Source organism: Argopecten irradians, chromosome 4 (assembly GCF_041381155.1).
Source record: "Argopecten irradians isolate NY chromosome 4, Ai_NY, whole genome shotgun sequence".
Taxonomy (NCBI): Eukaryota; Metazoa; Mollusca; class Bivalvia; order Pectinida; family Pectinidae; genus Argopecten; species Argopecten irradians.
Genome location: NC_091137.1, coordinates 47,095,730 through 47,239,908, shown reverse-complemented (window position 1 = coordinate 47,239,908; position 144,179 = coordinate 47,095,730). Strand labels below are relative to the sequence as shown.

Here is a 144,179-nt window from a genome sequence, read left to right as displayed (position 1 = left end):
GTCGTATTCTACGATATACTTGCATTACCTTTATCATTTGCAACATTAACAACCATTTGCTATGCGTCAGGTATTCAGATATGTAAATCGATATTGTATTTAAGAACTTATTCTTCTGATGTTGTATTTATCTATACTTTACCCTATCGCGTTGAATTATGAATTATTAAAAGGTTTAAAGCTTTACAATATCTGACTCATCGATTGCTATATTAAGATAAAATCGAAACTGATTAATTGAAACGCATATGCAGGTAGTGCATAAATATTAATATCAAAGCAATAGCCTACCGCATCTATGAATATTTTACCTATTTGAATGTAGGCCTGGCGTTACAATACTGGTGATTTTTGTTTAGTTATATTATCTATCAACCGATTTGTATCAACAGACATTCACATCTACAGACCCAACCATGAACTGCAATATAATAGAGACTTTAAGCTGGAAACAACTTTGATGCAAATAGGTATTTTCAAGTTTCCAAAACATTGTCAATGTATTTAACATTTCAATAATATTCTTCGAATTCTATACCCTTAAATCGAGCGCTGTTCTTCCATAGTACTAGTATGCTATAATATACAGAATGTAATGGTCACAATTAGATATTGACTTTTGCATTTAGGTGCTGCTTTATAGTAACCGATGATGTCGTGGTGGCCTTGAGGTTAAGGTAATCTGACTTATTATTACTGGTTCTCTACCTCTGTGTTTCGAGGATCAATCACAAGTAAGGTAGGTAGCAAGTATTGATCGTAGGTCGGTGACTTTTTCTCCGAGGACTCCTTGCTATTACCTCCTACACTGTGCACGTCTTAATGACCCTGGTAGTTGATATGATCGGGAATAAAAACAAACAAAAAAATAGAAATAATAGGTATTTAAGTGCAATGTCTAATTTCATTAATTGTAATTATCTCATAAAATACTAAAATGAGGATACTCTCGAATCCAGATTCTTAAATCTGGTTATATATATGACATCAATATATAAATATAAATCGTGACATTCTCCGCACGTGCACTTCTAATTAGCCAGAGCTATCTCTCAGACATGTAGAGCAGTGCGCTATGTCTAAACACACTACCAGGTACAACTGTTCTTTTGATTTATCATATACGTTATAAATAGACTTCGTACTGGTGGCCCCATTATAACCCTTAAAATCCTTCCCGACCCAAATCGTGACCTCAAGGTCACACCGACGAGACAGACGATGTGGGGCCCAGGATTCAGAGTGTTCTGTTTCTGTACCTGCTCATTTGGGTCAGCCCTACTCATCCACACCGAAGATCGTACATATTCTTCACCAGTTCTAGTACAGTAACCCTATCTATAGTACTGAATACTAATTGGCGGGAAATGGTTGGGGTTAACTGTTTATCAGTCACGGGGCACTGCGCATGTGCTCGTGTTTTTTATCCAAGGTTTTTTTTTGTCGATGTGCGCTAAAGCAAAAAAAAAAGTTTTGTTTCGGAGCTGCAAACTGATTATTCAAAATTAACGTAGCAGATAAAATACATTGACATCTATTATGTCTGTTCTGCATATCATTTTATCATCTACAAAATCTTCTTTTTTGTTAGACGATTTAAATGTTTATCCCACGGTTCATTACGTTATACAAATCAGATGTTGATTGATCAAATAATTAATTACATCGACCATCGACACGATGAGAGAATCATTTGACAAAAGACTTGTGGGATATTTCGGAAATAAATAATTCAGAGATATTAAATGTTCATCTTTGCATAGACGTTAATGTGAGGAATATATGTATATGGTGATAGTGAGCTGTGCCCGTGTCACCTACTTCTTAGCACCAGACGAAATGGATTACGGTATACATATCACTGAAGATCGTACGGCCAGACACACGCATTCTTAGTTAAACTCTACGAAATGGCTATATTCCAAAAATCTATATTTTCATTTACTGAAGTCTGAACAGCAGAAGTTTGATATTTATTAATGAGGAATTTTCGTAGTATACAAAATAAGAATATCACATGATATTAATCAAATAAATATAAAAATCAAGTTATTTAAACAAAAAAGTACAGATACATGTATACAAATTATGTATGTTATTACATACAGCTATCATTGTTCTTTACGATTTGCCAAAACATTACTTAGATAAAAATACAATCAATTTACTTCAGAGTACGTCATAAGAACTGTATATTTAAGGCAGGCAATTAGCAATGTTAACAAATTTGAGTTATCTACATGGTGGTATCTTTTGAAATACAATATCATCACTTTTACTCGGAGGCAAATCATGCTTGATCAAGAGCTCTTTTGTCCATTGATGTTGTTGCGGTGATCGTTGATGCCTCTGAAACATCTACTCGTTCACCGGTAATTGTTCACTTTGTCTCATTATTTTTTTTATTTCCATCTAAACCATATTTTGGTTATGTGTCTCTTTAAAACATTTTGCTCCAGACTGAAGAGCAAAGAACTTAAAATGATAGATTAATAAAATTGTTTTTTTTAATCTATTCATCAATTAGCTAAATCATTATCTAGCTCACCCTTATAATAGGAATGTTAATTGACCTAGAAAATCCTAACAATATGCTACTTAAAATAATTAATACTATTAATAATATTGTTTATAACTGAAAATTGCAAAAACAGAATTATGGTATTTTTTATATAAAGTAGAATGCTGTTTTTTTCGTTTGCAACGCGACATGTGATTGAATGGTACGAAACGTCGAAGCGATATATTAAATAAAGGGCTCTCAAGGAATTTAAAATTCACTTGATCGGAATGAATGATAAGCGTTAACCTGATTAGTTTTGTACATGAATGTCATAACACAAAAATGATAGTTTACTTCCTCATAAACCATAAAGCATTTAATTTACAGTACATCATAATATATGTATTTGTGGTATATCTTTGTAACATACAGATCTATTCAAATAGATCCTTAATTAGAACAAAAAATGTTGGATAGATGTACAAATTATCTTGTCATCGCTTTCATCACCTGAATTAAAATGATACGTATACTAATAACAAAAAAAGATAGTGAGGGTAACGACAACAACATTAAGTTTACCCCGTTTGCGTACACGTACCTTATCAAATTAAACAATCTACCCGATACACGTAATATGAATGGCAGAAAGTTAAATAGCGAACGAACATATCAAATCGCATGATAACTGCTACGTGACCGTCAACAAACTGTAATGGAATGACGGGTAGGAATGAGTGCATATTCCACAGTCAATCGTCATTGTCGTCCAAAGAACAATAGATGCGTTTAAATACCCAATTTGTTAAAAAGATATGTTTATGTGTAAATCGCAACATCTATTTTTTATTTGATAGCCGTAGATAAAGACAAATCGTGTAATCACGTTTGCAGTATAAACACGATTAAATGATATATATTACAACGGTGATAGCATATTTCGACATCTATCTGTTATCAGGAACATGCAGGCTAGATGCAAGATTGTACAGAACATTGTGGAATCTACAACATGTAGTACTATTATCAGTATTGAGTTATGTGTATCTTCATTGAATTCGGTTTGTGAGTACCATATACACTAGCTTGCAGTAACGCAAAGTGCTATCCACCTTATGAAGGTCAATGTCTTTGACAAAATTGATATTATGACAACTGTGAAATTGTGTGATTTGTTTAAGTTAATGGTCCGTTGTTCTGATTCTAAATAGTTTTTGTATTTCAAGATTTTTTTATGCTCTTCTCTTTACCGATGGGGTTCATATGGTGTTATATTAACCTGTTGCAATGCGATATAATGACTACTTACTTTACACTCACTATCAATTGATTCGATGTACAACACATCATTAAACGCCTATATGATAAGGTAATAAAAAAACTCTAAATGTTGGTTTGACAGGTCTGATTAGCTTAACGTCCCAGTAAAAGCCAAAGTTAGTCAAGAACCTTAGAACGGTGGTGTGAAGCCGGAATTTCAGGAAAAAAACCCCCAAAAAAACCAAAACAAACCGCCGATCCGACCAGCTGGTGTTAATACGTCGAGACACCTTACCCATTCGGCCATCGCATTCCATGAAATGACACGCTTAAAGTTATATGATCTATAACGCATTTTTTGCATAGAAAAAAACCCCGTTTAAATTGATTTACATATATCCCGTTGCCTCTCTAAGTTTTAAACTTTCCATTTTTACCAACTTTTGTCAAATTTATATTCACAAAGATACTAAATAATTCAGAAGAACTGAAGAAAATTAGTTCTAGACGCTAATGACACGTCATTGACGTATACCGTAACAATAGTATCGTATATTTCACGAATTGCATGAACCGCAAAATTTACTATCGCGAATACGTCCCGTAAAGGAATCCACGCAATGTTGACCTCGTGAATTTTAAATGTCAGATAGTATTGGAGAATTCAACACTGAGTCACTAATATAATGTATGGTTAAACCTGACGTTTTAGCAATACAACACACTAACTAATGACTACAGTATTGATTATAATTTGACAGAGTGGTAAAAGACAGACTTTACTTATGTGTTTGGATGTTCTAATACAAAGACGTTATCTTAACATATACAGTGTAAGAAAGTATGCGTTTGAACTCCAATCATTGGAACCCTCAGACGTCAATACGTAGGCTGGGTAATATACAAACTGAGGTCAATGAACGTTCACTGGCCAAGAGATATGCCATCGGGGTAAGGTTCTTTTTTCCTCATGTTAAATAAGACATGCGAGTACCATTCTCAGTAGCCGAATCCAAGATATTTCCTCAGTCATTCATGCTATTAAAGTTTACGTGCGTTTGTTTTGTTTTATTTTTGTTTTTGTTTAATTGATAAATATCCTTTTTTTATAAACCCATTGGCTGGTTTCACACATTTGAATGGGAAAGCCAAGACCATCATTGTTCTTGCATTTTGTGTGTGTGAAACCCAGCTGTAGGATCATAAAGTTCATTGAAGAGTAAACACACTGATTACTACAGAGCATCACCTGTGATGATATGATGATACAGGAAGGCAGCATTATGGTTCTAATGAATGTCATCATCGTTGTTTGTAACAGATCAATAATTTTAGTGTCCATGCATCATTGCACTGTTGCGTTTTGTGGAGCCTACCCCACATTAAGTCTATGTGGGTGATGATGCACCTCGATCCTGAGCTATGATCTTGGGTTCACACGGTAGATCACAGTGTTGACCTCCAGTAACGACCTCCTCAAACTTAATGGACTTGAGCGGTGAATTCGGAAGAACTGGTGTCTTTTTGTAAGGGTAACATTTCAAAATAAGTATTAAGGCCAATTAGCAGAAAATATTACAGAGAATAAACGTCGGTTATGAATCAAAAGGTTTTGGTTTCTATTGCTTCATAAGATTCTCGATGGTAATGCTTTAATGGTATACTGATACGACTTTACCCGAATGCATCTTTTTCGCAACAGCTGCTACTGTCTGCATACGCTAATGCGAGATGCCACTACCAATTCAATTATAGCGAGATCTTATACAGCATTATTTACATACATTCAAAGTTTAATGTCTGTTTTTTTAAGTTTGGACCTCATGTCTTTATAATTAGGTAAGAACTTAAAAGGAGGTCTATTTTATGGCTAATAACATGATTTTATATCCAATGATTCAAAATGATTTTTGATGCATATAAAGAACTAATTGGAAAGGTATATCTCAACACAAGTGAATGTATTTGGTTCGCTAGGATGTCAATTACCGGATGCTGACCAGTAGAAAAACTTTATCATGATATTTTACCCGCGTTTAGTCTAGACCCGCGTTTCTATACGGTGAATGTGTATTTGGTATGAATCATTTTACTTTATAATTGGACACAGCTCCATCGGCAATGCATCCGAACTGATGAACGTGCTTGCGCTTCCTGTTGTATTTGCGTCTGTTCAGTTGACATTCATACGGGCTATGAATGCCAATTGTAAGTGCTAATGCTTCATGTTAAATTTGCCTTTGTTCAGTTGGCAATCATAGGGGCTATGAATGCCAACTGAAAGACGTTCAATGATTCTATTTACAGTTGGTCACAATTTTATCATGAACTCCAAGTGATTTTGCATCTATGATAAATAAATCTTTCGTTATCGTCAAGGATGGAACAGTCTCTTGAACATGCCATTTTCCGTGATAGCTGGTACGATATTTGTGACGTCACAATCACATAGCGTCGTAATAAGCAAATGTAGTTCAAAGTATATATGAATGCAAACTGCGTTTGGTAAGGTAACATAGTGGGACTGCAGTGCACATGTACCGCGGCATATGCTGATGACGTCATAAAAATATTAACAGCGCATGATGATTGCCAGAGAAATACGTCCCTAAATCACACGCTGATTTACCAGCGATGCGATGTTAGTGAACCTATTTCCATGGCATTAAGTAGGTGACATATTTTGAAATGCTTTGTTCTCCATTCTAATTGGACGATACCTATTCGCTCATTTATCATTACTTATCAATACAAACACAATTTTAACTCATTTAGATATAATTAAAATTTTCCATTACTGTGATTATTATACATTTCCGCTTTTGTATGTCACCTGCGTTACGGAGAAGTGATCAGCGTAGTGTCACGTGTAGATGGACAGTCACGTGACATAAGGAATAAATTGTACGGATGTGGTAGGCCTTATCCATCTTTTTTTCATTTTGTGTTTTATTTGATAATGATTGTCTCCTTCACTCTTCTTTTAATATGAGTTGTTTTCACTTAAATGTAATGTCCCATTTGTCTACAGTGGTCGCTGACGGTCGAGTTGATTCTAGTCAAGTGTTCTTTTAATCTAACGTCCAAAGATTTATCAGTTCCCCTACATTTACACCATTTAGGTTAAATGGTTTATTTAGTGTTACCCTTTTGAAATGTCATTTGTGTACGAAGAAGTATATAATATGCTAAATCTTAAACAAAATGCTAATGCACACTGGTAAACAAATCATTTTCGTGTGTGATCAATTTTACGATTTTCGAGAGTGATTAACTCGAGGAATCTAATCGTAGAAATAATTATTCAAGTGCGCATATGCAATACAAATTCTGCGGAATGAAATCGTAGTGAGCACTCCGTTCGACGTCAAAACCAAATTTTGAGTGCTAAAAAAATGATTTAATTAACAGTAAATCGGTAGCATATCAAAGTCCTTCGGGAAACTCTTCAGGTTGTTTTATTCCTGCAGTGGTTACAGTGCCAACTATGAGTTAAAGTATCAAAGCGTATTGTTTTGTGGGTATATTATTATCTTGTAGTAACATATACCAGACAACTAATGAAGTATCGGAGAGTCGCCACCACGCCACTAGGTCTATGCGATATTGTTTATGTATATAACACGGGTGTCTGAGATGTAAAGAAGGATATACTCAAATCAGGACTAGTTAATGAATAAATACATTATAAAGACATAAGTGTGATGCCATTCGCTAAAGAGCGCATGGCAGCGATCATAAATCCTTTCTGAAGACCCTTAATTAACCCTTAAAATCGAATGGTACGACCCCGGCTAATGATAGTGATGAATAATAGGGCTACTCGCTTGTAAGCCGGATCCTATGCCCATGTGTATTGAAGGTTTGAAATGATATATCTATTCAGAAGGGTCTGTCATATTAATTTCGTTTCGTTTCTTGTTTTGTCGTTTGACAAATGGATGCAACACAATCTTCACTGCGGAGCTGCTATTTTATATTGTGCCGCCGAAATGAAGAACATTGATTTCGTAAACAATGTTGAATTGCAATGTTTATATAAGGGTCAACTAATCGCAACCATTAATCTTGTATTTCGCCTGCTGCCATTGTTATTTGAACTAGTGCTTGCTCCTAAGAGAATACACGGCTCGATTGAATAAGTGATGGCGCTCGACTTTCGCTATGTGTTCGGATCGCCCTTTGCCCGTTGTCTCTCAGGGAATGACTCTTTCGACTTTGACTCATTGGCTCTTCATTCCACATGGTGTAATCCGTGAGAACGCAATTCGCGTGCACGTTATATATATATTGACCTTAATGAACCTGCTGCTCGTTTTAATGTTCTTATCAAATTTCTAAAAGTATTAATTACGGACAGACAAAATCTGTAGAAGAGCTATATCCATTCTTTCAATTCGAGATATTGTCAGCTTTAGCATTTCGACAACATAATCATTGAAAATCCGATCAATATTAAAAGCGACGAAATATCCAAATATTTGAGAACAAATATAGTAAAGATATATATTTGACAATGGACTTTATCAGTTATTTGTTTCTAGTGCAGGAAGTATACTTCAGAAGAATAGAAACAAACTATATTTCGTGTCATTGTATGTCTTTATCCACCATTTTTGTTAAAAATGTCGAGTAGTTCTAGAAAGATTCTCGTTGGCATACCTTGCAAATGTGTTTCAATAACATCATCACAATATGCGTAAACCGACCGACACCCAATGGTAGGAATATGATGCATTCAGTATCAAGTACATATATGTACCAAGGGTCGTGCACGGTCGAAGTGCGACATAAATATAATATTAAAGATCAAATTGTGCTAAACTTAATATTATTATTAATGCAGTAAGCATGGTGATTAAACTGAAGTCGATATTGGTAAGCATGAGTGGGCATGGAAATAATATAATCTCTATGATATTTTTGGTATTGAATGACCTTGGCTGTTAACAGGATACCCTGGTTTATGTGTCTAAATGTGTTATCATCCGCTATATGTATCTCGGTTAAATATTTATGACTATCGTTTTTATTGATCAAAAACACGTTAAAAGAGGAAAATTATTTTCATAATGAAACAGTACACATTTCAGCAGTTCAGATTTAATTGCCAAGGGCGACAATAAGCTAGAATTCACAATAGAATTCAAGTCATTCCTGCAATGCAAAACGTTATGTTCGATATTCAACTGCACGCCATTTCTTTCTTGAATGAGTTTGGATTAAATAAATTATAAAATGGAAATAAACAACAAATACGAGGGGAGAGAAAATCTTCCAAAATCTCTGTGGCAAAGTTAAACCAAAGTAACCTAATTCTAAATTGTGATATTTTGTACATTTTACTGGTAAGGTTCGGTTTGATCTTTAACGCGTTACCACATAAAGTCACTCCAGGACGTGTCAGCTTTTGTCGGTCGGTGGAAAGCTGCATACACCACAGAGAAACGCCAACGACCATGGCCTATGTAAAAATCGAAAAAAAACCTTTGCGTTGCACTTTTATTGGGGAAATCAAACAAAACGAGGACAAAGACTGCATTTGAAGGCGCGGATGCCAAAACGTCTTCATCTGCAATATATTATAGCGGATTCGACAGGATAATGAAATATATGATATAGATTAGAGCATGATTGTTGATCAAGCACTACCATATAATGCTGTACTTTATCGACATCGAAAACTCATAATTTCAAGCATTTTAAAAAAAGTTTGAAGTACTGAGACAAAATAGAAAAGAAAAAAATGCAAATTGCATCAGAATTAACTAAATTATCTTTGGAGCCAATACATTAAAGATTGCATCAAAATTAACAGAATTATCTTTGTATTCAATACCTTAAGATGTTTTAAATTAAATGGTATATAACCCTGACGAACATCGGGTTATTGTACGTACATATCGCGCCTATTATGAAATATGACTTTGATCATGCACTGGAATTTGAGAATCGATGGCTTATAACGCAGCTTGAGTTCTCCATTCGATCCGCCCATCGGACTTACATATGAGAGCACACCGGGCAATTGTTACTGAATTATTTGAACATTTATAACAAACTTACATTTTTGAGGGTGCGGAGGGATACTACTATACCTGGATGTTGCAGCAGAAATATATTCGTATTTTCGTTTGAAGATATATCATATGATGACAAAATGTAATATCATAAAATATTAAAGTAGATCAGTCGCTTCCTTTTACAGGCATATGTTGGAAACAGAAAATTGAATTTTGATATAATAATGATTTTATGTTAAACAGAGTAAAGTCATCCCTTGGTATAATATCAGAGCCCCATCTGCTGTTGTTTACTGTACCAAATGACATGCACGCATAACCGATACAAAATTTTTTGTTTATGTTTGAGTAAATTTGTATGGGTTACATATTGTTCTAATTCCTTAATAGCATTGTACATGCCAAGATTTAAAGGCCGATTAGGTTACGAAGGGGCAGATTGCCTCATGGTGTAGTCGAGGTCTATTGTGGAATCCTGGTCGCTGACACGTTCGGAGTGATTGGTTTCCTGCGTGTGTAAGGCACGAGGTACCACGAACGGTATGACACAACTGGAATACAGCAATGACAAGCGCAGTTCCGATTAATACTGTCTATTCAAGTATGGAGACTGATTTTTGAGGATAGTATCATCTACATGTACTTACACTGCAATTTTTATCCTATGAAACCTTGTTTGCCGAATTTATAAACTGATTGCGTCATGTAGAGAAAATCATAAGGTGTTCGCTTATATCTGTATAATTCTTTGACTTACATCTATAAAAAACACATATATTTCGAACACCAGGAGATAATTGAAATTCAATGTTAAAGAAGACAGAATTCGGAAATTTAAAAAACTCGGTTGCTTACCATTGGAAAAGATAAACCCTAACTGCTTATGACATTGACAGAAAATAAAACTGCAGCCATATAAATTCTCCCAATACCAACCGCATTTGATTCTAGCGATATTGCCATTGTAAAATTTGCAAAACTCAACATAAAATAAATACAGAGTAACTTATATTATGTAGCAGTTGATATTAAATGCTTTAGCTGTCATTGGCTCTCTAAAGAAGTTATTATCATATCACTTCTACTTGATCCTACATGATCAGAGTGTTCCGGTGCAGAAAGCGTACTCACTTTCTCTCGATATTAAAGTCTTATTTAGCTTAATCACATAATTAATGAAATTGTTTAATTCTTGTTTTCCTTTTTGTCAAACCAGTGTTAACATCTTTTAAAAATAGATAATGAAGTACTTCAGGATTTTATGATTTTTTGCAAGTTAGTTTTACAAGAAATCATTTTATGTTGAATCGATATTGTCGTTAAACTGTGCTTAGCATAATCATGTTTTGAACAACTCGGTCCTGGTCGAATATCGGAAACCATAAAGTATCGGTGGGCTTGTATATCGTAATAATGTATAGCGTTTAAAACGTCAGTAAACCCTCGATAATCCGGACACCATTGATCCTAGTCCATACCATCCGGATTAGGAATCTTCCGGACTGCCAATTTGTGTGTTCTTATAGTCATTATGTAACGTGGTTGTAATTTGTTCCCTCATATTTCTGTCCGGCATGCGAATTTTCCGGACTATTGGCGTTCGGATTACGTATCAGATAAGGTATAAAATGTATAGTTTAATGGGAATCGTCTTATCCTTTTAAAATTGAGATATCCGTGTCCACCATTTGTATATCGATACAATATCGTTCAATGTTTGATAGAGTATTTGTAATACTATTTTGAAATTAAACACTGCAAAGTCATAATTCAACGTCACAAAGAACAAAACAATATACACTTAAACTGTTGGAAGAATTATGGAGAAACAAAATGTAAAAAAAGCCGCATGCTTAAGAGATGTAAGCATTCATCTAAAGTAAAATGACAGTTTTGTGTCCTAAAGAAATATTTTTTATCATTTTCTTATCCCTTTTATATGTTTATTTACAATACACATTTTTCAACAAAGATGCCTCGCAGTGTTAAGTTAAGGCTATGCATTGTAGAAGTGTTTTAACATTATCTTTCAATTTTAGAAGGTCTTTTTTTTTTTTTTTTTTTTTTTGCAATTGGGCAGTCCTTGTTGGGGGCCGCGGTAGCAAAGTGGTTAAGATGTCCAGACATACATGTATCATATCTTTGTATGATCCTGGCTGTTCATATGATGTTAAACTAATAAACCAAACAAAACTAAACCTTTGTTAACCTTTCCTTTAAATGTTTTATCAGCTGACAATATAGACATCAATGAAAACACATACTAATCTAATGTACAATATCACTGAATCTTCGTCATAGTGCTTTAGCTGTTTCGCCCAGTGGTTCGATCGCCAAAAATAACACCTATTCCTCTGTTAGATCATTGTTATATAGATCCGTTTTCTTATTTAGTAATCACTTCAACTATGGCCGATTATGTATTCAATGATATCAATAGCATATGCTGTCTATTGACTTTCAGAATAATCATAATTTAATGAGCACATTTTTGTATGCGACATTTTCCTGAGGGTGACTTAGAAATCAATTACCTATAATACCATTCAGATGAATGGTATGCATAAGCAATGCAGGGGACAACTAATTTGCATACACTATACCAATAATTAACTGTCTGGTATATCTGGAGTCAGTATTGTATCTCGATAACCCCAGCATTGCAAGCTTAACATAGATACATAAAATTGCAGCATTACGCATTACGTCTTGATCAGCATGCTGTAATATCGTTTATTTGTTTAACTTAGTCCCTTGCAGTTATGAAGCCTGATAGCTATCATTGGCATTGTGATTAAATAAACATTAACGCTCAACATATAATTGTAAGGATTTGCTTATAGGACAACCCCTACTGGTAGCGTTGAATAGTTGTACCTGTATCTCCCATTGTATGATAGTCAAGAGCGACCAATTATAAAATGTTGATTGTTCTCTTGTTCTGAAGCTCCTGTATTGGAACCAGGGTATCATTCAACTGAACGTTCTTTTTTACATGAAATGACAAAAAAACACTGATAAAAGCAAAACCATCCCCACTTGTTCGAAGCTGTTGATATGACGTTTAACATTGTATCTACACTACTAAAGAAACCTACAGAGCTTCAGTGATACTGGTATCAAGTAGACCCAGCGAATCATCGAACATTCTGTCCCTATTTGGTTATTTACTAGAGAAATGTAATGATTACCAAGTCACACGGTAGATTGTCTGTTAATATGTCACTGCAAATACTTGAAATTATCCTAATTGTCATAAACACTTAACTATCTGCCCGAAATAAACGCTTCTACCTTATGCTAGCTTACATGATAGTAGATTACACTACCTGACATAACTGGTATTGGATTGTAGTGTACGGGTATTGTACCACGGTGTCAATCAAGCAACTAACACTAGGCACTAGAACTCGTGGTCGCGTGACACAAGATATTTTAAATATATATGCACCTGTTGATCTTGACAAGGGTAATTAAAAGGCTGCGCTAAATAAAACATAAGGTATTAATGGCTTGTCAAAATGTATACAGATAATAGTTTCTTTTTTTCCCATTATCATTCAAATATGTGCTTGGAGTCTTGTTTTGTCTTGTATATAAACAACTGTTGTGTATTCACATATTTGTTTCATTTCATTTATACTGTATGATGATATTGGTATCTATTGTTTTCTAACTAGTAGGTACATGTACAACAAAACACTTGCTAATAAGTGTATATTAGAATAAATATATTAATAAATGGAGAGAGAACTTACTGGATAAATGGACAAAATGCAATACAATAAAATACAATAATTTCAATGATACATTATGTAATTAGGAGATTGAGTGTGATAAAGTTTAATTGAACAATGAATATGTCTTCCTAATTACAAATTGCAATAATTCACATCACGGTATTTTATCTTAATGTCCGTAATGAAAACAATAAATGAAAAAGGATAAGATATGTCACATCCACTAGCTACAACACTAAATAGCTGTTCTGTGTGATAACTTACTACGCCGTTAGGACATATTTACGATGGTCGTTTAAAAGACCAGATGACCAGAGATACACCTTATTCAGGTAAAATTAGCGAGTAGAGGGACTCGCTGGCAGGTGACAACGCGCGCGTGACAGATGATGACCGGCCAAGCGAGAATTGTCAGACTCAATCTGCCAGTTGTAGTAACAAGTTGTCAGGGAAACTAATTAGTCTCTATGTTTACAAACTGCACGCCATAATAAATTGCAAGTGTCCTACATAGCCCAATTAAGGAAGCGTTGCATGCAAGTAAAAAGCCGATAAAATATAGTTAAAACTATTTTGTTAAGAGTAGAGTAAAACGTAAAAGCAACCGAACAGTTGTGGCGGTTTTGTCATTATACCAAAATATCTGCCCCCCCCGCCTGACAAAAATAGAAAATAATAAATAAATAAATAAATGACGAAATGAAATAAAATAAACAAAGATTTATCTAGCAGACCATCATAGGATCTTGTTATAAACAAATACTAAATAAACTGGGAAGAAGGACTATCGAGTACGTGGATCAAATGATTAGGTTTATTATATTTCCAATTTCCATAGCACTAAACATATATTTTCATACCACTAAAATGCCTTTGTTTTTTTAACGATGTAATGTGGCAGTCTGTAAATTTGTATTTAATGTATGCAAAAATCAAGATCTTCACGGGCCTTGGCATTTTGAGACACTGCTTCTTTAACAGTTAGTTATGTTAAAGCAAACATTATATAGTGCAGTTCTGTCCGTGGCTTGGAATAGTTTCAGAAAAAACTGAACTCTAAATCAAAATAATATATTAGTAAACATTCGTGGAGAAGTATTATGTCGAGGTAGCATATCCACGAGGAATTTCGTGTTTTATACAAACCAGAATATTTATGAAAAAAAGAATGTTTTGTCTATACGCCTACGACTCAAAGTACACATGTTTAGATTCAAACATTATCAGTTAGGGATAAGAACGCTACATATATCAGCCTGTATTATGATAACGTCACAGAAATGTAATCCAAGGATTTTCATTACATGATATAATCGGAATTTCCCGTCAGAATCCAGGATAATACGTACACTGAAACAACACAACAAATACCGGTATTATCACATGCTTTACCTTGCTGAATCTCATACACTATAAGATCTCTCATAAAATTTGTATTTTTCAATCATTGATACTGCGACTAATTTGCATGTTATGTGAATATGCAGGAAGCATGAATTTCTTATTCGAATCCATTAACCGCTTTCAAACCTACGGTAGGATTTTTTTTCGGTTTTATCAATTTATCTATTTATTTTGGATTAGTCAGAGCGATTGCAGTTTTTGTTGATTTTCTCGTGTCTTAATGCCCCATCAACAGTTATGCTTACTTAATGACCATTTTGTTTCTTCATTTAGTTTGCTCGTATTGAGTATTAGAGAGAATATAGCACTTCGTAGGTGTACTTCAACAAAGCGTATTAGATAAAAAGTGTCTATGCATCGGAATCCATTTGTAAAGTCGAATCCGGTTATCAAAAAGCGCTACTTGTACATGTTATAGACAATAGAAAACAAAGTGGCATTGTTATTTGGTGACAGAAATATAATATGTGCCGAACCCTTTGGACTTTCTAAACTCAAATAACATAGCAATATACGAGTCAACAGTAAAGCCCAAGGTTAGGCCTCATGCATACACAGTTTCCATAACTTTAGTTATGTTCAAGTAAACCTTAAAATGCTATATAGGCTTACAAAATATCCCTAGCTGAAGTAGGATCTTAAACCTTTAGGGTGTTTCCTCCTGAGAGTGACTATTACTTATTATTTAGTACTAAATCTAGTATGTGCATCAAAGAGCCACGTATAACGGGAAAGTATGAACGCAATCTTCCCTTTTTATAAAATATAGTGTGGTGCGGTCAGATGATAGACTCGTCATTCTTATATTGATAGTACTGTTATTCGAACGGGATGTTCCTTTTCAAAGTTGTATATCAAAACCCCTAATATATTCAATTGATATATCGCATCAACACTAGCTGCTATGCTGCGGAATATTTCACAATTCAATTAACAATTCTATTTTGGTGATAATAACATTTCTTTTGGTAATATGACATAAAGAAAAATTATAAATATTTAATATAAGGTCTCCGTGGTATTACTCTATCAACCCCGGTAGGTTAGTAAAAACACACTTTGATATGTTTGATCCTTTTGTTTGTTAATTATCCGATAAATGTATCGGTATTATGGTAACGGCTTCTATATTTACAAGATGTCACCATGTACTATTTTCGCTTGTTTTATGAGACGCTAAAACCGCAAACAAAACCACGGGTCATTATGAGGTTTTAAACCGTAGCAAATTTGGACACGACTCCCCGAATGTATAGATCCCGCATTTTTTAGAACATTGTATTACTTCAGGTTGAGTGGATACTGTAGCGAGTGAATGGATTCCTTTCACATACGTCCCGTCCACCGAAACATCGGAAGGCCAGAGTACGGAATGACCCAACGTGAGGGTTATTAGCTAATGAAGACATCATGCAACCGATGTGAACACTGTACAAATGATAAATGAGTTTTATTTAACTAAGGGTATAACAATGACAGAGACTATATCCAACCATTCCTTCTGTATGTTTCACAATGACAATATGATACCCGACCGAAACGGGGTGCAGGCCTTTTCCATTAAACTATTACCAAAGATAACGTTTTGGCCTTGTGAATGGTATGCGTTGCTTTCTTTTGGCAGGATTTGGCAAGGCCTGAAATGAGTAATCTGGTAGAAAATCTAATTTTTCAAAATGTCTTACAGTCTAAGGATTGAACTCTTATCTGGTATCCGTTGGTGTCAAAGGTCCTGACTTATCAGCGTCGAGATGATTTTGCATCGACAGGTGTATGTTTCATATCAATAACTGTAATGGGTTATAATGATATATCTTTCACCTGTTGACTTTCAGGACAAAAAAGACATATTTTGTGTTCAGTGTACTATTACGATTTTGTTATTTTCTTTTATAATATTCTATTATTACAAAAAAGGAGTGTCTGCAATATACAAACAATTTGTTTTGTGGCGAACGTTGCTAAAAGCTGTTGTGTAACTAAAAAAGGGTTTATTAATATTATTTTGTAACAATGTTTGTAGTCATGGCGGATCTTTAATTGTAATACATGCCCATGTAAATATCAAATAAGCCATAAGAAACCATTCCGCTTCATTTGAATTAAAATGTACTTTATTAATTCCAGTTAATGCTTTTTTGTCATAGTATATATTTTTGTACATACATTTCTATACATTTTAAGTATTTACATGTACTAAATATTTGATTCATTATATATAAAGACATGTTTTATCAATAGCTAATACTTTACTCATGAAGAAAGGGAAGGAGTCAATAAGACGAATACATATTAAACATATATTTTGTATTATTCGAATGCAAAAAGTTATAAATGTTTAGTACTTTTAATTCATTTTAGTATTTTCGGATACATGTACATGCCTTCTCTTTCACATTTTTCGAAACACTACAAAGTGAATTGAATATATAATTAGTGATATGAACGGTACAATTAACTTAACTGTTAAATTTACTGTTAACTATTTGATGCAAATATTCACATAATAAAAAATCACGTCAACATACAAAGTCAAGGTGATGATATTAGGAAAACTTTCCTTTAAGAAAAAAGTAATTTCATTGAATGAGGTCGAATTATAAGGAATAGCTTGATGATATTATTCTAATGTGATGGATCTTTAACATAATGTAGTTTTATCTCTTTGTTTATTTTAAGTATGCTTTGAGGTTTGTACTGTATCTTGTTAACATAACATCAAATCTCTTCAAGGTAATACTAACATTTATTTGCTTCTATTCTGACACGTTTTGTGTATACATTGTTTATTCTGAATTACTAAGATTTGAGTAATTGATTTTGTAAAGTGTGTAAAAATGAGAAATGTACCACACTATTATAGACTTCAATAGATATATTGACCATTGCAAAAAATAAAATTATTTCATTTACATAAATGTTTCAATCATATATATTATGGAACTCGTGGAACTTGAAAATGAATGTTCTCACTACCACAAAGTTATTTTCGTTTCCACGGTAAATAACCGTTTTGTTGCAAAATTCGTCTGACGTTTTTGTAAGAGTGGGATGTGTCTTTTCGATCTTCAAAACTGTGTCCGAGATAAAGTTATCACAATAAATCAATTTATATAATATTTGTAATAATAAATTCCGCCTTTTTGCGTACTCTCTAAATATTTTGTGTACGGCACCTAATTGTATTATCGCATTTGTCATCAGTTTTTCCGGGCGTTTCAGTCTGTATTTTGACATAGATTTGAAATTATGTTCGCGTTTAGGTGCATCAATGCTATCATTTACGTATGTACCAAGTAGCCGGTGATAGATTGTCATTCAATGGCATTTTTAGGACATCGTTATCAAAGTTATGATCCAACTATAAGGAGGTTGAGTACACTAAGCTTTTTCCAAAATGATATTTCTTCCAATGTTCTAATGCTACTTGGTGCCTTCTGAGATGAAATAATACTATTCCATTAGTTTATATTTTATTTATGAAAATAGTGTGCAATACTTTAGTATGAGTTCTTATAATGTTAGCATGTACAATGCATGTACAACAAAATTTACTTACAAAGATTTGCAACGGACCAAAAAATCAATTCGCCATATAAGTAATTTGTCCTTTAATACAGCGATTTGCAATAATAAAACGTTTTGATTGGATTATGTTTTATTTGTTTCATATAAATGATTTCGGTCAGATACAATTTTTTTTTTAAATCTTTCATTTTATTTTTTTATTCAAATGTTTTCACCAATAAAAACGTTTTGCCTGTATCTTAAGCAAAAGGCAACAAGAGATATGCATCGAGAACGTCGAGATAAATTGACCTTTCTGTCACGATTTGTTATACAAGTATTTGATTACTACGGAAATGAGGTGTACGGACGCCAGAACGAAAAATCGTTTTATAAAACTAGTTAGACAAATGGCCATATTACTAATATTATATAGTTATACAATCGGAAATTATTTTTTATTTAGTTATACATTAAAATTCGTCTTAACAGATTGATATTTTCGTGGTTTCTCGAACATTGCTACATGTATGATCGCGAAAAATGAACCCCCGTTAAGACGATTTTTTAAGTATAACATATTGAAACATATACAATTCCTGACTGTAGCACTATAAGCTATTTGTAATATTAAATTTCTAGTATGTGAAAAAATAATTTCTTCTCTTTGCGTTATTTTAGCGAAAAAACCTTGCTATATGAGATTTGCTGTACCCACACAAATAATACTATCGTTTTACTATACAAGTGTACCCAGTACCCTATAGACTGATCGTACATTATCGTGCATGTCATTTCTGTGACTCTAATGATATTATACCGATACCCCCAGTGTCAACAGAGATATTTCTGACGTTTTTAAATAGCTGTCCTCTCAGCGAAGTTATCAGTACAGTCAGTTCGTGCCTGGAAAATATATTGCTGAAACAAAATTCTCTGATACACTGGCTTGATATTGAAATCGATGTTAATGCACGATGTAAATATCTGTATCCTTGAGCTAGAGAACAGTTCGTTTAGTCATAAATTCGAATAAATAGCATGTTTTTACAACTAACGTTGCTTTTTATATGACAATTAATGAAAGTTTTACTTTTAATTGTTCTGTTTGTAAGCTAACAATACTGTTATAAAATGATAAGGTCTGCCCGTTAGAACTACACTATTTGTAATTGTTTATCGAGAGGGACTCGTTTGTTAGCTTCCCTTATCTCCTCATGACAGAGTCTTTATCCAACTTGTGACAGCCGCACTACGAGTGCCGACTTTTTACAAGTGAAATTGGTAAAAGCGGAAAGTTTTGATTTAAGCCGTGGATCTAAGGTCGTGCCCTACGCAGATAAGAAAAATTAAGACTTCCTTGATTTTAAAACAGATTAATTTTGATCACATTCTCTTCTTATCATCCACGGAGCTGCTGCAATACAAGACAAACGAAAATGCAGTGATATTCTTGAAATGTTGTTTAACGATTTGAAAAAAAGGTTGCAAAAAATATGTTCATCAAAATGACAAAGTACGTATGATATTTTGAACATTTTTATTACATAATTAGAGAAAGGTTTAACGCAGGAATTTAAAAAATAGGAATTTTAAAAATAGTAAGAAAAAACCCGTTGACACTATGTATTTTCAACATAAAGTAAATTCACTAAGGTAAGTAGAATAGATGACAACATTCTGCAAACGTTTGACATTTTTCAAATGAGGTAACGTCCAAATTTAGTTAATATGCACCAATCCTACCTACATTTCAATATTGTCAGATTGAACGTAAGGGTATACTTCCGTCTGCAATTGTGGTTATGGTTCGCCATTGTGGTTTTGAACAAAAGGAGACCTCCAGACAAGTCTCGCCCTTACGTGACCCAGTGAAAAGTCTCGAGCCTCAGTGACCTTGAGGTCGCGCGCAGTGGACGGAAGTCGGGAGAGTGTCAGTGTGTCAGTCTGACACGTGACACACTCAGCTGATTACACGTCATTTGAACCCTTGGCCATGGTCTCATGTCAGGTCTCAGCCTTTCCAATATAAAGTCATCGGTACAGAAAAAAAACTATATGAGCTCATTAAATACCATCGCGTTAACTATTAAACCTTCTCGGTCAGCCAAGTGAAATCGATGCTCGATATTTTCTATTTAACTACAATGACCGAATAGAGATGTTGCAGTTAAGACGTAATGAGACGGAACTGCAATGCCTACCCAGGTTTAAGGGAACAGGGACGGGGGCATGTCAACACGCAGACTTGCTCCTGCCATTGTCAAAAGTACCCTGTCTGACATATGTCCGCGTGTTACGGTTAACCCTGGGTAAATTAACATCACGAAATGCATTAAGGTTTTATTTGAGAAATTTTTGTTTATTATTTTAATGACGAAATTGTCACATATAAATATATACTAAAATGAAGTTTGTTTTATTACAGTTTAATGACGTTTACGTTTTATTTGTGATTGTTTTATTAGATAAATGATGTAATTGTCACATATGAAAGTATGCCAAAATATGAATTATTTTATAAATGTTTCATTAAAGATGCTCCTCCGCTGACAAACGGTATTTTTGTCTATAAAGAACAGAACAGGAGCAGACAATTTAGTATTTTCTCCAGTTACAACAGTTACTTACTTTACACCATTACCACTACAATTGAAAAATGTGAGCTCCTACTTTTAATTCAAGATGAAAATATTAAAAATAATTGATTGCGTCCCCAAAAATTCCGCGTCACTATATCCTATATGGAATGAAGTACTGACTGCACAAGCACCAAAAGCAAAATAATTAATTTTATATTATTTTTAAGTCAATTAAACATACACGATTAAACACCAATTATTGGACACATGACGAGTATCGTTTATGTTATGTCGGCGATTGATAATCTTTAAAGTTTTATTGCATATTTTTATTAGGTAAATAATGAAATTGTTACATATTATTATACTAAAATAAATTTTATCTCATCTCATCGGCGTTGGATATATTTGTTCAGGCTGCAATGCTCGTTTACAATCTTTAATAATTATTTTTTCCTTGTTTTTGGCTTTCTGATTGGCCTATTCATTTTTTTTTGCATTCCACGATGAAAAAAATCCGGGAATGGCGCGGAAATCCGACGTTATCGTGACGTCACAATAGAAACATTTACGTTGCGTAAAATTAATTATAAGCATTGAAGTCACTATTTTTTAGTTTCATCTGGATATGAAATAAATTTTGTTTGCAAACTTTTGTGGGAATAGCGGATTCTCACAGTTTGCAAACAAAATTTCTTTCATATCCCGATGAAATTTAAAAATAGTGACTTCAATTCTTAAATACAAATTACATAGCTTTACTATCGTTATCTTTATTTTAATTCCTATCCACCAAATTAAGAGGTCAAACAACGTAAATATCGCTATCAAAAGCTACGTTTCTAGAGATTAAATTTCATTCTTTCTTTAGGGTTTGTTGCATCAACTATCAAAATATAAACAAAATTGCAAACAATAAACTAATTCCAACGTCGTTTTAAGACTAGTCAGAAATTTTAGTGGCCAAATTTAAACCAATGAAAACAAGCATTGTAACAGATACCAATTATAAGTATAGTAGGTTATATTTTTTTTATTTCCTGAATATTTCTTTAAATTTAACGACGTCAGATATTAAGTTTTTAACATTTATTGAATGTGTTTAACCGCGTAAGTGTCTGGAGGAATGAAAGATCATTAAGTTGTTATTGAGTGTTTTATGAACTTGACAATAAACAAAAAGTGCTTATCGATAACTAGTTGATTAGTTTCGGATAATATATCACAAAGATTTCAGTAAGTTAAACGCTAGTTTTAAATATATACCATAGGAAGCCAAAACCGTTGTGTTAAACAGTAAAATGGTTAATGTAGTCAGTGAAATGTGCATATGCAAGTTATTTCATATTGATTGATTGAGGCATAGGTTTGGACTTATTTGTATAATCATTAAAATTGTGCTGTGGGAATCGAAAGATAATTGGTTTTTACAAGTCAGCATGTTTTTGTAAAATTATAATGATGTTTGCTAACAAGCACTTTAAGGTGTTTTTATATATAATAATTATACATCATTTATATACAATATACAGTAATATATGAAAGAGATAATTTTATGTGTAGGCTTACATATGATCTTCAGTAGTTAACGCATCGGTATATTAGATTCAGGGTGAGTTAGGTCTCTCAAGTTCTTTTTAATGCTTACACTTGATTCATACAATTATTTCATGCTTACACTTGATCCACGCATTGCAAAGACCATGACTTACGTAAATACTTTATGCTTAAGATGATGTTTCTATTTGAATATATATGCTGATCTGTCCTTACAATGACATCCACAAATCTTCATAGTGTTATTTTACATATCATGTGGTTTTTTCCATTTATGTCCCTAGATTTTCCAAGCATTGAAAAGACCGTGACTTACGTAAATACTTTATGCTTAAGATGATGTTTCTATTTGAATAGATATGTTGATCTGTCTTTACAATGACATCCCCATATCTTCATAGTTTTATTTTACATATCATGTTTATTTTTTTTAAATATTGTAATATACTTTAACTTATCTAATAAAACATCATGGTTATATAACAACAGATAAAACAATAATTAAGTTTATAAATTAAAGGGAGATAACTTAATAATTGTAATGTCGTGACCAATGATAACTGAAGATTTCTGTGGTGTTTAAAATGCTGTATCTTGATAAGTCATTGTTTGGTTTTCTTGTAAAATTAAAGAATTATCAGTTTTTATACTAATAAATAATTGAACTTCACAATTAAATCTGTTCGATTTTTATAATGGTATTTAGGATATTGTAGCGATTTTTTACCTCATTTACTCAAATAGTTATCATACAAAATTCAAGAAAAAGGAATATATTTTCTGGAAAAATATAGACATATATCTTATCTATAAAACAATACATATATCTTCAAATATGTTATATAACACTTTTACGGATTTACCTATGATTTATATTGGATTTTCGTTTAGAAAAGAAAAATGAAAAATGAACTTTAACTTGAATATCAATTGAGAAAAAACTCATTGTCAGAAGATGAGAAACAACATGGTTACTTAATGAAACAGGTATAAATAATATTAAACTCTGGCTAATGTGAGAATACCACCTTAAGCTCTATGTAACTGTATCCTTATGAAATATAACAAGGACAGAAGCTCATTTTTCTCATTTTCCTGTTAGTTGAAGGATGTTGCAATGATTGAAGTGTTTTTAATTCATTCATTTTGAACGACTTTGGGTATGTTTATCAAAAGCCTTCATTGCTAATGATCTCCGCGCTTTTTACCTACTTTGCTAATTACAAGTAAACGGCCGTCGTATATTCACTGCTATCAGATATACAGTTTTCGACATACCACTCCCGACACAAGCACACGGTAATGGATCTCCTAGGGCTTTCAAACGCTACTGTTTCACCATGAGTTATGATATAGAAACAAAATATATTTTGACATGCTGAGATACCTCGGTTTTTCTTCTAGGAAGAAATTATATTTATATGATGAAAATTCCAATTTCAAAAGTACAGACGTAGAAACACTACAAAATCAAGATATCGTATGTACACTGTCTCTCGTCAGTGTTATATGATTTACGACGTGTAACAAAACACAAACTTAAAACATCTAAGCATCAAATCTCTAAGACAGGGTAATGACTCTGTAGTTTTTCATACTCGACCTAATACCTAACATTTACTAAGTTCCACCTAATGTGATTTTAATATACCGGTCTCTTTAGACATGTGCTGAGGCTGTGAAGAAAACTATGCACCATCAGATAGGAATAGAGATACAGTGTAGCCGATGGATTCCATAATGGTACCTAATGTTCCCAGATATATGGGTTTGGACTTTGCACAAACTTGTATTACCTATAGGCATTATAAAGGCGAACTCTTGTTACGTTTTTCCTTTACAATGTATATTGTGTCTTATACAATGTATACTGTGACCTATACAATGCATAAAATGTATCTTATACAATGTACACCGTGCCTTATATAATATACACTGTGTCTTATACAATGTTTATTGTGTCTAATACAATGTATAGTGTACATTATGCAATGTATATGGTGTCTTATACAATGTATACTGTGTCTTATACAATGTTTACTTTGTCTTATATACTGTATTAGTGTCTTATACACTGTATTAGTGTCTTATACAATTGTATATTGTGTGTCTTATACATGTATTTGTTTATACATGTATTGTGTCTATACATGTAGTGCTTATACAATTGTGTCCTTATACACATGTGTTATACAATGTATGTTCTTATACAATGTTATATTGTGTGTCTTATAAATGTTTATGTGTTTTACAATGTATTTGTTTTACAATGTATATGTGTCTTATACAATGTATATGTGTCTTTAAATGTATACTTGTGTCTTATAAATGATTTGTGTTTATACACTGTATGTGCTATACAATGTATATTGTTCTTATAACAATGTATACTGTATCTTATACAATGTATACTGTGTCTTATACAATGGATACTGTGTCTTATACAATGTATACTGCGAGTTATACAATGTATATTATGTCTAATGAAATGTATATTGGGTCTTGTACAATCCATAAAGTGTTTTATGCAAGGTAATTTGTCACTTATAAAATGTATACTGTTACTTATACAATGTATATTGTGTCTAATAGAATGTATATTGTTTCTTATGCAATGTCTGCTGCAATATCTCTCTCTAGCTACTACTTTTAACTGTATTGTGTTGTGATAAGTTTTGGTATGTTCTGATATCCATGTTGATATCATGTTTCTTTTTTCTGCAAAATGGTATTACACTTCGCTGTAAATCCTCTATTGTTTGTGGATCACAATGTTTTATCAGACAAACACATTTTATAGCATTATCCTTATGGCAAAAATATGAATCACTGAAATCTTGAGTAAAATTTCATAATCTGAATCTACAATGTAGTAATAAGAATTCGTATATAAAAGGTTTTCCGTATCTTCAAACAGAAACAACCAGTCTGTATCAATATATTTCCATAGATGCACAGAAGAATATCGTGGAAGGATTTATGTTATTATATTATTTAACGGCAAACATATATAAACTACTTTTCTTTTTTATTATAGTAAAAGAGAGGTGAGCCAAACCGGAAAATGGCTGTAGTGGATACATAATATGTGGAAGTATCATTCTTTTATATATAAAGTAAATAAGAAAGGCGAGTTTGGAGTACATTCATCGTATGTTTGATGAATATGTGTAACATGATTAATTCGAGCTAACGAAGACAATGTCAATTGTCAAAATCAGTTTTAAAGCTCCTTTTCTTCTTCTGTTTTTGGATGTTTGTCTGAATTAGCACCGATGTATACCTTCCAATATAAAATCATAATCCAGCTTAACTTTCATTTACCAATTGATTATCGTTAACTGCTTATTGTGATAGTTAATCTATTTAGGTTTACCTATCGTATCGATTTTATGAAGAAAAACTACCAACATATAAGGGAGAATATAAAACAATACATACATTCTGTTTAAATAAATAAAACTATAATTTAGTCAATAACAGGTAGGGGGTAAAATGTTGCCATGCCGCTAAACACGAAAAAAACTGTACTATATGTATTAATACAATGTAGTATGCAACACAAATATCCATTCAATTGAGAATGAACGTAAGTAATCATTAATTTATTCACATGCCTATAATTAAAACTTTTCTGGAATATCTAGGAAAAGTGTCGAAGTAAGCACATCCTGGGAATATAATTTAGCCATTTAGATCATGCTAATAGGACTAGATTGTCTATAAACAGGGGAAGGAAAGGGACTGAGAGTAACTAAACTTAACAAAGCATGTTTAAGCTAATTGTTTGATAGAATTAGTAAATACAGAATGACTAATTGCAAAATGAATTTAGTCTATCGAGGTGTAAAACACAGTACATTTTTGTATAAACTACAAAACTGTCAAAATAACCATTTCATGAATAACTCTTTGTGCATTAACGACGTCACCAATGTGATAGACAAATTATTTAATCGATTTAAGACTGTGTTACATCCTAAATAGAATTATTTAGATTTAACAAATTTCTTTCCTTTTACATACTACTGTAATCACTACACTAACCCCACGGGTACTATTATCACAACAGCTGTCTTGTACAAAGATAAACAAACAACTTCAAACGCTGTAAATACGATTTGCATTTAAACTAATCAAATGATATAACGATTAAAAGAACATGTCATTCCCTGATTAATATCATTTAAACGACTTATTAAATGTTTACCTATCAGCTGCATTGATTTAAATATGGATGGTTTTGTCACCAATACATTTGTTGTTTGTAAACAATTGTAATGAAATAGTCAAAGGTAAACTTTTTCATCGACGCATAACCATACTTAGCCACCGTGTTTCCCAATATCTATTTGGTATATTTGTTATTTCGAGTTAATTTCTATCTATGATTTACATAACTCGCAGTGTGTTTTGAAATGAGTTGATGTCTGGAATCGTGGATTTCGACTGCCTGGTCGAAACAAGAAGATTGTAGAGACATTCCTTATAAGGAAACTTTTTTCATATGATACCTACCTAAGCAATATTCATCTGTAATCAATTTAAACAACTCGTGATCTTAAGATTTATTTTAGCGAATGTCCGAAATTCCGTATAAACTAGTGTAGTAATTCATTCTCGTCTTTCACAGAAAAAAATATTGTCTGGAATGAAAAGCATTAGTAGTGTTATTGTTTGATGTGTTTACATTTAAAAGCACTGATACTTCAATGTGTTTGAGTTATTCAATAAATAATTGAATATACATCATGTTACCATCACTTTGTATCTGTTTGGGGTATCACGTTACCAAATGGTTCTTGTTGTTTCCCGATGCCCTACTGCAATCAACATGTAGAAGGATTATCCTGCACTGTGTCATTTAAGTAATACCGTGCTCGACCCTATAAACGCCTCTCGCACTTTTGGAGGCCTCATTTTGACTGACCTCGAATTAAACCCAGACTGAAAATATGAAAACCAAATATGTATTGTTTTAAATTGAAGCATGCTGTTAGAATAGTTAAAATGTCCTGTCCAACAGACCGCCATCTGTGGTTACGTGTTCAAACACTATGTCAGGCAGTTGTAAAGCATGCACGTCGTTCGCTCGTTTCCCCTTGGTATTCAGATGTTCTCTTCTTCCTAAACTGGAATCTTTCTTGAATGTTCCAGACTGTCATTGTGTTCCAATAAGTCCTAAAGCACAAACCTTACTTATAAATCGATCATTTGTTTCCATAAAGCGAATCCAGTGACTATAATGTACTCTCGTTTTTGTTTGCATCAATGTCGCTGTTATAAATAATTGTTAGATTTCGCGGGTGTACAATTTTGCGATTTAATGTTTGGAACTTATTGGCGGGGGTTTATTTTGCGAATTATGATCACTTGAGTCATATAGTCATGAGTCTTATAGTCATTCTTACCGGTCATAACATTGCTCTAATAAGTAAAATCATAATTTTGAATGAACCAAATGACTACAGTCAAACCTGTCTTTAACGACCATCTAAGAGAACATTAAAAAGTTATAGCTAGGTGGTCTATTTACACAGGTGAATTTTGCTGAAATTGATCATTTTACACGCTTTAAAGTGGTGGTATTAAGCAGATGGTAATTTATTCAGAAATGGTCGCTATAGTAGGTTTGACTTATACTATATGCATTAAAGGTGTACATGCATGTTTGATTATATGATGCAAAACAAAATAAGCTACAACTTATTTTCCTTAAAATTAGCTTTTATTCCAAATTGATCATATGGTGACTTAATACGATTGGCAGTATAGCTACCGAAATTGACAATGAGAACAAATGGCATATATAACATGACAGATGATCATTTATGAAGGTAGAAGGTCATGAAATTTAAATATCTTCAAACGAAATATCAATATAAATAATATCCATCATAGCACATTTTTCAAATAAAAGAACAGGCAGTAAATTACTATAAATAGTAATTAAATGATACATGAAACTAGGTTCAATTCTAACTAATATTAAATTTAATTTGTGATGTGTTTTACTGAAACTTAATTACGACTTCCATGTGCGAACTCTGGAATCTGTATCACAAAATCGTAGTCAAATATTTAGATATACAAACAGGAATACGTTGCCTTAAGGATTAGTGAGTTAATGTTTTGGCCGTGGTAACACTTTGATTAAGTGTAATTTTTGTTTGCTGTTGTGCCTGGTTACATTGCAGTTTATTCTGTACAATATCGCACAGGGATGTATTCATGCCAAAAACGTCCACAAATTTAGATACCGTATCCGACCCAATAAGCGAACATGCCGCATAAATACTCGAGAAAAAGGAAGGGTCGCTTAAATTACAACCCTTTCACAAAAACCATAAGATGGTATAGTTAAGTTCAAATATCTCACATAGTAGTCAGAAAACCCATTTTGTTATGTCAAATGCAAGAAAGAAGACCCATAATACAAAAAAAATACATTTTGTTTCAAACGTATGGAGCTACCCTTATGTACGGTAAGGAAATTTAGACTACACAAGAATAAAGTGGATGGAGAATCTGCGCTTGTAGTGATGGGTCCGCTTATCGGGTCAAATAGATATCAAATATACAGAAATATCAGCAATTCCTTAACTATATTTTATGTAACAATACGATATTTCTAAGATAAAGTTAGAAATAAATAAATAAATCTATTTGCTTAATCCTCCCTGGTATATTCGTCACCAAAAGGTAATATAATTTGTCTACACGCATAGGCTGGAAAACTAGCAAATAGTAAACTTTTCTCCTTTAGGTTGATTGTAGAAGTATATTAATTCAGTCACTAAACAATATATAGATATATTCATATATTTATAGTTTTTTTTTGTAATTTGAAAAATGTAAAATAAGAGCAACACTATTTCGACTATTACGACATAAATAACAAAACGGACACATACACGATTGGAATTGTGATGGCTAATAAATGTTTCTCATATCAACGGAAAATATTCATAGCCGATAGATACAGTCATTACATAAATACACAATTACGATTGATACGTATTTAATATTTATTACGTAATATACGTACTCATATATTGATTACGTATTTCACATAAAATCCTCGTCATTACCCTGATAAGAAAACCGAGGTTATTTCAATTATTTACATATTCAGTAGTTCATACATGTAATCACATCAAAGGGGCACATTTTGTTTAGTCGAAATGTCAGTTTTTTAAAACCTATTATTACAAAAATATTACTATTAATGGTTTTACATTATTTTTTTCAAATTATTAGATGTGAAAATTATTTTTCTTCATGTTAATTATATTTTCTTTAAACAAAATGTGTTCCTTTAATTATGTGACATTTTCAATATAATGATAACTAATCTAGCTGGATTTTCACTTACACCATCCAAGCATCACACACGGTTTCAAACTCATACATTCGCACACTCATTTGCACATAATACATACTTTGAACCTCTCAGCATTCATTCCATATTAATTACTTCAGCCTCTCACTGACTTGAAATACTACATATTTTATGTTAAATACTGAAATATTCTGCAGTTCTCATAGCTTCATACCCTGATTGTACTAGTGATTGACGATGAAAATATTTCCTTGTAGCAGTAAATTAATTTTCCCTGATTTCATAATAAAATAGTATAACTCTTATATTATTAATTATGCTTTTAAACTCAAATGTGAAAATGAGTTGATTTTGATAGCAAACTTAAATATGATGATCTACTAACACTATTTCACGGTTTGGCAAATTCAAGTCTTAATTCATAAGTTTACAATTTTATTTTCCTTTTATTAAGAACACTAAAAAGCCTATTAGACGATACTTAATACAAGTATCCGTTGAGTTACGGAATTCTGTTATATGTTAACACGATGGAAACTTTTATTACTTTTCAAATCGGAACCGGATATTACATTCCGTATCGGATAATTTGTATCCCGTGGAATATCCTCCGACGTTGTAGATCCATTTTGTGGGCGTAAACAAGCCGGCTTAGTGTGGCGTCATCATCATAGATTTTGACGTCACGCATGACGCTATCTTGAACACATCAAATAATGCGTCCTTTTATGATACGTCACATCGTGTGTAAGTGTATAATTGTACAAATGTCTGAGATTTCACAAGGTTCCCTTATGTTCCCTCTCTTGAGATACCTTTTCCAATGCATTACAGAAGTTCATATTTTTGGCTATATGAGAAAGTTTGTGATCTTTTTTCCATTTCATTCTTCGATTTTGGAACCAAATCTTTATTTGCCTCTCTGTGAGATTCAGGGCATGCGCAATTTCAATTCGTCTGCGTCGTGTGAGGTATTTGTTATAATGGAATTCTTTCTCCAGCTCAAGCGTCTGATGACGTGTATATGATGTTCTTGACCTTTTCGATTCACCGTCTGCAGTTTCTGAAATATATAAAAACGTTATCATTAAAAAAAGTCGTCCTCTTACATCACAATCAATGCTGAAGTCCAAAACCAAAAACATAACTCATTTCATTATGAAAGGTTAATTGTCGCACATTTGAGCATGATTATGACGATTGCGTCACATGGAAATCATGCATACCATGGGCAGTTATGCGTTTTTGTAGAGATCAATATTAGCATGAGATTCTCAGTGTTAAACAACAGTGCTGCAGCGTTAGTGTAATTACCTAGATTGACCCTGGTTAACAAGTATCATTTAACAAGATGAACAATACCACATTCAATATTTTAAGCTACCTAAAGATAAACTAGATACCGTTGAACTGCTTAACTATTTATATCTTAGACAATGACATTGTTATTTTAATTCGTCAGTATTAAGTAGTTGTCCAGATTGTCCCAGCGTTGTGTCAATAATAAACATTGATGACACCATCAAGACACATCACGTTAGTTTTAACAGGTATTTCTGACTTATCATCAACTTGCGGTGTTCCGGTATGTTTGATATTATAACAGATGATGGACAGCGAATGATATGATACGATTTTCTATTCATGCATCAAGTCTCGCGGCACCGAGATCTCGTCAAAACGACAGCGCGACTGACAAGGCGCCAACATTTGTAACAGGTTTACGACCCTGCCATGTTGAGTGTGGGGCACTCTGGCGAACCAGACAACAATAGAAGACAATTAATAAGATCAAAGAATATTTTCCATTTTGTATGTTCGTTATTATAACACGTCAAGCTGTTTCGTTGGAATACCTAATATATCTATACACATTTTAAAGTATTTTCACATCCATCGTCAGCGTAGTAACACCTTAAGGAGCTTTCAATCTGGGACAGACACTGTCAGAGAGACCTCACGTTCGTGACGTTTATTGTTCTTTATACAAGCTTCTATATCACAAAGGTGTGATGTTATGGTATCTGGATATGTTTATGACAGCAGAAAAACTCTGACTGCCTAATCGATAAGGAGTAGAGATGCGTGAAAGGATCCACTGAATGCGTTACATGGCGATAACAGTCTCGGTTGTGCTGTGTGCAACAGCTTTACATCTGATTCATATCAAGATAAATGTTTTATACTGGGTAACAATATAACAAGATGTATGCATTATTTTACACCACCGCATTACAAGAAAAATGTGTTATCTAAACGACACTATACATCATTATACAAATACAAAAAATATACAAAATCGATTATCCGCTTCGTAATCCCTCTAGCTTATTGTTATTTGATTAATCGCATTGGAGTAATATAATTTGCACTTTGTATTTTTTTTTAGTTTTGGTTTTTACACCGCACTGGTGGAAGGTATACTTATAGACGTAAGTACTGACAACATTGACAACGTTATTTAAATGGTCTTCTGATGCAGTTCACATTAATTATTAGGCTGATTAATTGTGTTACTTATCGTAAATTGTTTACACATAATCTATATACAACTGTTTTTGCTTTTTTGACGCAAAACCTATCATTTTAACATACCTTGTGTTTACCTACAGTACATATCTTAAAACAGTTTTATTTATTTATTTCAAAAGATGACATCCATTTGAGATTACATTATACATTGTAATACATTTTTTACGAATATCAGTAAGGATTGGGATAAATCAAAATATCGAAAACATAACACTTCTTTGCTAGTCATGTCATACAAAAAAACAAACCACCAAGGAATGTTCAACTGGTGTAGGCCAATCGTATTTTGAATATTTTAAAGGCAAACATGTATGCCTTATTTCCCAGTACATAATGCACTACATAAAAATGAGGATCCATATTTCAACCAAACCGTTGCCACAGATTATCAATATGGCGAAGGTCATAGAACTAAAGCTTTTAAACATTTTTTTGTTTTCAACAGCAGGTCACACACGTTTCTTTGATGGTCTTTCACCTAGCGCTACTAAAGCTTCAAGCATCTGTTTCTTTAAGATATACATCATATATTTTGTCTTTTTTATAAGCAGTAAAGATGTTACCTAACATATTGTCAAGTCTTACTGACCTAAATCAACAAGATGTTCAAGTAATCCTCTTGTTAGATTAGAAGGTTAGTTGTCAATGAAACACCTACTAAACTTGTTGACACATATACTGCCTTCCAAAAGTTGTGTTACACATGAATTTTTACAAATATACATTAAGTACAGAAATATACAAATCATGTTAATACAGACATTAGTATTTATCAAGTTATTTACCTTTTAACATACGTAACAGAAATTTTGGAAGGCAGCGTATAGCACAGTCCTTTTTGAAGACAATTTAACCCAACCTAGTACAAGAAGGGACATTTATTTATTGTAGGGGTACACAAAGGTTCCACAATAACAATGAGAAATTTGCTTGGACAAAACGATAATGTATGTAAAACAAGCACAATGTAGTGATATACAAATGGAGGATTAAACCTCATTTCAATAATTTACCAAACTTGCTGGATTACCATATTGTGTGATTTGAATGAATATTTGTGAAACTTAATTGACGAAATATAATTATATTTCTAAAATCAGTTATTTTATCGGAAGTGAAAAAAGATGCAAAATTGAAGTATCCGATTACCTGCTCTAATGATATATAATTAAATATGTTATCTTCAGAAGGCAGTTGACTATGTACTATTTATCATACGTGTGGCTCTTGTTTGCTTCCACCGTAAAGACCAGGTAGACATAATAAGTATACTCAGTAATGTGTGTTAATTGCAGGTAAGTTATGGTCCGATATGACACACTCAGACGGTGTCGGGAGGCCACTTTAGCGAGTCACAAACCCCATTGTAGTAAATAGCGGCCTAGTCAACTAAAGTGAAAACATATAGGTTTGTTCTAGGTTTGGATAATTCTATCGACTTTCGGATCGATCTGATATGACGTATCGATGTCGACATGGTGATAAAGAAGACTTAAATCTGGAACTTAAGTGGCGGTTTTCAAACCAACAAAAATATAAGTTGTAAATAGATACATCATAAACTGTTATTCTATCATCATTTGTCGAATTGTCTTACAATCGGGGTATAATTTAACGCCTTGGTGTGACTGGTTGCAGGAGACCAATTTTCAGTTTCAATGATCATTTACTTTTGACCTGCCTCCGACTAGTACGGGACAAAACGACGAAACAGTAGGGGTCAAATGATAGGTTCTAAATAAGTTTGCCTCGACAACCTTTGGTGACATGACAGAAAAAACAGTCTCGCGTGCGACACTTGACTTACGGGGTCGTATTCGGTTGATTTTATTGTTTGTATGGTGAAACGTCTACGGACGTTAACTGTGTAATGCAATAAAGCAAAAGTTTCCATCCTAAACTAACAAGCATTCAGCCTTTGCCCTTCGAAATAGTTTAAGAAGGATTTCGTGTATTAAAAAATACTTTAGTTAGACGAATACGCAGACATATGTACTAAATGATCCAGGTTAACTATAGTTTTGTTGTGTATTAATTTTGTCAGAGTACATGCTTAGTATTATGCAAATACAAGACCATTGTTTGTACAAATCACGACATATAACAATTAAAGATAAGGTTTATTTATAACCATTGTATATTTATGTTGTAGGTGGTTTAGTACTAAGCTTCTCGAGGCCAGACCATGCCATGTATAAAACCAGACAAAATCGTCATTAATACTGAGCCAAAGAAAGGCACCTCAATGTTACACATTAAAATGGTATTTACTGCTTCAGCACTAAATCAACAATGCTTAGATAAGTCAATTTATAAAACTAATTATCAATTAGCAAAACAACATTATTCAAGGTTATTACTTATAAGTTGTGTGCGTTCTCATTTAACTTCATATAACCTTATGGTAAAAAATATGTGTCAAGTAAACAAGTAAAATAACCCATAATTATAGAAATGTTACGATTGTGATATGTCTTAGTATGTTTTCCTTTATGATGTCATATAAGTGAAATATGTATCTTGTAAGATTCGATTTTAATCACAAATCCATATTTTTATGGCTAATTGGACGTTTCCGAAATAGATATTTAAAAAAATATAAAAAAAAACCAATTGTTAAAATGTAACATTTCGCTGTAAAACCATATTTACCATGAATGTTGATTTCGTTGTTTTGTCGTGAAGCGTAGCGATAGTAAACTACTACGCGGTAATTAAAGCGACGCCGGGAAACATAAGACGGACCCGACTTATGAAAATTAACATTTTATTGATCTATTTAAAATTTTCTAGTAAGTGAAATTGAATATAATGTTAACGGTAAAGCTAAAAACTTTTGCAACTCTTCAAAATTGTCAAACGTGTTTCTTTAAGGAAGCAATAGCCTTGCTATCAATAATGAATGAAAACACAATTTCTGAAAGTAGTATATTCATTTCAAAGTCCAAAATGTTGGGACTGATGTTATTATTATCCTTGTAGATGTGAAATTACAACTATTTGATTTACCATAGAAAGTATTTTTTTTAATTTTCGACAATTTTGTTTCACTATTCAATATGGGTTGTACTTTTCCAGTGATTACAGCATTCACACAATTAGTATAATGATGACTTGATTTCGTGCCATATAACAATTGAATTCTATGTGAATAGTAACAGTGTTTCAGTTTGCTGGCAAGTTAAGGACCCGTTAATGTTTTCATGTAAATGGTTTTAAATTGATCTTACGTGAGAATAAATATAAAAACAAAACGAAATAAAAATAAACAAAACAATAAATAAAAATAAAAGACTAAATAAGCAAAAGGTAAACATGTCATAAAGTTGAGTTATCCATATATAATCTTTTTAGAAAGTTATAATTCAAAATATTAATATTTCATCCACAAAAACATTTCAGCAAAATATATCGATGTTAAATATAATGTATATTAATTTAGCAAAATATTGCCCTCTTGTTTAAAATGACAATTTATCATAAGAGATAGCCGAGTCAGTTCTTTCACAGCTCATCTCTCTACAAACACTATGTCTTTGACACAAAACACCATTTTTGACGAAGTTACTGATATTCCACAGAGCATATAAAATATTTTTTTCATAGTCACTTGTTTAATTGACCGTAACGACAAACATATTTCAGTTTTGAAGCACGCCGCTTAAATCGTCATTTACAAATATTTATTTATCATTGACAGGACCGGGTTCTCCCGTCAGCATTCGGACAATACCACAGTAAAAGGAGATGTATTCCGTCAGGTCAAACATCTACCGAAGATCTTCCACGGCTCATTTCATTTGACACTATCTGACAATACGAATAAAAGCGTTTTAGGCAGTTGAGAGCTATTTAGAGTAAACATATAAATTTCATATTAAATACATAGAATAGAAGGGTGATGTAGAGTCGTGAAACGTGAGAAATTGACGCTTGTATCTGTTGACAGTTGTAATAAATGACATTTATAAAATGTATTAAAAGAACTATTTTGAGCGCTTCAACCATCAAATATACATATGACTTTAAAGGCTATGGTGATGAGTCGGCTACTTGATCGTGGACAAGCATTACTTACATAAAGCATTTAAGATATAGAAGGCAAAACTACATTAGCAAGATTATTTTTATATATTTAAAATACAAATTTACGACAATTTATATGATTTGTGCAAATATCGTTCGGATTCTAGATTTAAAAAAAATGTTTAAGATGTTTCTGTTTTATGTTAAAATTTTTTTTTCTGTCATGTCAGATTTATTCGAGTCCTTGACGCATATGCATATACAAAAAATAATTTTATGACACAAAAAGCAACATCGGAACTCCTTAAGGAAAACACCACCGCTTTTAATAGATATAGATTGCACAGTAATACAAATAAATTAATGTAGATTGGCAGAGGGGAGATATTTCGTTTTCTACGTAATAATTGTACATTAAACTGTATAATTCACGATATATTTGTGTGATAACCATCATATTATGACGTTGGAAGTGCGCTAGCCTTTAAATAGTTTCACGCAGCAACGTATTAACTGTTTAGGTTTTTTATAACTTCACTTTCACCACAAGACGATTTCTGAAGCAATCTTATCATTTGCACGATAATAGAAGAGTGTACATATGTTGCATAAGGTCAATTTTAAGAAATTAAAACGGTTACTTTGATAGCACGAACCTAGACTAGATCTAGAACAGACTGTCTGGAAATTAGTGAACATTCTATATATTCAACTCCCGGTAATGCTCAGTGCAAAATGGGTTGGTTCTCCGTACATGCGAATCTCCATAGAAACCCCACGGTAGTAACATTCTATGTCAAAAACATATTAAGTGCGTTGTTATTTCAATTGGAAGCCTCTTTAAATTATTATTCCTATTTTTTTTTTAAATTTTTTCTTATATACTTAAAGTTTGACTGAGGTTTGCAAGCAAACCCATTCATTTCATATAAAATTGCTTACCATATTAATACGGTGATAAATTAATAGGAAACCATTATTGATTGTTAAAAAATATTACTTGTGTAAACTTTCCACAGGTTATCTAGGTTAATCATTAAAATAAGACTAAGGTCTCTACCGTACTGCTATAATTATGCCATAATCATTTTTAATGATTTTATTGCTAAGGGTGTATCACGGGAAGATAGCTGAGTTCCACTCTCTCATTTTCTTTGTCTCGGTGTGCATTAGAACAATGCTGGAGGTCTTTGCTAACCCCCACCTTCACGAAGGCAATTTAGCAAAAAGGCTTGATGCATTAGATCATTTTTTTATTTTCTGCCTGAAGATATGCATTGCATAATACTGGATTTCAAAAAAATTGCTTTGAACAGATAATAACTGATTTCAATAACCCAACGTCACCATCAGCCATTACGTGTTAAAATGTTGACACTAAAATTAAATATGCTAAATAGGTGTTGGTAATTAATGAGAAATACTTTTATATTGATTATCTTCGCTCAGCGGGTAAAACGAACACTATCAATGGCAGATCTTTCGTGAGAGATCAATCTGAAACATTCCTTGCGAAAATCCAGTATCGGTGAAGTATCGCAGTGGTAAATTACAAAAAAATCCCATTTTAGCTCCGGGAAAAATTGCGGTAGGTACAGCAAACGGCAACCCATATGTCGTAAGCTAAATCCCTCTGTGCAGTACTCATGTGACATTTTGGCCTGCAATACCGACAACTCTTATGTAAAGTACCCCTGATACACATAACAGTTGATAAAGTGCAGCTCGACACTCTAGTGCAGACGACAGAAAAAAAATCGGAATTGGGCAAAAACAAGAGAAGACAGTAAAGAGACATATACACATTGACGGTCTTATACGGGCCCCGCAGCTCTGGTAAATACTCCGAGGAACTCTCGCATGATTATCCATCCCGCAGAAATCATGACCCAGTTGGAGTGTATGTGGATGACAATACAGACGGAATTCTTGTTTATCATGATGTATTACCAATGGCTAAGGTTAATGTGTCATAATTAATAAGACGAAGGTAATATATAGATCATTTGACTAGACAACACGACAAGTGCCGTTTCACTGTTCCTTCTCTTATACATAAATAACCTCTAGTTGATTCTATACATTATAGATAGGTTGTAGCCAGTATCTACTAGTGTAATGAAGATACAGAGACAGCAGAATCTTACACTGCTGAAATCATTTAACAATGAACATAAGTATATATAACGTGTGATGATAATTATTTTACAAACGTTCATGGATGTCACATTTTATATTGTATTTTTGCTTCATGAATATACGTACCATGCTACTTCTTATATAACTGAGTAAAGTAGAAACAAAAGTACAATATCCTAACGTAGCAAGGATATATAAAGTAAAATATACTGTCTAATTAATAAGACACTTTCAAATATCTTTAATGTTTATGTATTCTTAAATATATTTCAGATAAAATACATTTTACAATGGGATAGGATGAGCTGTATTTTAGTAAATAACAGAGCGCTAATCACTTACGCATAGCTTTACATTGAACCAAACAATGCCGAGAATGCAATATTTTCACTTTTACCAATGTCTCTTTGATGGAACTGTCTATTCTTCAAAACATAACAAAATGCTTAAACAAACATGATTAGCAATGCAGACGATAGGTAAGCAATGCGTTTTAAAACGTTCTTGTAATTAAAATAGCCTATAGTGTAAAATGCTCTTATTGAAAACACACGAATATTTGCAAGAGTTTAAAATAACATTCCATAGTGAAACAAACCTCTGATATGTGTATTGCACGCCTTGGCGCCTAATACAACCGTCATATTGTTTAATGTTTCGATGTGGTAGGTTTATGTTGGGGTTTTATTGGTTTAAAGATTTATAGTCTGCTAGGAATATATAGGTAAGGAGTTCTATAAATCAGGACCTTTCATATCCAAACACATATCACACACATAGACCATGGGGAAATGTCACTGTCTCACACACAGAGATCATCACAATGGCCTAAACAGGAATACATAATTTAGTTAGAGCGATAATACTGAATATAAATATATTTTTCAACATTTTGCGGTCGACAGACGACCAGAAATTATACGCCATGTTAATTTCACTTACGAATTAAAACAACCAAAAGAAGTAAACAAACATAATCAGCGACTTCCAAACTTCTGATATTATGCTATTTTGGTGGTTTACATCGATGTTTATTTTTCAAAATATCATTTAAATCATTTATATGCAAATATCATATGACTATTTCAATGTTGAATTAGTCAGAATGTAATAAAATATTCCATTGAACATAATTGATCGATGTCAATTTCATCACCTTATTCTTAAATTATGGCATATCAGAATGCATTCATGTTAATTGATCTATCGCACATCAAAGGTAGATTTCACAAAAAGTGGAATGTAAATAGTGTATCGATTGATTGCCCATTTACCACTATTAATGAAATGAATACCTTCATTGAAAGCATCCCTTATGTGAATTTTGTTTATTCAGGAAGAATCCCTTTCCTGAGTACTAGTTTCAGTATCATCCAATGTTATAAAACACCGTCAATTATAATATACTATTTGATGATATGATGTGCGTTCGCCATGTCACAATGAACACAATATTCAGTTTGGTATATATGTATGGCGAAATTTAACTTCCTCTAAAGTTTTATATCAAATTGGTGAATCAATTTATGTCAAGGTAAGGACTAATATGTAATTAATATATGCTTAGGGTATTTTTTCTTTTCTTTTATATATTGCCATGTACCTAAAGCGGTATATATCTAGAATCGACCTATTATGCCACATACATTACGAGTAAAAGTATAGAAATTTTCTATTGAAATATTTCTGAAAATGCAGCAAATGCACATGCCACCATAATGTAATTAACGCTTTATTGATTATGTGTTGATACCAGCGATATAAGCTAATCTAGATATCACTTTGTTGTTTTAATTATCAACTATACAACCTACGTAATCAACCTACAACAAGGTGATACTAAGGTGTTTTGAAGATATTGCTTAAACCGGTAGGACACGGAGATAACTAGACAATGATAAAATACCACTTCACGCCATGGCCGACAGCTTATAAAAGACAGGGATGCAAGTTATATGGAACATTGTCATTTTCGAAACGCGCTATCATCAATTTCAACAAAATTTTAGGCAAAAGTCAACAGATTTCGACACATTACAAGCGTGCAGACGCACTATATTTTGTGTATAGTAAAACTTAATGCATGCCAGATGTGTTAACTATTTCATTCCTTGACCGCGAAATGACGGCCTGACAGTACAATTAATGAACGCGTCAAGCGCGGTACAGGTGCGAGTTACTTGTTTCATTAGACAGATTCAGAAGGGCCAATCTTGGCAGCGATAAATGAGGTTCTATGAGCAAGAGGAAGCATCGCCAGGATGTATGTACTACCAAGTGTCGCCCCCTAGCGAACCCTTTTTCATAACATTCCATAAGAAAAAAAATGAAATGTTCACATCATAGCTATTTATGTGGACAATTTGTAAGCAAATGCTAGAATGAAACCCCGAAAATACATTCAAAGAAATTACCTTTGTCAGAATTGTCTTCGTTGCATATTTTTCAAAACCAGGTATGCAAACCTGATATATTTATTGTACAATGATAATGTGTACTAAATATTAATCAAATTGAGTACATACATTGTTCATGAGGAAAACCACGTATGTATTAAAATAATAATTACTAATTACTGAGGAATGCTGTTTTTCTAACGCGTTCTTGTTCCCCTGAGGCGGGAACTTTGATATTGTTCACTCGTGCTTCGCACTCGTGGAAATATCAAAGTGTCCACATCACTCAATAGAATAAAAGAACTATTTTTTTTTCAAGAAACCAGAAATGCTATATTTATTTCATGTGTACGGAATGAAGTGCAGACATTATCTACTGATAGTAAATGTATTTCCATCTGCTGCAACCTAATTAGCCCTCGTTTTATTATTTTGCACTCATTAATTTAGTTCCACACATTTATGACCCAACAAGAAAAAAAAATACTTCGAAAAAGTAATACAATATTTTAAATGTAATTCGTCCATATTGAGTGAAAATATCAAAAACTGATATTTTCACACAGGTGAAAAACACCACAAGTATATACGACAATAAACATTATATTTAATCCTAAAGACATAAATAATTTTCATAATAAACTTTAAGAAAAATTGAAATTATGTAAAAACAAGAAATTGTCCATTTCCTATAGACAATTTTAGACCTAAATCATTGATATTATTTTCGTATCAGAGTTTCAATGCTAGATTATCTCCCCATAGTTTGAAATTTAGGATCTGGCATTATATCGCAGATTGAAAAAAATGTAATGCAAAATCTGTAGAGATGTGTCTAGTTTATAATGCTTTAGAGACTCGTGACTTGGAATTGTCCATTCCCTATAGACAACTTTAGTCCTAAATCATTGACACTATTTTCGTATCAGAGTTTCAATGCTAGATTATCTCCCCATAGTTTGAAATTTAGGATCTGGCATTATATCGCAGATTGAAAAATATAAAGCAAAATTTTAGAGATGTGTCTAGTTTATAATGCTTTAGAGACTCGTGACTTGGAATTGTCCATTTCCTATAGACAACTTTAGTCCTAAATCATTGATACTATTTTCGTATCAGAGTTTCAATGCTAGATTATCTCCTCATAGTTTGAAATTTAGGATCTGGCATTATATCGTAGATTGAAAAATATAAAGCAAAATTTTAGAGATGTTCTATTTTATAATGCTTTAGAGACTCGTGACCAACGTAAATTTCCTTGGGCGTGTTGGTTTTTCAAAGTGTACCAGTTCCTGTGCTTAACAAATTCACCACCACAATCTTATAATGAACTCTTCCAGTTTTAGTTTCAGACGAGTTCAAATGTATCTGCAGGGGTGAATGAGTTAAACAACTCTCTTTGGTTGACCTTTGTACCCACAAAACGTCATAGGCTATTTTAAGATTTTGAATCGCCTGAAACATTTGAAGTAAAATTCCTTTCACGCCTAACATCCGAATGCAAGTGCTAAACGTAGATCCATTTCCGGTACCACAAACGTATGTACACCGTTGGTATTGTTTTATATTTCCGTAAGTAAGGCCTCCATACCCTGCTGACTGAAGGTTCATGCTTGACATCTAATAGATATTAACGAGATTTTAAACACAAGTCACAAAATCAAACTAAATGTCGTGACTTCTTCACGCCACTATTTTTGGGTGTTTAGTACAAAACATTCCGGGTATATTCTAAAGTTACCCTCGACTGACAGTTGTGTACCTATAATATGTAGAAACTCTTTGATCTACACCTGTACAATGCGATTGTTATTTCCCTTACCAACAGCGATAAGGTTTGGTGTAGAACGCTTCGATTAACTCCGCTGTCGAAATCCAACATATTATCTCCCCTTATCAATTGTTTGTAAAGACAAGTTGGTAAAATAAGTCAAAGGCGTTTGCCGTCCTGTCAAATTGTGATTTATGCGTTTTAGATTTGAAACTATTTATTACGGCTGATTACAAATATTGATATCTGTATCCTAGTAATGGACATATTTCATTGAGAAGAAAAATAATAGTGAATACGAGATTTTGCTGAAGGAGTTAAGATACATATTTCAATTGAAATGACACAAAACGATGTGACCCTGTAGCAATAATGAGGTGACAAACACACTAACATGGGATGTTTTTGTTCATATCATATTTTGTACATATAAACTGAAATAACGGTATCTCGTAACTGCAACACAGATACCAATATGAACAAAACAATGAACGATATTCTGTAGAAGAAATACGATTTGAAAGACACATTTTAGCCCAAAAATATTATTTTATTGATGGAATTATTAGGCCGATTCATCTTGCTTTTGGACACGATGACAGGGTATCAATACATAGTGTAATAAGTTACACATTCAGTTTTGTTGTTTTAACTTAGGTCTGCTGTATTTTTTCCGAGAAATATCGGAGATGTTAGATTAAGCTTACGTTTTTCTAACCTTAATTCTAGTTTGTTTTTATTATTGTTTTATATAAAACGCAACATACCTAACGTTTTCATATTAGAATACATATAACAGTTTAATCTGAAACCCATTGACAGAAAATGGATGCAAACGGGAGTTCTGTTACTTGATATGTATTGTTCATATAAATATCTTAGGTTATTGTATATATAATATGATGGTAGTATCAAATCGATTTTTATTGTGGATACCCTAAACTCACCCCCCCTCCCCTTACACCAAATAACTCCAGAATGTTCTTATACCGCGAATTGTCGGTGTCATGGGGATGATTTAGTGTGAAAGGAATCGTCTCGCCGTATCGGGTGTGATCCGAAGACCACCAAACGCTAAGTAAAATGAAAGTAGAGTCATAATTTACACGGATTTGATATTCATTTTGTCAGTAAACAGGATACAATTACTGCCTTGCCCATTGCCTCCTACCGGTACCAGGAAACAAGCGTAGCCTTCACACACAATGCAACTCTTCTTCGTCTATCTGTATCTATTTCAACAGATATATTGCTGAATCTAGTGTCATGAGTATTATAACCACCAAGATGTGCGTAGGTCATACATTATGGAACTTTGCATTTGTGTTTAGAATTCTTTATAAAGCAATGGCTCTAGATATTCGTAATCTGTTTAAATCAAATGACAATAGTGGTTTTTTTTAGTTTAACGTCATAATAACAGTAATGGTCATATGAGGACGTGTCAGGTTTGATGGCGGAGGAAAGCTGGAGTACCCAGAGAAAAACAACCAACCAACGGTCAGTACCAGGCAACTGCCCCATTTAGGATTCGATCCCGCATCCCAGAGGTGGAGGCCCTGTGGTAATACACGTATGCCGGGACATTTTAACCACTCGGCCAAGGCGGCCCCTCAAATGACAATATAGAACCCTCTTGGCATAATAAAATGTATCTGTTAAGGTTACTAATTAAATAGACAAGTATAATTTAAATCTAGCATCATGCTGCATGTTACACACTTTTATCGACACGCAACCGCTGGCAAATAGTATTTTTTTCTCATTAAAAACAAAAGCAGATAATTTAGTATTTTCTTCAGCTACAAAAGTTGCCTACTTACTTTACACCATTACCATCATTGAAAAGCTAAAAATATCAATTATGATTAATTGCATCCTGGAACAATTCTATGGCACTATGTCCTATATGGAATGCAGTACTGATGAAAGCAAAATAAATATTTTTTTTTGTGTTTAGACATATATATATATACATGATGAAACACCAATTATTGTTCAAACGACGAGTATCATTTATGCTCTGTCGGCAGCTGTAAGAAGCTAACAACCAAAATTGTAGTTATCTTTATGACATGGATAATGTAGACTAACTAATTTTACTCGCATTTAAGTTTCGGGTATTTCGCGTAAAAATTCGCTATATTAATTGCCGCAAAAATATTTCAAATTCGGATACATATACAATGCACAACGATACACATAATATATAATCATATCGGGAAATTTAGTTGTCGTGAAAAAGACCTAGGGTATGAAAACGCAAAATTAGGCCGTCGTGAAGAAGACCTAGGGTATGAAAACGTAAAATTAGGCCGTCGGGAAAATAAGTGACCATGCATGTTTTTTTTTTAAATCAACATTATAATACACTTAGTATCCTCGACTGCTCTCCAGTTAACCCAAAATTCGTTGTAGATATGTTCATTATACCTTACATGATCCTACTCGTTAATAGGACTTTGATATAATCGAACAACCATTAGAATCATTAGAGAAATTCCACTAAGTTGGTTTGAAAACGACGTAACGTTGTTTTACATACCTTTGCAACTGACATGGCACGATGTGTGGATGCAAACTTTCTATATATCAGTAAAAATGTATTCAAAGTATGATATTTTTTTCCCTTTTACGTGCATTCATTAATTAAATAAAAGTGCATTATCTTTGTTGAAAAGTAACTATTAAATAGACTAGGATGCCTTTTGACTGATATGAGGCTATGGGTGTTATTATACATGAATTAGATTGGTATGATAGTACCATTTTTATACTTACGTTTATAGTTTTCTATTTATATTATAACGGAAAAAAAACCTTTCTCGACATAGTCAACTATAATGGATTGTAAACGCAAGAATGATCGCAAAAATGCTTAAATCTTAATATCAAGCCCCGATAACAAATGAATCCAAACTTAACAAGAAACAGTGATTGAGTGATCGATTAAAGAAACAGGTTGATTTACATTATTCAGCTTCTAAAATATGAATAAGGATAAAGTAAAGTTTATGAGATATGGATTCAAGGTATTTAATTGATCAGATAGTCTTACTATTAATAGTAATTCGAATATATAACAACTCATTTCTTTTATAGTTTCTTCTCTGTTTTAACGTTTATCAAATAATACGAGGTCAATCATTATGTAGAGAAATGAAGGTGCATTTAAAAAAAAACATCTCTAGCAATATTTTGGTTGGGACATTTTGTACATTGGGTTTAAATATGGCATTGGAATACAGTTGCTAATTTGTCCGCACTGTTATAATTCAATACTCTTCAAAGTGAGTAGTGTACTTGCAATATACAAGGCGTTTGTTCTGATAAGCTTGTGGAGTGACGTCATGGGGATAATACAATTACAGTTTTAGTCACGCAAATGTATACATGGAATATTATTAAAATCGACAACAGGCACTCGCTAAAACGAGCATAAAATCATTAAATCGACTTTTATACTAGTATGCATTAACCCGTGCAATTGTTGTCTTTTTCTAAATTTTGCTTCAATGTTTTTGTTTGTATAATTGGTTAATAAGCATTCTGTTGTGAATAAAACACACAAAAGAATTATGACATAATTAATTAAACACATATTTTCGAAATATTTTGTTATCTTATCCATGTAAGAATTGATTACCAAACGATTGTAGTATTGAAATGCACAGTGATATCCTGAACACCTTACATAATATTATTGGAATAATTTATTTCAATTACACTCTAACTATATGATCTTAAAACTATATTCATGATATGCACGTTTGATTTTGTAAAAATAAAACAAAACTTCAATATACACGTAACGGTTATATATGTAAATATGTTTCACGTGTATAATCGGACAAACTATTATCTGCTTACTGAACATTATATCTGTCGAACTGGATTGATTGATGATCGATTCTAAAGTTGGTCTCGTTTAAAATGATTTGCAACACAAACATAACAAACTAGGAAAGTAATCAACAATGAAATTAATTAAAAAAGGGGAGACAATCAGCAACAAGATGAATCAGTAAGGCTCCCAGACTCCCAGTGGCGCGAGATAATTTGTGACATGATTCTAAATTGAACGATACATATTCAAACCATGTCTGACAATTTTAGAAATTCAAAGTACTGTTGTTTTAGAACTTTAACACTTTCGTTCTGAGAAAGAAATCACGGTTTTGATTGATACGTTCTACATAAACTTTACAAAAAACGTTGTTCGTGATTTGCCGATCGTGCAATAGAAGCCGGAGTCAATCTAAATTATTCAACTTGTGCCAGCACAACTCGATATTATCACAGATGCCCGTCATGAGAATATTCTTTATTGACGATTTTAATGAACATATTAGCCGTTAAAACATTGTTGACTACTTGTATTGAGCCAAATTGTTTTTGCAGACGAAACAATCTCGGTGCATGTTTCTTTCAGGCCTAAACTGAAAACGACTAATGTAAAGCTCATTGTTCTGAATCGTTCAAAGCAAGACTTCATGTTTAAATGCAGTTGACGGAATGGTGTTTCGTGATTGAGACTTGGACGAAAAACCCTTGGCATGTGAAGGAAGAAATGCCAGGAAAGTTTGTAGTGTCCTCAATCTAAGTGATCCCACCGGTAATGGGTTCTGTGCAAAAAGTCATTCGTTCTTGGAACAGTGTATTCATCGTGGAATTCCAATTGCCGACTCTTACAACAAGATGTTGCAATGGATTACCGAGGTGGCTTTCATACATGCACGCATCACAACCGTTTCCTGTCGTCTGCTAGTTCATATAATTCCCCTCGCCTTCTTGGTTAGTCGTCCAAGTCATTCAGCTAAGATCCACAAGAGGAAATAGTAATCTCATAGCAGGAAATGAATCTTGTATGGACCAATGAAGGAAAGAACTGAGTTCTACGAGCGGTAAAGCATTGGGGATTACACTGAAATTACACAAACTAACTTAAACTGAGTATAGCTAATCCTCTTAAACCAATATTGAGCTTTTATCGTTATAGAAATTTTAATGCAATAATGGCTTTCATTTTTTAATCAGAAAAATGGAATTACAATAGCAATTCAGATTAATACGAACTTACATTTTCAAAATTAATTGATAATCAATCAATATTTCATTTGAGGAAATTTAACAATGTTAAAGATTTAAAACAACAACTATTTTGCAATCAGTCAATATTTTCCTCTGAGGGATTTAAAGTATTTTAAAGATTCAAAATATGACTTAGTGGTTTAAAGACTGATGTTACAAACGTTTCAGATGTTAAAATATAATCATTCAAATTCCGGACCGATGACTAGGGACATCTTGTCTCACATTTTAGGCTATTGTACATAATCGACCATCACCTTAAACGTATGTTATGACAAGTAGACAAGGGTGTCATCTCAAAGTATCCCTTTATTTCCCAGACAGCAAATGATGAGAATGAAATAAGCATTCCTGAATGATTTAAAGTGCTTATCTCCTTAAATCCCTCTCGATATTATACCGAACAGTAAACTGGTTTACCGTATTATATGCATAACACTGAAGAGCTACGATGTTAGCTGACTTCTCTCATCTTGTACTGATTCACTGTTCTATGAACGAAATTCAACAGAATCTAACCATTTGGGAAAAGGAGATACACAATAAAAATAATACAAACATACCGTATTTTTATATGAACACAATAACTGAAGGTATACCTATTTTTCGGTAGACATTTTTTCTTCGTGTCTGGCGTGACTTTGTAAGCTCACCAGACTTGTGTGGAAGATTGGCACTGCGAGGATTTATGGGGTAAAAGGCGCCAGTCTCTGGCCACATTAACCGTATAAGTAGTGACCGGCAATGTTACCAGTTGTCATCCTAGCAGAGAAAAGAAAGCCATCCCAAACAGGCTGCTTCCCGGGATATTATTCATTTCAAAGAGTCGGATAAAATTTCACAGCGAGTCAACTGTTTATTGTAGCCTTCTAGCATGCAGAGAAGTTACGGATGATGGATGTGTATGCTTTAACTCAACTGTGTCGATGGTGAAAAAACATCCATGTGAAAAACACTCTCTTATAACAATTTGATAATATTTACTTTTCCAATGTACATATAGGTAAATAGTTACATTTTGACGAACGTTTGTGTGTGAGGAATTACCTTGATGTGTAACGGTGATTAACCATTGTCTTAGTTATGGATTATCGTACTGGATAATCCTAATCCATTGCCCTGCGAGGCATTATTACGTTATTTGATATGACGAGTAATCACATTAAGTATTAAAGTGATGTACCATCTAATACTGAATTGTATGCTGCAGCGATATTGTATTTATTTCACAAGAGGCATTGATCTATATGAGCTAGAATCCATATAATATTTATAAATATGTTTAAAGTTGTTTATAAATATGTTTAAAGTCGGCAAATGTCATGTAGTATAGAATAAAAACAACCATGCATCTTTAAAAAAATAACGGTGATTTAAATCTCATTAAATTGGTTTTTTTATGTTTTAGTGAGTTTTCTTCAATGTCTATTATCATGTAAAGACTATACACTTGAATTTAACGATATGCAATAATGCATTTATGTTCACATCGTTAACGCACTTGTCAGTTGGCAAGATTGAATTACCAACTCAGATGTGCACAGCTTCAAGCCATAAGCAGACTGCAACATGATGTTTTATAAGAATGTTTTATACAACTACTTCCTATGAACTTATATTCGCTAAATTTATCATATTCCAACAAACCTTTTTTATCTGTTTTTTTTTCTGTCGCTAAGATTCTTTATCAAGATTAGCAAATAGCCAAAGAAATACGCTTAAGATATTTATAAATGTGTGTATATATACCGGTCACGATAATAAACGCAACGACCGACTATGTATATCTTACTTACCCATTGCAGGCATCCGTTAAAAACTTATCTGGCAACTCAATATCCGCATTTACCAAACCTCAACAATCCCCCAAACATTTACGGTTGTAATAAAATGTTTTTACTAAATAAACATATTGACAGAATTATATAAAATTGATTCAGACATCATAACATTGCGGAATTTTTATGATGAACGTTTTTTATTTTTGTTTTGTTTGATAAAAAAATATTAATATTTTGTTATAGCGAACACGTGAGCCAGACCTGTCTTTACAGTATGCCTGTAAGATCCGTATGTAAAACAATTGTGTTCAGTACTGGCCCAAGGCTGATAGTTATCACCAACAATTTATTTTATGACCTCTAACGCTGTATCCCCAGTCAAATGTTCAATTACAGAGACATAAAAGTGAGTTATGACCCTCGGCAAAGAGATACGACTAAAAAAATGATAATACTGACTTCTTCTTCGTAAACCATAGTAATTTATAGAGGAAACATTTCAACAGCATTCTAATTGAGAATACTTCTCATCTTTAGCGTTAAAGATAGAAGACGTTATATTTTCTCAAATGTTCATTTAAAATTTACGTTTTTTCCCTCTTTAACCAGTAATATTTATGTGTTAATTATGAATATAGTTTTTACGCGAAATTTTACTGCAATAATGTTCCTATGAATGCCAGTAGACATCACCGGATCGGCTCTTCGGAAATAGATGCAATCAGGTTTATGAAGTGGGTGTTTTATGTTGACATATTCCGTTAAGTGTTGATTTAGGTCCTCATAAATACTATTATAATGAGATATACTCTAAAGCATGGTCATATATACTATATATTTATATTTGAATATACATATACTTTATCAAACGTACTTCACCACTACATTAAATAAACGTAGATTTATTGTTCATAATACAAACACAAGAATGTATTGATTAGCTAAGGAGACATTACGCCCTTTATACTGTTATGAAATAATAATATAATTATAATGTACTTTGAAAATCAAAAATATGTTGCAAAACGAGTTAAAGATAAAGTTAAAGTCATGACGTAGCCATCATGCGTTTTAAAGTTACCGAAATTCAGTTGATGGTGTCCTCTGTTGCGTTCATTTAGTGTATTGATACCTTTCGCTGAGATACACGGCGTGATATGACCGATATAAATGACTTTAAATCAAACGCCTCTCTTTGATATACCACCTTAACAAAACTGTCAAAAGAGTTTTTGTGATCAACTCTTTCTTGTGGTAAATGTACGGAATACCAAACCTAATGCATTCACTATTGTATTTGTAATTTTAAAGTGTATTTTAATATACTGCACATTCCTGTGTTTAATATACCAATATGTATGTATATTAACGTGTATGTTAAAATATGTTTTATTTCCATTGGTTTTTTTTAGTATTGATGTAAAATAATCATCAACAGTAATGCATATTCATTATTTCAAGACATTTCTTTAACATGTTTATTCCTGAATTACAGAAAAAATGTCATATTCTATTTTTAGATTTTTGCAAGTTGCTACTCATAACATTTTCTTTTGTATAGGAAATTCATATTACAGATAAACATAAAGAATGCTTGAGACTTAGCTTTTAGTTTTACGTTCTTAGAAATGCGGTTTATTTGTCTGTTACCTAACATTGCCAATACATTGTACTACTAAACGGCCTCAATATCAGGAGGAGAACTCGATATGCAATACCATTGTACTTATCGAACGCAACAAAACGCAAAGACATTTGGTTGCATCATACCTCTAACTGCTTTCGTCACCGGTGACTATAGAATAATCACAATGGGGATGGAATATGATATACACGTTTATTGCTGTCTAATGATTTTTTTATTCCACCATGTCTATGTTACAGCATAGTAAGCAAAGCGACTACTTTTTGATAAATACGATACTCGCTTCCTTGCGAGTATTTAGAGCTATTATATAGGTTATTCACACAGCATAAACCTCTCAACAAGCCGAACCTACCCTGCCCATTACAAAAACCACGTTTCCACATGACTGAATATATTTCGTGTCAATTTCAAAAACATTTCACGCAGCAGATGATTTTAAAGGGATATTCAGTTATTTGGTTTCTATGCCCTTCCGTTTTGATACACGAATGAGATTGGGTACGACTTGAGATAAATGTCCACGTACAATAGAACGCCTAGCCGCTTTTACCGATAACATACATGCTTGGTCTTTCATTTTTTATAAATATGAAATCTCTACTAGACAGGAAAATGTATCATTAACCATAGAAAATTGAACATTTGCTTTAATGTGTAGCTGTGACATTTTGGTCGGTTTCCATTTTACTTGTGTGTAATTTCAATGTTATGGTGTATAGGGTGAAGATGTTTGATAAAGTAATCTAAAGTATTAGAGTGGACTGAAATGTGTGATCGATCATAATTATGCAATTCCTTTGAAGATTTAATTCAAGAAAAGATTTACTCTGGCCTGAAATATATATCGATGTTTCGAACTTTGATCTTTTCTATGAAACTGCCCCAAGGGAAAATGATAAGGGTGTCGGATTTCACCTGATGTTGAAAAGGGTACAATGACAGTTTTCAATACTTATTACTGCGTCTATGATACCAAAGTATAGTGGTATGATCCATGTAATCAAAACACACTATCGGAATTCCTTACTTCATCTCGGAGAACAAGAAAAAGAAATTCTTAAGTGAATTTTTAATCGTAAAAGATGTTTAAATGCATTCGATATTGTTTGTATTGGTAATTTTAACTTTATTTATTTGCAAATATATAATACAGTATAATATTCATCTCGTTAAAGAAGAGGAAATCATTAAAGTGTTATTAACTTACTTAACTAATTTTGTGTGTGTATGCTTGCCATTCCCAAGGGTGTATAATGTAGTGCTACGTTACAATGCACCTATTTTATATAATATCGGATTGTACATTTTTATGTAATGACTCATTTTTCCGTTGTATATTTCAAGGAGTAATTATGTCAAAAACGTTATGATTGGTATGACACTAACACCACACTAGAAATATTGTTTAAGGTTGCCTGGATAACTGGGTTTGGCGATTAAATCAAAGTAATATAGACCTTTTCCAATTTTAACATGTTTAATAAAACCGGTTACATTTCAGAATTGATATTTTAACACTAGGTGTATTTGAAATATAATTTAGTATACAATTCAAAATGAAAATTGTTTCATTTTAAAACGAAAACACTGCTACAAAATATCGCTTGGGACGCAGTCATAACTGCTTCTGACACCTTTCGGTAAGAATGGCTTATGGGTTTTGTAAATGCATTGATTTTTCTTTGTTTTATTGAGTTCTTCGCAATTGTTCAGATTGTCAGATCACCTTCATGCAATAAAGGTCACGTGCCCTGTATTAACTTAGATCAGTTTACACTCCTCGTTTATTTGCGATCCTCGATGATGGTTATGATCACGTTTTGTTCCTAAAGGTTCATTCAAATCGATATTTGCACCAAACTGCTCTTCATGAGCATTGTTGATATATCTGGGTGTTATAGTGAAAAAACGTAATTCCTATCATAATATCTCGATTATTGAATAAAATGCGATCATGGTATTTATATCAAACTGTTTATGTGTAAATTGCAAAGCGTTGTAAAAGAAACGCATAAAACACATAATTGCATACACAGGCTCAGAAGGATATTCACACTCTCAAAACGTTAAGCTAATTTAGGTCAAATACAATAAAACGTAATGAAGGTATACTCTAGGGGACATCATTCTAATTACCTCCTAGCATGCGTGTGTTGGCAGTGACCCTTGGTTATGCTCACATTGATGAAGGGAGCAGCTGATATTAACACGTATTGATACTGAGTAGGGACCATTGAGCACGGATGGGGATACAAAGCCCACAAACATACAAGTATTACCATCATCCTACAACAAAAGACTGATCCGAATATGTTCTTCTTACTGTTTCCAAACGCATAGCTGATATTTTCCATTGATATATTGATCTGTTTTGTTGTATCTCTTTCATTAATGTCTTGGAAACTATTATGTGCATTGTGCCTAACAGACTGGTATTGGTTCATTTTTGTTTATTTTTAAATAATTTTATGTATTTTTATGGTTAATAATAAATTCAACCATTATTTTGAAAGCAGAACAGGTAATAATATAGAAAATAATATATTATAAGCATGAATGACACAGACAGCAATATATGATAAACCCCTATTGATATCAAATCAACCTATTTATGTTTCAAATTATTAAACATAAACTCTCTACGTTAACAGTGATAGACAATATATGCTAACCGTTTCTCAATCATAGACATCTATTAATATATACTGCTTGCCATTTTTTGCTAAAGAATATAAGTTAATATGATCTATATGTCTTATATATACTTTCAATATATATGATAAAAATGTTTTGGCTAAAATAAGTTAAGCCTGATGCCAAATTTATTTACTTTTTGCGATAAAATTCCTTGATCTTGAAATTGAAATAAACAATGCTATGGAATTAGAAAACAAATGGAGATAAAAAGTACCTGCCATTAGTTAACTATGACACTTTCTAATAAGTGGATTTATATTTTGCATATAATTAACTGTATGTATATGGTTTCTATGGTATTAATTTATTAAGTATTGGTTTTATTTATTTATTTATTTCTATATTATAAAAATATAACCCGTGCTTACTTTGCAGTTGGTTTTTATATTTTTTTTGTTTAAGTACAATCAATATAAATGAAAAAAGATAAACGAATACTAAACGTCTTTCAAAAAGTAACTTTTATATATATTGATTAAAGAAAAACCCTAGCGGATCAATAAATATATATTCATATCTTTATTTCTAATATTCAGGGACGTTTTGTTTACTCAGGATTAAGTCTGTTTAGTTTTCATCAAGTTTTCTGATATGTTTAATTTGTGTTAAATATTAAATTAGAACCTGCAAAGTCGGATAAAAAGAGAAAAACAACAACAACATTATCAGAGCAAAAAATAAATTAGCGCGGTTGGTACATTGTATGACGAAAAGGAAATAAAGAATGAAACATTGATTATATGTCGAATATTATAAATGGACAGACCATTAATATAAGGGGAGTGAAAAATATGGTACCTTACAGCTTCTTCACCAGGGAAACGGTAATGAAGAAACTTAATCTAATTAGAGAACGCCTTACAGTACTGTCGCCATGGAAACGCATTACTAAATAAGCTTAGATCGATTTAGATCGTTTGATTAACTTGGTGAAGACGCTTCAAAAACACAATAATTTGCTCATTTGGGAATTTTCATGTGCGAACTTTATTGTTTGATAAAAAAAGTTTATAACATTAATTTTCTTTTCTAAATACATGAGATAACATATATATTCAAAAACATTATTATGCACCTATAGATGCATTATGAAGACATATCATGTTTATTGTTTGTTATTCAAGAAACTATGGACAGTTTAGCAAAATAAATATTAGCTTTTATTACATGAGAGAAAACAAAAAACAATCGGACTTATTGAAATATCATTGCATATGATATGGATGTCGATAAATTTATTCTATAAAAATACTGTGTTCTAAATATGTGTGCTTTGAAAATAAGATTGAGAAAAAAGAAATGGACCACAGGAAAAAAATATATTGAAATTATTTGTACACTTAATAAATGAGAAAGATAATAAATAAGAACATTAAGAGTAGATCTTACTACAGTGCATGATTATCATTTCAACTTTTAAAAATATTTCAATGTTTTTGGATCATTAATATATTTCTAAATTTTATTCATTTTTTAAATAAAAATATATAAACATGACATATATACTTATTTATGTCGGGGTAGGGAATTTTATTGTCAGTTTCTGATTAGACTATACCGGCTATTGACTGCATATACTGAATTAAAAAGGGTAATGCGAATTTTGCGGGAGAGAGCGTTTGTGGTCAGTCGGGTTGGTAGTGCTCATGAATTAGTTCAAGCCATTTACCGTCACTAGTTTTATTATACTGTGGCGTGTGGCTTTTATTTACGACCTATTCTGTTTCCAGACAGACTTGTATAGATGTAGCAGTATTTTAACGCTATTTATAAAGTGATTTCCTGCCAAAAAGTGATTTTCCTACCATAAGAAACACGACATCAATTTCACAGAATGTATCTTAAAATAGAGCAACATTTTGGAATATTAATTTTGAATTGAAAACACGAAACAAAATTAATATTGTGGATATCGGTTGGTTTTTTTTGTTGTTGTAAATTTAAAGCAAACCGTCATAAATAATAAAACAAATAGATGGTAAGCTTATTTATATACGGGCTATTTTGATTGACCTACACAAATTGAAAAGGGAGTCTAAGTTAATCGGATTATTTTACAGAATATGAGTAAAAAAAGATAAATAAGATGATTTAATTGTACAATATAATTGTATATCATCAATCTAAAATCTGACGAATATTGTTTTTTATCAGAACCGCTTTAATCAGAATAAATTATTCTATTAGATTTTAGTTATTTAAGGTTAAAAATATTGAAGCCAGAGCCGGTAGCAGAATGAAAGACGGCATTGATTTAAGATCAAACGCTGTATGCATGTTTACATCACACGAGACGTGTTTATTACTTTATGAACATTTTAATGCCAAACTCGATTGGAAGTGTATGATGCATAGTTGAATATAATCAGTTAATTTAGCATTCATTATTAGTTTAATACCATATATATCATTATAACAATATGAATCTTTTATCTGATGCATGCTATGTTAAAGTCAATTCCTTTAAAAAAATGCACGCGGAAAAAAACACCCGCATTTTATCCTTATAATCAATTTATATATATATGTTTGTTTTTTATTTGATCCATATACAAATAAAAATAAATTCATTAAAACAATAAGTAAAATGAACGGAACAGATATTATATTCATATAAATAAGCAATATTGTTTTATAATTGTGTCACTTATTATACTTAATAGGAATGTGGGTATTCCTCAATCTATTAACATTCGCTAGGATAGAAACAAAAACATGGATACATCGAACTGATTCATAATGATTGGCAAAGACATGTATTAAATCGCGATGTGAAGTTTTGGTATTTTTGTGTGATTTAAAAAAATGATATGTCTAGTGGGCTAGATAATATAACCTAATCATGGACAGGTAGTATATGTTTAGTGAAGTATGAACTTCACGACATACACATACTGTGTGTATACACACGTATGCAAGCTCAAATACTCTACTATATACATATACACAGCATAGTATTTGATAAAACTGGAAATGGAAAAAACCGACTGTTTTAAATATTTTGTACTGAATATTATTATAATATATTAATTTAAGATACTTAATAGTTAGATATATATACATTTGTATTGTATCTGGACAATTATTTATAAATAATTGGAATTAAAATATTTTTAATGTGGATGTAATGTTTCATATAAGATTATTTTAACGTAGATATACACGGATAGGTATGTACAGAATTATGTTACTGTTGTAGATATGAAGACCAACAGTGTCACTGAGGGACAGGTATATTTACCTACCTATAGCTATGTTAGTTACTGACCACAAACTGACTTATAGTCTATAAATGTCTACATTAATTCCACACTAATGTAGATATGTCTAGACTAACACTTCAGCTGTGAAACAAACATGTTTTATACATATAAAACAGCACTAACTATTTCTAAACAAACATCATGATATAACTTACAGATTGATTAACACATATTTATTTTTATATATTTATCGATTACTAATTTATATAAAATTAATTTATATTTTAAATGGGTTGAAAGTTTAATTTCATAAATTCACGTAATATGTTTCTTAAACAGGTTAACAAAAACGCTACCGCATGGTCCATTGTTTACATTTGTTGGACAAAATGGCTACCGGTCGTAAATCATGGTTTTCGGCAGTTAGTGTTGATTAGCGTTTAACCACTGTAATCTTAGAAACTGAATACAATACAGTATATGTATATCATGTTTTACTCCATTCATTCGCTTAATATATCATATTTATACCACTAAAGCATAGCCAATATCTTGATTTTAGGAAATTTAATGTGTTTTCATTTACGTTTTGAATGAACAATGGCAAATATGGCTGGATGTGACCTCATTTGCTGTGTAAACAGAACAAACCAGAACTTAGACCAGTTTTAAATTTAATCGTGGCTAATGTCCCATTACGCAGATATTGCATTCCCATAAAATTCCTCAATACGTTGAAATAGCAACATTCAAATTTACATATCCAATTTTCGCGATTACCCGCGGAAATCGGATTTGCTGTGTCCTTTTTGTCATAACCTATCTTTCCTACAGGTGACAATGCGTCCATCTTACTACTCAGAAGGTTTAACAGAGATTAACATTTTATTTAGTGACGGTAACGTGGTTTAAATATAATTTTCATTATATACCCATTAGTATAAATGATTTTGTAATGGTGATAAAAATAAAGTTTGAATAAAATTTGAATTTTTATTACTATATGATGTTTATTTCAATTTTTCTGATTTTTTTGCTGCACACCTCTATATTAAATAATACGGAAAATTATCTTATTTGTTTTATGTCACAAATATGTGACAAATGTACAATACATACCTTGAGAATACTGCATCCTCCTCATCCATGGGTAAATATGTGGGGGTGTATACTGATCCGTAGGTCTAGGTGATTGAGGTGCCTGGCTTGTAGCGGATTGGGGAGATACCTGTGATTGCTGCTGGTCCGGGGGTGTGGGTGGGGGTTGGTGTGAGGGTGGAGTGGTCCGGTTCCTTTCCACCCCACCACTCAATTGCCCATTCGGATAATATGAACCACTACTATTTGAATTTGTCCGTATATTACAAGATGACCTTTCACTAGATGGGATATGATGGACGTTTTGAGAATTACTATTTCCGACATGGAGATTGTGTGGGGAAGAACATGGACTGGTGTGAGGCAAATGGCTCAACCTGGGAGCTCCATAATAGTCGCCATTTTGGTCTTCAATTCGTTCCTCTTTAGACGGATATGGGTACCTTCCACCCGGAAAACCCGGATACAGCGTACCAGAATGCTGGTAATTTCCATTTCTATGAAAACTAGCTTCAGAACAGCTGTCTAGTCCAACAGTTTGTCCATAGCACGTGGATAAAGAATTAACGAAGTATGAACTCATCGGTACCGTAGTAATTTCAGATCGTAAAACTGTCCCTTACCGTCAGGGTTGGACGCGTGCAGAATGAATTATGTTGATGTTGTTGAAGTACGTAGAGAGCGTTGTAACATAGAGAATCACTCGCCACTGAAAAGAAGCCATGATAACCACGTGATTAAGATAGCCAATCATAACCTCGCTTTCATTGCAGAGGGTAAAAGTCAGACCAAAATAGATTTGAATATTTACAGCTCTTCAAAAGATTAGATAGTAAAATAAATATTTTCTCAGCTAAATGTTTACAGTAAAAACAACTTACATGTGCACGGACTATGTGGCGTTCTTGTCCGACCTGTTTCATTGTTAAATCTACACTGATACACTGTCACACTGGTATACATACTAGTTCGTCCAACATTAAGCCTGCCCATCGATCAAATAAAACCCACGTGGTCTATTGTATCTCAGGATACACTTCAGCGCATATGAAATATTACACACTATACACAGTGTTTAAACAGCAAATCAACTTTGCGCTCCTAACAGACAAAAAATTACTTCTAGTTATGCTTATGTTAATAACACTATTTCTGTTCATCTGATATGTGTGATAAAAGTGATTCTTTATACAATACCGACTACTAGCCATGTCGACGGACTAATGTGTTTTGAACTGTACCTCTGAACGACCGAGAGTCATTAGTAAACTACCATTAACCCAGAACGCGCCAACACATTATTTTGATTCTCATCTGCTAGTACTATGTCCAGATATATATATATATATATAACGTTGTTATGATGAATGGATTTTAGGGCATTATACTTACGGTGAACAGATAGAACAAGCCCTGTAGTGGAGACTGTGGTCAGAAGAATACATAAATATTTAATGTAGCATTTTCGTCCGTCAAACAACCAGAAAAAGGCTCCTCCAGTCTGTTTTAACGAAGGAATGTCACAACTGAAAGAAAAAAATATAGCATACCTTAAGTGATCGTTACACACAAATTTTGATATCTTAAGACTGGCGATATATGTTAATCAGTGAAAATGCAATTAATATGTGAAAAATACTGAAACAACGAATAACAAATAATGATAAAACACATTTTTTTCCAAAATTATTTTGTAAACTTTTGTAAACTAATTTGAAACATAAATATTGTTTATAGATAATTATAAACATTAGATTATTCCATGAAAAAAATTCTAAAGCGTATAGTTAATTTAGTGCAATAAAGTTAAATGAATAAATTTTAAATACATTTTATTTTTCCAAATATAATTTGATTTAATTACATAAATGTGTCAGCTTAGAGTGTAAAAATAAAAACAGTTCATTAACGTAAACTGCACTGAAAGAACCCCTACTGATAATAAAACTTTAAAAATATCAAATGACAAGTTCCTTTGAAATATGCACAACTATGCAATACATTGTTGAGATTAAATTATGTCTATTTTGTGTCAATTTTCGCCACGGGTTTTAATAATAGCCGTTGTAAATTATGATTTTATTACCCGTAGATTACAAAACACATGATGTACGAACAATAACCAGTTGTTTTATATAGTCTATTCGCGTTGTTGAGGGTTAAATGTCGATTGCACTATAGTCGTCGTGACTTGATCACGAAAAAGAAAATGATTAGTAAACTCGAATATAAATAATAAACACATTTATTATTAATTGCAAGTGCAACCCGAATCCATCATCGAGTCACTAATTTATTCACATCCAAATAATTGGAATTTGTGAACAAGTGAAAACAACATTGAATGAAGAAAATATCAAAATAAAAATTCATATTCTTGTGGTATCATATATATATTTTCTACCGGATACTGTGAAGAGATAAATAAAAACAATGCTTAAGGGAAAAGAAAAGAAACGTGAAGTGATAGCACAGCTCAACGGTATAGATATACGTAGGACGAACTGTCGTAAATCGTAAAACCTCTTATATCATTGTTGTGGTAGATTTATTTGTACATCATACTTATCAATTGGCACGTGTTTTTGTTATTTACGATACCATAGCAAACAGACAGAGATTCTTGTTAGAATGGGAGCCTAATTAACTTACATAAATAAAAGCTCAACCTGGACATATCCGTCCCTTGGCTGATGTACCGTGAGTAGGAGGGAATAAATAAACGGACAGAAGACCAAGACGACAGTTTATGATTTATTCCCAGTTTGGCGTCTAGCTAAAGCCATTTGACAGCTATGTATATGATTATTTTTCCTGTGATTCATTGGGTGATTTTTATCTTGAATAATCGAATATACAATGAGCAATAAAGGTTTTATCTAAAATAATACAACAACCATTTTCTCATATTTCTCGTTTGTCACTGGTTTTCATATGCGAACTTCAAACATCTATTTTCTCCATTTTGCAAAATTAATCTATGTTCTGGTGTTTAAATTACTCATCTAAATCTGTATCGATACGTAGCGTATATATTTTTTAAAATAGCCTACTACATACTGTATCCCAGTTTTTCGACGTACAACTTGTGAGAAACAGCTCGATAGTTATTTAAATGCTATGCACAGATATGCAGTTAATCTCGCCAAGGCTTTTCATTGGATAAAAGAGAACTGATAAAAAATGACAACAACATGTGGTAGAATGAAGAAACGCAAACAAATTGTTTTCAATCTGGTAAGCCTAGGTTCAATATATTCTTATTACGGGTAATTTCTGTCCTACTGGGATCCGCGTAGACGATTAATTAATGCGATACTTTGGTATTAAAAATGCATGAAGTAAAGCAACACATACTGTCCATATACACGGCTCGTAGTATATTGATGGAGCAGGGTATGGGTAAATTGATTTCGCTTTTATATTCACTCATGAAGCAGAATAGCATTCACCATTTTAACGGATATCATATGTTATTATTATTTGTAAATGTATAACCGTTTTTATACTTAAATGTCGAATCAATATTTGAATATAATAATTATTACAACTATGAGTAACGGGTTCAGTAGCTGTGATACAAATGATGTGCACTTTAAGAGTATTTGGGAAATAATAATTTGAAAGTTATGATTATCTTATATAAGTAAATGACTACATTGAATGCATGTTATCGTGTATGAAGTAATCATAATATTTAAATCATTGCAAACCGTTTTTCTTTGTGATAAATGCAAATAGTGAATTCGATATATTTAATTTATGCTTATATTATTATTGTTTTTTTATCCTATTTATATTAGTGTTTCGTTACAATTTAGTGATGGTTTAATAATTATTTATTTATCATTTTATTAGTAATTATGTTATTTTAAAATAAATCTATTAATGCTAAAGAAAAAAAATATACAAATAAAAAAGAATTGAAACAAATTATTTAGATACGACAAAAGATCCGTAACTGAATTATTCCCCGATGCAGCTATTGGTTTATATTTATTTTTATTTAAAACTATCTTTGATAGCATTTTGAAATAAGACTAAACATCAACTGTAAATTATATTTAAAAAAAGAAATGAATAGATAATAAACTACTTTCTAGAGCAATAAGATACATATTTTATCACGACTACACACTTATGAAATTTCTGTCTAAACACCATAGGTAAAACAAAATAGAAAAACAGAATTGAACAAAACTACACCATGACTAAATGACATATCGTTAATCCACCATGAATCTACAAAAGAGTAAATTGTCCATGCAAAAGCACTCGTTCACACTGTTTTTGACCCAGCTTGTTAGAAGTACACGGATATATTATCATTAAAATTATCATTAATTATCATTCATAAATACGTATTTACACGCCGGTGTATTTATTTATAGCTATATATTCTGATGAATAGTCTAATAAGATGATTTCAACGTAAACATAGATATAGTAATGTTTTTTTTTTTTTTCAAATTAAGACTAGTATAAGGCTTTATCGCTAAAATTATTTTATCACTGCTAATTACGATAACAATAAAAATGCGATATTTATAACGTTATTATAAATACAGTTTGTGTGTATAATGTTTTAAATATTTACAAGATATTAATATACCAGAGTCGACAAGCAATGGACATCTTAGCTTTAAAACCCTTGCTTTAAAAGATAACCTTGTTCTATTTCGGGAACGACAGTTCACTTGCTTAATCTCACTGGTCCGATAATTTTTTATTGTAAATAATAATCTAAAATGTTAGTAATACATTGTTATAAGCAACAATACAGTATACTTCTCTTTGTCTCATTTTATAATAACTTAAAACTACTGTTTAAAACTACCTGTTTGCTTTCATAATTAATGAAAAAATGACTATGTGAAGAAGCATTTACAGAGCCATCGTTTATGAATTTATTTCTACAATTATCAACATGTAACCTGAAACGTTAATTAAAATGTATAGAATATTATAACCAAGATTAATTATTTTAATCATTATATCCTATATAGTTTTATTCGATATAATCATCACATGAGAAAAAGTACATTTAAATTATATCATAAATATAACTTCGAAAACGAATTCTTCGTATCACACTTTGACTTTTGTTGCAAAAGAATCTCCATATTCTATCCTTGGTTAGGTAATACATAATTAGGCCTATCTACGTAATTTCATAATGAGTGGACTGGGCTTGATGTAGAAAGTTAAAAGAATTCTGTGCTTTTTTGTCGCTGTAAATATGGTGTGCAATCCCATGTCAATGTCAACATGTCACGGGACTGTCGTCTACGGTATCAAAATTCCTTCTCACCTCACTTCAGCTCACTTCTTACACACACATACACACCTTAAAATAAACACACATTGTAGGCAACATCTTAATCCAGCGCACAACACAACACACAATCTTTACTTGCTTTTGTAATCGTATAATATCGTTATACTTTGATATAAACCAAAAGCTTCAAATATTAATATGTAAAGTTTGTACATATCATATTATACATTTAAACAAAAAGTTTTCTAAATGAAATATCCATACACTAGCATAATGGTTCGTTCATATTTACCGGTTTCATTCTCAAATGCAGTCTGTATTACATTTGAAAAAAAAACAACAACTACTGAATGAAACTGTTTATTTATCCCTAGCTCATATGAAAATACAATATTTTAAGTGTAAAGTATTAGATGCATATCATTCAGCCATCAAAATATATATATATAAAAAAACGAATTCCAACTTATCATTAGAAATCAAAGACAAAAATATTATGTTTGTATTACTTCATGTTGACACATTAGAAGCAAATAGCTGGTGGGTAAATAGCATACCAAAGAAGAAGAATTATCAAAATGATCACCAAAGCCATGATCACAAGTTTACTTACACAAACCTCTACAATCCACAGCGGATTATCAGAACAACTTTATCTACATGTTTCGAAATAAAGTCAAAATCCAGCACGCTTGATTATATAGCTTTACCGGATGGTGACATTTTAAGATTTACTTCGGAGGTTTATGATACCGTAGGGATGACACCATTTTATATGCAGAAAGAGTTATACAGACATCCGTTGTGAGGGATTACCAAGCTCAATATCCCAGTAGATTTGTGACCACATTACAAGTCCATATGGTTTAAAAAAGTCACTTGCTTATATAAGTTTCTGGCATCATGTTGTTTACGTCTTTTCCAATTGGATTTGGTGGCCGGTTTAACATGTACAATGGAAAGGAAAAAGCAATTTTTCACAAGGTGGAGGAAAAAATTTAGTTATTGGTTCGGCGAAGCTTATGATTAAATCATGAAAGACCATCAACCCATCGACAGACTTGTAAACCAGGGCAGTGAAAATCTTATGGAAGTGTATAGACAAGGGGACCTTAGTGTCTAATAAATGGCAGCTACGAGATACGACACTAGTAGTTTCGCTGTGTCTGATGCTAGTTGAAAAATGACGCATAATAATACGTTTTTTTCTTCTTTATTATACTTTGGCTAGCTGCAGATGAATCTTTCGTGGTAGAAAATAATTACTTCTCTACGTCGGCTGACCTTTCCACAGATTTGGTTATCCGCCTATACTGGACAATATCGCTCAGAACTACATGTCGTGAAAATTAACTGCTTCTTTCCTTCCAATTTTTGTCTGAGTGATTCATGTGTTTTCTGGAAATAGTAATTTGTTTTCCTGCTCCTTTCTTTCACCCTTTGCCTGGAGGCCCGCGCAAGGCTTCTGGACCAGCTAAAATCCACTACAAGCCGTGCTAGGCACCCTCTTCATCATTTCAGAGCTAACATTCTTCATCCACGAAAATCCGCGTAGAAAATTCCATGAATTTTGTTTCTTGTGATAGAAAGAGCTTCTTTTTGAAGTAACACTTTATCAAGATAGAAAATGGCATCTGTTTGAACAAATCTTTTTTATTCAATCTCAGATTGTAGCAGCTTCTTCAGAATGTATTCTAATATCATTTTTCAGCACTGAATTAAGAATATCATAGTTTATAAAAGAGTTTTTTCCGAAGAAATAAATGTATCTACGACTGCCTTCTCGGGTTGATTATATATATTGGCGTTCAGTTTGACCACATCTATGACATCAATAAAAAAGTACTTACGCGTTTTTGCAACAAAATAATAGTTACAAATTGTATATTATAGATCGCAGAAATTGTAATAGTTAATGAAATCAAAGATAAGAAAATTGATAGTTGAAACAAATAAAAAAATATTCATGAAAATTATAAAGATTAGAGTGATTTGCTCTGATAAATCTTGCAATTTGCGTACCATGAAATGTGTCAATATTATTACATTAAATGCTGAGTTTCTCGTTAAAACATAATCGATCAAAACTATGTTGAACTTTGTTTGCAAAGGACGTGTAAGAAAGAAACAGCTGCGTTTAAATCAATGTTACCGCCATCATCGATATCACAACCATCGTGAGCTACATTTGCAAAAAAACTATCATATCTGTTTTGAGAGCAGCGTTAACCATCCGATAAACGATATTAAGAAGGAGAGAGTAAGTCATATATGGGAGTATGTATCGATTTCTCTAGGCCAGATCACCAGGAGTATAGGTCTGATAGACTCTCAATCAAAGAACACATCTGGTATGCATTGGTATGTTCATGGAATCAGAAAAGAAGACAGTACACAATTCAATGATCAGACAAGTGTGGTTCAATGATGAGGGAACTATCGCTCCCGTACCGCAGGGATGTCAGAGAATATACATTTGAACTGCTAAAGATGTGCGTCAAATTTTTATTGGTAGCCACAATGGAAAAAAAGACCTTTCAAAGTTGTGAACAATTTGATAAACGTATCATATACTTTTATATATGGTAATACAATTATAAGATTACAGTTTTTAATAGATAAATAAATTGTCCTGAAAGTAGTATACAACTATTAATTGATGAAATATCATATACTAGTTATCGATTCCAAAACTACCTTGCAAAGCTTAAATATGATCATATCTTAAAACATATGAAGATTGGTGAAAGAATTGTTAGTATGATGTATAACAAAATATTTCTCAATTTAAAATTGATCGTCATTGGTGAAAATCATTCTGATGTGTTGTCATGAAAAGCTATCAAACAAACTTTGAAGATAATCTACCAATATCGTAAAAGGGGCATCACTGTGTTTGGACATCATTTACATGTTGAAGTTCGGGATATAAAATGGATACAAAATGACAATTTCCATGACATATTGTTGGACCTTTGATATTTCGGCTCGATTAACGAATATTGAGGCTATACTGAGTGCATTAACGATATGTATAAGCAAAGATTTTTAATTTCGTTTTAAACGTAAAATGCCTATTGAAATGACATTACATTGAAGGTATAGAACATACCTAAAATTGTAGTCGCAATCCACCCAACTCCATCTACATAACATATTTTTCCACACGAATCAATCCTTGCATTTTTATTATTATGTTTATATCTGTGTTTAGCTGTTCAATTTGCAATGAACCGTTTTGTTGTGTATACTATTGAGATGTGAGCATTTTTAACAAAACGAAATAGTCTCTTCAGGATTATATTCAAATGTGTTAAATTCAGTGGAAGATATCACCCGTTACTTAAGGTCCATTTGCTCCCTGCAATTATATAGTTATAACATCAGTTATTGACCAAATATCTTTGTCACATAGCCTAACTTCAAGCTTGCATAATTTGTTTCAAATGCTTATCAATGATGTTTCCATTCATATTAACGGGATAACTCAAACACATTTGGTTCAAATTGTAATCGCGTTTGCAAATATATTACCATTTAAAGAACAGAGAAAAAGAAAAGTATTCTTGTATGAACAATAATTCACCGAAAAGTGGCTCCATGACTTGCTTATAATAAAGTGTACAGAAATCATATAAGCTTCTGAATCACAGACGTTTACCGTTAGCTATATCGCAAATATTTATATTGTTGGTTAACAAAATAAAAATAACAGTTTAATACAGTAGGAGACACAAAAATAATAAATTGTTTGTACACCTTTCTTTAGGTGCAGTTTCCTTAGGTATCTATTACTGTCCATTTCTGCATCCAGATGAAGTTATTTTTGTAATATTCTATTGCCTAGATTGTTTGTATATTACAAAATATATAAAGAGTTGTCAAAAGATGCATTTCATCATGCTAATGTGATGATGAATTTTATATCTGAGGTTTCAGTTAGCTCATATATGTTTTACACATATATCTTAACTTGTCATATCTTCCTTACATTTAATTTTTACCTAAAATGTATAACATAACATTAATACATGTTCATAAAAAATCAAATTATATTTAAATAATTTAATTACATGTCAACTATTATTTGGATATCTTTGATGTTGATTTTCTAAACCTCGTTGTTGATGTTTTGTCAGGAAATTTTCATGTATTTATATTAAAAAAGTTATAACATATGAAATGCTCAAACTCATCCCTTGATATATATTATTCGTGATGTACATTTCAATAAGTTATCGTTTCTTTCCATTTGTTGGTATCAAGATCAATATAATATTGGTTGTTTTATCAATTATTTAAGTCAACTCGCCAAACCTCTTGTGAAATGATTGATTGAGCCCATTAACTAGCTAATTCAGTATTTATATCACAAGTATTCCTCAGTTTTTGTTTCTAAAGCAATGCAACTCATGAGGTTTAACTTAAAACGCTGTTTACAATGTATGTGTTTGATGTGTATGAATATACTGTTTGAGATCTGATATTTATTTTAAAATGCTAATTTCGTGCAATTTTTATAAGAACGGATCATCATGAATTTAGATATCAGTGTTACCTTAGGATAAAATTATAGGTACATTTACATTTCTTTACTAGTATTTGCATTTACAAAAAGCTATGTTTCCTACTGTTATTTTTCATGCCGTCTTTGATGAAGTTAAATGCATTGCCGTTAGGTCAATCGATAATTACCTTGACATATAAAATACAAAATAGTAAGTTAATGTATGGAAACATAGCTTTAAAAGAGAGATATCTAGAATGTGGACCATGTGACAATACAATAAATAATTGACCAATGTTGTTGTTTCTTTAAACATTCCTGAGACCATAAACTAGCTAATTCTTTATTTATATCACAAGCATATACAACTTCCTGACACAAACCAAGGTTGGTTGAAATTCAACAATGGAATAAATAATATGCAGCAATTTAGAAGAAAAAGAATATGTGTATATAAATATGTATTCGATGAGGAATCTTTGAAATATGTTGTATATATGTATACTAGTAATGACATTTGGAGACGGCAATGGTATTCATTGCTAAGTAACTAACACGTTTATGGTAACCGAAGTTATATAAGCTATTGCTAAGGTATCTTTAATGTTTGCATTAATCCATCCTTGTTTTTTAAATGCTGCTCTAATTAAAAGACATATGCATCATGCAAATTCGAATTTCGTTAAAAAATACAATGGTTTATATTTTATTGTCTAAATTTCTAATAAAACCTTTATATTTGCTCCATTATTTGCAGCACTTATTTAACATATAGTAAATAGTTCATTACTCGATGTTGATAAAGAGACAATTTATTAGATTTTCTGTAGTCAATTAACTCCTACCCCAGCCATGTGTATTGAAACAATCACATATTTAAAATGCAAATATATATTTCAATAGTCGTTAGGTTCAATAAAACCTTGCCAAGCATTATGATGATGATGTGCAGTTTAGCTAATTAAGATGGTTCTACTTCTAGAATAAACATCCGTTTATTAACACTAAAATAAACTGTGGTGTGTCAGTTGATTAGGTTTTACTTAATAAAAGAATAACATCACTGACATTGCAATCAGAGGTGTGTATACTTTATAGGATCACCCTTCTACTTAAGGTTTTTTATATGACGTTGAATTAGTCGCGGATGTCAATACTATAGTCAGAGAATGCAAATGGGCGAAACACACTGATTTATGGAGACATATAACCAAGTGTTTCGCAAAGATGAATATTCATTTCCTCAACCGATATGATACTTGTCTTTATCGATTTTGAATGGTTATATTATTTCAAATCTATATACAAATGTAGTAGTTGTAAGCAATGCAATGTCCTAGTCTATATTGCACTATATACATAGTAGTGGTAATGTATACTTACAGTTTAATCTCTTCTACAGTCTCAAAAACAGCTCACACACGAGAACATTACAACATATTTCAAATCTGGTCTGTACGGCCCGCTATCATCAATTATAGAACTCGCCCAATGTGGGCGGAGCTTAGCTCTGCCGTTCTTTTTGACTCCCTCGACATGTATGATTTACGAGCTAAAATCTTTTAAGATGGGTCCCAGCAAACGACACGGCCAGTTGGTTTAAATTGAAAAAGCCATTTATAGTGTATACACTGGGCCGGGCCAGCTTGGCAGACAAGATGAGATTGAGCAGAGATTTGACAGGTCGAGTCGAGCCTGTTAACGAGTTTTACACGGAGCACGTGGGGAGTATCGAATGAAAACAAACCAGGAGTCTTCTACTAGACCGATATGTTGGAGCATGATTGGTAGAAACAACTTTCATAAATTTTAGCTTACATTCGTGATATGCATACTGTGAAAGTAGGTAAACCGCGGGTCTATTCGATATGTGTGTACGTGTGTGTTTTGGATATATTAGGTAGACACACATTAAAAAACAGCCTACAGAAAATTTTGTATACTTCAAGAGAGGTACTTTCTTACCGTGGGTGATTTTTATTCAACGTACATTTCAATATATTTTATTTTCATGATGACATATACACATGCATTATTTTTAGATGTTTCGAAACACACTAAATAACAAATGCATAGGCACCGCGATAACATAACGTGTTAACTTTTCTACATCAAAATTTACACCGAGAAATTAAAGAATTACCCTCAATTACCACTTGGATTGAGAAATAAAAACAAAACATTGTAAACCGAAAATAATGCAACAGAATGACATCTGAATATCATTGTTTGATTATGCAGTATTTCTCGAAAATTACAATTGTTAAATAAAATAGAAAGTAGATGAATTACTTTTCGTAAAAGTTACATGGAAGTTTTATTTAAATGAATTCGATAACTAGATTTGCATGGATACAAATTTAAATTTAAAAAGATAAAAAGATGCAGTTATGATGTGTAAAAAAAAGTATGGCGGAATGAAATATAGGTATGTTATATACAAGGAACGACAGTTACCAATAACATTTACCTTAAAAATAAAATAAACATATTTTATTCATCGGTATTTTCTCCATTTCTGTCTTGCCATGGTTGCTAGTAATTTCAACTGAAAACATCGGCTTGTTACAATTTTTTTTACATGTTGTCAATCACATGTTCATTTATATAAAATGTCTGCCATAATAATACTGTAAGATGTCTTGTATTTTCTACCGTAAAAATCACTATAAGAATCTTCAGTTTGAAATTTATTTACATGATAGATATGTATGTTTGAAAACAATATAAAATAAATAACCGACTGATATATAAATAGGTTGCTTAATCAAAAATAACTATATACAGTTTATCATCGTTTCACAATACAGAAACGAACCCAATTATTCGATAGAGCCGTTAAAAATATCCATTTGTATATAAATAGACATAGATATTTCATAAATGAAAGCGTATTACCTGTAGGAATATTGTATGATTTGACACAGGGGCACTCCTGAACGATGTAAATATAGTCAACAGTGTACACAAAGTACCTTTTGCGGCAGAATTACATGTAAACAAATGTAAACAAATAACATACAGTGTAAACAAAGGTATGAAACATATCCGAAGGGCACAGTTATAGTGCATGTACATACTCTTAAGACTTAATCAATGTGTACACTTACATTTTGCATTTAATGTTTGATGGAATGAGATCAACGAAAAATGTTTTATAATCAAAAGTAACAGCTTTGAATTTCTTATAAAATAAGTGCAATAAAATATGTATTTGCACTGCAAACGATAACAGCACATTCATAATAAACAATATTACACACATAAACGTATTTCGATATTTAGTCAGAATGAAGTTGCATTCTCTAGTGTATTTCATCAGGTAAATAATAATATTATATCATTTTAGAATTACTACAAGCAGTGGAAATGTATTCGCCCAGTTAATGGAGATTAGATTCTTAATGTTATATACACGTACTTTCGTTTTTGCGTTAATGAACGCATATATACGCTGTGAGTATTGCTATCATTAGCAAAAGGTACAAAAATATCCCTTCTTGATGTTTTAAAATATAATTATTTGAATGTAATATCATATCAACCCCTGAATATTTACCTTTTATTCAAAATAATAATATATTATACATTGTCATATTTGAAATGATCAACTTGATTCATATTACAGAAATACTGTATATACTTAGACTGATTTAGTTATTTTGTTAGTAATATAAATTAATACAAAACAGCGGAGATTTCACAATATTTGTATTATGATCATCCACGAGAAGACAATGTCACAAGTTTTCTTCGCATTAAAAATTAACTGTGATCACTTCTGCACAGCATGTCAGGTGTTTGCGATAAAAAGTTGTCAACGGTATCCTAAAAAAACATTGTTCTTTTCAAATATAATAAACAAACCGATGTTTTAGTAGATCCACCAAAACTAAGTCTGATCGAAACTAATACTCTCAAACATAGACGTCAATTTGATATTCTTTATATCTATACAGTGAACAGTGTACATTACACTTCAAAGCAAGGTAATGCTAGCTACGTTTTTCTTACAAGGTCATGTTATTTTAAATCAACGCTATGGTCTTCTCACAAAACACTTTGTATTTTGTAAATAACAATTTTAAAGAAATGGCGAAGACATGGGAACATATCGACTCTGCCCAAACTTCACAGAGAATGTAAATAAATTACCATCCGTGTATGCATCGTAAAAATGTCTGTTTATATTCTTAGGTCAACGAAAACCGAAGCCTATGAGATCATCTGCTACTGGCGTCACTATGACCCTGTATGGACAACGCTTTTACGTACTGAAGTAACACATCGATATTATAGACGGTATGCGTGGAGACATTGTAAAGTTCATTAATATGTATAAATATGACCACCTTTCCTCACAATATATGTAGAAAGTTACCTAGTAGCGTCGGCCAGTACTGGACAACGTCGGCTAAACGCGTTTCTCTCTGAGGAAAGGTGTCGCAGGCTAGTGTCAGCTCGTTGGTCACTAAATAACACTAATCCGTTTTAGTGCTCTCTCTACTCTCGCTCCTGGACGTAATGGTTCCCCAGTCGGAACCCAATAGCTGCTTCATCATCAGTAATTTGTTCACAAGTAGAGTTGAAGTGTGTTCCAATCAGAGAATGACCTTCGAGATTCTGCCAGATGATCCGAAATTGGTTCTCGATATTAGTGTCGACCACAAAGCTGCCGAAACCAATTGGACATACCGTTGCGTGCTCGACGTGGCATACATTACCCTTTATGTGTTTAGATTTTGGCAAATGGCGGATTTACAACTTCTGGATGAGCAATAATGCACGCGTCCGCACCATAAAGAAACAATAAACGTCCAAACTCAATACATATTTGTATTCCTTTAATTTGTTCTTGATCCTTAAAAGAGCTGTTGAAAAAAATAGATGGAAGTAAAAGTGAATAGTTCATATATCCAATTTATATTTTTTTCAAGACCACAAGAATATGAAAATAAATGTTTTTAATGAAATACCGTCCTTAGAAATGAACCCATGTGGTTATTTCGAATGTTTGCATGGAAGAGAAAATATTCAATCGCAATACATATAAACCGATACAGGTTAACTAATGTGTCCACGTGAAAAGGTTTGTTTTTGGCTAGCGATGTATTAAGAAAAGGAAATGTGACAGATTTATTATAAAAATGTATTATTCTTCAAAATATCGCACATACATCTCACGTGTATTCGTATTTGATGACACATCACTCAAAACATATTTTGGTCGGTTTTCTGCTTTCTATATAACGCTTAAACAATTTCTCGGTACATTGTTGTAAATAAGTCGACTTTTTTTTTTGTCGTCATTGATAATTATATAAATATAAACTACATCGTCCGCACATCTAATGTATATGTTACCTACATTTGATTTACATACTTAAGGTTTCCCTCATCCAAAGTCTTGACAAGGTTCGGGTATATAACTTCAGTTTGACGGTTAGCAACTGGCACTTCAAAACGATAACATGACAGATAATGATATTGTATTGCCTTTTTTCCCAGCAAAAAGATAAGCCGTACAAAAAAAATAAAAAAAATAAGCAAAAAACATGCAATGTACTTGTGTGTATACACACGACTAATCTTTTAATCTGTATGCTGGAATGAAAATCTTGCTTTATTTTCGCTAACTTCATCAGAATGCCACGGCGGAAATACATCACATTTATGATGTTTATGGATTAGCTTGTGTCTGTGAAACGGATTATGCATTCGTCATTTTAACACGACGCATCTTTATCGAGTCCAGAAACGGCTAGAATCACTCTCTCTGATGGTAGATAAATTTCAACTGACGTTAAATAAAAGTAATCGTTATACATCGAGTGTTTTTATTCATTGATTAATAATAAAAAATAAGCCCATTTATTTGTATTTAAGATGCGATAAACATCGAATCAAACGCGCCTTTTTCGTAATTTCATTGATCATTATTTCAACTGTACTGAAACCATTCTCTATTGATTTTTTTCTTGGGGAAAATCTACGCCGAGTACCAAAAGAAAAAAATATATACATATTGTTTTCTTTCTATTTAATTATTGAAAGACGAGATCATAGGGAATGGAGAATATTTATTCGTCCTTTGGTCGCTCATTGATGCGAATTTACGTCCTGATGCATGATAAATTTTAATTTCAGATAGTTATCGGTATGGTATATACGTATGTTCCCTCTTAAATCTTCCGGAATGGGTACAGGAAAGTTATCGCTAGACGTAATGCTTTCTAAATGTTTCACTTCGAATTGAACTGTTTTGCCGTCTGTTGCTTTGCTAGAACTATAACTGACAGTAACTGGATATCGATAAAATATTGTTTGGTATTCTCAACGCAGCCATTAGGGGAAGATATTCAAAAGAATGGGAAAAAATGCTATTAATTAACATTGATCCGAAACTGCAATACTGAAATCAAGTTTAATAGCCCTCTGTGCTTTCAAATGTTTGAAGTAATTATAACTGAATTCCAAAGCTTAAATTTGTTATGGATTTGATTAAAATCCTATTGTTGATTCAATATTAATAGTATGATGCCATTTGGCCTATTCATTAAATAGTCGGTTTATTTCTGATGAACAGACCAAATATCTGTATACTTAATTACTGCATTTGGGTTTTGCTTCATCTTCTGAAAGCTTTTTGTTTTTGCTTTTTTGCTTTTTGTTTTGTTTGGTTTTGTTTTGTTTTGTTTGTTTGTTTACAAAATTCTTTGTCGTGATTCAAAACAACATATTGTTGTTTACATATGATATTTATTATAATTCAGGTTAAAACAAAAAATCTGTGGTCTTTGGACCTCATGCGTGGTTTATTACAGATGACGATAAACAATTTTCTCTCAACACGACGGTTTCACCAAAATGCATGTAAGGGACGATACAATGCTACTACTGGTTTTCCCCCCAAAAAATCAAGTTTCTTTACAATTCATCTTGCGATGATGTACGGACATTTCATGGCACCTCTGACATTAGATTTGCACTAATTACTTTGACGAATCGTCGACACCGTTTCATGATACCAATAATGATGATATCTAAGGTTCTCCCCACATTTCGGAAAATAAAAACAAAACAAAACTATAAACACTTTACTTTATGTAAACTTACTTTATATCGCATCGTTTTCATTTGGATGTTTGCAATCTGTAGTTATGCCAAATTCGGCGTCTTTTCAGTTTTGAAAAAAAAATGGATACATTTGATACAAGACTACGAAATTACGACGCATTTGTCCAATAGAGCGGTAATCTTGTGCTTTACCCCGGGGGCCGGTTAAACATGTCTAGGAGAAAAAACATGTCCGAAACAAGCAAAGATAACCGAATTTCCTAACGCAACAATTCTCCACGGTAAAATGTGAATAACAAATATTCAAATATACACGTTGTTTTAAGCAATAAAAAGGAATAAAAATGCCTTGAAAGTTGGACCATGGTAACTGTTGCTCTGTCTCATAGCACAATCTAAGATTTCAAATATAATCCAGATAACCTTGAAATGAACATATAAATTAAAGAGGTCTAATTGCCACAGCGTTTATACGTTTAATGTTATATCCAATTAAAAATAAATTTGGCCAAACTGTCACCTTTATTAATATTTCCGTATTAACAAATTTATTAAAAATTAATTAAAACGTCGTCATGAAAATGGAAACAGACTTTAGATTTTCGGTTAGATGTTTGTTGGCATTATGCCGATTTCAACAAATTAATGTTGTTAACTTTTAACTTAATGCTTACTTCATAACACCAAGACTGCTTTGAAGATCATATTTTTATGTTTTTTAAATATATTAATTTTGCACTTCCGTATAGATGATATATCTGAAAACAATCCATAAATTTCTGAGAAAGTAAAAACTAATACAAATATTCACATTAACAATCTTCAAATTCCTTAAAGCCAACCACAATGTTACAATGAACGATGTGAAATATTCCTTACTGTCAATCGGAAATAATCATTATTTTTAAATACTGATCGCCTTCGACAATTTTCCCTTTCCTATTGTTAACTACATAACGCCGCCAAGCACTATTAACGAAATTCATAGCTTAGAATGGTCAACTAGATTAGCTGGTCGTTAATATTGCGATCGAAGATGTTAGAATTGGATTATTTAGACGTACCTTTACACTCTACCAATAGTTATGTTACACAACATATCATATTTCCAATCCTAGAAAGTGTCTTTCCTCAGTGAAGAACGCACTGTCTGGGACATAATTGGGACGCATATTTAAAAGTTCACTTTGGATTAATAACCTGCCGCTGTAGAAAGCACACTCATCTCTCAAGACTGCTAGACAACCAACAGTTCAGGCGAAAGGATACAAGGTCGTTACAACGTGCAAGAAAATGTCCAATGAAAATTATATTTATTCCACAAACTGAAAAAAAATAATGTGTTATTAACGTTCGGATTTATTTGAAAGACTTCATGACTTGTACGCATGCCTGTGCAATTATATGTCTGAATAATTAAAATATGAAATTAAAAAACAAACCGCCTTGATTTATAAGGCTAAGGACATGAGGTAGAACAGAATAGTCACAGTCGAAATAAGTCAGGAAAACTTATTACGATTTGTTTGTTTATATCATTTCCCTTATTCAGGATAAATACGGTACCCGTTACTTATATATTTATATCCTCGTGTTCATATTTAGAGGAACGTACACTTTTGGTTATTTGTATGGCACAAATATACTTTGTTTTTGGACTTTATTGATATCATAAATCGAGATTTAAATCAAATAGTTCATTGGTTAATGCTCAACTTTAAAGGTTTTCGATGTGTTATTATTGTTTAAAGGAACTTTATATCTTTAGTGTCGGAAAGGTAGTGAACCTTTAAGAAAAAAGGGAAAAAACGACGGCGGGAACCGGGAATTTTTGTTTTACGTTTATAAGAATAGTTCGATTTATTAAATATGGTACAGTGTAGAGGTGAAAATTTGAAAAATTTGACAAATCAAATGGTCGCGTAGGGAGGTTTTTCCATATACAAAGATTTGTATTGTGATTTGGATAGCGCAGCATCTTCCGAAACGCCTGACACTTTTTATGTTCCCCATACTGTGTTTTTTTATTGTATCAGTATATCTTTGCATCTGACAGCTTAAGCAAAAGTGGGTTCAATCCATCACGACATATACTCTGAAAACTGGTAAATCGGCATTGTATTGTGTTCATCTGCTATTCAAAGCTGCTTCTGATACGCATGATTTATGGTAAAATTAAATTTGGTGGTAATATGCCATGTGCCATGTCACTTGTTGCATCACGTGTTCATCTGTGACATTGGTTACCTAACTGCCTTTTATTAACGGAGTAAAAAGACTCACATGCTATATTAGCTTAGGTATGTAATCTGTTTTAACTGTGTTCATGTCAATGAATTAATCAATGGCTGTAAATTATTCATTAAGATATTACGTAACGTTGCGTCTGATAATCTCTGCAGTTCGTCACTGTATTAACACACAAACAGGTTGCAATACACCTAATCCAGGGCTGCCCTGCAGGCTCCTAAAACACACGTGTGGCGTGTAACGTATATATACGTATCTCCTTGGGAAAAATAATAACACAATCAATTCAGAAAATGTCTATAAAATGCTAGTACTTTTGTTATAATAGACGGCTGAATAGGACTCGGGTCACTTGGGGTCGCTGCCTGAAACATGGGCTACAGAGCGATCGATACATTCCAAGCCGCAGTCACGTATTATGTTTCATTGCCGGGCTTTTGAACAGGGAAAGGTAACGTGACTTGGTATAGAGGCAAGAGCAATCGCTACGCTACTGCTAATTACGGGTTTGTAATAAAACTTGTAAGGCAGAAAGGATGCTTCTTATATTTTTCACAAGAATGTTCATCGTGAGATCTGTTTTGTAAATCAACTATTCGAACAGCTTGAAGAGGAAGCAAAATAGCATAGTGCTTAAAAAACAGTTGAGGTACCCAGTTAATTGGCCCTCATGCAGCTAGATAAATGTCAGAAACAATTGCATTAATGCAAAGTGTAGTGACTATTTGATGACTAGGGTTCGCATAATTGACCCCCAGAAGTTTAAATAAACGTTAAACAGAATTGTTTTATTGCAAAGAAGCCCGGCCTCCCTGGAACTATCACGGACGCCGTCTTTTAATTAAGCATTAACTTGTATTGTTTTTATTGTAAACATGTTATACGATGGTCTAGAAACCTCGTAACTGTGCATTAACTAATAGTGATAGTGTTTATTTGTAACAAGGTTGTTTGTAACTATCCCCAATGCTGAAGCCAATCAGACGTCACGTGATACCATGAAGAAATACTCTAAGATGTTCTTCCAAACTTACATGTGTTCTAATTGCTCTATTAGAGATCCACATCGGGAACACATCAAACACGAGGTGGTTGAAAAATAACTAATATTATATTAGCAACAAACCATGTTTGCATACTATAGTCAATTTGCTGTGTCTTGGAATTAATACCTTTAACGCTTTGACAATGTGACATTCTACAGCATAATGGTTTTTGGAATCAAGAATGTCTTGCCATACTGGTTTGTTCATTGCACGATCGGAACTACAGATCATTGCTCAACACTCCAGTTGTCACATGGCGATTTGTGTCTTCAAGCTACAATATGAATGTCATATCTCTGCAGGGCAAAGCCAGTTCGAAATATGACTTGCCGTGGGTAATTCTACGAACTGTTTACTTTACCGATTACACTAAACCGCACGTGCGTCTGCCTTCCGTGCTCTGAGCGATGTATCATTACTAGCATATTGACCTCCTGAACTCTTGGACGATATAAAGTCATTGAAACATTTTACGACTATCTTCACTAGTGCAACAATACAAATATCTCTTCTTTCACAACTTGTCGGCCTCTGGGCCAGCATCCGGCATGTGAATGTACTACATCATATCATGTAGATCAAGATGATTTTTACCTAGCTGTTAGTTGTTTACATGTGTCTGAAGATGGTCAACATTTTATTACGTTTCTAGGAAGTTACTCTCTTAAGAGTATCTTATATCATACCATTTTTTATGGTTTTCACGTTTGTGGTTTTTTTTTAAATATCATTCAGTATGATGCCTTTGCTAATGTTAGAACCGATTAAAAACACTCATCAAAATGCATTTTGATATTAAATATCTTTGTAACATTGGTATTAGGTTTCAATCAGATTTATGCCAATTGTGTTTTAAAGTCCCGGTATAATTTTATCATTGCGAGTTGAGTGCATTCCATTTGTATATAAAATTCGCATACACAATAAAGAGTATTTACTTGACTTTATCTTTTGACTTAACTGGAAAATAACATTAATAATATCATTTCTTGTTGCTATTTTCCCCAAATTATGTTATAAGATTTATCAGTTTTTTTTTTTCTGGTAGAGAATTGACCAGAGGACACCTGTGACAGGATCTACAGATGGCCGCCTGTATACTACCGACGCCCGACATAAATAAATCTACCTTGGCGTGTAAATGGACGAGCCTATCTGTGTCACTACAATTCATTCATAATTCCTACAAATGATGTATTAATAGCTGTCGTGTTACTTTCTCGCTTCGTTTATCTGCATTCTTACTTCATCAGTAAACATTCTCTATATCACAAACTACTTAAGTGTTTACTAGCGTAGAAAACAACATAGCTTACGCTTCCAGGGCTAAGATGCATGCAACCTTTAAAGTAATATTTCTGCATTATAAATAAATATACAAGTGATATATGCAAACAAGCTCAGTGAACAGGTGGTGAAGAAAATGCAACAATAGTAACTGAACTGATGGTTATCTAGAAGGACTGTGGAAAAAGAAGTTTGGTTATGTTTTTTTCAACGTCCTATCAGCAGCTATTCTGTATTTGCATATCACAGAGTTATCTGCCCTTGTGGACAAGTATTTATTTTAACGTCATGCGTTCGCGTGAGTTACGTCATGAGTTTCAGCGAAAACGATGTGAGTTTCGATCACAAAATAATGACGTCACAACTGAAACCTGTCCTAAAGGAAGGTAATTTTGTAATACACAAAGACGGAAAGGTCATACTGGAGGGTGTAAGTGTGTCTTGAATGTATGTGTTTTGGGAGACTGCTATATGCACGGTGTCTTATTGTGATGAGGGCCCCTAATTTCATCATAGTGTTATCTCCATGAAATATACTGTCTACGACATCGAACACCCCGATGACATTATTCTAACACTGAGCCAAAACGTCACCTCAATGGTGGGATAAGTAGTACCAAAAAAGGAGAAGTCACCCTTGCTACACTGATGGAGTTCGGCTAGGGGACAACCCCTCTTCAAATGGGGGGGGCGGGGGGGGGGGGGGCAAATGCTCAATTGAAATCCGAATACGATTCAAATGTCAAGGGAGACATTGCGAAGGAGTCTTTAAGACGGACAGAATAAAATTACAAATTATATTGATAATTACGATCAATATCGGTACAACAGGTATTGGTTCTTATCAAAGTTCCCGTCTTTAAGGGGATACCAAAAAACTATCTTACACTATTTATGTATCGCGGCTTCCTTATTTCGAGATGTGCATTTAAAAACAAGTTCGCAAAGACTAACATTCGCGGATTTGAAAATGTTAGGGATTTTGATTTATATACTAATTAATGGAGAAGAAAAAAAACTTGTTTGGTCTTTTTGACATGCACTTTGTAATACAAATATAGATAAATACTGTCGTTAGCCGCCAACACTTCGTCATCTGAAATGCACCTAGCCACCCTAAACAAACTTCAAAACAGTATCAGCTATCAACCCGAGACACAATTCCGTACAATAGTAAATCCCAGTAAATTTTAGCTGCTTCGCGAGGCGAAATCGTGACCGCGGTCTTTTCATAAATGAAATATGTACTTCAGCGCTCAACATGATACAGTTCTGGCAAAAACCAGTAAATAAGCGGATGGTTAAATAATGCATCGTTGCACGAAAAGGCGTACATTCAACAAAGTGTTATGGATTACAATGTCTACACTTAAAGTAAAATAAACTCTAGGACGGCTTATGTATTACAGCATATTTATTTACTTTTGTTGTAAGAATTCAACTTTCTTCTTTTGAGGGTATTGATGTCTACGGTAAAACGTGAAGTTATCAAAATACAGGTCAAACGCATTATCAAATTTAGAAATATGAATTCAGTTCAAGCCGGTAATCATGTTTTAAAATCATTGTAACATAAATAAGTTCAGTAGGTTACAGCTGAGTAATTAATAACTCCTTAACGAGGTTGTCATTCTGTCTCTGATTCGACACACTAGTCTGCGGGTCTCTCGTGTTGTTCAGAAGAACTATATTACATAATACTGTCGCTTAAATGTACACATAATTGAATACTGAAATGTGTTCAGTTTGGTTCAGTTGTAAATTATTGGATTATTTTTCTGATTAACTTTTTACCTAACTAATTAGATTCTGTTGTTCTTCGATTATACGCAAAGCCATATTCATTTTTACCCCTTTAACACCTTTCAAATTTATCCTCTACATTTATGAATTATAGATATCATGAAATACGATTTCATAATTATGAGGATGTGAAAGGTCTTCACATATACATTCATATGAGATATCAGGCCATGTGATTTCATAATTATGAGGATGTGAAAGGTCTTCTCATATACATTCATATGATAATGTAAATGTATATTAAGATACATCTCATTCAGATAGTTCAAACATATCTTCAGCATCCCTTGTTTTTTCACATGGACATGGAATTAACATGAAATTTAGATTTGTGCTATAATAATACACAATGTAATAAAAAATAGACTGATACATTAATTAACTGGCAAAACAGGATTGCAATACAGTGCTTTGTCAAAGTTCTGCGATAAATTTACGATAAATATAAGTATTAATATACGAGGTTTCGTATGAAATTAAAATACATATATATATATGTACAAAAAAGGCCTATTGTTTCTATGTCCACCATAACATGCAAAGCTTTATATTTCGTTTGGTTTAAATTGTCATATTAAACACGTGAACCATATTGCATATGAGTACTTGTTTTCTGCGCAGAAACACCAAAATGCTCACAATGTGTAAATGTACTGGAGTCAAATATACTCAATGACGTAATGACAGATGTTGAATAGAACTTTCAATAGATCATGGTTATCTGTCGACGAGTGAACATATCAAGTTAATAGCAGAAAAAAACACCAACACCACCCTGAAAGAACCGTTGCTTATCAACGCCTCATAAATCCCTATTTGAGCGACCAAATGTATATTTTTAAGAAAATTGATATCCCACCAAACATATTCATGTTTAACAGTTCTGACGATTTATTTTCTCTCATAAAAACAAGTTCCTGTGTTTTGTGAGAGGCTAATGTGGTATCATTCAAATGGGTTACGAGGAAAGTTGTTTAACGTTTGAAGTGATAGACCTCTTGGGTTCCTGCAGGTTGCAAACACAATACCCGCGAAGAGGTATTACACAACTGTCTTTAATTGTTAGAGCGGTGCCAAAGTGGCACCATGGTAGGCCTTATTGCTTCTCGATAGTGATAAAAGGAGAGAAGTTTACATTCACACATTATGCCTCATATTTGTTTCACCAACACATAAGAATCGTGATGTGGGATTTCCAAGCGGTTTCTGAACAATTACGACACATTTAAGTGTACATGGCTTCAGATGGCTGGTGCTAAGCTCTATAAAGTTTTGGTTTGCTTCTTATCAACTGCTGCTGGGGACAAAATTCTGCTAAGGGCAAACATGGAAATGGGTCGATGCTTCTTTGCAAGACCTTAATGGCATTTTAAGATTTGCTAAGCAAACATCTGCCTGATATGTTATAAATATGCCATAGGGTTTTTGCTTTTATTTCTTTGAATATCAATAAATATTTCATACAGTTGAGTATAGTTTCTTTAATCTAAAATATCCATCAAAGGTTTTATAAACAGGTAAGAATAAACTACGCATGCGTTGAATATTTGATGTAATCTTTAACAAAACATGATGACATCGCCAAAACAACATCCCGTTATACATTCACAATAAACTTATAATTCGTTTTGGAAGTAGCAGTATTAGAAACGATTCGAAGTAAGCCAGTTCGCATAATATGTATTCGACGGTACCATATGGTACATGTATGTCATATATAATAACAAAATTTCCATGTTCACACTTTGAAAATAAACATGATTCTTTTCCGTAGAGGAAATAGCAATATTAGGAGTTTTTGAAGTACATATACAGTACGCATAATGTTATAATTATCTAAAGATGTTATATGCGATGTCATATAATAACAAAATTTCAATTTTCACATTTTAGCTTATTTGTAAAGATCTTACATTTCGATTCCATTCTAATGGAAGCCATGTCGCTTCCTAGAAGAGTATTTTTGTGGTGTAGATATGTGCAGCGCTAGTGACCACTCTAAAACGTCATAATGTCTCGCAGACAATAATTGACACGTCCACTATCGTTCCAAACACATGCAGCGGAAATAACAAGTCACTATCTTTACTGTTGAGAGACAATGCAAGTTGGGTCAACAAAAACATTAATATTATCATCGGACACAGACTCTTCATCCATAATAGACGATATATGACCAGGCTTTTTGCACATTTCTAACAGTGACAACGATCGTTGTATAGCTGATATGGAGCACGTGTAAAGACGTATATAAGATATGTATGTTTCTAAGATAACATGTTGGTGCTAATTGTATCATCACTGTATGCTGTCCGACAATACCGATTTATAACTACTATCTACATCATCAGAAAGTAGACATCAATAAACCATGCCCATCAAGGATATCTATATGATGTATGCAATTGCAGGGTCTTATGACCGCAAAATACAAAATTATATATGATCCACTTGCCCGTACAATCGGTCAGTTGATGGTCAAAATATATATTTGCAACAAAACTATATCGATAAAGACATCCTATAACAATTACATTGTATGTATGATAATTGTTTATGTCAATTGATTTTCAAGTTTGTTTGTTAGTTTTTTTTTTTTTTTTTTTTTTTTTTTTTTTTTTTTTTTTGCGTTTTTTTTTTTTTTTTTTTTGTTTTTTTTTTTTTTGGTATTTTTTTTATTTTCTGTTGCTTTTTTGCTTTTTATTTTAATTGGACTTTTTTTAAATAACCCACAGGATAGATCATTAAGACATGAATTTACAGCTTGAAAAATTCGTCGTTGTGTATAAAGTTGCGTTTGGTTCGTGATTGCCGTTGAACCATGAATATAAAAAAAACATCCAAGTTCATTTATGTGACATTGTTCTTTTTGTTCCATCGTCTATCGACGAAACTATACCAAAGAGCTCCAAACCCCCAAAAATACACCCGAATATTATATATTACACAGTATATACAAATTATAAATCCATCTTTTTTATCCTTCAAACATTTTTTTTTCATACAACTGCACCTGTGCTTTCGTGATTAGCCATACAATTGTCTACGATCTTATCCAGTAAATATGTAGGCGTGATGCACCGAAAAGCAAACGTGCACTAATAGCCTAGCATGGGCACAAATTATGTCATATTAAAATAAGCATGTCGCGTTTCAACTTTACGATCTTATCATTTATATTGAAGCACATGCGTAAAAATGTTCGTGCCAAAAAAATAGAACTTCTTTTTAAATATCTATATTTTTATATGATTATGAAGCACACGTACATGCGCATTTTTATCAGGATATATGCTTCTTAAACAATATTGCGAAATGTCTAGCTTAAATTAAAAACAGGACTTATGTTATCTGCACAATAACACAATACTGTACGTAAAAAAAATGTTTATCCCGTGCCCGCTACAAAAACACATATGAATGTCTTCCCCTTCTGCATATTCTATATTTTGTAAATGACTTATGTAAGACATTGTTTTGTAGAGCTTTAGCATGTCTAAATCTTATTTTTCTTCCTTATGATTTAATTTCATGACTACGTTTTCACAAATTCCAAATTCCCGTCAATTGGTTAATTATAACTTAAATGACTTCATTCCTTGATACAACAAATTTCAATGTTGTCGTTGAATGAATTGTCCCTTTAATATATTTCATGGCCAATGTTGATTTTAGCGTTATATCTCGTCATCCTCATTATATGCAATTATTTTTTCTGCAACACTAGAGCAAATGATTAAACGTACTTTTCGTATGACCTCGATTAGTCATTGTTATAATAAAAATCTTAATTTTTTAAGTTATATAAACCTTGTGTATTTCAAAAAATATTGTACATGTACCACACTACCTCTGATGTGTAATACATTCACAATGTAAGATAATTATATATAGCCTCAATCATAAAACATTTTTGAAAAGTATTATTTGATTGTATAGTCATTGCGAACTATATGAATACAACAACTTTCTTCACATGATCAAGCAAGGATTTCGTCAAGATCTTATGTCCGAAACTTTATCTTCCCGGACGCTGGAACATGAAATATATCTTACCTTCAACCCTATCGCTTACAAGCGAGAGACATCGATCTTTTTCATACCGAACCTTGATAGCTGAATTTGATACGAACCCAGAGATATTTATAGAGTGGCAACAGATCGACTCAGTCACCTTTCAATATGCACCACATCACATCACAGTAAGCAAATATGGAGCCGTAATTCATTTAGTCCCATCTTATCATTGATAAAAGGTTTTACCCAACTCAAACTCTCACGAAGAGATATTATTCAACAAAATATATGTGTTTAACTGAAATTTCAAGCAAAAAATATAATTAAGTAAACAATCAATAAAGTAATCACATTTTGAAACTAACATGATTGAAATATCTTTCAGTATATAACATGAAATCATTTTTTCAAGTATCTGAAGCTTTCGTGTTTAAGCGTGGCAAGCTACAGTGCCAACTATTCCTGCCTTTGTTTCAAATTATACATATGTATATTATAATGACGGTCAGCAGAATAAATCGCTTCCGTGTCACAACAGGTTTTTCCGGTGTCGTTAAGACTAATAAAAAGTTATCACAAAAGTTTAAATCTGATTCATTACACTTTCCCTAGTGTTTGTTCCTGCCGCAACAAGCGTCTTTTACGATGTATATACGATATACAAATGAGGGGAAAGCTACCTATTAAAAAACAGATCATTTACATTTAAACTTTGATATCCTGACGGTGGATTTGAAGACGAGAAAAAAATGAGGACCATTTATTATGCCATTAGAATTAGTGTTGGTCTTACTTTGACGACGTTGATAGACATTTTCTTATAAAGCCATCACATTTTATTACTCTTATCGGCAGTGGCCATAAGACCACGCGCGCACGAGGCATAATGTATTTAGTTTTTACGAAGTCCCCAGAGAAACTGCAATGCAAATTGCCACATATTCCTCGGCAGCTGAAAGCGCGTTTTGATGAATCTGAACATTTCCCCAAACACTCCAAAACTCGTACAGAATGTAAATAGATCGGCTACGTAATCGGTTTATCGGAATGTTCCCCGGACGATAAACAGTAGATGATGTATTGGCCGCGAATACTTACTACAAACATTTACAAATGCTTTCTGCAGCATACAAAGGAATTGCTTAAGTAACTGCCTCCATTGTGCGCGTCATCAAAGGCGCGTCTCTGAGGAGATCCTACTCAGACTTTCTCTCGATTCTCCTCATGTTTCTTCTGAGATCCCCCCAGATTTTCTACACATCACTATTTTCGCCTTCTATTTTGCATTTATTCTCAATATTTTTTATCGACAAGATGCCAAATGGATTGATTAACAGAAAAGCCTTTACAATTATGCATGTTAAAATTACTATATTACAATATCGATATTACTTTATTAGTATGTTTTCTGCTTTATTTCAGGGTATATCTCGAAGTGCGACATACCATTTACAGTTATCGGTTGTCCTGGTCGCTGGTGAACAACTAGAGTCATATTAGAATCGTGACAGAGCGCAGTACATAGGGGGTATTGTGTAACCATGATGTCATAAGTAGATTTGTATTCGAAACATATGTAATAAGTTATGTTTTGTAATGATATAACTTATTATGTAACATAAGAAATGTTTCATATGGTATTATATTGTTCATTTCATGACCTTGAACTGAAAAGTGCAAAGATTCCAGAAACGCTCATATGGAAAATGTCATAGGAAAGAATGTATGCGATAATATTAATTGATTGCAGTCAAGAAATTGAATAACAGATAAAGCTGTTGATATGTTCAAAAAACATTTTTTGTGGAAATACATTATGAGATTTTTAGATCATATAACATATTGCCTTACTATTACTGCGACCTCAATATTTTAAGTGTTACAATGTTTCCATATCTATATTTGTAATTGTCAAATGAAAAACTGCATTTGTCATTAAAGGCAAACAGAAACCATATGGCAATCGATGCATAGATGCATTCAGTTCATAACCTGGAGTCAATAAATCATAAGATAAAGTTATATTTATTACAAAATGTAGTTTCAATATGATTATTTCTGGTCTTTTGTTTTTTCCTGTGTTGCAAATTTAGCTTTTTTATATTCAAGACATCCCTCTTTGCATTGTTCTGAAATCGGTTGATTATACGCGAGAAAAGACCACGTGTTATAAGTATATGTTATTATGTCTTGTAGTGAAATTTTCAAAAAATCATGCCATGACAGCCAGCGAAACACTGTTCTTATATATCCAATTCGACCTTAATGTAGTTATCTAGAAGTATTTTTTTTTTTTAATAGTTTCATTATCATCACATAATTCCAGCCATTTCCATTGTCATTAAACGTAAATATCAAAACCAGAATCCTTTGTGATTCTTCATTTTACATTGGCTAAAATATTTGTAATATTTCTAATAACGAGAAAAAGTAATTTGCCATTTGTCTCCATAACTGTAAATTGCATAATGTAATTTGATTCGCTGAGACATTTTTTCGCATTTTTGGTGTTTTCTTTCAGGAACATTCAATGAATGTTGGCTGATATAAATATGTCAGAGAAGGTCAAAAATATATAATATTGCGACGTACATGCTTCGCCTTTTATTCTAACAATATACCATCCATTTTCGTCGTTCCGCTTAGCTCATTATAACATCATAAATGCCACAAATGTATTTCGCTCTCATCAGTAGTCTCCAAAGGTTACCATTAAATTCAAATTCGTTGATATCACAACGATAAAATCACAGGAAAAAAAAGCTAAAGTTAACCTATCTTTGAACTTACATTCAACGTGTCATTGGCAAAGGTTAACGGAAATGCATCAATCCATTCCACGACAAACACTCACCCGAATCTAGCAAACAAACAAATTTCATTTTAAGAAAAATACCAAACGTTATTGACTTCAAGGTCGAGGAAACAATTACAGTGTAGAAAGTGGGGAATGTACGATACTTTTCTTCACTGCCATCTCACGGCGAAACAAGAAAGAGGCTCGGTTTCCAGTCAGCAATTAATCTTCCCAGCCAAATTAAATAGAATTGGGGAAGACGAGGAGCTAAAAAACACAGACAACACAGTCCCTAGTTCGTAGCAGACATCTACGAAACCAACCAAAACCGAGGATCGATAAAAGACACTAAGAAAAAAATCTTAAAGTTGCGTATAACGCATGTTCGTATGTTTTCACAATAAGACAAATAATTACTGAGCTACATGTACGAATATATGTGTATTTGTTTTTTGTACAACTGAAAGTAAACGCAATATATGTTTTTAAGATGAAAATTAAATGTAGTGTAATGATGTTCAAAAGCTTAACATATCTATATGTAATTTTGAGAAAATATGGGTCAACTCAGTGAGTTTGGCTTACCAAATGTAGTACCCCAAAAATTTGAGAGCGTGTCTGTATTCGCACTGCATACACTGACGACGTAGTAGACATTTGCGGGCAGATCACATTGATGTAAACTGTTTCAACTTTCATTTGTTCTTGCACTTAAAAGTCCCTTTAAGAATGTGACAGTTTACGTGAAGAAAGTGGAGTAAAGCCGAAATACCCCGAGCAAAATCAACCGACAACAGTGTCTCTTACAATTCGAAAGCCAAAGTAATTCGAACACCACCGTCCAAAGTGGCATTGATTATAAAGAAAATATAGGATATAGTTATAATGTATACCAATAATTATCTTAACAACGTAAATATACATTTGCATGTACATTGACCAGTTTAAGACAAAGAGTAAGGTTTTGCGGAAGAGTAGGTGTTCATTTCCCTAGCGCCATACACATTGGGTTTAACTATATGTAGAGTCACATATTAGAATTGCATGGTACATAGTCTCACAAGACCGGGTACATTTTACAGAGTGAAATCAGCACCCGTTATAGTTCTGAAGTTCTGTAAACGCTGGAACCAAACTCTACCTTTGTTGCCTCATGACATGGTTATGTATTTGTCTATATGCCATCTTTAATATATATATCATTGATTTGGAATATTGTAGTTAACCATATACGTATTTAAATGATTGACATTTTTCATATTTTACCTATGTATGCTTATTCACTTTTTGTTTTGATGGAATAGAAAAGCTTTTAAAAGTAATTATTATTTGCAATGTACAAATAAGTATTTCAGTAGAATTTAAATCAGGCACCATTATATTTATCCCCCAAAACATTTTGTTATTTTGGTCGACTCTATTCAAGAGTGTTGACCTCTGGAACTTAACATAATAATTGCAATACGTTTACGAAAAATGATAACATTTGTTCATTTTTCTTTGTTTTCCTTGCGTTTTGGGGTTTCTAAAAAACAGTCATTATGGCTACTTCCAGTTTCAACACCTCTATGATATTGGACAGCATTGTTCAAGGACCTAACCAAAGCTGTGAAACTATGCCATTTTAAAATCTCATCCAAAGCGCAATCTAGTAAGGTAGAAGTGCGAAAGTAAGAAGCGACATTGACTGTTTATTGTTTAAATAATATTTAAATTACTTGATACTATGCATTAAGCGATGTATGATATGTTAGTGTCAAAAATATCGCCAGGTATCAAGGGCCTTTGCCTATGTAATATTTAGTTAATGTTTGGCTACTTGTGTAATATAATAACTTATATAACTTAAAATATCATGACGTACGCAACCAATGACGTGATATCAGAATTATAGGAGGTCGTGACAAAATAACCGCTTCCGCAGGATTTTGACAACATATTTAGACGTTGGCAATATGAAAATATAGATTGATTTAGTTAAACTCGAGGTGTTAACGTTAACTTAACACTTCTTAGACTCGTTTTATAGAATCTGAAATGAACACTCATTTGAGGTTCTATACGTCCAACGTTAAAAACCTGGTTTTACTTACAATTCATTTCATATTTTGCTTCGATAGATAAGATCTCATTTACTATGCACAACATCACAATTGTATATTGCAGTGAAACGCGTGCCTCTTTTTGCTCTTGAATATACATGCCTCATAAAAGTGGTCAACACCAACAAAGCCGATTGATCTCGGAAAGTCTATTATATACCAACTTGGATAATTTATAGGTTTTAAATATATATAGATCATTATAAAACACTTTATTATATTTTAATCATCCCGGTATTGCCAAATAATTTTAAAAGCAATCCATGATAAATGTGGTGAACAACTACGGGTAGTATGAAGGAGTGGGCGAGGTTAAACCTTAAATGTTTTATATAATCAGTCATGGTACCGTAACGGAACTGCGGTACTGTGACAGCCACGCCATTCATTATAATATCTATCTTTTTAAGTAAATTTTTGAAGTTAACGTTTTGAATAAAACATATATTTCATGCGTTTTGTCAAATTCAAAAACGTAAAATCTAAAGAAAAGAAAAATGTTTACGTATCTGTAAAAAATTCCTTTAGAGATAAAATCAGCCTACTCACGTATTTTACAGCATTCAAGTGAAATGTTTTGAGAAGTCAGTGGAAGGCATAGAATATACTGTCCAAATGATGAATGTCGCTTACATTCTAGACAAGATGAAAAGACTGCCCCATAGAAAAGGAGCCTACTCCAATGCAAGATAAGAGACGGCATGGAGATTAATGTGTTTTTGCGTACGAAGACAAGTTTTGCGATATGGAAAGACCACTTAAGTACCAGAGTTAAGGCACAGTGATATCGGTACTAAACACAGATATCTAGGTGGTAAGTCCAATTTATGGGACCAAAGAACAAAGACATCCTATTACCCATCATTGCCTTTGAAGTGCAGGTTAATTAGCAAAAATCGACAAGAGAGTTAAGTACCTTGCTATTTTCTTATTGTTGATCTCCAGGAAAAGTATGTAATTGCATAAGTATAACTAAGCAAGCGCTATACCAAAAATAACCTGCAATCGTAGATGGTATATCCCTGGATATATATTGCTGCAAAACAATTACAATTTCATTTTATATGTACATTTTTATCATCGAAATTATTGTGTATGTTACCCTACTGTGATACTAGGTTTGAATGTTTTGTCGTATATACCTTTCAGATTTGTCTATAAAGACCACCCAAGGGACAAAAAAGAAAACAAGAAAAGATATTTATGGTCAGGTGGTCAGTATACACAGGTTATTATGTGTTAAAATTTACCAATTACAACCCCCGAGAAAGTGGCTTATTAACCAGGTTGTCTTTATAGAGAGGCTTATCACATATTTGGATGTAAACGATATAAGGTTATATATCATTACTTGTAACGCATTCTGCTTGTTAATATGGTATAGAGGAAGTACATTGTCTAAGAGAAATTTGATTTGAAATTGACTTTAATATACAGACTTTGTTCTATGATATATTTAAGGCCAACTCTTTTCTATTGCAACTATATCACATACATCATTATCGATTATTGTAAATCTACAAAAGTACACGTCACTCCGAACGAACAACGGAAATAAATAATCTGATATCTAATAATAATATTCTCATGGAAATTAGATATGCCTATGATATGCGCAAATCATGAAATCCAGATGTATAGAATCCCAATGGGACCGTAATAATCAAGTTTGTAAGCCATCTTCACACGTTTGTGTAAAAACCTTAACGTGATAGTACATCAATATTGTTATTTAACAATATCTTGTATATTCTTAGTTGTGTATATATAGCGAGGTTCACACACATATATACTCCATGAAGCATATCTGAAATGGTTTGTAGACACGTGTGTCGATATGGCACTATGTATACGAAGTATTGGCGGAAGGATTTAAATTCGAAATGATTACGCGGGTAGGCAGTGGCAATATAGTCCGCCGGGTGACGCTCAACCCTGCCTATTATAAAGTCTGCATAGCTTGGCCTCTCACCACGGGAACCGATCTCACCAAGTGATACAGACCTTTGATGTTATTTATGCACGCAGTTATGATATATTAACTTCCGTTTTGTCGATATAGTCCTAGCGTTTGTGATTTACGCATTATCCTCGCGTTATCGCATACACTAGCCTGAGTAATGAAAAATGAATGTCAAAACACGTTAAAAAGAAAAAGCGTAATGTTACTGAAGACGACGCATTAAACACATATTAATTTCACTGAATGAAAAATGATGACAAATGATTGCATAAAAGTATGGTATGATTTTGTAATTACTCTCGAATTTTCCGGCTTTCCACTAGCGTAAGATGGCATTTATGTTGGTAGCTTTGGCTAAATTTGCGAGAGGTACGTTACGTAATGAGCAAATAATGTCACAACTCTTGAAAGTCACCTGTGGCACGCCCCAAAGGGTGAGAAAGCCGGGGAGTGTACTGAAGTCAGGCCGATTCAGCGGTGTAGATTTAATGTCAAATGGCGAACGTTCTCAAGTTCTGAAACTATTATTCAATACCCTAACTTGTTTTATATTACCATCCGAGGAAATGTATTTCTATAACGCTAAACATTTAAAACTTTGCCAAAAACCGAGATATGTTAACTTCCGTATGCTTATATTTGATATATGTGCCTAACCTAACCTAAATAAAAAAGAACATTTTCGAATTCGCTTTATTTGTCTATATTTTATCATGGCAACAAAAGCTGCAAAATTAAAGCAACACCGTTACAATTTGTAGAAGAATTTAAACAAAATGTCAGGAATATCTAATTATCGTGAACAAAAAACGATATGCTTACACTTTAAGTTTAAATATTCAATTGATTTTAGGGCCAAAGAGAGCCCAAACCATATATAGTCCTTTGTATTCACATTCTAATCCAACTGTAACAGATGCTATTTTGCTTCCGTTCTGATAAGTAATATTTACTATTCAAATACAAGTTTTAAACTACAGCATAATGCATTAAGAATTGAATGCAAAACATTAAACGCTGAGTTTTTAACCTTCATCGCTCGCTATTATATTTCTATATCTGAATCATAAGCCTTCATCGGCATGATAAATTTGGAAAAGTTAGCATACATGTATGCTAATGATTATACTTTTTTTCTATGTTACATTATTATATTTGTGTAATTATTTGATACATATCTAAATAGGCTAAATGACAAGAATAATAACACATTTGTTATTATTATGAATAAGACATGTATCTGGTTGGTGATTAAATACCGTCTTATTTTTAATATAAACGTACAGAGAATTGAACATTTGGGAATCTTTGCCATTTTGTTAAGTTTATTATTTCATCAAATGAGAAGTCATATAATGCAGTAATATCTGTCTTTGCATATTACAGAGTTAACGCCCTTGCGGGTAGGTATCTATTGTTACGTCATTGTTTTGTGAGCGCAATTCACGTCGTTTTCTCCGAAAAGTATGACGTTTCGCTTTCAAATACATGAAGTCACAATCAATACCTACCCGCAAGGGCAGATAACTCTGTAATATGCAAATACATAATATTTCTGTCATGACTGACCTCTCCGCTTAGTTCTGTATTACATATTTATGATAGCAATGACAGCTAACAACATGCAGTGGTTACATACTACAAGTCCCTTTAAGGAATCTCGATACAAATGTCGGTTAAGGGATGTTTATTTGCATTTTTTTATCGCGCGTTTGGGGTAGATTTCACAACGTTGCACTCTATCACAAACCACTATTCTTTATTAACGTCGCATACAAATTGTCTGCAGATATTTGAGAATAAGGATTCACATAGAAGATATTTGTGTTTATCATATATCTTCACAACTGTGCTGTAGAGTAATGTTCTGGCCGTAACCTCATGGGTAGATTCGGTTACCGAGTCCTTTATGAACTCTGCGACAGAAGGATCGCGATACACCAAATCCTTGAACTAAGGATCTATATAATATCTCCATACCACTAGATTAAAAATCTACGGTTTAATCTTCAACTAAAATGCATAATGGACGACAGTGTCAATAACTTTTTGCATATTGGTATAAACATGCAACCGTATAGGACGGAAATAGAATCCCCAATTAATGAAAAAAAGGTTGAATACGTAATTGGGGCTGATTTAAGACAAGAATGAATATAACGCTGCGGTTGGTACGCGCTTTAAATATGCATTACCCAATTAAAAGGCTTTGATTGTCAAATCTAATTCAAATCAAAATTAACCTACCAATACAAGAAATTATAATTTGATCATATAATCTCCTGTTCTCACAATGCATAATATGATGCATTTGTTTAGTTTTGCAATTCTTTGTGATTTGAGTATCTTTAATATTGTATTATTGCTATTCATATTAAACGTAGTAATGTACTACTTGCAAAACTAACAGTAATTATATAAAGCGGGACACCCATCTTTTGTATCGTCAATTTGGAATGCAATCAATAGTTCTGTGATCGTTATTCGTGAGTCTATTATTGAATTAAATTAACAATAGGTAAGCATCGAACAAAAAACGAAACGAAAAAAATATACATGCCAGACCTTAATACACTATTTATAATACAATCAATAATTCTGAAAACATTTTCTCTTCGTTTTTATTGTAATACGATTAGCTGGCATATCTATTCACAAAAATAAATAACTTTTGAATCAACAGAAACCTTAAAACTACAGCAAAATTGGTCAAACAAGAGAAATACATTTAAAAGTATATGAAAACCAAACAAGAGAACCAGTTACACCGGAAGAGTAAGCATCTTGTGTTTCAATGATTGCACTCACTATATACATCTGTCAAATATGAGATCACTGACAATGAGAATCAAGAGCTGTCTACGTGACTTTACACAACGGCCAGGCATATCCACACATATGTATATTATTATATTTGTATTTCTATATATTTGGGTTTTTTGATTTTTGTAAACAAGGAAGAGACTACATAGTGGAAAATCATGAGAGTTGCTGTAGCAACAAACAAAAAATCACATTCAGAAGTTATCAAGCGGTGCCTCGGTTTGACCAACATTCCGCCCTTTTAAACTGTTATTTAGTTATGAAAGGGTTGCGATACGGAGGTTTCGATATCCGAAAATGACGTGGATAAATGACAATTTACGGTCGATTTGTCCCACCATCCGGTGATTATGACGTCATCATTTGACATGATTTTTATGACGTCATAATCACCGGAAGGTGGCACTTATCGACGGTAAATTGTACTTTACCCTCGTCATTTTGGAATCTCGAAACCCCCGTGTTCAACATTATTAAACTGTTTTGTATAACTTCATCTTTATGTACTACAGTATAGTAACTGTCCCAGATATTCACAGATCATGCATAGAAATTTAGAAAAGGTCAATATTGTCAGTATTTGTCAATCTAACAACTTAAGACCGAACCATTCAACCAATTGATATGCATCTTTTGTACCTACATATTCTTTTGAAATGCCAAGTATGTTCCGAATTGCGCTCGTTAAATTTTAGCAGTAGAAGAGCTATCAGAATAAGGTTAAATCACCGTTACAATTAAAACAGATAATCAATTAATATTTCAAAGACAATAATCCAGATCACTTACCTTTTCCCATGTATGCTCACTTACAAAAATGAGCATACATGGGAAAAGATATGTGACAACAAAAGTTTGGTAGACAACAAATCCAACGAAAGTTGCTGAACGGTGCCAAATGTGATATAGCCTTCATATTTACCAAAATACATCATTACTGGACGAACAGACAGCATATTTGATGTAGATATATGTAACCAAATATATTTTCTAAATAACGTGACAAGTACCAATTAATCACTATTTCAAAATGACGATAACACGATCATTGAAGAATAAATTAGAACAAAATGTTTTAACAATCATTTGATTCGATTCAGATAGAACGACTGGTGCGTTCTTGTATTTGCCTTAGCCTGGCAAACTATCGGCCTTGCACTCTTGTATAGGATTTTTACGATGGTATCATATCGACTCTCTTGTATATGACCTGATATTTGATGATATCATTAAAACAAACGGTGACACATTGGAAGTACATTAAACTGTATTTTATCACTTATGTTTTATGATATACTGTAAGATAGCCGATGCAAATATTTTACCAGCACTTACAAACACATATATCAGTACCTTGGACTTTTTAAGGACTATATTTTTGATATATAGGGGAAAATGTTTATACTAAGCACAATTTGTCGGTGGGATTTCAATAAGAATACAAATGTTACAATACATTGTGATGTCATGGCAGGAGGAATAAAGTGACGTCAATGACGTGACGTCAGAATTTCGAGGACGTCGGGAGAAAATGGCTGCATCCAGGATGTTTGCAGTACATTTTAGAGTTGACGTTCTTTGTAGATTGTTGAAGTTGTATGATAGAAAGCATCTTATATTTGTGATCATTTAAGTATGTCTCGAAGATTTAATTTTTTGCTCGCCAAGACTTGCAAAGATAAAAAAACTCGTTTCATAATCTATTATATTCAATGAACTTGTATATATGAAAATGGGAACTTAAGTGTTAATCAGAACTACATTGTAAACATTTAAAATGAAGTTAAGCTATAGATTTTTTATAAGTATGTAGTGTTACGTAAATGATGTTTTCTCTTCTTTCTTAGGTCTAGAAATTCGAAATATGTAGGAAGAACGGTGACAATTTCTCATGATGTCAACCAAAGCTCTGTCTTTGACATGCAATACTTTATGTCTTGTAAAGCAGAGGATGGAAAGCAACTCGCGGATACTATTACTGAAGATTAATGTACCCTCATCGAGGGAAATTGAATTTAATCAACCAATGCTGTGCCATTCTTAGAGACAGTAGGGTGTCCTGTAAACACGAAATACATACGGGTTGTACAAATTACCGGGCCTTACCTTAGTGCTACGTCGGTAAAACCAGTGTCCCCATATATCACTGTCCAGTTATCACAGGGGGCGCTCAACAAACGGGAACATAAAGAATAATTACACACAAACATATATATCATGTCTCATTTCTCTCTGGTATGGTACTACCAGTATCTGTTCTCTCGCATTTTCAGCTTTTTGTCGACGCTTTTTTTCCTCATTCGTGCGAAAATTGTCACCATTTCATCATATATAATCACTGAGAAACATATGCTTTGAAATGGACATGGATGTTTGATGTGATCAATTACCATTATAAGATATATCTGGATGATGCAAAATGTCATTTGCATATATTTTTTTTACGAGTCAAGAGTAAACATGTTGGTGATTTTTTTTTATTTAAGATACACATGTCACTATCCACCAATTGACAGTAAGAAAAAATGAAGTAATAACGTATATAATAAATAAGTATTGTTAACTTCCCATAACTCCAAGCAAAAAAAAATAAAAAATAAATAAGCACCTTCAAAAAATAATCACACAAATCGATTGCTTTTACTTCTAGGGCTAGCAGTAATCACAACAGTTGATTGAAAATTGATTGTGATTATTTAAAACATACATATTGCTATAAATATTTATGGTAGCTAGGTATACTGTACAGAGACTGCAGCTAGTTTGTTGAAACATTGTAAAAACAACACAGATTGAAAATGTTGTAAAGGTCATTTTTTTAATTTCAACAAACTAGCTGCAGTCTGTGTACAGAATACCTAGCAAATAATTAAAAAAAAAGACTTATATAAGAATGTCGGGCTGTGTGTAGAAGATCTGGCGCCCTATTTATATATCTACGTATACTGAATATTATGAAATTTACAAATACACAATATATAGTTTACCCGAAATCTATATGTTTCTTTTTCAGGTTTTTTCGCCGGCGCGAATAACCATAATTTAAGAAATCAAAAGCAAACAGGAATAGATAAAATATATATTATCAGTAAAAAGTCTCCAAAAACAAACAACAGCAACACAAAAAGTTCACCTGGTGACAGCGTTTTTGAGATGAGAACTATTCTAAAATTGCAAGCAGTTCTTATTTTAAAATATATATGGAAAAGAAAATTATGCCAAATCTTAAATCAATTAACTAAATGTGCATAATTATTATAATCAGGTAAGTTACCCTTCATTCTGAACACTTCATGTGAACAATGTGAAGGACACACTGTTTTATCTGAGGTAGGAAATAGTTCATTTGTCTTACGTTTTTCAAACAATATATTATATCCTTAATTTCAAAGCTATATAATAGCACTGGTGCTTCCACAAAACGGGGCTTCGCTGACTTAAAGTAATATTTCATTCTGTGTTGGGTTGAACTTAATGTCTTTCTGATAAATGAATATTGTACTGATTTTTTTTCCTGGAAGAAATTAAATCCTTTTAATTTAATGATGAAACATGTATCTTAGTATATGATATGTCGTTTTCTCCCATGAGAGCGACTAAGTTATATACACGTATACAAAATCGTCTTACATTTTTTGTGAAAATAAGCTTGAAACAGTCTAAAATTGCCGCTAAGTCCGTGTCGCACTATTATTACTGTATTGATTTTCCAGAGATTTATGTCCCCTTTCCGACTTCATCTGTAGGTTTGTAAGTTCGATACAAAACACTGTCCTTCCCCGTGTACAGTGATATATGGATTTAACTGTCCCCGAGACTTATCCAAACCCCTTGATGGATAATCGAACCAATTTTGTATATAAATTTTTAAGCCTGCGTACGTAATATACCTTACATAATATGCTATGCTACCTACGGGAATTAAAAACTGAAGGGATTCGGTATTTTATTATATTTTGTGTCCATCCACCGCAACTTTTGCAAGATTTATATGTGCTTTCTAATGTATTTAACTTGTTTACTGCACTCGTGGGTACTATGGCTAGAAGTATGGAATCGGATTCACAACTTTTAGCTCATTATGCAACAAAAGTTTCAAGATTAGTTTTAACTTTCCTCTTTTCTTTTTAGGTTACAGATCAAGTTGTCGAAACACTCTTCATGGCATTTCTTTGAAAAAGGAAGAACAAGGAAGAAATACAATGTAATTATCTCAAAGCGATTGTGTGTAGTTTTCGCATTTCTAGCAGCGAGTGAGACCAACATAATATCTCTATCAACTTACAGATTAATAGTTATCACGTTTTTTGCATTAAAATTTGATAATGAACACGTATTATATTAAATAAAAAATAAATTTTATAATTTTACAAAACTTGCATTTACTTTTTTGATGCTTTTTTTCACGAGAATTAAAAAAAACCCACCAATGTTTAAAATATTAATTTTAGTAACTCCATGTTGTTTTAGTATTATTAGGATATTCTAGTTGAACATAATTTTTGAAGTGAGTATGTCTGAAATGACTTCAGCTAGTAAATCCTTTCTTACTTTTTTATTCATATATAATTATTTCGATGATAACGTCATCAAGTAATATAAATTTCATATACAAAGACATACTTAAATGAAAAAAGGCACCCAGGTCAAGAAAATTATTAATAAACGTGTTCCTTATCTTTCGAAAATAGCAATAAGTGTTTTTTTTATATGTAAGTATATAGCATATATAAAAAGTGATTATAGAGAATGTATATCTATTATTTATAGCTTGTCTAACGTTTGACATGCAAATCGTGTTTTCAATTTTGTTAAAGCATCTTTGTCGACAACAGAAGAAATTATTTGCACTTAAACAAAACAAAAAATATCGAAAATTCATTTTTGAAAAAAAAAAATCATTATTGACATCATATGTTTAAAATTGTGAGAAAAATACCATGACGATGTATTGTAGGCTGTTAGGGATTTGATTTCTTATCTGTCGAAGACATCTTGCGCTGAACAGACAGGGATGTGGGAAGAAAAAAACATACTGCTAAATTACACACTAATGAATATATGTCAATTGCAGATATTGTGTAAATATCGCGGATATGAAGCATTTGATATCGCCAATCAGGGATATTGCATTTTATTTCCAGATAATCTTTGTGGTTCCAAGTACGATTTTCATAAACATCTCCGTAACACTAATTAAGCATGGTAATCGGTTTCTGGGTATGCACACCTAACGGTGAATTCCTAATTTTATTTTAATTCCGTTACTTTTATCGCATCAATATCAATCCGACAATATGTTTTTATTTTTCTCCAGATTTATTTATGGCCATTTAATGACATTAGATATTTAAAGTTTTTAGAACGACATAAAATAGTATCATATGTGTCGTCTAAAAATTCGGAAATAGCACAGGGTAAGTGATGTTAGGTTCACCTTCAGGAAAATTTATTGTTGTTTAAAAATGTCAATTAATTCGAAATCCATTATAACGGTACTATTCACAGGAACCAATTTCATGATTATCGTCTACACATCAAGTCCCGATGTTTCAAAATTTTTGTATAATTGAATCTGAGAACTTGATAATTTCCAACCAGAACTATCTCCTGTTTTCTTTTTGTCAATTTATTTTATTTCATATTGATCCACGTTAATAAAACCTTGTTGGTATATTTTAAGTTGTATCAGCACGTTTATTTCCATCCTAATACTCTTATCAATAAATTCGTTATGAGTTCAGGCAAAATGGGCCAATTCGTAGACTTTATGACACTGCAAATCGACAGCATTGAATAGTGATTATTGATTTGCTTATTGTCTACGAACACGGTATCAAAGATTTGAAACGGACATGAAGAAGATTTAAATCAAATAATATGTTTATTACACTTTTTTGTTGATTTTTTATTTATTCTGCTTTAATTGGAGCCAATTAAACCACTCACATTTGACATTTCTGATTTAAAGATTTAATTTGATGGTTTCATGACGTTATATACACAAGAGAAAAAAATACAAGAGTACACAAATTACTTTATAACAACGAAATTTTTTATGAATTATATTATATCATATCAGCAAATATATATTGAAATATAATATTCCGTGATGATGAAGTAGGTCGTAGTGGATTATGACAGGGATAGACGGATATTTGCATAAATGAAATTGCATTTTTAAAGAAAATGTAATATTTTACATTTGTATGGAATTGACTTGCTTTTTAAAATTTTTAAAAAAAGGTTGAAAGCATTTTTATTGGTTTGAAAAAATGTTTATTTACGTCCACACCCAGACTCATTCAACACATTACATCAATGTATTTTTAAGTAAGACAGAGCTAGGTATTATTATATATTGATATTTATATAATGAATATAAGTCTTAAAATTTAGCTATCATTGTATAAGTATTATTTTTATATAGAGCCCAAATAAAATAATATCAAACTTTATACATTGCACGATGTTTTTATCTACCCAAAACATCTTCATCGCCTTGATCAATATAATGAATAAATATAGTGGACTCGAAGTGCTATTTTATTGGTTGGACAGCTTTCAAGTTAGTTCCAAGCAAATGTTTTTATAATCTTATTGCTTCACAATTCAGAAGAAAAATGGAATGGTGATCTAGTCTTCATTTGAAATTTTGTACAAAAAAATACCCTACATCTCACACCAAAATTGCGTGCAGTATAAATAAAGTTTAATAAATATATTTGCTCTTCATTTCACATTCTTGGTTTTCCACCCTTTGTATCTGAGTGGATGCGACGTTTTATCACAGCAGATGATTTACTTTCTACATGTGATTTATATTTATAATACCACACATGCATACATCGACACATATTCTAAAATAATATCGTCAAATCCATTTCATTTTCCATGAATTAATTATTACAATACATTACTTAAACAGTATTTCTATAATGTAATAAGTACTTTGGAATCGTAAAATCTGTAGTCGATCTTTCTTACACCAGTATACAATTCATGAATGCTTTCTGGTATAAGAATGTATATTTTAAATTTATATGCAGTCAGGATTTATCACATGAGGATATGTTCCAATATTAAAGATGAAAAACATGCAGAGGAAAAACAAATAATATAATATTAGTTTTTATACACAAATATCTATAAATAAAAGAATAAGTCCAAGGTCAATAATGAAATTTTAATTCCATGTTTATTTAGAAATGCAAATTGAAAAACGAAAAAAAAAGACAAAAAAATACACAAGTACTGGATAGGGAGGAAATATCAATTAGTTTATCATTTACAGAAAACATTAATAGTAAAGCGCGGTAAATCAGCCACCTTTCCAAGCCGGACTCATCATGTGGTCAGCCATGGGAAAAGTTAACCGCCGATTCGATACAATGGTCAAAAACACAGGGGAAGTGCTACGTCACAGAAGTCATAAATCCAGTCCGTCTGGTCCCTTTCTTAGACCTGTTACCAAAATGACCACGAGTAGTTGGAAACCAAACATAAGCAATAAATTTAAATCCTCTCTAATTCACTCCTGTCAGACGTCAGGTGCGTTGAGATGAGCGGCTTTTTATTAATTCGAAATATTTCATCGGCGTAAAATTGTCAGAAAATTACAATTATACAAAACGGAGAGGTCAAAGAGCGCTGGAACTCCGTAGGTATTTCACGGGACGAGCGCCGAGTAAGGGTCAAAGAACCGCATCCGTGGTAGGGTTTCGACTTATTTACGACCGGATTTACCGGGAACACAATACAAGAATTTTCAGCAAAGCCATATAAAACTATTAACTTACCGTGAAAGCTGTAAATCTTTCGAGTCGCCCCAATATTTGTTTGGCTGGTAGAGAGAAGAACTTTAAACGCTACCAAACACTATCTTTTATGCGAGATCGTTTCTCTAGAAAATTGACCAATCGGCGAGACTGATACAGGGAGTAGCGGTGTGAGGCGAGCCGTGAAGATGAATGCACAGTGTGAGAATCGGAGTCAGATTTCAATTGGAAGACGTGTTTTGTGTATCAGCTTGACTATAGGAAATAATAAAACTGAGTAAACTGCTACTACGTCTAGTAAGTAATATATATAAGTGTATATTTATGAAATCAGGCGCAAGTCGAACATTGAATACAATACTACGCCTATATACCGTACGGGAGAGAGGTAGGATAGACATATATACAATTCAGATATTGATTAAAATCAGAAGTATATCAACGCGAACAATTTTATTTAAATATGTTTGATTTCATTTGTGTTGAATTTTTTCATATTACAAGTAGTTCATTCGTAAAATAATATTTACTTTAAGCTAAATGTAGAACAATCATGAACTTACTAGCGTTAGGTTGCACTCTATATCATTATAGAGTAAATATATAAATATAAGTTTCGAGAAAATAAATGGGAAGCTAACGTATGAATTGTAAAATCAAAATTCATTTAATATTACTCTAATATCGATATTTGGTATGTCTTCATAACATTATTTGTTTTAAGATATCTTTCTTATTTTTGATGATTTTTGTTTTGCATAATCAGAACATAATATAAATTTTATTCGATGTTTCACGATGGTTTTTGATACAAAATTACTCGATTCGTTCATATCTAGTGTGTTATAAATCGGAATTTCGCCTCGTTTAAATATTCATTGTTAAAAACTGACTAAATAATTCATTATGTTAGCATGTTGTAACCTCTTTCATGCTAAATTCACGTAAGCAACATCACGGAAGTTCAAATATTTTCTTCTGTTATTGAATTAAGACATCGCTTCTTTTGTCTGTAAATACGTAACTAAATGCAATAAGTTTTTGCTTATTTCATTATTGCTATAGTAAATTAATTTCAATTAGATTAAAAACAAAATGTATTTTTTTAACTCAACAAAGGGTAGATAATTGGTACTCTATCAAAACCAGTACGGACTGCATTCGGTGAGACCACCGGGATATGTCTTCATAATAATGTTCGTTACAAATATATTACTCTTTAAAACCCGGCTCATACATCATGTGTATTCTCCTTTTAGATAAATCAGTTTATATTTTACAAAGGCGTGTTAACCGTATGATGAACACGTCTTGCATTGAATACTACCAGACGGGTTGTTTGGTAAACTGTTTTTGTTACTAATACAACAAAGTATTGTTAAGTGGGGTTTTCTCTCGGCAAGTGTTCTGTAACTTTGACGTTACACAAGTTATTTTTTGAACAACAATGTTGTATTATGTTATTTTCCATTCAAGACGATTCACTTCTGTGTGTTAGGCTTAATATCCTTGTTTCTAGCATAGCAATGATTCTCAATAGTTATATACAAACGTAATGATATATCAGGTTACATTTGTAGAAAAGCGATATGTTACGGGTTGAATACTTCTCTTTATGTTAATGCTATTCTAAGACAGACAAATATATAATAAGAAAGAGCATAATTAAAAATCCCTCAGTATCTGAAAATCATAGCAAAATAAAATGGTGAGATATATTATTAATCATCAGAAATGTTACGTTCTGAAAAATGATTTTTTAGGTCCATACACATTTGAAAATTATATTTCTGATTTTCATATATAATTGTTGTTTTTATTTCGTAAATCAATAATAAAAACAATTGTTTTGTTATTGCTAAATTAGGCTCTGCACGTAAATGAAGAGTAAGTGGCATCGGTTGTCTTCGTAAGGACTGTGAATTTATATATTTTTTTTCTTTTCTCATTCAATATTCGCATTATATTTTTTCAGTCATTTTGTACATATTTTGTGTTCTTGTCTTTCCTTAAATAAACATATCTTGCTTAACAAAAAATGTTAAACAACAGTTACACAAATAATGAAAAAAAATGTATAATTTTGATGTAATGTTGTTCATTGTGATAAAACCTGTCTTCATGTCTTCATAAACAACGTGTAATGAATATAAATAACTTTGGAGATAAACCGCAAAAAAGAACATTGAACCGAAATGTATATGGATGGGAATTTGCGTATGTGTATTTGAAATCTCAATTCGTTGTAAAACAAAATATGTTTCTATTACGTTTTATTTTAACCACACGACACGGGAAAAATAATAATAATAATGCTAGATTACAATGAGTTAAACTTCGTTGTCAACCGTCTATCATAGCATTAATGCATTTTAAAATAAAATAATTCTTTTAAACAATACAAACGACATACTTAAAATACTGCATAAAAACAAATATGATTTAAAATACAATCAAATACTTTTAAAATATGTACTGATCTTAATGTTATTATTATAGAAAGAAAATGTTATAAAACAATTACCATCAGTCTCCCAATGAAATATTAAGCTAATGATTCAAATCAAATAATGTTTATTATTTCCTCTGGTGAAAACATATATCATTATCACACCACCAAGGACAGTTCATTTTGTAAACAATAAACTTTCTTTTACTTTTCTACGTCGCGTCACAGCAGTTGTATAATATATAAAAAAAAGACATTAGTTGCATATCTGCTTGCAGACGCATGTAAATGCTAATTGTAAGTACTATCTTAATGTTAAAATAAACCCGTTATCGGAGTTCACAATGACGTGAGACCTATAAATGTTTGTAAAACACATTTCCCGCCCTAGACGTTATGGAGCATGATGATTGGTTCGCACATTACACTTGTATCCCCCATAAAGCACAGAAATAAGCATTACCACTAAAGACGATTTCACAGTGGAGGTCGAGGGCATCTAATGCTGAAATATCACCTTGATAATTATTTTAAATAATCCTTACAAATACCTTAGAATTTGTATAAAAACATGGCCTAATTCACGCGTTGAAATATTATTACATTTTACTTATGAAATGCTGTAGGAAAGACAGTTTAATATAACTTGAATTAAGAGATAATGACTCGAATAATCAATAAATTTGACAAAATTCAACAAAGCAAAATTTCAAATGTTTCGATTAAGTTGTGATGTGTTAAATATCCGTGATGGAAATGATAAAATAATTGATTTCCTTTAAATTGTTTGCATTATAATATCGCCATAATTATCAAACAATTAATGATTCAAATCATACTTAAATAATAACTTGTTGACATGTTCAATAATTTTCCAATATTTTGACTGAAATTACATTTTATGATGACGTTATAGCACACCTCATGTGGTCATGATGTGATCATACGTAAGATAAAATTATTGCAAAAAAAAAAAAAAAAATAAAAAAATAAAAAAAGAGAAAAAAAAATCCTTTTATTATCAAGTCGACGTCATTTTGATTAATATTTTTAAATAGTTCGCATACCATCTGCACCCAAAGAAGTACACCTTTCAATAATGAGTATGGCATCATAATAGATCCGTTTTAACAAGAGCCAATGGTATTACATTAGTAAAACGTTATAACGTTGTTTTAGGTTTGATCTAAATTGCTAATCAAAATGAAAAAAAATGTTTTCAAATCATTTTATGGGGATTATAATAACACGCTATTAAAGCCGACGTCAAAAGTCATCTAAATATTAAATATTTTTATTTATACACTTATTTTTTTTTTTAATTTAGATACAATGTACAATTATAAGGATAATTGATGACGCTTTACGAATATTTGTGTGTATCGACGATACCATATGTACCTATATCGCGATATAAATTTCAATAAAAAATTCATATTACATCATTGTTATTCTTTCGTCATTTTTATTTTATCGTTTATAGACCTTAACACAACTATTTATATAATTTATATTGCCACTATTAACAAGCGCTGATATGTTTTCATTTTCAAGTGCACGGAACAAAAGCATCGATTATCGATTTCTCGATTATCGATTTCTGGTATACATAATGGAGAGACGATGTGGACGTAAGTGTGTGTAAATAATGTATTTATTTGTAGCAATAATTGCCATTAATATGGACGGTGAATGGGCAAAATCAGTAAAATATCCCATTGTCACGGCTAGACTCATCTCATGTTGTTATTAGCGACATTTGCAAGTTTACAAATGGTGTCTCGTTGTGCAAAAGTGCATTTAATTGCATCCATACGGACTCAAAGGTACATTTGAAGGTAAAACCATTTTGGGTTTTCCGTTTTCGATTTTGGCTATTATATCGACATTTCGACTTCCTTGTCTTTGAAGAGCCCAGTAATTACGTTTGGTTCTCGGAGACGGACATTAACATTTTACAATAATTACACTTCTGATGGAATTTTCATGTGCACTTTATTTGGAATGGCGAAGGAGTTAGCATGGTCGAGTAACTACAGATGAATATATTGAATAACTGTAGAAATTGGACCTGGTATTCCATCAAATACTTCATGTACGGAAGATAGAGGCGCAGACCCCGAATCGATGTCTTTGACAAATTGTATTAATGACTTCATCCTCCGTCCGTACAGCTTTAATTTAATATTGGCGATCTTTTGGAGGGATCGGGGCCAAACCAGCCACAGATTTCTGTTACAAGTTTCTCTCTGATTAGAATGGATCTTAGATTATCTCGTGTGTAGCCTTGGTATTTAGACTGTCCAAATTAGACCACCGAGGACCCCCTTGTCCCTACAGTCCAACAAAATCAATCTACTGATTGGATGCCTTTCCCGGTATTAATAAGACATTCTGATGCCTTTCCATTGGACTTTGATTTTGATAATCACTTTATTTACTTTTACTTGATTAGACCTACAGTGTGAAAAATAATCACGGTACTTTACAACATAATGTTTTGAATTTTAATTTTTTTGTTTAGTTTATAATGTAAATCAGTGCTCTCTTTGTAGAAGGTACATGCTTTATAGCCAAGTATAATATTTGAGAGTATATGCATTATTTAATTTCTAGAAAGTTTATAGTTTGATAATATATTTTTAATAAGTCTTTACTTTATATATGCTACATTGGGATGTATGTTAAGAGATGAACAACTCATATAAAAACAGCATTTAAGAAAAAACATCTTTATCTATTTATTTGGCTTAACTTCTGCCTGAAAAATAAATATAAGCAAATGTAAAATACATTGTCCCATCACAGCAATAGCTTTTAACAATAAATACAACAATATCATAGATTTACATTGAAATAAAACTAAAATATTTTTTTTACTAAAATTCATGAGATTAATATACGAACTATATTGCGGGAACGTTAGAGAACAAATTCGACTTTTTGACAAGATAAAAAGTGGAAAGAGTACGTCATTTGAGAACTGTATATCTAAAATTATGTTAGACAAAATAAATATTATTTGTGTTTTTGTTTATAATTTCGAATATTTTTTTAACAAACAAACAATTATTAAAACAAAACAAAATTCTCATCGAGTAGATATCGGTGCAAACATACAAAATACCTCAATAGTGAGGTAGATTTTCGTGAAAAGTTATTTTATCTTCATATTACTAATTACAATTACTAATGCTTCATATATGTGGACATTTATTATATTTCAAACATTATTTAAACTAGCAACAGAAACATATTTATAAAGTCGATTAACTGAAATAAAAAGGACATATAAATGTAGGTACGAACACATATAAATGTGATGCATATGAATATTTTACTAGTGATTTGGATACACCAAGTGTGATTAAGTACTGTGTTTTTTATAAATAATTTCAAAACAATCGGGCTCTTCATTTCTAAAGTGCAATGCGTGATGATATTTCTTGGGTCGGAATTAGTGGAATGTTCTTTATGTTTTGATAGCTTATTGAAAAATGGATTATCTGTTAAATGGAGGACATAGTTAGTAAATCAAACACATATATAACGTATTTAGGGACGAACGTTTAGATAACACACATCTTAAACTATGCTGAATGTTCAAATCTATTAATCTAATGTATGCAACCCCTGTCCTGTCACAAAAAAGTAAGATATATTTAGATAAACACCATCACCATATTTATACATATTTCTATGCAATGATATTATTATATAACATACATATTCATTTTCAAAATACACATTTACACAGCATAACAAGCTCCTTATTAAGCATGGAAGACATTAAAACATGTTTACCTAAACGAAAATTATACGAAAGCCTGTCTAGTGATTAAATAATGATTTAATAAAATTCCTCATAAATCGATCGCTGAGAAAATATAGTACTTGTAAGCAACCTGCTAATAGTATTGGCACACCATTATGCAATATTACCGTGCAGTGCGATACGAGTTTCTCCCCTTTCATAATCGCTGGATTCTATTATATAACACCAGCTAGTACAGAGGCTATCAATAGACGGTCACGGGGGCTAATATTAGATGTGTTGTTTTTAACGGTTCAAAGTTCATTAGAGATAAATTCACAAACACATGGATCTATCATTACAAAAATGGAGAGTTGAATGTAAATCAAAAGATTCAAGTCAATTCAAGGCAATCAAATATAACAAAGTCATCAAATAGGTGTTTATCGGTTGAAAAGATGCATCATTGACAAATCGTAAATTAAACATATTTATATGTATGGATCGAAATTGTATAAATAAATACATATGTACTTACAGGTGAATATATTTTGAATTAAAATTTTCTACAGAACAATTGCTGAATGATAGAGGAAAATAATGAATGCATAAGTACAGTATATTTGTAACAATATTGAAAATATAGAAATAAAAAATAATACAAAATTTCATTTGAGACTGTGTAAAGCAGAATTGCTTAAATATGTCCATCGTCATCAACTTAAAACTTTTTTTCTTATCTATCATTTTTTCTCTATTTTTTATTTTTTATTTTGAAGGTAAACAGAACAATGAAACTTCATTTATGAAACTGATACTTGGAATTGTTATTGTGAACAGTTAATAAATACGAGTACAATTTCACCAATACATTGTAATAATATACATGCTATTTTCTAACTTTCTAACAAACAAAACTGTAAACACACTGCATTCCATTCATCCGAATGCTATCCTTTACATCCGCCTATTCATTTATCAATTTCAGCAGTTACTTGGATTTCAAGAATCTGACATCTACAAAATTGCTTTTTAAAAAGAAATACAGATAAAAATATTGGTCTCATTTGCATAATGACGTTACTTCGCACAAACTCCATTTAATGGTATCTGTAATTACTAGCTTCTGAAGTCACCACGAGCCACTTAAGACAGTGGGTATAGTCATCAAAAAGCAGTTAGACTGTGGAAATGAAGCACAGTTTGCATGGATAACTTCTTGATTAATTATCGCAAGCGTTCTTCAAAAAGTGGCGTACACATTGGTATACTGATCCACTATCCTTACCTTCACAGGGGAGTTGTTATACCTACTAGACTTTCTAAGTGAGAGCCAACTACAGGATTAGGACGATTCGTTAGGATACAAGAGAACATCAATAGAACAGCTAGCGGTTTAAGATGGACTTTGATTCTTGGACAATTTGAACAGGCGTCTTATTCTAAATAAACATTTCATGGTAACAGCCTCATAGAAGAAATCTGAATATGAATATATTTTCTAATTGTGGTTCCAACGAAGATATATTTTTAGGCACCTATGCATTGCAAGGAAATTGAAATGTACACCTTGTTTCGTGTGCGATTTACTTTCGCAAATTTGCGAGTTCCTAATAAATTTTCGAAAGTTTATCCTCGCAAATTACCATCAGCACCATTGATACTGATAGGAATTTCCAGTCATTATTTTTCAATCTGCGAATTTTGGGAACTTATTTTGAAATAAAAATCTTGTAATTTTGTGACCTCGAAAGGAAATTAAATTTCTAGTTATCACTTTGCTTTAGTCAATTAAGTCAAATTAAGTCCCGGTAAACCATAAATACTATTATACTCATCAGAGGAAGCCCAATATCCCTCTTTTTTTGGAGTAAATAAACTTTAAATAATGTACTGCATGTGGGTGGACACTAAGCTATTTTTTGATATGCGGATGCTGTTTTAACAAAACGTAATAAAACTTTTACTAAATTGTAATACAAATGATTCTTTGTTATTTAGATAATATATATTTCCCTTTGTTAATGATAATTGCTCCATTATAACTCGATGTATTCCGTTTTTGATGATGGTTTAATTTCATTTAATAGCTTCAAGGCGTTGTGAACCAGCTCAACAATAGGTAAATGTCAGTAATGGGTCTACTACAAGCTAAATCGAATTTGTCCATAGGTAGTTATCATTAGAGAGCCCAGATAAATCATGATAAAAACGAATAACAATAATTACGAATAAAATGTATGAATAACATACAATTGCAATACAATACAATTACATCACAGCAAATTGGTAATGTTTCGTTGAGGTAAGTTTTAGTAGAAAATGAAGTATGTAACTATATACGATTTTGAGATGCAAGGAACATTTTCATTACCATACACAAAAATTAACATTAAAGAATTAGTTAATCGTATGAAATTACATGAACATGGAAGACATATACTGAAAGTATTTGAAGAAAATGAAAGACAATGGTAAAGGAAAAGTATGATAAAATCTGTGGTCTATGTACATTTATATAGATCTACTGATTTTGCATATATTTTATATAACAGTGTCATAATTGATTTTAAAACACATTTGTATTAACTGTAACAATATACTGGAACATTACAATACCAAATCATCGTTTGATATCAAGATATATTCAAAGGCATTCTTTATATTTACCATTATTAAGAATTTACTCCAAAATAACAGGAAGATTGGACATTTTATGTTATTAAGCTTTTATTAATGTTTGTAATTAAAATGTATTTGTTCTTCATAATAATTTGTTGTTAATTTCTTATAGTTTTCGGTTAAGACGTTTGAGTTAAAATTAATTATTTAAAGCTAATATTCTTAATATAGTTTAAATCTATTTCTAGATTTATTTTATGTATTAAGTATTTCAAGCATGTCGAATTAACGAGTACACATATACAGTTCCTACATAGTTTAGGAGGATATTATTTTTTGCTATTATTCATAAGGTTCCGCACATTTTAAATATTTTTGTGTTTAACATCAAATAATTGAAACTAAGAAAACTCATCATATAAGATATGTCTTACTGCTGAGGGTCCCATTTCGATATTTGACCATTGTGTTATTATAATGTCTGTTTCAATTTTGAACCTAAATGTCTATATTTACACCGATGTGTCATCTTTGACATTTTTTATCGGTTTTAAATTAAAATTATTTCTCTGTCAAACATCTTAATCAAATTATCGTTGAATATCGAAACCTGATATTTTCCATCATACGATGCATACATTTTCCGCTATTTCGATTCTCATTAGAACGTGAATTTATTGAAAGACATCGATACCATATACCATACATGCCGTATACATGCCGTGAAATACAAGTACATCGCCAGCTGAAATAAGAAATACTACTTAGGGTCATCTTTCCAATATTTCTTGCCCAGTCTTTATCAATATTTATTAACTGAACTGATATTTCGTAACTTAAAAAAGTATCCATAGCAAAGCAATTCTAACCTCAAGAAAAAATTGTGCATGTCCCATGGAAATTTCTAAGTAAATTAGTATCATCAAGTTAAGAAACGTACCAGAATCTCTTATGTTGAGTTTTGGAAGCGCATATTTTTAGTTGCAGTGAAAGCAATTCCGTACCTAATCACTTTTTCGCGCTTTCTACATTTCTTCTTTAATTGATGTAGAATCTTCCAATAATTTCGATTTCACATGGAGTATAGATTTCTGTTGTGTCTTTGCATATATTTGTCTTTTCAGTTCTATTGTTAAGAGAGAAACTGTAGTATAGATGAGATTATGATAGTTTTTTTAAAGATATGTTCTTAGCAGGATGATAAAATGGTATCAAGCCGCGTTTGTAATTATGAAGTGTACTCGCCGGTTTGAGATGTCTATGTTATTATTTCGAAGCTATAACTTACTCCCTATCCCGCCTGGAAACAAATGATTTATACACCAACGGCCCACAAACAAACGACGAAACGCTCGCTTACAGTCTAACAAATCAATATTAATCAGATTAAATTGTCTATAACATAGGTTTATTTAATTTTTATTGCAGAACAATTGGTACTGGTAGCGTTTTATCACCGTGCCACCGACTGTAGGATGCGTTGATATGATGTATGGTACTGAGGTATTCCAGTAAATCTTATGTGTGTGACTATTATTCTCGACGTTGCTCTAACTCTCCGACTATCATCAGGTAGTTCGTGTTGGGGTTTTACGACTAAGGCAAACATAAATGTCACATAAATCGAATGAGTGGACAGTAGGACAAACTACCCTAACCTGTGGCCATCTTGTGATAAATTCTTTTATATAGTTTATGTCTTGAAATTGTCATGATAAGTGATAGTTTTTGATGATCGGGATATGGGGCGATACTTTTATTCAGACCAGAGACCTACTGATACTATACCATAGACATAAGGATTTCAAATCAGTCATATCAATAATGACCTTAGTTGAGGTTAATATGGTATTATACAAACATGGTTAAATCAAATATTGACCGAGAGCGAAGTCCGATGTATGATACTTGTTATTTCATTACATGCTATTCCACCAGGTCGGAATAAAATGACACCATTATCAATATCAGATATGAATAATATTTTTTAGAATATGTCGGATGTATTTTATAGTATGCGTATTGTTTTCCTGATAAGGACGACATAAAGGTATTGTTTCACTATGTCACTCCATATAAGGTGATTGCATTACTCAAATTTCCACCAGAATGAGAGAGTTAAAACTTCTCCAGTGAAAGACCACACTAGGAAAATAGTCACGAAGACGATTGAGATAAATGTTATTCCGCCACATCAGTATATTATATTAAGCATCAAAAGCATAACCGCAAGGAAATGCATTTAGATGTTCATATCAACCAATTTGTCAAACATATCAGAAAGTCATATTGGAAAAAAGATGTTTGTTTTTAATCAATTTAATTTTTAAATATGTTGTTTGAATTAAGCATGATGAGACATCAAAAAAAGAAAAAAGCTGTCAAAGTCGAATTGGACTGAAAGCTTATTTTTTTAAAAACGCCAAGGAAACAGAACATACGAGGAACAAACCGCAACTAAAGCCTGTCTGATTCAACTAGTCATCACATTAGTTCTTACCACGGGGTTTCTTCTCACAAACGACTTCCAAGTTGTAATTTGGCCAATTTCTTAAGTTGTCGAGAATGGACCAGTTTTTGTACATTAATATCTTTGCAATTATCTGTGAAGATTACACTTCATATCCTTTCGATAAAGCAATATTCTGAAATTAATTGTATATGTAAAATCAGACAGTGCTATTAATGTTTTATTTTTTTATTTTTTCTGTTTCATGATAAAAGGGAATCAATTCATGTGGAAGGTATTAGGAGATATTTCTGGAACATGTGGACTGTATATTGATAGTACGTACGGCAGATATAACTTTAAGACATATTTCATTCCTGCAAAAACATGACGTCTAATAGACTTAATCCTAACCCGATGATGAATGGGTATTTAATAGGAACCTAGCAACAGTATATATTTACATCTTTTCAAGAATGCAAAGACCGGCGTGCAATGATTAATGCAAAAATGGCCATAGAATCATTACGGGAAGGTGCGATACTTGGAAGGTAAACGAACCCCGCCGCGTAGTAATCATATAATGGTCCTTTAGCCGCATGCACAACCTCGAAATAAGTAGTTCAGCTTTATACATGTATGTCTGAACAGTATGGAGCCTTCAGAATATCCATCATTATCATTTATTTTACATTTCCAAAGTTCCAACTTCATGCCTAGACTTTTTTGTGGGAATTTCTTAGATAAACAAACTGAATAGGCATTAATGATGCGGTAATGTGTAAGGTTCCCTTGTCGCTAGGGGGCGCTCAGCTTCCTCCTGAGTCCGGATACGAAGCCCCATTATGCATACTAGACCGTTCGCAATGCCGCTGGCCGTCGCCACGTTCTGTGCTGGAGAACAGTCTTACTATACTAATTAGTCAAGATGTACAATCAATCCTCGCATTTATGTCGCCAACTTTGGAGATCCAGTCAAAGATTTGAGACCGGTGGTTTATATTTCATAAAATATCTTTGATCTAAGCGACCTGATATGAACTGTCATGTATCAACAATATCACAACTTATATTTCATATAAATGTTTTGATGTTTCTGATGTATGGTAGAAAACACGCATTTCTCAAGTTTTTCGTAAATGACCCGTGTGCTATTTAACCACTGTGACCAACACTACTATAGGTAGTACATCAACAGGCTTACCCGTCACCAACGCCTTTTGAAATGGACAGCTCTTTAGCCGACATAATAACCCACTTAGAGGGTGAGAGGAGATTCTAATCTGATCAAGTCACCGAATACAGCATTTGTAAATTTATATTTTCTCGCTTCATTCACATGATTAATGTGAACTAAAGTCCCTTCGACGCTCTTCATAAAAACCTGATATCACATGATATATTGATTTTATAAATAAATATATTTGTCAATTGATTTTTCTAGAAATTATTCTTTGTAGAAGAACATCGATCATATTTATTTGCTGCTACCCACGTTTAAAACCGTCTCTTCTCTCTTTTAGCATGACGCAAAGCGACGCAATTCTTATCGACTCCAGGAAGCCATGCAATATATGCAGGGTGGTGAAACAACGTACAAGATCATTCATGGCACACTTTTGGGTTACAGCAAACAATTATGTATGTGAGGAAATGGATTTTTTCTTTTATCATCTCAGCCAAACTGACGACTGCTTTAATGAAATATATAGCGATACACAATTCATTGATCACGTTTAAGTCAAGGATAAAACCATTTTACGTAGTGCTACACTAGAAATTTAATCTATTGCAAGGTCTATTTCAAGTTATTAATGTTGTTAATTATTTGTAATTACTCTCTTATTAAAGCTTTGGTTAATTGTTTACTTTGATATCTTACTTAGGCAGTGGTCTGTCCTTTTTAAATTAAAACTAAAATTTTAAGTTATTGCGACCTTTTTTCCACACTTTATTTTCCCGAGATTTCAATATCGAAATTTCCCGGGAGCGGAGAGCTCAAACTCGAGTGAAAAATAACTGTAATATTGTCAGCGAAAGCCATTGACCGCGAATTTATATATTCACGAAAAATTGTACAATAGAAGCAATTGGTTGAGAATTTGTGAATTAGCAAATATGTTTCAAATAACGAAGTCACGAACTATTGAATGAGCGGAAAGTAGTTTACGGTAGTTAAAAAAGACACGTATCATAACTTTTATATTGTTTAATATCATATCTGTTGATACATAGTTGGTTATTTTACCAAAGAAGCCAAACATGTGTTCAGCCACTTGAGGTTCCCGCAATATGGGTTAAATATTACCGTAAAAGTCGATTCCCGCGATGTGGCAATTTTCGAGGAACACTTTTATAATCAAATTATCCAGATGTGAAATTGCATTTGTAAATGTGTCAACGTATGAATTTCAAAACCAATTCCTTTCTAAAGATGATAAAATGTCCATACCGGAAATAACTTCAGGTTTACAATTAATAAATATTTGACCATATTAGAAAGTTACTATTATAAATTTATCTATCCTGATTGGTTTTACATGTACAAGGTCTTGGCGTATCTCTGCTTTGAGTTTCGTCAATTCTAAATATTGATAACGATACTATCAATGGCAAAATTATCTCCCAATTCTTCCATCCCCGCTCTCTCTTAACTCCCAATCCATACCACTAAGTATTTCCCTTTCTTTTATTTATTTTAAGTGCATATCTTGTTTTCCTTCAGTATGAAAGATTGTATAAAAGATAATTTTGAATGTCCTTGAGACATCAGAATTTTGAAAAAGAGTTAAATTTGTATGAATGTGTGTGTGTTTGTTGATGTTATCACTAGCTATCATGTATATTTTGAAAATCTTTAAAAAAAAATGAAAACAAAAATGATATAATAATAATGATAAATATTGGACTAGAGGCGCATGCTATGTTTTGGTGCGAGCTACCCGTTTCTTCAAACAGGGTTAACGCTTTCACAGTCGAATCACTGTGTGCTAATTCATTTTTAATTTCAATTATATTTCTTCAACTTTGCGAGGTGTCTTTTCACCTTTGCACAAAAAGGTAGATGAAAGGGGTATTATTTTTTTAAAACTCAGTTTCGAGACATCGTGATATTTAGGTCAACGTTTTGGGGTTCATAACGATCGTGCGGGGTCATAACGTCGCACAATGGACAAAACTGTCTTTTATTATAGTGTTGAGTGGCCATTCGTCATTTGTAACAATATTGAATCATCTCTACTTATTTTTACATCTCGCCCTCCCGTGTTTTTCGGTTCAACTGTAAATCCCAAAGGAAAAGGTCACATTGATACTCCACGCTGAAAACTAAACATGTAAACTATTCAGTGCAGATGATTTAATGCGTATTGATCATGATATATCGGATTCGTGAGAAGCCAGGGACGTGAACGGTCTAGACTGCGAAGAAAGTCTCACCGTGAGGTAATCATCAATTGCACGGCAGCCGTGAATATCGCGAGATTTCAAGATTTCTCTCTGCATGTTATTAAATCTATGTTTATATAGTGCAGGTATACACGCATTGGTATCACTTTTCTAACTAGATTTAAACTTCTCTAAACGTTTTGACCATGCCATGGTAAATTCATGCAACTGTTCTTTGTATGATATTTAAAACTTTCAAAGAAAGGGAATTTGCATTTGGTTGCCAATTATTCTATATTCAATCCACCTGAATAATGCAAATTAACAAATGAACCCTTGTTACCTGTTTTAATTAATCAAGCGAACAGGTGTTCATATTGACCATATATAAGTAGATGTAATGCATTATGAAACACTTAAGATTATATGTCACGTACGAATTGCTTTTTTAAAAATTTCTGTGACATCTCATTGCATTAACCATAAGAGAATCAGGCTACCAAATACATTGAAAAAAAATTGAATAATATTACTAAGACTTTGAAAATGACTTGGCATTGTCTCGACATCATTCAATACTTCTGTTATTTTTGTCATTTCAATCCCTATTTCCAATTATCATAATGTGACTGAATTCTTATATATAACATGCATTGGCCAGATACAGGAAACATATATCAAAAAACGTATGGAAAGGTTATATTGTTCAGGCGTTTCTTTTAAATTATATTTTGGCAATATGCTTTTATTTGATCACAAATTGCCCACAGCGTGTTTTACTAAAGTGCATAATAAAGATTTTTGTTCTATCTTCCAATTACGCCCTGGATATGGTGCACATTACGCGATTATTACGCCAATGACGTGCAGTACATTACGCGGTTATTACCCAGGACGTGCAGCACATTACGCGGTTATTACACCCAGGACGTGTAGCACACCAAACGATCATTACACCCAGGACGTGTAGCACATTACGCGCTTATTACACCCAGGACGTGTAGCACACCAAACGATCATTACACCCAGGACGTGCAGCACATTACGCGGTTATTACACCCAGGACGTGTAGCACAACAAAACGACATTACACACACAGGACGTGCAGTACATTACCGTTTACACCCAGGACGTGCAGACATTACGCTTTATTACACCCAGACGGGCACACCAACGATATTACACCCAGGACGTGAGTACATTACGTATTACACCCAGGACGTGCGTACATTACGCGGTTATTACACCCAGGACGTGTAGCACACAAACGATCATTACACCAGGACGTGCACACCAAACGATCATTACGCGTTATTACACCCAGGACGTGTAGCACATTACGCGGTTATTACACCCAGGACGTGTAGCACACAAACGATCATTACACCCAGGACGTGCAGCACATTACGCGGTTATTACACACACCCAGGACGTGTAGCACATTACGCGGTTATTACACCCAGGACGTGTAGCACACCAAACGATCATTACACCCAGGGCGTGCAGCACATTACGCGGTTATTACACCCAGGACGTGTAGCACACCAAATAATCATTACACCCAGGACGTGTAGCACATGTACACCAAACGATCATTACAACCAGGACGTGTAGCACATGTACACCAAACGATCATTAAACCCAAGACGTGCAGTACATTACGCGGTTGCCCACATGGCTGTCATTCTTCCCATATACGTGAATAGATTAAGAAAATTATCACGGTTTCATTCGATGAAAATAGCCACTTCATTGCATAATAATCGTGAATTTGATACCACTAGCTTGCAATATTATACATATCGGGACCATACAAAGCAATGCAGATAGAGATTACAAACTACGGTTAATAAACCGCAGTATATTGAATCCCAGCTGCTGCGATGTCAATATCTGTGCATGATGTATTCAACAATACTGTTGATATATGCAATCAGTTTATGGTTGGGTGTTCACTTAAATATTTGCTAAATATTACGTTTATTTTTATTTGGTGTGCATGTGTGTATATCTTTGATTTACAATAAACGATATACAAAGATATTCCTAAGCAATTTATTACGTCCAAAATTATGCACATGCCCAGTTACAGATATATAAAATGTTTAACTTATATTCACTCAAAGTAAACCAGGGTTGATGTTTTACACCAATACTTTTGGAAACAAATTTGCATTTCACTGTAAACAGTTATATCGGAATCCATTTTTCCTATGATAATGTTTAGACGTCCATGACCAATTTTCCTCAAGTTAACCAAAACTTTCGCCTCTGGTGGACATTTGGATGAGACCTGGCGCCAGTGGTTGGTATGACTGGCAAAGTGTGTCATTTGTATACATTATAGCCTAGTTGTGACAGCACAATTTGTCCAAGACTGGCTTACAGTACACACAACCTAACCTGTAGGTCTGCCTTCCCTTATTTCCTCTCCATCAACTTCTAACATTCATGAAAAAGGGGACCATTATCGAAATCAGAGAGAATTGATTACCAGGGCCCAGTTTCATGAGCATTCTTTAACTTTAAGGAATCTCTTAACTTTAAATTCCCATAGGAAAATATTAAGGATTTAAAGAGGACTCCTTAGCTTAAGATTTTTCTCTTATTCCTTTTCCATAAACTTCTAACCTTCTAGAAAAATGGGACCATTATCGAAATCAGAGAGCAATAAGTCCTTAACTTTAAGAAATCCCTTTATTCCCCAAGGAACGGATTACGGATTTAAGGAAGACCTCTTAACTTAAGATTTTTCTTTAAAATTCTGTTAATGCTTTCTTATGGAAAACTTTAAGTTAAGGAATTTCTTGCAGTTAAGGAATGTTCGTGTAACTGGGCCTGATCTTTAATAAATAGCAGAAAATACATCGAACATACATAACCAACGAGAATGTATAAGTGAGACGTCCTTGCGTAAGAGCAAATGTAATTTTATATGACAATTTCATAAAGTATAACATTCTATTGAATAGTTATTTTTAAAAAATTTAAGTTTTTTTTTTCAAATTTAGTTCTTTTGCGTGATAGTGATGAATCAATTTCAGTGTATGTTATTTGAAAAGACGAACTCAATGCCAAATCATCAACTTAAAGTGTGGGAAAAACACAATTTTTCATTTTTTTCTATAAAAAAAAAAAAAAAAAATGCTATAAAGGTTGTTAGAAAACATATACGTCGTAACTATAATTTCCGCTTCCACATTAAAATAATTAGTTAAGCTGATTAAATCCCCCTCATAATATTTCTATACTGGGAATAAAATCGTTTTTTCAAGGATTTTATAAGTCTCATATACGATTTTATCATTGAAAATTTTATAAAATGACCCATGATGCAGAACTGCCCAAAAAAAAAATGTACAGCTGTAAATGTACAAAAATGTAAAAGTTAAAATCAAACTTTTAGCGAGAATCAAGTAAAAAAGGTATAATATTGTTTTCTTTATTTTGTTTTCATATCCAATAGGTACAATGCACCTCATGTCATTATTTGAATACGGTTATGTAACCATAACGTTTCTATTTCTATGCACATGGAACTTTCCTCATTGCACCAAATCATGTTTTCTATTCTTAAAACCCTTTGAACTGTTGTTTACAGGAACTTCAATGGCATTCTGATTATTTTGCTGTAGTATTTAGAAACCCGCAGATTAAGTAAAAACGTTAATATAGCGAAAACAAATTTCCCGAGAATTTTCACCCGTTATACCGTATATATATATCGTGCTGAATAGAAATAAAATGTCCAGATATTTATGTAAATCCAGACGTAACGTCTTAACACTGTTCCTGAATTTCTATGCATATACATGGCATAACTTTTTACATTTACGCATTTTTTTTCAGTTTTTTGTAAAAATCATGTGTTTTTTTTGCATATTTTGACATTTGATGGCATCTAAACGAGGAGACAATCATTTCCATACATAAAAACCAAAACCTTAATGTGTGACTCTTATCGATTTGACAGTGACTTTCAGAATGACCTAACCCAGGGACGCATATGAGGAGGAAGAAAAGATTAAAACTCCAGAAGGATCTATTTATATTTTAAAATTTATATCGCTAAAATATTTTAAAATATTAAAATACTAAAATATTACAAAATCAACAGGAAAGGTTTGTCCATGTACCCTCGATAGAACATAGTGCCAAAACGCACTATTTCTTTACAATCTAATAAGATAATTATCAAATTTCAATATTTTATAAATCTAAATTAACAGTGTACTTTTTCAACTTTTCAAATGAAATTGGTTTGCAAAGTGATTAAACTTCTGATACTTTCCTCAAATATTTACCTGCTTCATCCATTTCTCCTACTCTAAGTGCATATATGGATTTAACTTTAATATATTCTAATAGACCATATATTCCAGCTTCATGAACTAGCCATACACACCAAAGTACTGAGTGATATACTTCTTTGGAATTGTCATTCCCAGTAGTCTAACGAATGTCAATATTTTTTTATGTAAGCGTTCTGGAATAAGAAAGTCTTCGCCGAAACGTTGAAAAAATATTTGCATTTGTTTCAAACAACAGTTATCGTTTAAAAAAAATCATTGTTTGATTTTAGACATCTGGTTAAAATACACAGAAATTTATAACTACATTCATAATACAGAATTAACGATGATCCAGCGCCGATAGAGGATAAACGTTACGCATCATTTGCAAAAAATAATAAATGAATGCCTAATTAACACAAAACGCAATGTAAAACAATTTGATTTACTCTTGTTCGATGCACGATCAGTAATTCATTTCATAATACATATTGTCAAGGATATCGTTCGAGACGCAATTTAATATCTTTAATATTTTTATCTTGAAGTAAAATAAAAATCTCAAACTTTTCAAAGGTGGTAAAGGTATCTGTAATGAAAGGAAAATATTCATTCGTCTGCTCCAGTTTTAGAGAAATAAAATATGTCATTCGTCAACAGTGTGGCATCTTTAAAATTACATTGTTTAGTTATTGCACACTTTTTCTCCGATGATAATTTCTATATTTGATTTTTTGATGTTCATGTAATGAATAAACTACAAGTAATTGTCTATATACAAACATTTTTGCTGGTAAATGGATGTACTTACTACATTTAAACGACAGACACTGATATTTTCTATACCAATGCCTAATTAAATTACATCACATAATCAGAACGTTTTGCTTGAAGTGATCAAATCTAGCTTTTGTTACCTCCACCCCTAATCCCTGTTAAACCGTAACTACGATGTGGAGCATCTAATGACCAAAATGACTGCTTGGTGCAAAACCCCCAAAATTGCTGTTCAAAACTTTCAAGCATGGTGCGTGTTTTCATGTTTGAACTATTATGTTTGGTAGAGACTGCATGTTTGGTACTTAATACGTGTTTAAAATGAAAATGAAATATGCATTTGTATGTACGTACGAACAATAAATTAAATAGTTTAAAAATCTTTTGTAAAAATTTGGCCGCTTGCACCATTTACGTAACATTGAATGACAAAATAATTTTATGATGCGGTTACTGATTAACTTTCGAATATTTATAATCTGAATTTTGGTCCGCTGTATAATATCTCATGCCTTTATCAACATCAAAGTTGTGAATATATGTCAGTTGCTTGTTCAATAGGTCTCATCGGCGCTCGATACTAGAATCGAATTGCCTTGCTTAACAAGCTGTCATGGAGTACAATGTTTAACTTTAATTAAAACAACCTTTGCACTGCAATGGTCAACCCATATAAAAGAATGCAAATTTGCCAAAATTATCATATTTTCTAAAGCCTTGAGCACCCATTCAATGCATTTGTTCCTGGATTTCTGGTTCAATAGGGGTTTACCAACGCTAATATACGGTAGTGGTGGAATGAAAGAACTGTCACATATCTCGTTTACGGTTGAATTAATCCAGATAGTTATGCGTATCTCTATCGGCACCGTGACATAACCTTACAATATTAATATATTCTGTCATAGAGGGGTGAAACAGGTGCCATTACAAATCGCGTGCGTGATGACGTTACGTTGTCTTCCGCTGTGATCTTTTACTCCCAGCGATAGGTCATGGCGTACATCCCTTTGTGCTCAATGCTATCATGTTGTGGTAGTGTGAAAGGCAGATAGGACAACCGACTGTCAATCTTTTGAATTAGCCAAATTTACGGACGCACCCGGATGACTTTAGGTGATAATTGTGAACTTTGAATGTTTGCAAATTGTTTTTATAGTGACTTAGGTTACCCAAGAGTTAAATAGTCAAACGATTAATCATCAAATGCGTAATGTCAGCGATCCAACTTCGAAACACGTCAAACATGAACTTGTAGTTCATTAACTAAAATTATAAATTAATCAAACTCAATTTTACTTATGTAATTTAAGTAACAGTCTTTTGTAGTTGACATTGTTTGAGAATTTATTGGAGAAAGACATAAGGGTTTTAGGTGCACGTTTTTACAAACCTATCCAATAAAGCTATATTGTTGGAATGTAAATTGAAATCGGCCGGAGTAAACCTCAAATGATAAATGAGTTTTAGAGACACAAATATCTATCGCCAGATGGGACATGGAGATAACGTCCTACTCGATACAATATTAGGAATTGTTGAAGTATAAAACATACTCATGGTCCGATAGCCATACGTCAAAACAAAAATCTATCATGGATATAAGGGAGTTGTAATACAACTTACATGTTACATAGGGTATCAAAGTATGATTCATTTAGGAATGTTCTGTACAAATGACCTGATATCATACTAAGTAAGCGATATCGTAACCTTTCTTTTGTGTTTCTTTCCAAACCATTGTAACAATAGATATGCTATATAGTGTGTTTTCAGTTACTAGGTCAAATTTGACACGCATTGCACAGTATACAACATCTTGGAGATTAACATTTCAAGCCAAAGATATTCTGTATTTATCACCACAGCAGTATCGAATTATTAAAAATTTTCTTGAAAAGCATATCATATCATTGTTAGCAGACTATTCTAGTACCATTTATAATTATTTGCCTTTAAACATTTTTAGCAATATATTCGTTTTGTTTTATTTGTTTTCAAGATAAATATATATATGGACTTCGGTGGTGCAAAAAGTGGTGAAACTAAAATGGGTCAAAATTGATAGTCATGCTATTCTGTATAACATACTCATTTTCGCATTTAAACAATAAATGTCAAATAAAATGCCGACATGGTGACAAAGGTATTGTTGATGTTTTTGCAATAACGCAGACATTCATATTTTAGATATGAATGTTTGTCTTCATATATTTTGCACTATCAGTTAAATGTGACCAATTCAAAATAATTTTATTCTAAATGTAAGTATAAACTCTTTATCATTGTTTTGAGAAATTGTAGGAAAATCGGTATTAGCATCCGAGCATAAGTATTGCATCACAATCAAACAGAAATATTTACGCAAAATGGTCTATTCAAATGTTATTTGTACTTCTATTTAAACTCGGTGTGACTGTTCCATATATTTTGACGGTTATGCATTTAGTTGTTAAACTGTAAACAAATCGCAAATAACACATCAAATGAAATAGAAACCAGTCGAAAACTTAAAGTCCATATTACGATTTACATAATTATATTCTCATAGTTGTATGCAAAAAAACATATTTCCCTAGTACTGCCAATAACAGATTCGTGTAATATCAAATGCAGTTTTGTCGATTTCAAAATAAAAAAAAGTATTTGTCATCGCAGTTTGTTGTGTAACACCAATTTAATCAGACGCATGCGCGATCATATCCGGTATTTTTCTTCTTTCTGTCTCTATGTTTTCTTTTGTTTTAATTTAAATTGTATAAAAACATCCGTTTCTGTTTGTTGTCGCTGACGAGGATCATTATGAAACTTAAGCTATTTTACACCGTACTTATCAATATTACATAAGACAATTACCACGAACTAAAAAGTACACACACAGTTCAATTTGAATAAAATGTTTATCAATGTAGTAAAGTCTTAGTTTGCGGAGATGTTTTTAAAAAGCGTTCATCCTATATATAAATTCAGCTTTGAATATAACCATGTATAATGGTTTCAGGGAGAAAGCGGTCGAGATCAACTTGAGTGCAAAAATATATATTGGTAGGGAAAATTCGTAGAGATGATGAAAGTTAGGTTAGTTATTTCCCAAACTATGTTCTATCTATTATCCAGACTCTCATAAACTAGCGACAAGGACATATTAACAAACAGAGTTACTTTTGCCTTCTATTTACCATCTAATAAAACATCGACATCCCAAGATAAATTTGTTATATTCTGAATTCGTCATTTTCGTTAGTTGCTCGGGTGACCAAATTTGGAAAGGTTACCCCTAATTTGACGCATAACTGGCATATACAATAAATCATTTCCTCTTCTTTATTTCCACGTACGGGGAAACACCGATCTGTTTTCACTTGGCGGGATAATCATATTAATTTGGTCCTCGCTACTTGTTATAATGAAACTTACCGGAACATCAATCTTGATTAGTTCTCGGGCAAGGACACATTTTTCAGTTCTACCGGAAAAATGGTGGGATAATGAAGTTAGGTCGTACAAATTAATGACATACCTGGCAAGTGTGAGCGGGGTACTATAGTGTTAGCGTTGTGGCCGTGAATGAGTGACCACTCTGACCACGTTATTACCAGCATGCTTAGAAAGGTCAAATAGAACTATTCATGAGGAATCATGTAAACTTTGTCGCAGTAGTACCTAAATTACGTACTAACGATACCGTTTGGTTACATGTAACAGAATTGTAGTACCATATATAAAAAACGTATGAGTTCTGTAAGGAAGTTAGTTTCAATAATTTTAGTTTGTAGGGAAATGAATTGAGTTTATCTTGAAATAATAGACAAATTATCATGTAGTTAGACATCATGTCATCTTTTGACTGAATCCCATATAACTAATTGCTATTTTAAAGCTTGCTCGTGTTAAAATGAATACTTAGAAAACTTCATCGGTGAGTAGATATTGTCATTGAATATATTTACCATTGTTTTGGATAATCAATTTCATTGAAGAAACTAATACGATTAACCAATTCACTCTGACACACTTTTAGGCTCTTCCAAATCAAAGACTGGACCAGTCAATTATGAAATTTCAGGGGTGAATATAATGACTTCAAGGCACCTATTCTATTCTTATGATCCGCAATGGGGTTTTTAAATTCACATTCATATGTTTGTTGATTAAAAAAAACACATACCATTTCTTACGTTCAATAGAATGTGCTTTTCCTGTATTTGTATTGGTGGTTATAGTCACTTTAAGCCAAACAAGCTGGTCCGAATTGCTCAAAACTGAATTCCACGAAACATGAATTAAGTCACATGTGGTTGTTTACTACAATTCTTGATTTAAAAATCAATTAAACATATGTGGAAAAAGCATAACCAGAATTAATTTTAAATTGAAATTGTGTAAACATTGTTAGCTACGTTATCAAGTGATTAAAGATTTTGGGATGGGGTACATACAATGCAATTTCTTATTCTAAATTTACCAAACCAGTTTTCTTCTTTGAGATATCATAAAAAAACATTTGCTTTTGTTTACTTATTCACATAACCAATTGTCACAAATCTTATTTTACATTTTAGTAAATTGTATTTATTTCTCATTACAAATTAACAAAGACGGATTAATTAGACTTACATTTATTATCCTATGGTTCAACAGGTCTTCGTTATTCGTAAATTATGAACAATTTAAAGATTTGTCGTTTCGCTAAAATTCAAATTTAATTTTGCATGTCACGAGAATTGACTTAAAAATTTAAAGTATAGGCCAATAAAGGATAAAATACGTTACCCTCTGTTCTGATTGGTTAAGACAAATGCTTAATTATTTCTTAGAAAAAAAATGATTTATAATTTGAAGTAATCAATAGTAGATTTAATTATAAAGAGTTTATGGAGATATAACACAAACTATGCGTGTACTCTCATCATAAATCTCTTTGCGGTTATTTTGAATACACTTGTATATGTGTGTTATATCTCCATGACAAAGAAAGTAATGTTCAAATTATTAAATGACATTGTTTGAAGCAGTTATATGTAATAGTTTTAAATCAGTTTAAAATTTGTAGCCTGTTTTCTATTGCTATAAATTTTGTTTGATATGATGTTTGTATAATGCGTTGATTCATCTTCCATGCCAAATACTGGCTACTTTTTGTCATCGTAACGGCATTGCGTGTGGTGTCACATATATGCTATTTTTACGTACAGAATAGATTTGTTTTGCTCAAATATTCCACTCTTCCGACATAAGTGGCTAACACCGAACACCTCGGAGTTATAAAGGACAATATGGTGAGTCGCCATTTTACTTGAGATTCCTCACTATTTCCTCTGAGTAAGAGGTGGTGCCATGACACTCTTGCCACCACCTCGGGAGCCAACATCACCTCCAACTACAACTCTCGCTACAATTACGTCCTGGCCACATTAGTATTTTCGGCTAGTCGTCACGCTTGTTAAAGTTTCATTACGATTCGTGTTATAATTGAATGTCATAGAACAACGTCCTTTTACGTAGCTTGTCTAAATCCGCTAAATCTGTCGTTCGCGCAATGCGTTTCTCTGCTTTTGACGCCAAATATTGGTTTTCCTCGATGAATCTCGTAAACGCTTTTAACAAACCACCAGCCGGTTGTTTTTCAATTTGTGAACTTGAAGGTGACTTAAAAGCTAATTCACTCTCGGCGATCATGATATCCTCAAAGTTTAGTTTCAGGGCGTCTAGAAGTTTAATTACTCCATGTCACATTTTGTCTCCCTGGATTTCCAATTCTGTTCGTAGTTTGTACACTTTCCTGAATGTTGTAGTTTGTATGTTTGTTGTGGTGTTATAAAACTTGTAAAAGCCTACCAAAACCCCCACAGAATCACCAGTAGAGTAAAGTAGTACACAACATTGTCTTTGTACTTTGGATCTTATATGTACAATTATCGGACTAAACCGTGTCGGACATCATAGTTAGTTAGTTAGTTATATTTACAATGAAAACCGCGAATATCAAAAACGCAAAATATCGAAAGAAATTTCAAATTTCAATAATTTGTTTGTATTGATATCTGTTTTTTCCCATTATGAACGAGTAGAAAATTGAGATAAAAAAATCACATAAAATGCTATCAACATACATTTAATGTTTTCATTAATTAGGAATATCAATGATGTCACTTCCGGTTAAGAGAAAAAAATCCGCATCGATAATCAACTACTATTGTAATTTGCATATAAACACAATATAGGTCATTATAAGCAACATCACCCTACCCTCCATTTAATCAATTCCTATTTCAAATAAGAAGAAATTTGAAACTGCCAAATGCTTCTAGAAAGCCAATTTCACTAGTAAGCTATGTAGGATATCTCACCACTTTGATTAAAATGTAGGCTCATTACAGAGCGATCCATACAGCCTATAGGAAACAAATTTTCTTTACGTGGATACACGTATTTTATATTTTAGCAAAGAATCCCCTTCGCGTTATCTACGTTTATAGTAAATTATAAAGGCCAATGTAATATAAATATGTTTTAATATACAGCTAGAATGCTTTCTACATATTGTAATATGCCCTACAAAATTTTCACAGTTTTGCAATGACAAAGAGTTAGCACCATATTAAACAAATAGTAATGTAATGAACAAACAATGCATTGAAACAACGTAATAGTGAGGACTATTTTTTATTCAATATAATATCAGTTTAAGCAGAGTAGCAAAAGTCTCAAACGTAGACGGTTTTTAAAGTGAATAGTCGGGCAAGGATGGCTAGTCGGTAAAAATGGTGTGAATGTATCCAGTATAATTTCTTATGAAATAGAAAAATAAAATCTCTCGCCAAAATCTGTCTGCGTACGAAGAAATTAATTTAAAGTATAGGAATCCTAAAACGTCCTCCCGGCTGACTATGTCCGTGGTTACATTTACACGCAGCCTCGCTTTCAATGCTTTCAACTTTCCTTTACTTTAATGGTCAGAACTGGGAAACGTAAGCAGACCTTGGCCGTCGTATTAATATGTGATAACTTTTGGAAGGCCAATGAACGCATTTAGACTGGTTTTTTTTGCCCGACTATTCACTTTAACCATCATTGGTCAAAAAGGGATTGTTAATTACAGTTTATGCGCATTTTTTTCGTTTACAGGCTCAAATGTGGACTTTCACGAAGGAAGATAATGTAAATGAATTTTTTCAGACTATAGGACCAACTCTGAAAACATAAAAATGAAATTCGACTACCAACTGTATGTGGTGACCATCTCTTCATTGAGCAATATCGACAACTGAAATGCTATACCCTTCTGAGTTGAAGTCATCACATCTCCATAGAACAATGTCAACAACTAAAATTCTACACCTTGCTGAGTTGAGGTCATCACTTCTTCATAGAACAATGTCAACAACTGAAATTCTACACCCTTCTGAGTTGAAGTCATCACATCTCCATAGAACAATGTCAACAACTAAAATTCTACACCTTGCTGAGTTGAGGTCATCACTTCTTCATAGAACAATGTCAACAACAAAAATTCTACATCTTGCTGAGTTGAAGTCATCACTTCTTCATAGAACAATGTCAACAACAAAAATTCTACACCTTGCTTAGTTGAGGTCATCACTTCTTCATAGAACAATGTCAACAACAAAAATTCTACACCTCTGCTTAGTTGAGGTCATCACTTCTTCATAGAACAATGTCAACAACAAAAAATTCTACATCCATCTGAGTTGAGGTCATCACTTCTTCATAGAACAATGTCAACAACTAAAATTCTACACCTTGCTGAGTTGAGGTCATCACTTCTTCATAGAACAATGTCAACAACTAAAATTCTACACCTTGCTGAGTTGAGGTCACCACTTCTTCATAGAACAATGTCAACAACTAAAATTCTACACCTTGCTGAGTTGAGGTCACCACTTCTTCATGGAACAATGCTAATGACTAAAATTCTACACCTTGCTGAGTTGAGGTCACCACTTCTTCATGGAACAATGCTAATGACCAAATATTCTACTACCTTCTGAGCTGACGTAATCACAACTTCATTGAACAATGTCAACAACTAAACTTCTACATCTATCTGAGTTGAGGTCATCACTTCTTCATAGAACAATGTCAACAACTAAAATTCTACACCTTGCTGAGTTGAGGTCATCACTTCTTCATAGAACAATGTCAACAACTAAAATTCTACACCCTGCTGAGTTGAGGTCATCACATCTCACAGGACAACTGAATAAATTCCATTCTACAGACCACCACAGAAGTAAATTATCAAGACGCTCAGTGTTTCTTACAAAAAAAAGAACTTGAACAAGTCAAGTACATACAGATTAATGGTGAATAATTATTACTCTATTAATGTCGACAACTGAATTTCTACGTCAATATTCTGGATATTTTCTATTGTTTCTGTCCTATCATCGCAACAAGAAGGAAAGAACTTAGCTGCGATGACGTAGCTCTGAACGACGGACGGAAGATTTCTGACAGATAGTCGTCGTCAGAGCTACGATTCCGTCCCATTGACCGTCCAGCGGTGAAAATGTTGCATTTCACGTGTGTCATGTAATTTTGTAATTAAATTCAACAATATCAAACATTTTAGATATTAAATGATTATTTATTTACCTACCTACATGTCTAAATTATGTTTTAAAACACTTTTGAATGGCTCACATCTCCGACACGGCTCACTTGGCCGCCATGATGCTTCTCGTTAGAAAGCCTCGCGCTCCAAATATGGCGTCAAGTACCATATATGGAATGACCAACAAATTTTCACTACGAAAGAAATATAATGTCACAAAGTTTTCACATGAACTTTAAAAATTCCTTTTCGCTAAATTCTAAATAATACTTACATTTATCAGTTCCACCAAGTTTATTCTAAGTTTGTTGGTTTTTTTAAAACTTTTGAAAATATTTTACCTGTTGAGTGTTTCATTTCGTCACGGTTTCCGGTTAATCAAACATGGCGGCGTATTTGAAAAGAATTATTACATGTGCTGTGTTTGCCTTGAATTTTACCATGAATGGTTGATGAAACATTATAATCGAAAGGTTGTGAATTGAATATTGATCATAGTTGTCAGAACAATACAGTTACATAAGGACATTACCCGAAAAATATATTATTATCAGTCTCAAAGTGCGCATGTGGATCACAGCGGAGCTTGCAACACTAGCGGCAATGGGATGGAATTCATACCCTGCCGGGAACCGGAGTGGAGGCAGGGTATGATTATTCGTTCTAGAAAGAACTCACTGCTTCAATCAAAGGCCCTTTCTAGTCATCGTTATATTTTGTTACGTTATTATAGCTTTGTAGGTTGCGCATTTCGAGTACCATCCGTAACATTGTGATGTTCCTCTAGTGATGGTATTGAAACTACAAGGTATCTTAGCAAAATATGAAGGCTCAATCCACATCTACAGGACACTACATACATGCATTTATCTTTGTATTGTCAAAGTATATCTTATAAGACCATCGTCATTGTTACTTTTTTTGCAAAGTGCGTTGTGTCTGATACACTGTTTCTATATAACTATTCATGCCACATTTGTATATGTTCCTTTCGATAATGAATGCAAAGTATTACCACACTAAAAAGAACCTAACAGAGGCCAAATACAGCACCTCAAGAGCTGAGGATAAGTAGAAGCATTACGAGCGTAGTCATATTTGGAAGGACAACAAAATCAAAAGCAAAAAGGGCAAGAGTGCAAAACAAAGAAATAAAATGTTATTGAGATGCGAACAAATATTATCCTATGTTTAGCTTTGCCATTAAACGCAATACTCCTTTAATCGAAAAGAGGTTCAGAAATGTGCTTTGTTTTGTTTTATTAGGAATTGAAAATTGTATGTTCTTTTAAGGTTGAATTTTTTTCACATTATAGTTTACCAAGACTTTAGATACTTGATCGATACCCATCTGATTATGTGTAATTTCAAAAAATCTGGGTAGTCCAATTAATTTTTCCTAATTTATTTTTTCTGTCAGAGCTTCGAATCTTCCTGTTAATCAGTAAGACAAATGTGTTCACTCACGATATATAGGTAGGTATGCGTTACATGTTAACGGTACTTTCAGTAAAGTGTACTGCGGAAAGCTGTGACACCTGGCTGCATCATTAATCAAGGTAAGATACCTCCTTAACTAATGACCCGCACGTGCGCTCGTGAAGGCCTCAAACGTCTTGTCCATTACTTACACACGCCTCTTATTTATGTGTCCGGATCCGGGCTATCAAGGGTCACTTTACGTTGCCCTGAGTACTGGACCAGTCGCCAAGACATACCCATTTATGTTAAGCTGATGTATGATATGTAAACGTAATTAATGACATTGATATCACATGCACTACTCGGGAAGGCTACTTCACAAAAGTGCAAATGATGTAACATGTCATTTGTTGATTTTCGTTGAATATACTGTATAATTGGTAACATTCGTCGAGCTTTTAATTTCGCTAAATTCGCGGATTCGTCTGCGAAAAGTAAGTATCCGTTAAAATGTATCAAACTCATACTTTAAGATATCACAGCCTACCGTGTGGATGACACTTTATCAACGGATACACACACAAAAAAAACAGAATATTTCACGCGGTTAATTTCCAAACTGTAAATTGCGAAAAAATGCGTAAATAGCGGAATTTCATACCGCAAAATTAAAAAACTGTACATTATATGTATGCATATTTATAGTACACAAATCTGTTAATAATTACGTATTACTTTGATTTCATCTGCTCATCCGACACTCCGTAAACATATTTTGCAAATAACTTATGAAATATGCTTACAATTTACAACATTTGTGTGTTATAAATTCATTAATGCAAGTTCTGTTTATTCTATAACAAACGTTTCTAATCAAAGCGTTACGTCATCTAAAGACTGCTTTACATGATGCAGCTTACTACTGAAGAATGTAAAGAATGTAGATGATAAAAAATAATATCTGATAATTATCTTTGATAAAATATGGAATCGTTTAAATACTTTTAAGGGCGGTCTGGACAATTACTGTAGAATACTTCATCGGCAACTGTACAAATTTAAGTTCGTTTTATAAGAGGACGAACACTTATTGAAATGAATATGCGATATCACGTTCAACAAAAGCATTAACACTTCGGAATTGGTGGTATATCCATTATCATCCTCTCAAATCGTTCTTCCGTTTTGCTCTCTTTCCCAAGCTACTCATGGCCCGGGAATGTGCTGAAGCCTGGTACGCCTTGGCGGCTCCAGTAGATGAAGCGCCGTATATCAGGGATGGGACCTGGAGGATAGCAGGGAGTCCACGTGATAATCAGCCCAAACAACCGAATGAAATTTATGTCACACATAAATTGTCGAACGGTCTTGATATAACAATAGTGGCAAATTCTCAACAAGATGTATGCCAATCGTAATCCCTTTAGTAGCTGCCTCGTAACGCTGTTTTTACTTCCTCTGTCGAACTCCTCCCCTCCCCCTCAGCACTTCGGGTCGGTTTTGTGGTACAGGTAGAGAAATAGCCGAACAATCCCCACATTTATCATCGCCAATTATAACTCGCTTCGGCAATGATGTTTCTAACATTTAGAATTGCCCGGCCGCCATTTGTCAGCGGAGGAATACTCTACTGACGTTAATAGTCCCTAGACAAGCATCATGAGAGGTTTTATGGCCTCTTTGTCAGTTTCGGTGATGTGGGATATATAAAAAGTAATTCTGCCATCAGAAACGCGGGCTACTGAGAGGCGGCATCGGTCGAGTCTGTCTATTCTGCTGTATTTACATAAAATGTTTCATTCATAAGTCCCATGGCCATGCATGCAATATACGAGAAGTTTGTGATACACCCATCGGTCAAAAGGTCGATTAGAATGCTATGCGTTATATTCTAACTCAATATTGTTTACATATATATTTCCGAAGGATAACGCCAATTTACTTCCCGGGAACTTCTGCAGAATGAAAGCATGAGAACCAAGAAGTGGATTTATTCTTTAAAATAAGTGACTAATTAGCCGATTACTGAAATGTACTGATGCATGCTTCACGCTTCACTGATAATGACGTCTACAAACAATGGGGAACAATAATGAACGATTCACGTTGATTTTTATTTCCGGATTTATTACAGCCGTTTTGTAGTTATAGTGGCGATCGTTGAAGGTCCTGTGCTAATACGCGGATCAGAGAGGTCGGCCCCACTTAATAAAATGATTTATATATACAAATATCACTTACTAGAATTTCGACACAAAACCAAGTGACAATAAATATTCGTCCTTGTCTAACTAACACTTAACTACTCATTTTCTGGTCGTAAAACTGCCCTCTCACCGTCTAGTGTCATATATTACTACGCGTCTCCAACTGTCTGCTCCTCTGACATTTATAGCCTCGTGTGACGTCATGCGTGTCAATGTGATAGGGGCAAGGTCGTCGTAGTTGCTCTAGAGATCTGCTGTCCGGGATATAGAAGTCCAGGTAAAAACAGGTGGCCGGTGTTATTTGGCAGAGCGAGTTAGAGAAAGGGAACGCTTTTGGGACCGTTTGGTAAAGATACAGGTGCATGCATGTCTGAGAGACAAATGGGTTTACTTCCTTGCGGTCAAAGGTTAATCACCTGTTGTTTCAACATATAGGGTTGCACGTGCAAGACATTTCACTTTCTGTAGCGTTGGGCATATATTTACTAAATTTACGTGGCCACTGTAAACAAACTATTCCAAAAATGTGCAGTTAATTTAATAAGTGTCTTCCAAAGACAAAATTGCGATCGAGTACATTATGGTCCACTGATCATGATCAAATAGAGGCTGTGTGGTCACGTGGATAGCACCAATGCGTCCATAACAACAAATATGGACCATGCATCCTCAATCTTTCATTTAATGTAGAGCAGTGTTGAACAAAAATTATATAAATATATATATATTATAAACTATATGTTTCATTTCATCATTATATTATAATATGTAAGTGCAAAAATAAATGACCTTCACCTTTCATCATCAACAAGGCGTTTATCACTATGACATCAGTTGACACCATGTCCATTTCCAGCAATAGAGCAAAATTCGCCTCAACTTCTGTTTCATTCGTTTACAACTAGAGGTAACGAAAGTTAATTTACGCAATACAGGTACAGCATTGTCTTGAAGATCGACAGCCTGGACCTGAACCAGCGATCTTTCAACAAGTGAACGTGTCCTAAAACTAGGTCAGTTTGCTAATTATGTTTAAGATAATACTAACAGTTAAGGTCATTAATGGAAGGCCGCAAATTGCGATTTATTACAAGTATATTTTGGGCGACTATGTCCGTGTATCGTTTCGTAACCGATATACCTATCTCTTCTATTGTGCTCTTTCATACACTACCAAGGATATCGCGAACAGCACATCTGGTCATATTATACTGACAAAAGACAAACTAGTCATTCCACTTCGTTTGACGTTGAACGTTAAGCTGGAGAATTTTCTTCAGGTATGGCGTTAGAAAACACATGATCTTGCTGTCTGCAGGAATGTAGAGATGATATTATCATTTTTGTTCTTTCTTCTGACCATCTGCTTCTTAACTCCTTCATCGACAACCCATCATATGTGGCTAAAAATTGAGTGTTCTCCCTAAGAAGAAGGCTCTTGATTCTGTTTCCTGGTCGAGATACACCATAGTCTATGAAATACTATTCTTTAATCATGTATAACTGGGTGTTTTGCCTATTGCCAGTAAAATGTGACCGGGTGGAGTGTGTTGCTCTGAGTCTTTCATTACATATTTGCACACAGGGAAGTCCGTCCTTATATGACGTAAGCTGTTAAGCCAAACGAACCAAACACCCAACAGGACTAGAAACTACAATTTCTTTAGACTACATGATGCGCCCCGGCCTTTCTTCAAAGCATCACAAGAGGAGCCCTCAAACCAATGCCAAAACCGATACGGTGTCAGAAAAGACGGTAGGAAGAAAGATAATATCCTAACGTAGTCATTTTAATGACCAGGCAATGGGGTAGCAGGCTATTCGTTCTAATGTGCTATCTGCAAAGCATATCGCCAGGCCAGGATCGATGCTTTATTTGGCAATTATCACAGACATTGGGACAGAATTTCATTCATTTCCCTAACATTTTCTGTCATCTATATAAACAATAAGCTTTTTTCTTCTTCTATGAATTGTCGCAGAAATATTACATTATATTAACAACTTCGGCTATTTGTTTTAAAATCAGCAAATGAATCATGTATGTATCTAAAGTAATATAATATTTATATACTTTAAGCATGTGTGGTTTTTTCTCATCTGCTCTTCTCACTTTATTTCATATGAAATTTGATATACGTAATAAGCAATTACAATATCTGTAAGTCTTGTATATCATAATCGTTGCTAGTATCGTGACGTCACATGGTCTCTGTTTCAAATAAGCATTTTGAAAAGCCTTCAGGACACGATGAAAACACTGAAGGTTTCCTAGAATTTTCTTTTTGTATATGTATTAAAAAGGTGTGTGTTGAGTGAAAGTATACAAAGACCATATTAAAAATGACGAAATTTCTTGTCAGTGTTTTGGTCATCCATGACTCTTCAGGAAATCATCTAATGAATAATTTATTCTCTGAAGAGCCCATTGATGGCAAAAGCGCTGAAAAGAAATTTCGTAGGTTTTTTTTTCTTATTGCATTTGTATCAAGAGCTTGACAAAACTTTTTAATTTTTAGAAACTGTCACATGATATAGGCTCACACTTTGAAAGAAGGTGTTAATGGTATTGTAGTAAAGGAAAATACACTTCCGGTTTAGTATGAATTTTGAAAAATCTTATGAAAGTTGTCCATTCTCGTTCTTATAAAAATCATATTAAAATATCATAACAGGGTAACACATTATATCAAGCCATAATATAGGGACGTAAATGAGTGAATTAAATTTAAAAATAAAACATAATATTTCATATGAAATTAACACAAAACGAATCCAAAGTACATCAACCTACATTTCAAAGAATGGCAACGTCAAGATGTGTTAAGAAATCACAACGGCGCGTTCGAATCCTGATGTCACATCGATCTACGTCATAGTTTTCTGCTATTAAGCCATGTCGTTCTATTGAATCAACATTTTATGAAAACCCCTCCAGGTTATATAACAAAAGCGTAATATACAATAATAGTACATAGGCGAAGTCACTGGATATCGGGCGGATTATGTGGAAAAACATATTTTGACATTGTATTGATGAAAAAATAATATGTTTAAATTGCTATACATAACTGGAGAAAGACGAATAAAAAATCCAATAACGAAGAATACTCACTTCCTCTTTTTGTATAAAGATTTAATTTAGAAATGGACATGGTTGAAAATTAACAAAAATGAAGAATATTGCACACCTTTTACCTTTAAGCAAAACTCCCCCATGAAAAATGATGGCACAATGCTTCTGCATTATTAAGAATCTAAAGATGCTCCACTGCCGATGAATGTTATTTTTTTCTCTATCAAAAACAAGAGGAAATTAACTAAAATATACTTAGTTACAAAAGTTACTTACTTCACACCATTACCACGGTTGAAAAGTTTGAGCTTCTAATTTCAATTCAAGATAAAAAATATTAAAAAAAATTATCAATTGCGCCCCAAAAAATTTCTATGGGAGCGCCATGCTCTATATGGAATTAAGTACTTATTGTGCATGTGGCAAAACCAAAATACATTTTTTTTTCTAAATATTTATTTTTATGTTAATTAGACACTTAAAAATCGATTATACATCAGTTATTGTTCAATGATGGGTATCGTTTAAGCTCTGTCAGCGTTGGAGCTTTTTTAACAATTTAAAATAAATATTGTTCATTATTCTCAAGTGACAATCCGTCAAAGAATTTAAACAATCATTTATTAATACATTTATTTATATATTTATTCAAACTAGGTTATTGGGGGATAGCGTCAGAGATGGAGGATATGTACAGGTGCTAGTTGTTGATTGTTTACGGTGACAGTAGTAAGGCAGTTGTTTCCTATATCAGGGCCTGATAATCACTTTAAGCAGTGAATCACAGTCGGAAGATGGGGTGACCACAGCTGAAGTGGCAACACATAAATTCAGTGTCATTCACCACAGACGGACAGATTGGATTAAGATATCGTACGATCCACCAGTCGACTATACTCCATTTTCACCTTGTCTACGCTACCAACACATGTTCGAAATATATAAGTATAGTCTAAAGATTTTTTTTGCATGTCTTTTATCATAAAGATGCCCCACCGCCGACAGAACAAATACAATATTTACCATTTGAGCGATAATTGATGTTTAGTCGTTTATATATTGACATTATATCCCAAAAAACATACGAGATAGTCTGTTTTCTTTTGTTGTATCTCCCATCAGAAACTCATTCTATATAAGGCATAGTGCCATGAATTTTTGTTTCGGGATGCACTTTTAAAATCGTTTTAAATACTTTCATATAGAACTAAAACAAGAAACTCAAACTTTTCAATTTTGGTAATTGTGTAAAGTAAGTAATTTTTTCGATGAGTATTCCATGTAACTGATTCTAGTACCCTGTACCCTGTACCCTGTACCCTCTACCCTGTACCCTGTACCCTGTACCCTCTACCCTCTACCCTCTACCCTCTACCCTCTACCCTGTACCCTCTACCCTGTACCCTCTACCCTGTACCCCCTACCCACTACATGAGTTGCTATTACGGACTATCGGCTTGCGCATGCGCGGGTTATGACGTCTTAGATGTTCGAGTGAATTACAATAGATTATGAAGGAATCTTATTACTTGATATAAAAGCAATTTTTCAATTACTTTCATACCAATGGCAGTCGGTAAATTTATTCCGAGTCATACTTGCATACCTTGTACCCTGTACCCTGTACCCTGTACCCTGTACCCTCTACCCTGTACCCTGTACCCTCTACCCTGTACCCCCTACCCACTACATGAGTTGCTATTACGGACTATCGGCTTGCGCATGCGCGGGTTATGACGTCTTAGATGTTCGAGTGAATTACAATAGATTATGAAGGAATCTTATTACTTGATATAAAAGCAATTTTTCAATTACTTTCATACCAATGGCAGTCGGTAAATTTATTCCGAGTCATACTTGCATACCTTGTACCCTGTACCCTGTACCCTGTACCCTGTACCCTGTACCCTGTACCCTGTACCCTCTACCCTGTACCCCCTACCCACTACATGAGTTGCTATTACGGACTATCGGCTTGCGCATGCGCGGGTTATGACGCCTTAGATGTTCGAGTGAATTACAATAGATTATGAAGGAATCTTATTACTTGATATAAAAGCAATTTTTCAATTACTTTCATACCAATGGCAGTCGGTAAATTTATTCCGAGTCATACTTGCATACCTTGTACCCTGTACCCTGTACCCTGTACCCTGTACCCTCTACCCTGTACCCTGTACCCTCTACCCTCTACCCTCTACCCTGTACCCTGTACCCTCTACCCTCTACCCTCTACCCTCTACCCTGTACCCCCTACCCACTACATGAGTTGCTATTACGGACTATCGGCTTGCGCATGCGCGGGTTATGACGCCTTAGATGTTCGAGTGAATTACAATAGATTATGAAGGAATCTTATTACTTGATATAAAAGCAATTTTTCAATTACTTTCATACCAATGGCAGTCGGTAAATTTATTCCGAGTCATACTTGCATACCTTGTACCCTGTACCCTGTACCCTGTACCCTGTACCCTGTACCCTGTACCCTCTACCCTGTACCCTGTACCCTCTACCCTGTACCCCCTACCCACTACATGAGTTGCTATTACGGACTATCGGCTTGCGCATGCGCGGGTTATGACGCCTTAGATGTTCGAGTGAATTACAATAGATTATGAAGGAATCTTATTACTTGATATAAAAGCAATTTTTCAATTACTTTCATACCAATGGCAGTCGGTAAATTTATTCCGAGTCATACTTGCATACCTTGTACCCTGTACCCTGTACCCTGTACCCTCTACCCTGTACCCTCTACCCTGTACCCTCTACCCTGTACCCTCTACCCTGTACCCCCTACCCACTACATGAGTTGCTATTACGGACTATCGGCTTGCGCATGCGCGGGTTATGACGCCTTAGATGTTCGAGTGAATTACAATAGATTATGAAGGAATCTTATTACTTGATATAAAAGCAATTTTTCAATTACTTTCATACCAATGGCAGTCGGTAAATTTATTCCGAGTTATACTTGCATACCTTGTACCCTGTACCCTGTACCCTGTACCCTGTACCCCCTACCCACTTCATGAGTTGCTATTACGGACTATCGGCTTGCGCATGCGCGGGTTATGACACCTTAGATGTTCGAGTGAATTACAATAGATTATAAAGGAATCGTTTCAAGGAACATCTTATTAATCAAAATCAAGATATTTCTCAATTACTTTCCTGACAATGGCAGTCAGTCATTAGATGTATTGTCATGTTGTATAGCACGAGTTGGAAGGGGTGACCGCATTTTGATGTTGATCGAAAATTAAATACGGCTGCCGTAACGTCATACCGCAAAAGTTTGAAATAGCTATACATAAAAAAAATGATTGAGATACAGGAAAAAATGTTCATGATGAATGTAAATAGTATTAAAGACTTACTTTTTTTTCTAATATATCGTTATTAGATCAAATAAAAAAGTTCGCTATCGGGTCAAAGTTCACCTTTTTTCATTTTTGAAAAATGTAGCCTGTATGCGGGGCAACTTCACCCAATATACGTTTATACACGCATGCGAGCGTCATTGATGTTTCAATACCAATACTGCTGTATTTAGCACTTTGCTTGTTAAAATTCATCGAAGACAGCAAATAATAAAAACATGCTTTATTTGACTTAATATCATTAATTACAATTGTACATAGGTACATGTAATATGTAATATTGCTCTCACATCTTCAAACTCAAGAACATGTAATCATTAACGGATGACGAAACGTCCGCAATGCACTTTCCCAATTTAGCATTTACATTAACTTTGTCAAAATTACACCATGCACGCATTTTTACACAGATTCAAAATCACCATATTCTATATCCATACAGTTACAAGCTTAAAGATATAATGTAATGATCTACAGAATGTTAAATCAAATACATTGCACAACTTTTATTGTATGTCGTTCAGCAGGTAAATATATTTTCGCGACTGTATATGTTACAATTTACATTTGTTAAGAAAGATTTAGCTCTTGCAATATGTATTTTGAACAACAAGAGGCCCATGGACCTTAACAGGAATGTGACAAGATGTTTTAAAGTTTTCCCTGGGGGTCAATCATGGAGGACGATATGTGTATAGCGTGAAACTGCCATTGCATACTGATAGTTTAAATAAAGTATGTGCTAATTCGAGATGCAATTATAATAAACTATGCTCAAAAGTGTTCATGTATTTTACATATCCTTTAAAAAATAACAACCTTATTCTATGAAAGGCAATAGGAGTGTAGGTCTAGAAAATATTCCGAAATAAACCAAAGTAGCTTTGTAAATTGGTTATAAAACAAAAATATTTTCAAAGCTTTTTAAAGGCCAACACTTCTTGGAATAACTTGAATTGTTTGGTAATTTAACTAACTTCAAAATCAAATGTTTTGAAATTAACCAAATTAGATGTGTACATTGATAATGAAACAACAAGTTATACAAAGCTTCTTTAAGGCCAACATTTCTTGGAATAAATACAATTATTAAATAATCTAAACAAACCACAAAAACCAAATGTTTTGATAAAGTATGTGAAACAAACATTAAATCTTGATACAAGTATGCATAACCACATGACATAATCTCTCACTTTTATTATTATTCCATATGCAATTCTTATTGCAAAGTTATCAAAATATCATATGTATTTAGTAAATATAAAGGTATGTTGTAGAATATGTCCTATAAACATTTTCTTATACATGTTTTATGTACATCCAACTAAAACGTGTGAGGCCCATTATATAAGTATACCTCTTATAATAATATTATAGCAAGGAATGACTACAGGGATCTGAGAAACAATTACAGATTATAGTTATATTTGAACCACTGGAGTGTCCATATGTAATTGTGGAAGATTTAAATTCGTTAAAGCATGCTCTAGATGTTGCATAGTAATCTATGATAAACATTTACAGCATGGTTTTGAAGATTGTTTTATCTAGACCAGAAATACTTCAAACAAGAAGTGCAGTCCTATGACATAATGTTTTTTCAATGTGGTAATTTTAGTGAATGTGGTATCAATCATGGATTTTAATAACTGCACTGCTTGAGCTGCCTTCTTTCACATTAAACCAATTTTAATCATTAGTGATTAGAACACCTTTAGATGTGCTTTTAAGATGGCACCATGGCGGTTATTTTAATTTCAGATTGTACTGTAAATATAGCAACACTGGGTCTATGTTATATCAGGATCATTCCAGGCAAGCTTGAGAAGAGGTTCAAAATACGTTTTCAAAATGGTGGCCATCCTGGCTTTAGGATAAATCGAAAACAATAACACTACTTGGTCATGACCAGGTCAGGATTTCAGGCAAAGTTGCTTAATGAGAAAAAAAAAAAGTATAAAAAAAGATATGATAACTCACAACTAAGCATTCAAAAATTAAAATCTAAGTATTGATCAGACTATACAATTATAACAAAAACCGACACACAACCCATGTTTACATTATACTTGTCGCACAGTATCTTCAGAACAGAACCATCGTCAGTAACCAATGTAATTAGCCTATACTATGTACGTTGCCGTCTGGTTCCGGGTGTAAACGGAGCACGATATATCACTACGATAAGTTTGGTTAGTAATGGAATGTATTCGTTCGAAAAATTATATCCTGGAAAAAGAGGTCCATGTGTATTAACGGTAATCTTATTATTGACACAAAACACAGAGAGACTATAGTTGAACTGTGACCTCAACTGAAGGTAAAGGTCATTGATTTGAACACATTTGGTAGCCCGTCCTCTATCATGCTACATAGGAAATGAAATATCTCTATGGCTCTTACATATTGACAAGAAGTCGTTTTAAAAAACCTTTTCGACCCTTGTGCTTCGAATGAAGGTCAAGGTCATTTATTTGAACATATTTTTTAATGGAAAAATTATCCACGGTGGACTGCACACGTCGATTGATGACGCATTGCCTAAAAACGCGACTTTGTTCCCAAATAAATATGCAAAACTTCTGACAAAAAAAAAGACACTAAAAGTTAAATTTGAGGAAGCTAGACCTTTTCAGTACTTTCTGACAAAGTGGCAAAATTCAAGATGGCTGCTAATCAGTCTTATTGTTTACTTTTAATATTCAAAATATAATTACAATGTCTTGGGACAAATATAAACCCTAAATTT

At 32.8% G+C, this 144,179-nt stretch overlaps 1 protein-coding gene across 3 annotated transcripts; it reads right to left on the bottom strand.

Annotated features, from left to right (window-relative positions):
- Positions 1–28,288: 28,288 nt before the first annotated feature.
- On the bottom strand, positions 28,289–103,159 carry LOC138321842 (homeobox protein Hox-B4-like). 3 transcript variants are annotated; one of them, XM_069265837.1, is made up of 4 exons: positions 103,050–103,159; positions 59,693–59,826; positions 58,322–59,009; positions 28,289–30,981 (listed from the first exon to the last, which is right to left on the bottom strand). In XM_069265837.1, exons 3-4 carry the CDS (start codon positions 58,881–58,883, stop codon positions 30,698–30,700), a joined length of 846 nt encoding a protein of 281 aa, XP_069121938.1. In that variant the 5' UTR covers positions 58,884–59,009; positions 59,693–59,826; positions 103,050–103,159; the 3' UTR covers positions 28,289–30,697. The 3 variants fall into 3 exon arrangements, with proteins under 3 accessions (XP_069121938.1, XP_069121937.1, XP_069121940.1); XM_069265836.1 differs by lacking the exon at positions 103,050–103,159 and adding an exon at positions 69,469–69,599; XM_069265839.1 differs by lacking the exons at positions 59,693–59,826; positions 103,050–103,159 and adding an exon at positions 59,182–59,290.
- Positions 103,160–144,179: the final 41,020 nt, after the last annotated feature.

Excerpts from the sequence above, each read along its gene's own strand:
- LOC138321842 (XM_069265837.1), bottom strand. The coding sequence starts at position 58,883 with ATGAGTTCATACTTCGTTAATTCTTTATCCACGTGCTATGGACAAACT. Across the intron at positions 30,982-58,321 it reads GAGGATGCAGTATTCTCAAG|AAACTGCAGACGGTGAATCG; the intron begins GTATGTATTGTA and ends TATATATTTCAG.